The sequence below is a fragment of the Heterocephalus glaber genome, unplaced genomic scaffold (assembly GCF_053883595.1).
Source record: "Heterocephalus glaber isolate CG9 unplaced genomic scaffold, H.glaber_assembly_v1.0 deba00000071, whole genome shotgun sequence".
Lineage (NCBI taxonomy): Eukaryota > Metazoa > Chordata > Mammalia > Rodentia > Bathyergidae > Heterocephalus > Heterocephalus glaber.
The window spans coordinates 30,353,990-30,498,168 of NW_028258137.1; the positions used below are offsets into that span (position 1 = coordinate 30,353,990).

The 144,179-nt window shown below is 41.4% G+C and overlaps 3 protein-coding genes across 5 annotated transcripts; all 3 read right to left on the minus strand.

The window, feature by feature from the left end:
• Positions 1-5,165: 5,165 nt before the first annotated feature.
• On the minus strand, positions 5,166-77,073 carry Lpcat2 (lysophosphatidylcholine acyltransferase 2). 3 transcript variants are annotated; one of them, XM_004847910.3, is made up of 14 exons: positions 76,772-77,073; positions 69,351-69,490; positions 66,029-66,246; positions 64,678-64,790; positions 62,442-62,502; positions 61,558-61,616; positions 60,354-60,388; positions 56,468-56,522; positions 48,154-48,236; positions 45,428-45,553; positions 43,921-44,074; positions 13,389-13,487; positions 10,174-10,309; positions 5,166-7,503 (listed from the first exon to the last, which is right to left on the minus strand). In XM_004847910.3, exons 1-14 carry the CDS (start codon positions 76,940-76,942, stop codon positions 7,319-7,321), a joined length of 1,635 nt encoding a protein of 544 aa, XP_004847967.1. In that variant the 5' UTR covers positions 76,943-77,073; the 3' UTR covers positions 5,166-7,318. The 3 variants fall into 3 exon arrangements, with proteins under 3 accessions (XP_004847967.1, XP_087062524.1, XP_087062545.1); XM_087206398.1 differs by having other exon boundaries at positions 69,351-69,496; positions 76,772-77,052; XM_087206419.1 differs by having other exon boundaries at positions 5,911-6,134; positions 69,351-69,496; positions 76,772-77,053.
• On the minus strand, positions 23,480-24,830 carry Capns2 (calpain small subunit 2). The gene has a single exon (XM_004847909.3). The coding sequence runs from the start codon at positions 24,709-24,711 to the stop codon at positions 23,965-23,967; it is 747 nt and encodes a 248-aa protein (XP_004847966.1). The 5' UTR covers positions 24,712-24,830; the 3' UTR covers positions 23,480-23,964.
• Positions 77,074-79,161: 2,088 nt separating the features above from the next.
• Positions 79,162-107,662, minus strand: Mmp2 (matrix metallopeptidase 2). Its single transcript, XM_004847911.4, has 13 exons — positions 107,193-107,662; positions 101,009-101,235; positions 99,973-100,121; positions 98,767-98,895; positions 98,389-98,562; positions 95,341-95,514; positions 94,393-94,566; positions 92,400-92,555; positions 91,125-91,266; positions 87,150-87,286; positions 85,899-86,058; positions 81,791-81,900; positions 79,162-80,206 (listed from the first exon to the last, which is right to left on the minus strand). The coding sequence occupies exons 1-13, from the start codon at positions 107,343-107,345 to the stop codon at positions 80,103-80,105; spliced, it is 1,989 nt and encodes a 662-aa protein (XP_004847968.1). The 5' UTR covers positions 107,346-107,662; the 3' UTR covers positions 79,162-80,102.
• Positions 107,663-144,179: the final 36,517 nt, after the last annotated feature.

Consider the following 144,179-nt stretch of genomic DNA (forward strand, 5'->3'; position numbering starts at 1 on the left):
TATGATTTGTCTTTCTCTGTCCTTTTACTTTTAACCTGCTTGTACTTTTATTTTTAACATGTCTCAAATGAGTATTTTGTGACCAATTTGGGCCTTAGGTTTTATCCTGTCTTATAATTTCTATCTTTTAATGGAATCACTCTGTCTTACTACTTTGAATATAATTATTAATATGGCTAGATTTGAATCTATTATCCTGCTTTTTCTTTTTTCTTTTTGGTACCCGGGATCAAACTTGGGACCTTGTGCTTGCGCAGTAGGCGGTGGAACCACTGAGCTAAATCCTCGGCCCTATTATCCTGGTTTTTGTTTGCTCCATATGTTCTTCAAAACTTTCTTCTTTCTTGACTTCTTTTAGATTAATCATTTTTAAAATATTTTTGTCATTTTATATTTTGTTCACACATATTAGCTTGCTTTATTTTTATTTTTAAAATTTTTGGTACTGGGGATCAAATTCAGGACTGCACTTGCAAGGTAGGTGCAGCACCACTGAGTTAAATCTCTGGCCTTTTATTTATTTTTAATGGCTGTCTCAGAATGATATATATATATATATATATATATATATATATATATATATACACATACATATATTAATATATATACTGTCAAATAATATACTTATAACATGTGAACTTGACAATATTCATTTTACCCCACCCCATCATTTGTGTTGTTAAACATTATCCGCCCTAAACCCTTCAAGATACTTTTAGCACTTTTTTTTTTTTTGGTACCAGGAATTGAATTTGGGTCCTTGCGCTTGCACAGCAGGTAGCAAAACTGTTGAGCTAAATCCCTGGCCCTATCACTTTTGATAAAACAGTTACTTTTAAGACAAAGCAAGAATTTGAGAGAAAAAAATGTTTAATATTTATGTACACATTTACCATTTCTGGCACTCATTTTTTTGAGTAATTCCAACTTTCCATTATTTTTCTTCAGTATGAAAAGCTTCCTTGAACAATTTTTGTAGTACAACCCTCCTGAAAATAATTTCTCTCAGTTTTGCCTAAATATGTGTTTTACTTTCATTTTCTAAACAATATTTGTACTGGTAAAGAATTACAGGTTGGCTTATTTTCCCCTTTAGGAATTTAAAAATTCCCTTTTCCTATTATTGTCTGTGATGAGAACACAAAGAGGGAGAGGAACAGTGGGAATAGGGAGGAGTAGAGAGGGGAAGAGAGAGAATGGGAATATGTACAAGCAGTGCACCACCGGTGAGTACCAGAGTCCTTTGGTGTCCCTGCTCTCCCTACAAGGATACCAGGCCTAAGAGCTCCACTCATGACCTCATTCTACCTTAGTTGTCCCCTCAAAGGTCCTAACTCCAAAACTAGTCAGACTGATTGTTAAGGTTTCAATATATCAGTTTGGGGAAGACATGATAGGGAAGAAGACACAATGCATTCCCAATATTGAACCAAAAATTTTAAGGACGTTCTTTTACAGACTTCTGTAGCTCCTTCCTTAAACAGCTTGTTTTAGCTCAGTAACATATTCCATACTTTCCACCAGTTCAGCCTCGCCAAGCTCCAATATGTCTCCTTGCAATGGATATCCTTTGACAAAATTTAACTGAAGAAGTGATATCTGGTTTATGTTTTGAAATGAGCCTTGTGTGTTCTGTACGTCAAGAGAATTAACTCAAGGGGAAAAGTATAAACAGCAAAAAGGATATTCCAGACAACTAAGAATGAAGGCCCCAGGTTTGCCAACTGTGACTTAGTCTTCAATTCCCTGAAACACAATTGATCAAAGGTTGAAGGCCACCTCAGTGGAGGGACTAAGAAGTAGAGAATTCATGTTCCACCATTATCCACTAAGGAAAGAAGATAACAGTAGGTCCAGGGATGTAGCTCAGTGGTGTTGAGCCTTCCTGGCAAGTGCAAGGTCCTGAGTTCAATTCCAAGTACCAGAAAAAAAAAAAGAAGAAGATAACTGTAGTATCATTCTCTTTTGATTTATAGCCACCTGAATTACTCATATAGGAAAGTTACAACATTTTCAGCTAACCTATCTGGCCATAAGACAACAGTGTCATCCTCCACAGATTATAGTTCATCAATCTTTTTCCCATACTATCATTGTCACAATCACTCTGAACCTCTTTATCTTTCTTCTACTTAAGAACTAAGTCAAAATTTGATATGTAGGGAAATATAAGGCACATGTTTAATCTATAAATTCTATGAATTAGGTAGCATGTTGCTTTATAAAAATGATTAAAAGTGTGGCCTTTGGAATCAGGCAAATGTGGTTTAATCCTAACCCTACTATATAATGAAAGACTTTGGAAAATTCTAAATTTTGTTCAGTAAAACTAAGGACAAAAATATCTGTGCTTAATTGGGTGTTCAAACAAGTTGATTCCTATAAATCCCTTAGTATGATGCCTGGCACACAGTATAACTCCAACTTGGTAGCTGTTATGATTGCTTATTGTAGTCACTAATATCTGTTACTTCTGTAAGGAAAAATAAATAATTTTTAAAAGATTAAATCCACTTATCTCTAGAAGACATGAACATGTTAACTAGTATATGAAGTTAAAATTATAATCTATGTAATCTAGGATATCAATTTTTCTGTAATAAAATTAAAACAAATTTTAATAATTATAACATTTCTAATGGGTTTATATTTTAGATTTCAGGAAGTATAAACCTCATAGCAAACTATTCCGAATTATGAACTACTATGTAGTATTGAGCTGGATGATTTTGAATAGTCCCAAAATGAAAATCCAATATGATCATATTCAACACATACTGAATATATTATAGAAATATATTAAACATAGTATATTACAGATTTCTGAAGGAACAGTAGGTACACAGTTTATACACTTTGAATTTTGTTTTTTGGGTGGATTTTGTTACTGGGAATTAAACCCAGGGCTCCCATACTGGGTTATATCCTAGACCATTTGCTTGTTTGTTTGTTTACTGACAGGATCTTGCTAAGTCTCTAAGTTGCCCAGGCTGGGCTCAAACTTGGGATCCTCCTGCCTCAGCCTCTCAGAGTGCTGGAATTATAGGTGTACAGCTCCATGCGTGGCAATTTCTAAAAAGTCTAATGACACTGAAAAGGGTTATGCTGCAAATGAAAAAATAGACTATAAAACAAAATGTTATTTTGAGAATGTAAGAACAGCTAGACAAGAAGGTTAAATAAAATAAGTGAAATACTAACAATAATTTAAGGTAGTGGAGGTAAATGTCACTCTTTTATTATTTCTTTCACTCTTTTAAATATACATAGATTCTCTCATAGCAATAAGAAAATGATTAAACTAACATGTCATTTAAAAATCAGCAAGCTGACTGTCAAAAGTCAATGGAGATAATCTGTTAGAACATGCTGGTCTTTATAGACACTTGAGAAGTATGTTTAGAGAGAATGAAGACCTAGAAACAAGAGTTATGTGAAATGGGGTACAAATGGCCAAAGCTCTTCAGGCTATTTACTGAAGTTTGTGATCTGTGTATTGGATATGTATCAAGAACTTTGTAAGGGTCATCATCCCTATCAAACCACAGCAAAACGTTTATTTAACACCTTATACAACAATTTAACAACAACAACAGAAAAAAAGAGAAAGTTTATCCAAGTGAGTAGGAAAGGGTGGAAAACCCCACAGAACTATAAACATGCTTGATTTCCCAAGGTATTATTTCTTACTAGTATGTTTTTATCCTGTTTCGTGATTCTATGTAAAAACAAATCCCCAAGGACTTTCGTAGTAGAGAGCCCATCTGTTCCAATGTAGTCAATGCCTCTCTATTTGAGCATCAAATATTGCCTTCAATTAACCATCTTGCATTCATAACAGTCTGAAGGGGAAAGTTCCTCAGCCTGGGAATCAGACAGCTTTGCTATGGTGTCTCATGCAGAGACAGACCACATGTTTTCTAAAAGGAAGGGAATCTGCTTTAAATACCCATTGAAGAAATCACCACTGACTGTCACAGCCAGCCTTCCAGAGCTCTCAGAGCCAAGGCAGAGGAAGAATAAATGTATATAATGCAAGCACCTTGGTTCATAACCATTCAGTATATCATTATCCTTCAACAGAATAGTTTCAATTGAAATTTTTTATCATTTATAGGTTTTAGGATCTAGTATTTCTCATTTCGAAGAGTAACATCTTAGGCTGAGGATTTAGTTCAGTGGTGCTGCCGCCTGCCTGGTAAGCGCAAGGTCCGGAGTTTGATGTCCGGTACCAAAAATAAAGGGAAGAGCAACACCTCTAAATTAGTATATAAAACTGCAGTGCATTTAGCTGATTTTTTTTTTTTTTTTGGTACCGGGGATTGAACTCCGGTCCTTGTGCTTGCGCAGTGGGGGCGAAACCACTGAGCTAAATCCCCAGCCCCATTTAGCTGATTTAATAAAAATTATTCCCTTACCTTAAAATATAAGGAAAGACTGTGGTGGATTAACTACTAGTCAACTTGAAATGCCCAGCTGAACTGAGTCAGTATGGTTCTGGGCATGGAAGACCCACCTGAGAATTACTGCCAATGGCATAAAAGAAGAACTGGAGGCAAAGACATATGCTGTTGGTTTTCCTGGGGAGGACTGCTGGGGCTGCAGCTGGTTTTCCTAATACAAACTTGGCTGTTCTTCTTGTCCTAGGAGGTTAGGTTCATGTTGTCTCTGGGGATGGCTCCTGTTCTTGTCAGCGTAATTCTGGTCTTCGCCTCAAGCTTCACTTCCTGGCTCCAGAGTAGATCCCTTAGCCTGGTGGCACAAATCCTTTATTCCACCAGTCTGGGCTTTCTAGCTTCCACCACTGGCATTTGGGCCTTTCCGGTACAGATCCTCAATATGGACTTGCATGAGACATTGCTGTGGGCTCTAGGCTTCCAGCTGGACTTGTGCAGGACACTGCGGTGGGATGCAGGCCCTTGGCTGGATTCTTCAGGTCTCTAGTGTGTGGACAGATCTCTTGCACACCTCTGCATTTGACTTTTTGGGTGAATATTAAAATAATACTCTAAATTATGCGTCTTGTATTAAATCTATTCCCTTGCAGACTCTGACTACAATAGACTCCCTGAAAAAAAAAAATCTTGTTAGGAGCACAGATGGGTAGAGACCTGGCCTATTGTAACACTAATCATGACTTGTGTTATTAAACACAACTCAACCAGTAAAAAGTCAAGTTTTTTAATAATAATGTTTACATTTTTGGGTAAAATCTGAGTTTTTCATCAGGGTAAAATTATGGCTGACATTTCTTAAAGCTCAAATACAAATAAAAATGCTTAATCATATTTATTAATTTGCAAACTTATACTCAAACTATGATACTTCAAGCTATATTTGAGAACAAACAGGAAAAACAGAATTTTTTAATTGTCAAGAATTTTACGTAGTAAGTTTATTCAGTAACACAATATAATAGGAATATTACATTCACAAAAGTGTAGTAAAGGCATAAAATATTATCATAAAACAGGAAAACAATGGGATCATAATTAAGAACCTGATGGAAACCTTTTAATTTACAATTTTACTCTTTTATTATTCATAAAACTAATACAGTGGACCCTGAAGTTACGACTGGCCTGACATACGAACAACTTGGGTTAATTAGGTTAATGGAAGATTCATCTGCCTCTTGTTATTTATAGCATATACCCAGGTAAACATCCAGATCTCAGCTGTATTGACTTAGTTACAACCAGCCCTCAGGAACTGATCGAGTTCGTAAGTCAAGGGTTCATTGTATATTGTTTTGTTGGTGAAAAATAATGATGGTATTTGACTATTACACACATTCACCACGTGACAGACACCATTATAAATTACTTAATACTTACTTGTGCAATTTTTATGCAATAAGTAATAATTAACTATGCTCATTTAACACCTTTTTAAAATGCATTAAGACATATAAAAAGCAAATAATTACATATAATTAAGGATGAAATTTTCTGGTACTCCATTATTCAAGTACATATTTATCCATGAAATTAGAACACTAAGTGCTTAATATGTAAAACTAGTTTAAAGTCATGACTCTTGATTGCATATAATCTCCAATACTCTCATGAGACTTCACAGCTTCAAAAGACGCACTTTAAACAGCTAGCTGGAGGGTGAATCACTAATACATTCTGAAACATAGCCAAAACAAAGAGTTTGATTTCAAAGACTGAATTCAGAGTAAGAATCCACTACTTTTGTAAGTATATTAATAAATTGGTTCTTTGTTCAAAATCTCAAACATAAATGATATTAACAATATGTATCCATGAGACCCAATAAAAATGGCACTTCAGGGAAATTATTGCTTAGCCTAGAGAAAAAAATGTTACTGTTGGATTCCTGCCTAAGGCATAAATTGTGGTCATGCATTAATAAAGTAGGTTTTTTGATTCTCTAGCTTTTAGAGATATTTTGGAACCTTTTATGTTTTCCATGTAGATATTTTAGACAAGCTCTAAAATTTGAGAGGACAATTAACAAAATAAAACTCCTTCTTAGATGGTAAAATATATTAATTCTGTTATATAAATAGAACAAATCTGATTCATTTATTGGACAAGTGCTAGTTTCTGAACCATCCAGTTCAAATTAAATTCAACTCTGTGGCAAACAATTCATTTGCTCATTAGGTAATCAATGTTACTTTCAATAAGGCAATTCCCACTTAGCCTCTGGTCATAGCAGTCATCTTCAAAACAAAGTCCTAACCCTGTAGATCATGTAATAGGAAACAATTTCCTTAACAGGTGGTTTAAGGGAATCTGGAATAGAGATGCATGTTAAAGAGAATGTAAGTTCTTATGCAGTCTCATCTAATTAATGGAGCTCTTTCTTCCCATATGAAACTGATCCAAGAAACTGAAATTTAAATACAAACATTAATCTATGAAGTTAACAATAAAATATTCTGCAATATCTTTCAAACTCCTCATATTACTGTTTTTAAAGAAAAATGAACTAAAATATTTATACTGTATTAAAACCTTTACAGAGTTGATTAATGCTGACCAATAAATAGTAAGACCACTGTATATTTGGTTACGCAAATTATACTACAAATCCATAAAGATACAAAGTATTGATCACCAGTAAACCAACCAGCAAAATACAATGTAACACACACACAAAAAGGAATGTTACTTGGTATACGCCAGTGAATAAAAACAGTTTCAGTAAGAAAATCTATCAATATTATAAAAAGTTTTCTGCTTTAAATACCCTTACTCCATAAGCACATTTAAAATACTATTAATAAATGCATTTTTAATTTTAAGAAAAAGCCACTGCGTTCTCTTCACTGGGTATACTGTTTTCAGTCATCTTTTTTGTCTGAAGTACTTTCTTCACAATTTTCAGGGCTGACTTTATTACTTGCAACAGAAGGAGCTGTCTGTACTTCATTTGGCAATGAAAACACATGGCACGTCTGGAGATCTAAATATGTTGTAAATATCTTAGCATATTCTGGATGCCTCAGGGCAAAACTTTTGAATTCCTCTAGAAGACGAGAAAAAAAATCCAATAAATTAGGGTGAATCTCTTTTGGCACAGTATAGAGTAATAGATATCCTTAATCATGTCATAGAATTATTACAAAATTCTGTTCCCTAGCTCACAAATATTGCTGGTGAGAATATAAATTATGCAACCACTTTAGAGTTTATCCACTCACTAGTCAAGTCAAAGAGGCATACTGTATGACCCACTCTTTCTATTCTGAGGAACACAACCTAGAGAAATTGTGCATATTGTATACAGGGAGATATGTATGAGAATGTTCACAGAAATATTGCTAATATTAGGTTAAAACTAAAATACAATATTTAAAGAGGTACATTTCTGGGCTAGGGATGTAGCTCAGTGGCACAGTACTTATCTTGCATGTGTGAGGACCGAGATTCAATCCCACGTACTGATAGGATGTATACTTCTATAATGAAATGATAAAGTAAAACAAGGGAGAGATTTCTTTTAAAATCAGAGTGCAGTGTACTTCTGTAAGAGTGAGGAAGGGGTTGTGGTTAGGAAGGAATGCACAGGGAATTCTAGGTCTTGGGAAAGTTCTGTTTCCTGAATAGAAATGGTAGTTACAGGGGTGTTCATTTTATAAAACTTCATTGTTCTCCATATTTATGTTTTATCCCATTTTCTGGATTTATGTTATTTTTAGCATTAAAAATATTTTCAAAAGTTCTGCTACAAAGGACTTTCTATTACTGGCTTTCAAAACTATTTTAGCCCTTAACTCTGGCATACAAAGATGCAACTTTGAGAAGCAGAGCCTGAGCTTATACTCAACACAGTAGTGTCTAATAATATATATAACTATATATAATATATAACAATATATATAACAATCATATCACAAGACTTCTGAGTAGCAATTCTTTTTATATCAAGTGTTTAAGATTTAGGAGCTGACAGAAGCATAGAAGACTTACTAAGTTACCTATGAGGTCTTGGATCTCAAGCTTTCAATAAGCAGGAGTTTCTAAAATACAAAAATTTAAAAATTCCTCTATCCTTGCCTACATGAATCTATTTCAATGATGGAGAGGAATACTCAGATGACTTCTAAGGTAAGTGAGCAGGTGGATTGATTTACTGAAATCAAGAATTTTTAATTTCAAAACTTGTGCTCTTTCCAAAAGATCAAGATCCTCTGGTAGGGTGTCAGTGGCATTAAAGAGTAACTCATTTCTAAAAGTTGGCTATAAGTGGAATTGGGGCATTAATTTGACTAATGGAAAACGAAGAGCAAAAACAATTTAAAGGTTCACATTCACGACACTTCAGTACCTCTTTTTTAAGTAAAATTTACTTACATACCACAAACATTCCTAAAAAAGTTGAACTTATACAATATTGGGGAAGGGGATTCTTGCTTGAATATTCTGAAAAGAAACAGGCTGAATTCCAAAAAAGCAGACTTCCCTAAAAATTACTTAAATTAAGAGGTTAAAATTATGACTACTTATAAATCACTTTTAGTATCATCCTCTGAAATAGTTATTTCAAGTAATTTTGAAAATTTAGTACTTCAAAGTAGTGAACAATATTACTTATGAAAGGAAAATGGTCAGAGAAGAATTGGTACGCATGGATTTATGAACTATTATCTCAATACACATACTTTGCCACTTTATCCTTTTTGTTTTGTTTCATTTTGTTTTTTAATAAACTCAATACAGTAAAGACCCTTGGCACTTAATAACTCAAAGAAGAACATGGGGCAGCCTAAATGACAGTAATTAAAGATAGAGTAAAAGGAGTCTGTGATCTACTTTCCTCACCCAGTGAAGGTTACCAAGCTGAAACTTGTTGAACACCTAGGGAAAAGTAATTAAGGAAGGAAGGAGTCCTCTCCAGTCTGAGAGAAAATGTTGGGGAAGATAAGCCAGCCTGACTTCTATGACACATCAAAGTCAAGGCTGGAAACAATCACTGAGGTCTCTCTGCTGTGTGCTTTAGGATGACCACACTGCGAATAACAGGAAAACTGATTTTCCCTCCTATGGCTCTACCTGACTTATTCTGATGTGTAGGACTGAGCTATCAGTAGAGAAGACAGTCAGTGATGGAGGGACCTGCCATATACCAAGGTTCTTGTGAATACTTTCATAAACTGCTACAGCAAACATCCATAAATGGTTTAGCTATGATTATTGTTGGCACCTAGGTCCACACTCCTCTACTGTAGTCACAACCCAGTTTGATTAATTTGCCGAGTGTCACCTGTCACTTGACAAGCAGATATGAGAGGCACCTAGGTATACAGTCAACAGTGCAGGCTGTAAAGCCAAGCTGTCTTGGATTTTGAAGGCTAGCTCTCATAATTTTAGCCATTTGACCTAAGGAAAATTATTTAAATCTTTTTACTCATCAAAGAAAAGAATTCTGATTAAATAAATAGGTTTGCTGTAAACATTAAATGAGTTAATGTATTCAAAATGTTTAAGAGTGCCTAAACGTGTAAGTCCTCAATAATTAGCTACTGCTATTACTAACACACCACTACTATCCTTAGCCATTGTCATCATCATCATTATTATCATTACTATTGTTTCTACTGTTAATATAATTAATCAAGGGAAAAATGCTTTTATGAGCCTCAATTCATAGTCTGGATGCCCTCCTTCTAAACCAAGAGGCCTAACTGCCACTCACCATAGGAAATAGAGTCCCCTTGGGCAATTTCCTTGAAGAGACCAGAAACATCAAGATCAGGAACTCCCAGAGAAGCCTGCAGAATGGTAGAAAACTCTTCCTCTGTTATGCAGCCATCCTCGTCAACATCAAAGAGCTGAAGTAGAAAAAAATTAAGAGTTCCCTCAGAAGACTAGTGTTATGGAATGATCTTGGAAATAAACTCATTAATGATTCAAATATTTATTGTGTCAGGGGCTAAGATATGTGTATGAAGAAAGTATGGTCTCTGTTGCTCTTACAATATTAATAGTTTACTGGTACAGAGTTAAACTAAAGGCTATCCTACTACTAACTGCAAAAGGAAATGGAAGCCCTATGGGGAACACAATGAGTCCTAATAAAAGAGGTCCAAAGAGGCTTACTAGAGGAATTGATATCACAGTTGGCTCTTAGAACATGAAGAGATGTTACCAGAAGATATAGGAATGTCAGGTGACTGCCTCAGGTTCAAGTCAGGAGACTGAGATTAAGTAAAAATTAGGATAGTAGGTATATAACGCTTCACTTAATCATGTAGGACAATGATGGTGGTATGATCATATGTGAACTGAAGGAATTCTTTGAAGCAGAACATGGAGGATGGGTTAGTGGCAGGAAGTTGATAAGACTATAGGCAAGAAAAATAATTAATTCTAGGGTAGACAAGCAGGAAGAATAGGAAGGAAAGAATTTGTAAGCAGCAAAGATAGGACTTGCAGCAGAAATGGGCAATTATGGAAAGGAAGAAGCCAAAGATGTCTGAATTTTCTAGCTTGGGGAACTAAGTGAATGCTGGTTACATTAAGCAGGAGAGGGAAAACAGAAGAACAGGTATCAAATGAGATGAAGAGTTGGAACTGAACAGTTTAAATGAGTCAGAGTAGTCAGAAGTAAGAAAGAGAGTCAGATAGCAGTTCAGAAGACTGAGGAGGCTGCAGCTATGAATCTTGGTAAGAATTGGAACAATGAGTATGTTTGAGCTTACCTGTAGAGAATGTACAAAGTAAAGCAAGTAAGAACAACAGTTGAGATGTGTAAGGAAGAGGAACTGACAGACTTAGAAGCAGCAATTAGGAGAACCAGGAAGGAAGAGTATACATTCTAGATAAGTTAAGGGAAGTTTGCATGTCAAGAGAAAGAGACTTTGATAGTAGTACTGGCCAACAGAGCAAAATGCCACAGACAGGCCAAGCAAGAAGCAAAAAGGTTTTCTGGATTTGGCACTTAGGAAATTGTGATGACTTTAATAAACAGTTTGAGGAAACTGAATGCCAGAGAGTAGTGGAAATTAAGGAAGGAACAGAAGTGAAAAGTAAGGGGAACTGGCATGGAGACTTCTTTTTTTAAAATTATAGAATGAAAGTCAGGAGATAACAAATTAGCAGCCAAACTCAAAAGGAAGTTGTCTTTAGGAAGTATTACATTGAATAGGAGGGGAAGAAGCAGTAGAGTGGGATAGGCTGAAAAATCAAGCAGCAGAACAGGTGTAACATAGATAATTAATATCCCATAATCAAAGTCTTCTCCTGGATATTAAGAATTGAAAAGCTCTAATAGTCTAAATCTAAAGGTAAGGGAAAATAAAAGCTGAGGTTAACTATGAAATGCTGCCCAAAGAAAAGAATGAAAAAGGGTCCTTATATATAAAAGGATACTACTAAATGAAAAATAAAGTATGTAAAATATTTCCAAAACATAAAACATACTTGAAAAGAAAGGTTAAAAAATAAGCAATGCAAAGTATGACCTTTGCCTTACTGGAAAAAAAAAACACAACTAATTATGGTTGTAAGGCTTCCTTTCTTCTTGCCCCCATCCCAAACCAAGGTCTAGGCTAGACAAAATTCTCACGACTTCTTTAAAAACAATAATTACTGTGATTAAGGGCCAAGTTTTCTATCAGGTCTTTCATCGGTAAACCAAAAGTGACTATTTGCCCAGCTAAACTTGTAATTACATGTACAATTTCAAAACAGAAATATCTCGATTGGAATAAGTTAGCTATGTGTGTAATTTTAGGTTTTATGATGAATAAGTCTATAAAAGCTGAAGATCTTAAATTTTGGAAAATGTTCTGGCCCCTGCCTTATGACCATCTGCTAGGCATCAACCACTTAGGTTCTTTACAGATCTAGCAGTGAATTCAGTTGAAACTGATACAAAATAAAAAGTCAACTTAAAACTTTCTATTAATGACAGAACATTTGAAAATTCCTGAGGCTATCTCTGGTGGCCTGTAAGATATGAGAAAGAACTCTTGGCATAAGAATCTTTCTAGATAACAGAAGGGAAATAATCTTGTTGGAGTCACAGTGGAATAGTCTCAGAGAAAGTTAGAAAGAGGTGAGAACAGGAAACAGGGAGAGAGAAGGATCTGAGGCTCTCCTTTTATTTGGATGGAGTGAAAACTAGGTGGCTGCACAACAGCCAGAGTGGTAGGACAAATAGGGAGATTAGGATTCTTTCATATTTGAAAGATGACTACAGGTGCTTAGAACTCAAAGGAAAGATCATATTTAAATACTAACAGATGAAGCACCTTTACTCTCTGATAAAACACACTTTGGAACATATTCTTTTCTCTCCTCTGTAAGTGGCAAGTAAAATCTGGGACCTTACAATTCAAACTTTTATCAGACTCTGCTGGGGACTAGGGACATGCATTTTACTCATTCTCCTCCAATTTATATCACTATATTGCTGTGAAAACATACGTGATACTAAGGGAAGATATGCAGGGTAGAAACTTGGGACATTTATGATGGTGTTCACCTGACAATCCCATAACAAAATAAATTCCAGCAGCCAAATGCCACTTAAAATATCTCTGACATGCCGGACTGAGAAAATAAGGACAGATCAGAACTTTTCACATAGTGAATTAGGATGACTAGTGACAAGTGGTGTTTATTTATAAACCTTACTGGGGGCTTCAAAATGAGGAGGCTGAAAAGAAATAATTTTAAGTTAATTTGTTCAATCATCTGCTCCTCAATCTTGATGTTGTTACCCAGGCTGCTTCCTTTTCTGCTTAAACGAATGCTTGTGTTTTCTTTATTCTCAGCAGCAACTGACTTAATAACATTATTCTCCTCTACATGTCACAGCAGGTCTTCCAATTTTCAAATAATACACTTAGAGTCAACACTTGTTTACAAAGCAGACCGAGATGTTGTCAGCGAAGTTGACAGTACCTTAAATGCCACCTGGATGATCTCCTCTGTGTTGGCAGGGTTGCACAAGACAGCTAGGCCAATCACGTACTCTCTGAAGTCGATACTGCCATCATTATTCTGTGAAAGGATGGGAGAAGTCAATCAGGAAGCCCACTAGTTAGAATACTGTTAACCAGGCTGCAAGCTAAAATTTTAGTAACCCTGCAGCTCAACATCATAATGCTCTGAGTCCATCTGGACAAAAATTCTCACTGAAATGGAATAGTAAGCAAATGACCTGCCCATTCTCAACTCAAAAGGAAGAAAAGAATATGCTCTCTTTAGCAATAAATATAAACATTTTGTAACTGAGGCCATTTAGAGTGATCCTTCAGCTCCCGTGGCAGTTCCTGAGCTCAACCTTGCCTTGATGGAGCCCTTCCAGGGAAGTCTAGATAAACTTTCATCTTTAGTAGGACCAAAGTATTTATTCCACCATTAAAAGTAATCCTGCCACAATGGCCAGCAACCCTCCATATTTAGAAAATAAAGGGTAAGGGAAAGGGGAAACTTAGGCATTAATTGAGCTACATTCTTTCTTTTTTCTTAATTTTCAGTAAACCTGTAGCAATGGAAGCAAACTTGGGAACATCAATAATCCTCTGGGGGTGGGGAGGGAGGTACCAAGTCTCAGAAGATCCTGTACTTTAAAGCTAATGAAAGTGAAACCTAGCTAGGATGATCTATCTCAGGAGGCATTTCATGCTGATAATATAAAAGAAAGGATTAATAAGTCTAATCAAGGCTCACTGAATATAGTTTTTTCCTTACATTAACCATTCATCTAGACAAAAACAAAAAGGATAAAAATAGAAAGAGAGCTTAAGATGGGAAGAAATGGAGAGAGAGAGAGAGAGAAATAAGGCAGAAAGTGAGGAGCAATGAAGGAAGAGAAAACAGTTTAAAAGAAAGAGGGAGAAGAAGAAAAAAATGAGATGGAAAGTGTGAGAGAGCAATGGAAAGAAAATGGAAGGAGAAACAAGGGCAGTTGTAAACAAGCACTGTGATTATAGTCCTAGGTGTTAGAATGATTCTGAGAGAAAAATCTTCAAGTGATGAATTCCCAGATAAAACAAGTGCCAATAACAACAAAGCTGATGCAATACTTAATTTGTCAGGCTAACAAATAAGTATCAACCAGAGACTGATCTTTAACTGTGACTAAGTATCTACACTTCACTCATCAAAAGTTCCTTTAAGGCAAAGATTGCTTTCTTTGTGTGGTAGTATATACCCATTGGCTAGCATGTTGACAGCTGCTTAAAAAAAAGAGTATTTTTTACCCATGACTCTGGGTTTATAGAACCTTCACTTTAAAACACTATGGTAAGCATTTATAGCTGGGCTTTCCTAGATGAACTTAGGAAAGGGAGAGATTTTGAAGCTCTCAAAATGGTGTGCAACTTTTGTATGTACATTTTTCTAGGAAAAGATTGGATAGCTTTCAAATATTCCTTAAACAACCAACTCTCAAAAAAGTCAAGAATGACTTTCATTATATTATTTTTTGGCAGGGTGAAAACTAAAAGGAATAATAATTTAATTTCAGCTTCCCACTAGAGAAAGCAGAAACAGAGGTTTCGAGATTTCCCTAAGTAATAAAGTTTATTCCCAAGACAAAAACTATTACCCAATTTTCTATTTGTTTGAAAACCAGACTACAAGAGAACTGTTTGTTTTCTTCCTTTCTTTAATCAACTTTATTGACGTACCATTTACATTCAACAAAATGCATCCATTTCAAGTGTATAGTCTGATTAACAAATGGACACATAAGTACAACTATTACCAAAATCAATATCTACATTTCATCACCACAGAGGTTTCAGACAAGGAAGAGTTTTAAAGAAAACAAGTTCTTTCTTCTGCCACCATCAGTTAGCTTTTTAATGTACTATGGAGGGCTGTTTTTAGTAAGCATTAGAGGTTGAGGGGCTTTTAGAATCAGGCATATTGTTCAATATAAATAAATTTCTTCTGCAATTGGTTTTTCCCACTAAACAATACAGAAGTTTTGAATAGAAATTCTAAAGAATAGATCTACAATATGTTGTATGCACACTAAAGTTAATCACAGATTATCTATATGGAATACTCCTTTGTATCTTTATTGTGAGACATTCAATACTACCAAACCCTATGTATAATATAAACCAAACATTATAACTCATTATGCAGACAGAGAAATGTAAATGTAATGGATCCTTAATATGTAGTCACAGAACAAGGTAACATTCCAGAATGTTTATTTTCATTAATAATCTTACACAGAATGGTTTTGACTGACAAGATTAAGTTAAAGTAGACTCTTGATTCAATCACTTAAGAAAATGTACAGAAGTTTTTGTTCTAGTAAAATGAAGAGAAAAAAGTAGCATGGAATTATTCTGAGAGATTATCTTATTGGATTAATAAAATATACAATGTTCAAGTTCCAAATTCAGAATAACACAATTTGGAACCGGAAGAAATATTAGAAATCTAATATCATCAATCAATTTCATCATTTTTACTAATGAATAAACTGATATACATAAGTTTCACTTAAGGTTACAAAGCTCACTATGACCATAACTGCAATTAAAATTTAGGTAGTCTGGAGAGGCCCACCCAGATACCACTGGTAAGTACATGCAGACCCAGCCAGAAGCCCTTGTGGACAACAGGCACAGGTGCCCAGGTCCTGGCCAGGGCCCTGCCCAGACACCAGGGTTTTGGGAGCACAGCCCCTAACCAAAGGCCCTCCCAGACAACAGGTAGGCAAGTGGGCAGGCTCCAGCCAGAAGAATGGCCAGATACCATCCAAAGTGTGCATAGGCCCCAGCCAGAACTGTACCCAGACAACAGCACAGCACAGAGAGCCATAAGGCCACCATCCTGAACCCAGGAATTGGCACAGTGGTGAGCAGCAGAGAGAAGGCCTCTCTGAGGCTTGCAGAGAATTGAAGCCACCTGGGTAAGTAAAGGGTCGCCTCAACAAAGGCACAGCAGACTAAATCTAATGAAATGAGAAGACACATAAACAAGACCCAAAAACCCGACCTCCAGATCACCTAAGGCAACCCCAAGGGGCAACAAGCTGGAACAATCTGATACTTAACCATCTGGACTCCATGAACTGGCAATTAAAGAGAATCTGGAAAAAATAAAACCAGAAATAATTTCTCAGATAACAACAGAGATTGTATCCATAGAGAAAGACATGATTAATAACTCTAGAGCAGACACTGATAAAAAATAGAGGAACATGATAGAATCCCAACATAGGAAATAAATGGAATCCATAAAATAGATGCAAACAGAATGCCAGGAGATTAAAAACCTCATTGGAAGTTTACACAGCACAGTGAGCCAATGTGAAGACAGAATATCAGATAAAGAAGACAGGATTGCAATTAGTGACCAGGAAAAGAAAAATTTCTTTAAAATAGTAAGGGATCATGAGAAATCAATCCAGCAGCTGTGAGATGATACAAAGAAGGATAACGTAAGACTGATTGAAGTCAATGAACAGGAGATAGTGCAAATGACATAAAAAAAAAAACTGTTCACAGAAGTAATGGCAGAAAACCTCCCAAGCAGGAGAAAAGAATTTGGCATACAAAAAAGTGAGGTATATAGAACTTCAATGAACTGTGATAAAAAAATCTACACCTAGGCATATAATAGTTAAGATTCCAGAAACCCAACAAAACAACAAAATACTATAAGCACTTAGAAAAAAGAAACAAATCACATACAAAGGAAAGCCCATCAGAATCACAGCAGACTTCTCAACACAAATGTTCAAGTCAAGAAAAGCCTGGAGTGAAGTACTTCAAGCCCTAAAGGAAAACAACCTCCAACCCAGATTGACATACCCTGCAAAATTACATTTCAAAATTGATGGAGAAATAAGATACTTTCATGAAAAAGAGCACCTGAGGAACTTCATGAATATCAAGCCAGCACTCCAAAACATTTTAAACAATATCCTAGAAAAAGACAATGAGGATCACAACTCCAGGAAGAACAGCAGAATAAATCCATCAGGTAAGACAAGAAAAATAAATGCAAAAGGGGAGAATCCAACAAGAGGAAAAAGTCATGACAATGATAAATCAATTACATATCAGGTATAACCATCAATGTTAATGGTCTCAATTCACCAATCAAAAGAAATAGCCTGGCAGAATGGGACCGGAAGCAAGATCTAACAATACAAGAAACACACTTAATTAAAAATGAAACTTTTAGACTGAAAGTTAAAGGGTGGAAAACAATACTCCATGTGACAGGAACCTGAAAAAAAGCAGGAGCAGCTATCTTATTTGCAGATAAAATGGACTTCAAACCAACACTAATTAAGAGAGACAAAAAGGGCCACTACATCCTTGTAAAGGGAACAATCCAAGAGGACGAGATGACAATCATAAATATATATGCACCAAATACTAGTGCACCTAACTGTATAAAACAAATATTAATGGACATGAAAAAATCAAATAAGCACTAATACAATAGTAGTGGGAGACCTCAATAACCCACGGTCACAAATAGACCAACTAGACAAAAAATAAATAATGAAATACTAGAACTCAACCAAACTCTTGAACAAATGGACTTAACAGATGTTTACAGAGTGTTCCACCCCACAAAATCAGAATACACATTCTTTACAGCTGCACATGGTCTTTCTCCAAAATAGACCACATACTTGCTCATAGAACATGTTTAAGTAAGTGCAAAGGAATCAAAGCTATCCCCTGTATATTATCAGACCATAGTGTGATGAAATTGGAAACCAATAGCAAAAGAAACTATAAGAATTTCATAAACACATGCAAACTGAACAACACTTCTGAACAACCAATGGGTCACAGAGGAAATTAAAGAAGAAATCAGACAGTTTCTACAATTAAATGACAATCTCAATGCAACATACTGGAATCTATGAGACACAGTGAAAACAATCTTACAAGGGAAATTCATAGCAGTGAATACTCACATTAGGAAAACTGAATGAGCTCAAATAAAAAACCTAATGCTAAACCTCAAGCATCTAGAAAATGAAGAGCAGGACAAACCCAATGCTCATACAAGGGCAGAAATTATAAAGATCATAGCAGAAATCAATGTATCAGAGACTAAGAGAATGATACAAAAAAAAATCAATGAAGCAAAGAGTTGGTTCTTCAAAAGAATAAGCAAAATTGATAAACTCTTAGCAAATCTTATTTAAAAAAGGAAAGGAAAGGCCCAAATCCATGCAGTTAGGAATGGAAAGGGTGAAATTACAATGGACCCAGCAGAAATCCAGAGGATCATCAATGCCTACTTTGAGAACCTATACACCACTAAGATTATATACACCAAAGAAATAGATAGATTTCTAGATAGGTATGAATTACCAAAGTTGAACGAAGAAGATATAAAAATTCTAAACAACCCAATATCAATCAACAAAATTAAAAACTTTCTAACTAAGAAAAGCCCAGGTCCTGATGGTGTCACTGCTGATTTCTATAAGATATTTAGAAAGATATCCTTTCCTCCTGGGTAGGAAGAATCAATATAGTGAAAATGGCCATACTTCCAAAACTGCTGTATAGATGCAATGCAATCCCAATTGAAATTCCAAGAGCATACTTCACAGAACTTGAGGAAACAATCCAAAAATTCATTTGGAACCAGAAGAGACCTAGAAAAGCAAAAGCAATTCTAGACAACAAAGACAAGGTAGATAACTATACTACAAAGCTACTGTGATAAAAACAACATGGCACTGGCAAAGAAACAGATGGGAGGATCAGTGGAACAAGATGAGAAGATGCAGAAACAACTCCAGACATACTCAGCCACCTCATCTTCGACAAGAAGCCAAACACCCTCACTGGTGGAAAGATAGCTTCTTTAATAAATGGTGCTGGAAAAATTGGGTTTCAACTTCCCAAAGATTAAAACTAGAGCTATATCTCTCACTATTCACTAAACTAAAATGAAAATGGATTACAGATCTAAATATTAAAACAGAAACACAAAATCGGTTGGAAGAGAGCCTAGGTAGAACTCTTGAAGACACTGGCATAGGGAAGGATTTCATGAACAAAACCTCACTTGTATGTAAATTAGCATAAAGAATCAACAAGTGGGATATCATCTTATTAAAAAGCTTCTTCACAGCAAGAAAAATCACCAACAGTATGAAGAGGCAACCACAATGTGGGAAAAAATTTTTACCAGCTGTTCCTCAGACAAAGGTCTACTATCTAGAATAAATAACTTTAAAAAGATCAGGAAAAAGGAACCCTTCTCCACTGTTGGTAGGTGTGTAGACTGGTGCAACCACTGTGGAAATCACTATGGAGACACCTCAAAGAACTAAGATTAGAGGTCCCATTCAACCCAGCTCCTTCCCTGCTGGGTATCTTCCCAAAAGAATGAAAAGAATTGTACCACAGTGATATATGTACACCCATGTTCATAGCAGCACAGTTTGTAATAGCTAAAACTTGGAAACAGCCCAATTGCCCATCACCTGGAGACTAGATAAAGAAAATGTGTTTTTTTAAATAAGATTGAGTATTACTCAGCTATAAAGAATGAGAAACTAGAGACATTTATAGCTTAATGGTTGCACATTGAGGCCATACTCTTGAGTGAAATAAATAGGACACATGTGTAAATATGAATAGTTTCTCTGATATGAGAAATTGAAAGTATAAATAAGGATCAAAATGTATAATAGATAATGTGAAATAGGAAGAAAAGGTCCAAAGTGGAAGGGGAAATGGGAGGAGTAGGGGAAAGGAAAGAACAGAAAGGAATAAATATGAGAAAAGAAAAAAATGGAAACAACATCTTTGTAAATATAGAGGGGTGGAGGTGTTGAAGGGAGAGCAGGGGAATGGGGAAAAAATAAGAACCAAGATATATTATGTAAAGGCACAAATTCCCAATAATGAAAGTCAACATATTTTATACCTAAAACATACCAATAAAATTAATGAATAAAAACAATTTAGGCAGTCTGACTACCAATCACTCAAACTAAGGCAAATAGTTTGATAAAATATATTCCCAAAACCAAAAAAAGTTTAGATAGCAACATATACTTTATTTAGTTTAAATCATTTTCATGGTAAAACATTTATTTCACAAGTCTGAAGTTCTTTCCTTTAAAAATTTACTGAATTCACCAGAAGAATTATGAACTTAAATTAAAAATCCAGTCTAGAAAATATTTCAGAGCCACATTTCAAAGGAAGAGACCAGTTATCTGGAGGAAGACCCTGTTCCTTCCTGTATCAATCTGGAGCCCAGGAATGCTGTGAAATTACACTGAGTCCCAGGAAATCTCTAGACTTGGGCCTCCTCTCTTCCCAGGAAGTCAGCAGGATCAGAAAAGCTTGGAAATGCATGTAGGGTGCACAGGGGGCCACAATTACCCAACACCTTTCATCTACTCATCCACACCCTGCTGGTCAGTGGGAAGTTCTAAGCCACTTATTCAAACACTCCCCATTCAAAACTTTAGAAAGAATAAATGGTCTGATTGTCAGTGATCAGTTCTTTCAGTTTATTTCACAGTTGGATTCATTCAAAATTTGTATTCATAAGAAATCAGATACTCTATTGAACTTTTTAAATCTAGCAATATTTAAGGATATGGTTTTTGGTCAGTATAGTTATAGGAAAATGGAAACATTTATTTACATAGTCTTTAACATAGCATGGATGTATCCATTAATGTAAATTTAAATGTTAAAAATGAGAATTTTTAACAGCTTAAGCTGTTCAGCTCAACCAAACTTTTTTGTTGATAGTTTCAATAAATTTTTGATTTAGTTTTAGAAAATAACAAAAAAGAATATGGTTTTAAATACATTTTGCAATGGTAAATTGCCAAGAATAGGGAGTATTTTCTCACTGTTGTTTTGTAATTGATGTAATATAATCTCTGCAAATGAACAATAATCAATGTCCTAAAAATAATTTTAAGATGTTTACATAAAACAATTTAATTTTCAGCAACCCACCATGAGCGAAATCTTTAAATCTTTTAAGATAATGTATAAATCCAAATGAGTATTATTACTGAAATACAGTAAATTATCAGCTCTTTTAAAAAATCAGGGAAAAGGTATACTTTCTACCTGGATATTCTGACTACAAGTACACTTCCACCCACATACATAAATATATGTTTGGTTACTTGGAGAAATCTAGAGCTTGGGGTGAATTTTCTAGTATCCATGCTTGTGTGTGAGGTTATTTATGTAAATTTGATACAAATTCAGTGGAGAAACTTAGCTTCTGGAGTTTCTCCATGGATGTACTGGGAGAGAAACATAAAAGCAGATAATCCCTCAACTTGACGAACAAGAGACTTAATACCACCCCTAGTATGAGATGTTTATGTTAACTTTTATAAAATATTTAAAATGAAGTTTGGAACAAAAAATGCAACCACAAATTGTGCTTTCCTTAAGAATTACGTTAAAAAATTGTTATAAACTTAATATTCTGAGTCCTTAAAAGACATCTTGGCAGCTTTCGCCCTCTCCTGGCTGCTCTCCTATACTTATTCCTGACATATTCCTGGGGTAATTCTAAAATAGGGAGATTGATATTAATGTGTGGTTGCTGGCAGTAACCTCCTGCTTATATAACCACACCTGGTCTAAGTAGCTTGACAGACCAAGCTGAATTACAAGTCCCTTGAGGTAAGCGAATGTGATTTCTGTGCTTGGCTCAGTTCAGAATTATATGTGCATGGAGTTTCATAAATATTATATGATGGTGATGATGGTAAATGTAGAGGGCAAACACCAACTTCTCCCAGTGTTCACTGGGGATTTCTAACAGGCAGATAGGGGCTCTTAATAGGCTAGTTACATGATTTCCACAGTGACAACTTTCTTCTAAAATAGTGAAAGGAAAAGAAAGAATTTATCTTTGTGCTCAGGAAGACCCTTCAAAGTAACTTGGCACAGAGGGACTGTATTAAAAGAGCACCAGAAGGGGTGGAGATCAAGTAAATAGCAGGCACAGGAACTGAGCATTTGCAAATGCAGCCTCTTGCTGAATCTACTTGCACAAAGATCATGAATTCTGCTTGCTCCCCTATAACAGCCTATATCAAAATTATAAAATCAAAATAAGGGCTATACACAAGAAAGGTTAAGACTAGTAGACTAGTCCAGTTTAGGGGTGACAGTTTCTCACTATTCCTGTCTTTCTTTTCCTCAACAATGGCAACATTGACTCTTCTGTTTGGCCTCAGTTTTAGCTGAGACACATTTGAAAAACAGTGAAAGATAGCCATACTTCAAAGCAGTTAAGGCTGTCAACTTTGGACGCTTATTAGACTCATCAGGGAAGCTTTGAGAATATTCATCTATGGGCCCCACCTCTATAGAAACATGTTTAACTTATTTAGAGTGGGTTCAGGTATTAGTCTTTCTAAAGAATTCTTCTAGTGATCTGAAATTGCAGCCAGGGCAAGGAACCACTGCAATAAGAGTCAATAATATTTGTTCTGCATATTGCTTTATATCCCATTTAACTGATTATCATTTGTATTTTTTGTTTTTCTGCCTACAATTTTCAAAGGAAGCAAAAGAATTTTCCTTGCTCTAAGGTAGGGCAAGACACGACAAGAGTTGCCTAGCTAACAACTGTTAGGCATGCCTCACTCTGTATGAAATATGTATGAGTGATCATTTGGATTCATTAAGGCAGCCAAAGATGTTTATGACACGTGTATACCCTTTTATTCCTCCATGCCTTTGATTTTCTCTATGAACATATCAAAACAAAACTAGCATAGGTTTATTTTACTAGAAAATAGAACCAAAAACTCTAGAATTTTAGATAGTTGCTCCATCATTTTAAAAAATGTTACACTTACATAAAATTGCTTAACTTCACATTTCTGAAACTGATTCTACACAAATAAATAGGTTCCCTAGAAAGCACTTTTCATTTTTTTTACAGAATAGAAAGACCAGATGTGAAATTATGAGAAAAACAGATATTTAACTTCCCTCTACACCTTTGTATAAATCTTTTTTTTTTTTTTTGGTACCGGGATCGAACTTGGGTCCTTCTGCTTGGAAAGCAGGCGGTGGAACCACTAAGCTAAATCCCTGGCCCATCTACACCTTTGTAAAGGGAAAAAACATACCTCCTGAGTGCTTTGATTTATTCCAGCATTTCTTAAAAATTTAATTATTAATAACAGCCACAACAATGATAAATTTCCAACTCCTTGGAATCCATTCACAGAATAAGCAACAACCTTTAAAAATCTACCCCATTCCTCCCAGTCACATATATGTCTATATAAATCCAATATTTTAAAAAGCTGACATACAAACCACTCAAAACAATTTTCGTTTTAAAAAAAAACTTTTAATTAAGCCGTAAAAGGAAGCCAACAATCAGAAATGTGTAGGGTTATGAAACCTCTCCGTGAAATGACTGCTGCTGGAAGGGTGACAGCAACTGTGGACAGTGTGGCAAGGTTCTCAGCAGTCTTGTCCTCCAGGGAGACCTCGGTTCTCTGCTCACTTCAGGAATACATGGTCAGCTGCAGCCATTCTCTGATAGACACCTGAATCAGGCCATCTGCATCTCTGTCCAGAGACTTGAAGGCACGAAACATGGCATCCAGGCGGACCAGGCAGCTGATGAAGTTGTTAAAATCCATACCTCCGTCATCCTCAGCATACCGTCGGAGAATCATTTGGTAAAGTTGTTCATTTAGCTGGAAGCCAGCTTCCTGCAGAGCTTCCTGCAGCTGAGAACTTTTCAGAAACCCCGAGTGGTCTCTGTCATACTCCTTATAGACACACTGCCACTTCTTGATGTTATTCCACAGATACTTAAATTCTTCAAAGCCCAGCTTCCCAGTGGTGTCACTGTCCATAACAGATACAATGCTCCGGCAGGTGTCAAGACTAAAGCCATCGGTTTTGAGTTCCTTGTGCTTAGAAAGGACTTTGTTGAGGATATTCATCAAGTCAGTGGCACCCACCTCCATGTCTGGTCCAGCCAGCTGTGCAAATTGTTGCCGAAACCGCCTAACTTCCTCACTTTCGGAAGCCTCCACATTGGTGAAATGCTGAGGAGTGGGAGGTGGTTCTGGAGTGTATTGAGCTGCAGCAGCCTCGCTGATGAAATTCACAATTCCTCCTACTAGCCCTCCAATATTTCCTCCTCCTCCTCCTCCTCTTCTCTGACCACCTCCAAGAAGGCCTCCCAGAGCTTCTCCAAGGCCCCGTCCTGCCCCTTCCAAAAAAGCCTTTGCAACAAACATGCTGTCAGTTTAACAAGCAAGGATAAAGACTGCGTTAATCTTGGAGATAGTATGAAGAGAACTGAATGGAGTCTTGGTGGCTTACATGTGGAAGAACTGGATTTTCTGTACCTGCTTGCTCAGATACCACGCCTCACGGTGATATTTCATCTTCAAATGAGGCTGCCAGATTCCACTAGGTCCTAGCACCTGCCATAGTTTAGAGGTATCCATAAAACTGTTTTCCATGCTTATAGATAAATATTCCTAAATTGTGTCATAGCACATTTGAATATTTTAAATAGAAAATATAAAACTATACATTTCTATATGTCATTGCTTTCTTAGCACCTAAAAGATGCCATGTATTTTCCTAACAGAAGATAAAGTGACTTAATTAAAACACTAGTTTCTTTCTGAGGAATATTTATTTTAAGGGTAGAACTGAAGAAATCTTGAGCATTGGAAGGAGATGCATAATCTCTTTCTTTTAGAAAAGATTCTCAAAATCAAATATTTCTAAGAAAAAGTTGAAATGGGACTTTCTTTTTTTTTTTTTTTTTTTGTACTGGGGATCGAACTCAGGACCTTGCTCTTGCAAGGCAGGCACGATGCCACTGAGCTAAATCCCAGGGCTGAGGGGATTTTCTTTTCAAAGGTAAGGTCCTCAAGCAACACTACTAGACATTCTGATTCTGGAGGTTTCCTGTGGGGTCCCATGATCAACATTTTAGGAATAAGTGCAGTATAACATTTGTATAGAAAAACACACAAATTATAAATGGACAGCTCAAAGAATTTCATAAATTATACACAGCCATGTTACAAGATTGACATTACCAGGACCTTAGAAGCCTCTCCTTGGATCTTTCCAGTTACTTTCCTCTCCTGAGGGTAACAAATATCCCCACATGTAAAACCTTTGCATCTTAAGTAAATGAAATCATACAGTATATTTTTGTGCCTTTTTGATTTAAAATTAAAAATATTTTCAAATTGTGATTAAAATATACAATTTATTATCTTAATCATTTTAAAGTATAAAGTTTAGTGGCATTAAACATATTCCATTGTTTTGCAATCATTACCACCTTCCATGTTCAGAACTTTTTTCATATTCCCCACATGAAACTGCATTCTTTCTATTCTCCTTTCCTCCTACCCCTCCTACCACCATTCTTACTGTCTCTATGATTTTGACTATTCTAGGTACCTTGTACAATTAGAATCACATAGTATTTGACCTTTTGTGACTAGTTTATTTCATTTAACATAATGTCTTCAAGGTGCACCCATGTTGTAGCCTGTGTCAGAATTTCCTTCCATCCTCAAGACAGATAAATAATACATAAATGTACCACATTCAGTTAAATATACCACATAAATATACCAATGCATAAATATACCACATTCTGTTTTTCCATTTATCCATTGGCGGACACTTGGGTTACTTCCCCCTTTGGGCTATTGTGGACAGTGCTGCTATGAACACCGATATATGCACACTTTTTGATCCCCTGATTTCAATTCTTTTGGTTATGTACCTAGATGTGGAAATTACTGGATCATATGATAATTCTACTTTTACCGTTCTGAGGAACTACTGTACTGTTTCTCACAATAACTGCACCAACTTACAATCCCACAAGGGTTCAAATTAATTATTCCACATCCTCTCCAATACCTGTTACTTTTCTCTTTTTACTTGTTTTTGTAAATAATTGCCATCCTACTGCACGCAAAGTGGTATCTAATTATGGATTTTCTTTGTATTTCTCTAATAATTAGTGATGTGGAACATCTTTTCATGTGCTTATTGGCAACCTGAATTCCTTCTTTGGAGAAATATTTATTCAAACCCTTTAACTTTTAAAATCAGGTTATTTCTTCTTTTACTGTTGAGTTGTAGAATTCTTTAAACTTTCTGGGTATTAATGTCTCATCAGATACTGTACATTATTATCAAGTATTTTCTTCTGTTATCCTATGCTGTCAGTGTTCTCTGATGCACAAAAGTTTTAAAATTTTGAGGTAGTCTAATTTATCTATTTTTCTGTGCTGTTAATATCACATCCAAAAATTATTGAGAACTCCAGTGTCATAAAGCTTTTCTCATGTTTTCAACTAACAGATTTTATATTGTCAGCTCTTATGTTTAGCTCTTTGATCCATTTTGAGTTTATCATTGTACACAAGGGAAAGATCTAACTTCATTCTTTTACACATGGATATCTAATTTTCCTAGCACTGTTTGTTGAGAAGACTGTTCTTTCTCCATCTTCTTGTTGAAAATTATTTGACCATATATTGGTTTATATATCTGTCTTTATGCCTGTACCTCACTGTTTCGATTAACTGTAGATTTGTAGCAAGTTTTGCAATCAAGAAGTGTAAGACTTCTGAATTTCTTCTGTATTTTTCAGATTGTTTTGGCTTATTTGGGGTCTCTTGGATTCCACATGAATTTTAGAATTGATTTTTCTATTTTTGTAGAAGATAACTGTTGCAATTTTAATAAGGATTGCATTCAATTTGTAGGTCATTTTGGCTTGTATTGACATTTTAACTTAAGTCTTCTAATCCATGTTCATGGGGCATCTTTTCATTTATTTGGGTCTTTTAATTCTTTTATCAAGGTTTTATAGTTTGCAGTATATATACCTTTAGCCTTATTAAGTTTGTTCCTAAGCATTTTATTTGATGTACTTTGATGGAATTTCTTTCTCAAATAGTTCATGATTAGTGTATAGAAATGTAGTGTTGATTTTATATCCTGCAACTTTGTGAAATTTACTGACTAGTTTGTTTTTGTTTTTTGTTTTTTGTTTTTGGTACCGGGGATCAAACTCAGGACCTTGCACTTGCGAGGCAGGCAGCCAGAAGCACGGAGCTAAATCCCCAGCCCTCAGTGACTAGTTTTAACAAGATTTTGTTTATTTGATGTAATATGTAGGGTTTTTGTTTATTTTTCTTGCCTAATTGTTCTGGCTAGGACTTCCAGCACTATGTTGAACAGAAGTAGTGAAAGTAGATATCCTACTGTGATTACTTATCTTAGAGGAAAAGCTTTCAGTATTTCACTATGAAATATGACATTAGCTGTGGGCTTTTCATGTATGGTGTTTATTATGTTGAGGCATGTTTATTCTTTTCCTAGCTTGGGTATTTTTAACATGAAAGAATATTAATTTTGTCAAACCTTTTTTCTATGTCAATTGAGGTGATGTGATTTTTTTCCTTTTTGTTGTGGTAATATATGTGGTGCATTACATTGATTGATTTTCATATATTGAAGCATACTTGCATTCTAAGAATAAATCCTACTTGATAATAGTGTATAATCCTTTAAATATGCTGTTTGGTTCTGTTTTCTGGTATTTTGTTAAAGGACTTTTATATCAATATTCATATGGCATCTTGCTCTGTAGTTTTCTTGTGCCGTTATATGATTATATTTTCAGGAAAATGCTTAGCCTCATAGAAGAAGTCAAAAAGAACTTCTTACTTTTCATTTTTGGGGAACAATTTGAGAAGGACTGGTGTTAATTCTTCTTTTAATGGGTGGTGGAATTTACCAGTGAAGCCATCTGGTCTTGGGTTTCTGTTTGTTGGGAAGTATTTGATGACTGATTCAATCTCCTTTCCAGTTATAGGTCTTTTCAGAGTTTCTATTTCTTCATATTTCAATTATGGGAGGTTGTGTACTTCCAGGAATCTGCCCATTTCATCTAGGTTAACCAATTTGGTAGCAAATAGTTATTCATAGTACTCATTTATAATCCTCATCTTTATAAAATTGGAACTATGTCTTTTCTAATCTGATTTTTTGTCATACAGGTTCTTTGGAAGATCTATTGGTGAACTCAGGGAAAGGTGGCTAATACTTGATGTCTAAAATATTATATCACTTAGCATTTGGAGTCACAATTTCAAATCTGCAAAATGATGATAATAATATCTCCCCTGCCTACTTTAAAACAATTCAATCTGATAGATTAAATATCAAGACTTAGACTCAGAGCTTAGGGGAAGACAGTATATAAAACAAGATTGTTGTGCTCAAGGACCAAGTAGATCCATAGGGACTGGTTATAACTGTAAATTAATGTTTATGTTCACATTTCTATTATTAATATTAATCCATTACATTTGTATATAATATGCTTTGGTGTTCAGGTTTCTTAAATTTTCTCTAAAAGACACGAAAGTATTCCAGATAAGGTAAGAACACTCGGGAAAGTTCAGATACTTATTCAAGATCACGCCATTAATACATTGTATTACATTTTCAAACGGATATGGTTGTCAAAGGGGAAGCAATGAATTCTGCTGAGGCAAAAGAAAGGCTTGAATATAGGCTAAATCAGAGTTCTTTAAACAGAAAAGGGATATAAAAGGACAGTAGGGTAAAACACAGAAAAGTTAAGGGATATTAGGTATTCAAGAGATGGTGAATAGTATGATGTGATGAGAGTCTATTTTTGGGAGTAATAGGAAGCAATGACAGATCAATAAAATGGAACCAGATTGGAAAAAGCTTTGAATTGCCATGCAACAGAGATTATCAGAACTACTGACAGCTCAAATGTAAGTCAAAAGGAAATCAGTTGTGAAAGTATTTTGGAGCCTACACAATGCTAGAACTGAATAATGACTACTCTAGCTATTATTTTGGGAAAGAATAGCAGCTAGAGGACATTGCTTTCTTTAGCACATGGGAGTGTGACCTATCTCCTTCTATCACAACCAATGGTTTGTGTAAAACTCTACAGTGGCTGGCTTTATTTCTCATGGACATAATGAAATGGCCTCTGAACATCAGAGGATATTCAGAAAAAGTACCACAAAAGGACTGCTTTGCTTTTAGGGGATCACAGATGCCATCTGGCCTTAGACAGATTTAAACCCATTCATATACACTTCTCCCAGAGGGAATTATATGGGTTTTGTTTTTGTAATATTGCAAATTAGCCTGATAGCATCCACTGTTGTATACAATGTGCTTCCTTATGCCTATCTGAAGTGGTTATGCATTCCAGTTTAAATCCAATTCTTCTCATTTATTTTCTGTGAAGAAGGAGGGCATTTGGCTAATAGTTTCCCATAAGCCATGATAGGATAAAAGACTGCTATTAGATTAGCACCCTTTTTTTTCTCTGGACTATTTAACCCCCTATGGCTACTTATTGGAACATTAATAACAACCTCAGTTGCTATCTGGGAGTGAACTCTACCATCTGGATTTGGAGAAAATAGTTAGAAAAGAGTTCCCAGTTTAGCCCCAATTTAGGGAGGAAAATTATTAAGCTTAAAAAATAAACAACACATACATGTTATTAGCAACATTATTCATAAAAGAACAAAGTGGAAATAACCTAAGTGTCCATCAACTAATAAACAGATAAACAAAATGTGATATGTCCACATAAAGAAGTACTACTCAGCAATAAAATGGGATGAAATTAATGATCCATGATACATGAAAAGCCTATGCTAAGTGAAAGAAGCCAATATAAGAAGCCATGTTATACAATTCCATTTATGTGAAATATCCAGAAAAGACAAATCTATAGAGACAGAAAGTAGATTAGTGGCTGCCTAGTGCTCAGAGATACTTAGGTGACCAGAATTTACAGTTAATGAAATAAGGATGGATGACACATACAGAGTTGATGAAAATGTTCTAAAACTGATTGAGAGTGATGGTTGTACAACTTGATAAATTCACTTAAAAATCACTGAACTATACGCTGGAAATGAATTATATGGTATCTAAAATATGACAATACTACTTAAAGTTATTTTTTTCAAAAAGTCAGGAGTGATAGCTTGTAGTAAAAAAAGTATTAAACTAGGGATTTTAATCCCATTCCGACAATTAACAAGTGGTGTGGCCTATACCATGTAACTTCCTTTCTTGGGCCAGCAGCTTCTGCAAAATGAAGAGGATGGGCAATTTGATACCAAAAGTCCTATTAGTTGTACAGTTCTGAGAGTCTAGATTTTAGGTACCATGAAACAGTGATAGCAACATCATTCTTATATTGAGTTCAGTTTTCTAAATACTGTATAAAAAGGCCTAAGCCTTTTAATGCCACATATTAATTTAATTCAATCATTCTCCATCATGAGTCCAGTTCCAAAACTTAAAGATAGACTCAGTTGCCCTTATCTCCACTTTAACATCATATCTGGTTTTCAAAAACTATTCCTGATTGCAAATTATCAAGTATGTTGCTCCCCTGAGCTGAGTTCCAAGGTGGGAGAGTAAACCTGGTTCAACTTACACACAACTCAAAACTCACACTGCGGTGAAGCTTTTGTCAAGTTCAGCTCTCACCCAACTGCAACATGAACTGGACCAGAAATCCCTACAATGTTGATAAGAATGTCATGTTGGATGAAATGAAAAACCTTTCTAGAGTCCACATAGGTAATATCTAATTTTTTCCTTATCACCTTAGACTGTCACTCAGTCATAGGGGGAAATTAAATTAGCCTGACAAAATTTGTTCTCTACAAAGTCCTGTTCTTTACTTCTTTATGCTTGTGGTGGTGATCTATAATTGCTCACTTGTTCTAAGTTTGAATTGTACTTCTTCTGTTTCTTCTCTCAGTTATAGATGGATTGAGGAGCCAAAAGTAAGCAAATGATTCTCATGTCCAGTTTTATTTCCAGTATAATGATACTTAAATGCTATCATGGACTTAAATGGAAAAGCCAAATCAATCTGAGAACTAAAGATAGAATGCTAAGACATATAGGGCTACCAAACTTTCAGGAAAACTGAAAAGTTCAGCAGTCCCCCTGGGAAAGTTATAGACTTTTTCCAGAAATTATATCATGTACATTATAAAGTGGATTTCATATAGCAAATCTTTATTAACTAGGATTGGAATCAAGATGAGAGTTCTTCACACATGACTAAGTAATACTGTATTTCTTATCTTTGTAAATATTTGTATTTCTTATCTTTGTAAATATTTATAACCAAAACCGAAACTTAAAAGGTAGAAGATTTTACAGTATATTTCTAACCATTTAAGTGTTTTGTCCTAATTTTCAGCATGATCAAAAAACCTATAAAGGCTACACCCTACCTCCTCTTACAGGAAAAAGCAAGCAAGGATTCTTGTTATTACTGGCACTCAAGACTTACATTTGAACTAATACTAAGAACAGGGCAGACGGAAAGAACTTGGAATAAAGAAACACATTCATTCCACATAATGAAATAGTAATAAAATATCTACAGAAGTTTATAATAGACAAAAACCTGGCTTGCCAAAGTGCTAAAGTATACACAAACTTTTCCTGTCTAATATTTAAACAGTACATAGTAAGACGGAAGTGTTGAGTACTAGATAGCAGAAATGGGAAAAATCATGACACTTGTCAAATTGCTTTACAGACTGGAGATGTAACCATCTAAATTTTGCTACACAATGGCCTATTGTATACATAATAGTATTGGTAAGAAGAGAGTGAGCTCATGCCAGGCTATAGCTGAATAATTAGAAATGAATCTCCTCATTCTTTTCCTCTCATCTGTGAGGATGAATAATACACCACTGACTAGAACTGTGGAAGGCTATTAACAAGTGGTTAATAACATATTACTCAAGAATAAATATTCAAAGTGATATGCTTTAAATCAAATGTGGAATATTCCACAAATTAAAATGGTCACTGCAAACAGTGACCTCCATCTTTCAACCCAGTCTTTTAGCATGCTTTATTTTCATCAGCTTAGAAAATATATCACAGATCAACAAACTACAGCTGGTGGGTCAAATACAGACTGATAGCTGTTCTTTAAAAAAAGTTTTATTTAGATACAGCTATGGGCCTTTGTCTACATATTGTTCATGGCTGCTTTCACGCTACAATGGCAGAGATGAATAGTTACTTGCAACAGAGACCAAGTAGCCTATGAAGTCAAAAGCATTTTGTACCTGACACTTTATGGAAAAACTCTGCCAACTCTGAAATATAGCCTTGCAATCAGTGAATAACATACTGTTATAGTAACAGTACAGATGGACTATTAAACTGAATATATTAAGAGATGTAGTATGGAAGACATGCTAGTAGCAAGAGTTAAGAAGCAGATAACATGGCATGTTGGCAAGCTAACAACAAATATTATGTGCTTACTGAAATATTTGAGGACTATCTCACAGGTACATAAGATACTTCTGTCAGATCCAAAGTCTCCTCAACAATACACTGCAAGACATTGCTATAACTGTAAAAGTGACTGCCTTATAATTATTTCTAATTTAGCCAGTATTATTTCCTAATCTCATTAACTGTCGTTAAATCTCTTCAAATATGCTAACAAAACATCTAATATTTAATTTGAATTATGAATATAAAAAATAGAGAAGCCACTATTTTAAACCACTGTTTAAAATAATTCTAATTCATCTGAACATTTAACTAATTCCCAATTAAACTCTGATCTGAAGAGTTTAGTACATATTCATGAAATCAAAGACGCTAAATTAAATCCAAAGGTGAAAAAAGTTCATTCTTATCGACAATGATGTTTTCTAGAGATAGGAAATTATCCAAAACTAGTGAACTATGCCACTCTTTGGATTATGAATCCCACAGTTTTGCTGAACCTTCAAACTGTCTACAATAAAATATATGAGAATCTGAAGAATATGTCAGAAGGAACTAGTACCATATTTTAAAGGACAAATTGAGACAAAAACCATTATGAAGTTCCTGTAGAGTAGCCAAGACTCTCACTGGGATGAGAGAGTAAAGGAATGGTGGAGAGATATTTAGGTCTTTTTTCTAGCCCCAAAATTCTAACCACACCTGCATAGGGAAAGACATGGGGAAAGGTTGAGAAAGGAAAACAGGTCAGGGGGAAAGAAAGATAAAGTGGGAAGGGAACACAGGAGAGGCTTATAAGAGTTTTACACTGCAAGTATTTATAGCTGTTGAAACAGCAAAGGGAATGCCGGGCCATTTCTCTTTCCCACCCTTCCTTCCTCACCGCCCCCACCCCTCATTAAGTACTGAATTTAGCAAGATAAGTTACTCTGAGAGAAACAAACTATGGAGTTGTTGAACTTCCTTGCTTTTCTCATCAAACACTCCCAGCTCAATCACTTAAACAGAGTGAGAAAACAAGCCTAGCATGAAAGTGATCCTGTACACAGGTGCGGCAGCAATTGCTTAATTCTGCTTCTCAAAACAAAGAAGATCCTCACAAGCACAGACATGCAGGTCTGGAGGTGGGGGAGAGGAGGTGGAGAAGGAAGAGGAAGCTCAAATACATCAATCACTAATTCTCCAGACTATTTTCTCAATCTTCTAGTATGTTGGAAATCAAAAGATAAACTCTTTATAATCTGGCTTCTGAGTTTTTTGGGGGTTCAAATTAATGATTTTATTTTCATCTTTAACACTAGCCAGAGTCCAAAACAGACTGATGTCCATTGATATAGTTTAAATGTGACAAAGAATTGAACTATGTACACCGAGGAAAGGAAAGAGATTTTCTTCACACAGACCTTTTCCTAGTTTGCAGTTTCTGATTAGTAGAAACAAAATTCATTTTTTTCCCCAATTCAGTTTAGGATGAATACAATTTTATGATTAACAATGTTTGCTGTCTTTATGGATGAAACAAAGTTTTAAATGGCTGCACAGTCACCTGGCCTTCCTGTCTGGGAACATCAGAATGGAACAAGAGCATCTCCGTGACACCCAGGGGTGACTTAGTGCCCATGACAACAAGTGGAGGGCAGGCCCATAACACCACAATGATGGGGGCTGATGTTCCTATGCTCTCCCACTTCATGGACAAAATTACTCATTCAAACAAACTGGTAGTAAGTCAAACACTGCTTTAAAAAGTCAGAATAAAGAATAAAGCATTTTCTTTTGACATAGAGGAAGGATGCTCCTTCAGCCTCAACTAAAGTGAATCCTGTGCCGAGTCCCTGCTCCTTCAGAAGGGAGAACTGAAGGTCAGTTATTGCTAGCAAAGCCGGAGTAGCCCCTTCCCCACCATGAAGATGGCTCATACAAACAGCTACTGGCTTGGCTTGAAGGCCTCTGAGGAAGGTGTGGAGGAGAGGCAAGCTGGCCCTACATGACCCCTCCTGGTGCCCTGGCAGCTGGCTTGGGTCACTCTCCTGCTTCTGAGAGGCCCTGAGGTGCTGGACAGCTGTAGGTTGAGCAGAGGCTGTTAGCTGGGCTCTCCAGGGAGGGACAGCCACCATGCTTTGCCAACCAAAACCTATGGAGCTGTCGAAGGGCAGCTTTGGAAATAAGTATCACCTGATGGGAGAAGGTGAACCAGTGCCAGGTCAGGTGAGCCAACATCTCTGAAACAGACATGGTGACCTGGACAAAGACATGGAAGTGAGAGGCTACAGGCCACAACTGCTGCTGCCACCTCCTATGCCTACTGAGGCAGCAATCAGGCAGTGGGAACTGAGGACTGGAGGGCTGGAGGACACATGGCCAGTGCAGGGTGGCTTTTATCAGAGAAGAGAGGATACCCAGGTGCACACCTGCCCCCGACCTGCTTGTTCTGCACCAAGTGGAGAACTTTGGAGCACGGGAAAGGTCCCTGAGAATGGCTGGCAAGCAGAGACAGGCAAGACAAACACTGCTCTGCAGCAGCTCGAGGACTCTGAAGAGGACACTGACCTGACGGCACTGCCACCTGACTGCTGAGACATGGGTAAGAGTGGGCTCTGTTGCACTTTTTGTTTTTGGGAAATAGGGATTGCTCTGCAGAGGTCCTTGAGGTTGGAAGAGAATACTGCACATCAATGGTAAGGTGCAGTCAGAATCACAGGTCACCTCTCAAAGAAAGGAAAGGCCAGGGGCTGCTCCTGTACTGGGATCCTTGGGTCAAGTGGGTAGGTCTGGCTCAGTCACTGGGTGACAGGCAAACTGGTCCACTGGTAGATATCTAGAAAGACTGTGTGGAGAGCTGGTGAGCCTTCCAGTAGGGAAACTTCCTGGCACAGGAGCAGGTACCAGAAAGGCCAGAGCCCCAATCTTCAGCTCCCATGTGCCTAATTCCCCTTCTCCTACTTTGGGACCAGGCCACCCCAGGGGAGCAGAGGTGAGGAGCTGGCCTGGGAGTGCGTCTAGGTGCAGCTCCATAGCATCAAACTCAAGATGATAAAAGGATCTAAGTAGGGGTGGGAAAGGAAAGAGAAGTTTATATATCAGATGTTGGTTTTGAAATAGTCTTGTTGAGCTCAGGAAATGAGGCAAATAGCATGCAGAGAGCCCAGCCAGGCTGTCTGTCCATCCACCAGTTTCTCCTGAGAAGCTCAGAGCTCTTCACATGTAAACAGTGTAGTACTATTTGGGATTCATCTCTCTGTGAGTTGGGCAAGTGTTAGCATTCTTCAGGGAGTTGTGAAGGCACTGGCTACAGAAGATATGGTCGCACTCTGTAGAGACAATGAGATCCATTCTGCAAAATCTCCAAATATCCATCCATGGAGATGGGACAGCTGATGGTACTGGAGGGCCTCAGTCTCATGGCTCCCTTGTCCCTGATATTTCTGAGAGTGTGAGTGGTCACATACACACCCCTGGAGAAGTTTGCAGCAGTCTATTGTTCTCAGCCTCTCATACCCACTGGTTACTCATCCTCCAATTTACAAAGAATTTGCAGCCAGGCAGATTTCCAGTATCTTGAAGTCCTCATCCAGCAAGCAGTCACCAACCCACTGGAGCCAGAGCCAGAAAACACCTTCGTGAGCTACCAAGGGGACCGGCTCAGGCAAGACTACTGTCTCAAAGCAACATATTTTCTCTGCAGGCATCTGCCCTGCCCCTCACTAGCTTATGGTTTATATCTAGAGCTAAGTTTTACCACACAAAGTAGTGAAGAAAACTCAACAGTTACAAATGATATGTGAGCCTACTGAAGCCATCCATGGAGAAATGTGATTAACCAAATGACCAGTCTCCAATCTGCCTCTGGCCAACTGTCTCCCTTCTATTCCAGAGTGAGTCAATCTAGTTAACTGAATTGACTTGCTTTTCACCCTTGCTTCACCTCACTTCCCCATTCCCAAATATTTCTATACTTAAAAATGCTATAGAAACAATGGGGCTGTTGGCAAGTATCCTTAATCATCATGAGACAAAACTGGTGTCTTAACAGTTCTGTCATTGCCAGCTATGACAGTTTGACAACTGAAGGACAGTGCAACTTCAGCAGACACTATTTTTAATTTTGATTAACAATCCTTGTGAACATGATGTCTAAGATATACTATAAACTTCCTCCTTTGTCCTTATTTCATATACCTTCCCATTTCTCCATCTCCTGTACTTCTTTCTATCTCTTCCTGTCATCAGTTTCAAACATAGAGATTTTTTTGACACATTACTGTTTTTTAATATAATGATAATTGCATTACATCAAGATTTCATACATGGTAAAATATGGACCTTATAATGATCAAAAGTTTCCAAATGTATGTGCTTGATACATGTTAAGGTCAAAATATAAGTTAAGGATTTGGTTTTTTTCTTTTTGTTTTTTGTGTTTTGAATTTATATTAAATTTTTTTTAAAGGCTGTAACATGAAAAAAGAACACAACACAGATTACATTATGATGACCAAGGCAGTGTTCTACATGACAGAAATCAAAACAAAACAAATTTATACAGTAAATATACCAGTGCTGAACAGAGTACTTGAAATTTAACCCAAGCTGCGTATGCATAAAATGATCTGACTACAGGATTATGCAAAATAAATTTTTTTAGAACACCAGAATATCAAACATTCTGACTATAAAGTGATTTATTCCCCTAAAGAGTATTTTGAGACAAGTTCTGTATGACATGAAAAAAACTGACATAACACTTAAATACAAAAATAGTTGAAAACATATTTGTAATGCAGTTATCTATAAAATATACAGTTAATCTTATTACTTAAAAAACTGAAAAGCAAAAGACCACCCTGAATAATGGTGAAAACCTCAACAAAGAAAAATGCTCATCATTTGGATATCATTGGCAGAAAACTGGTAAGATTTTGTTGAGGGGAACAAGGAAGGTATCTAATGAAGTCATTCATGTAAAATTTGTTCAAAAATGTTCATAAAGTTGTAAATTTCTGCTTGTAACACCTTAAAATATTATACCACGAACACACTTTCTACTATTTAACTGGAGGACAAAAGAATATCTTGAAGAAAGTGTTTCTCAAAATGAGGTTCAAAAGTCCAAAAGAGTTCTAATGTGGGCTCAGTAATAAACATGGTAAACAAACACCCTGGGTGATTATTCTACACTCTGAAGTGCCCTACGGAAAAGAGCAACACTTAAAAGCAAGATCCTAAACATATTTCTGACATGTTAGAATTCTCCATAAGTTTATGTTGTGAATACTGCTTTTTGTTTTAAAACAAGTTCCAGGCATTAAGAGAAATGTACATGCCTCAGAAATGAACAGGAGAAAGTCTATAAACATTTTCCTTTGATGTTTTCATTAGTTTCAAACTAAATTATATGAAGAAAAGACAATACGTGAATACAAGCTTTGGAAAAGTAATACTTATGAAATGGGGCATCTAAAAATGGTTAAAAGATAATTTCTTAAATATTTACAAATTCCAAATTGTTCTGGATTTGGAACTAGATCATTAACTAAAATTAGGATGCTATATATCATCCTGTTTTAGTATCATTTTTATGCCAAAGATGTGACAGGTAACCATCATCATCTAAATGTAAATGAGTTAAAATGGTACAATCAATCTTAGTTTAATTTAATTTTAGTTAATGATCTAGTTCCAAATCCAGAACAATTTAAAATTTATAAACATTTAATAAATTATCCCCTAATCCCTTTCAGATGCCCCACTTCATGAGAACCATTACCCCTCCAAAGCCTGTAGTCGTATATTGTATTTTCCCCATATAAAAAAGATACAAGTATATGTGTTTTTATTCACAATTGTTGGTAATTTCTGGATTTTCCTGAAGACTGTATAAACTGACCACAAAAGGTGGTCAGTTTCAAAAGTGTGGTTGGAGAGAAACTAGCATAGGTAAGATATTTTACTGAAAAGACAAATTGTTTTCTTGTATCATAAGAAAAAAGAAAAAATATTAGGCATTATGTCCCACTCAACAAATGGAATGTATATACAAGTGTGGTTATCAAGCAACTGCCTCATTGTTATTTAAATCAGTGCATAAAAATCTAATCTATGAACAAAAAATTCCATATTCTCTACTGTAGACTATAAGAATCAAGTATTACATCTAAATATGGCTTCAAAACAATAAATTAAAATTAGCTTCTAGACATCTCTAAAATGGTTAATTCTTTCTAGGCTGAGAACAATTTTTTCAAGCATTAAATGGCAACATAAGGAAAATGCATAGTTGAAAAATGGGGATCAGACCTCTTCATCATACATCGTAAGATGATTGATATACTCAAAACCTGCAAATTCATATCCATCAAGCTCCCTCACGATGTAATTATCGTCTGGGGTGAGCTGGACAGGTTCATTAGTAAATTCAGGATCCAAGTTGTCCAAACCGAATTGCTCAGAGATATTTGGTTTAAAGGGAGGCATCACCTGCTTTTGTTCCATCATGTCCCAGTCCACATTTTGAAAGAATGGATGCTCCTGAATATCAGCAAAGCCCCTGTGAGGATGACAACCCAGTCGTTCTTGTTCTTTTGGGTCCTTGTTCAGAAAACCCTCTAGGACACTTGCAGCTTTTACAGACAGAAAATGAGGTATGACAATGTCTCTTTCCAAAATTACTTGCAAGACATGCTCTGTTGAGTTTTCATAAGGGTTATCAGAGCTCTCATCAAGATAGAATGGAGACTCTCCGATCATCATAACATATATCACTACTCCAAGATTCCACCAGTCCACACTGAAACTGTAATCTTCCCTTCTTATAAGTTCTGGAGCCATGAAATTAGGAGTGCCACAGAAAGTGCGGGTTGTGTCTCCTGGCTGTAAGCCTTCCTTACACAAGCAAAAATCGATGAGTTTAATGTGCTCTTCTGAGTCCAGAAACACATTTTCTAATTTTAAAATTCTGTAAAGTATTCCTTGCTGATGAAGGAAGTTGACTGCTAAACTGATTTCTGTGGAGTAAAACCTGGCATGTTCTTCAGGAAGCCATCTTTGTTGCTGCATATGAAACAGTAGATCTCCCCCACTGACATAGTCTAGAACAAGGAGCAATCTGCATTCTGTCTGGAAGCAAGCATGCAGTCCAACTAGAAAAGGACAACTGGATGCCTGCTGTAGAATGCGCTTCTCTCTCTCTCTTTCTGTATCCGATCAATGCTGACATGCTCTTTTTTCACTACTTCCATTGCATACATATGATTTGATTCTTTCTGTTGGACTAACAGTATTTTCCCATAACTTCCTCTGCCAATCACTCGGAACAAATCAAAGTCCTCAAGACCTAAACCAGATGAAGCTTTGCCACTTTCCCCAATGTTCCCTGCCTCGTTCTCTTCATCAACTTGTTCTAAAGCCTCATGAGTTGAAAGGTTATGTGGGATCGCTGTGTATGCAGGGTCTGAAGCCATGGATGATGGATCTACTGGCATCGTGGGCTCTGATGGTAAAGAGTGCTGCCCACATTCAATTGTGACAAGTTTGTGGCACTTCTTGTGAACTGAGAGTTTGCAGTTGGTGCACTTACACACCTGGCAGCCAAGTCCCCCTACACGGTCTGTGCAGACAACACAGTGAGCTCACCTGCTGAAGCGTTTGGCCTGAAAAGCACGGCCAGTCACATAATACAGCTTTCTCCAGCAGCCTGCAGCTCTGTGGTGGATGGATTTCTCTTCTCCTGGACAAGGTACTTTAGGATGTTCTGGTATACAAGGCAATGAATGAATTAAGAGCTCAGAATCTTTCTTTAGCTCAGAAAGCCTAATGGCCTCTTCTAACTCCAACTGAGGTGACACGGTATATGGGTCTCCTTCCTCCTCTACCCAGTGTGTGGTGAAAAGCTGTTTATTGTCCAAACACCACACATCTCAATCTTTATCTCAAAGGGGATAGAATTCTCAAGAGATCTTGTCATGATGTCTCTTCCCAAAATCAGGGCTGATCAGGTAGAGGTGTGGGTGGTGGAGGTGCCTGGGAAGAAGGGACCATAGACGGGTTGGCTGTCCAGAAAAATAGGCTGCCAGGGCTCAGAGAATGAGAGCAGCCTGACTGCCTGCAGGGACCACACTGGCCGGAATTCTGCACGGCTCTTTGTGAAGTTGTTTCCAATAGTGGCAGCCACGCCTGGGTGGATGTACACCAGGCTTCTCAGTGTCTCTTAGGGGCCGGGGGCTGTGACTTCAGTCTCCCCCCCTGCACTTTGACTCTCAAGGTTTTCTGTGCCCAGCTCTGGGGAGGCCTGCTCAGAGCTACTGGGTGTTTCTGGGCCTGGTGATACTTGTTTCATGCTCTTCCCAGTTTCCATGCCATTGGTATTTGGGCTTAGAGAGACTTCACTGGGGTACCTTGATTTTGGTAGGTCACTGGTGGTCACTCCTGGGGAGACCATCCCTAGGGTGTCTGTGACAGTCATGAGGCTGCTGCAGTGTGGCTTGTGGCATCTGGATGGAGTCAGCCGTCTTCTTAATCTTTCAGAGATACTTTCTCTACCTGGGGTCCTGAGGCTGTGGCCTCTCGAAGTGGAGAAGCAGCTCAGCATGTTCGCTGTTGACCATCTCCAGCCAATTGAGCTTGGGAGACAGCTGTTACTAGATTGTGACACCCATTAACAAGGGTTCCAAGTTCTGTTTGGAGATGTTGCCAAGAAAGTGAGCTCATGTCTTGGGGTTCCATAACCTGAGTCTCCGTATAATAGAAAAGCCTATAGCCCTGTAGGGATAGAGACCCCTAGGCAGGGAGAGATGAGCCCCTCTACAAAGGAGTTCAAATAGCTGGCAGAACAGGCTTAACCACCCACAGAAAGCTGACAGTCTGCTGAGGCTGCACCTCTTCTTTACACTGTACCCTGCAAAGCTTGGTTTGCTAAGATCAAAAGGAAAAAGAACCTTGGCCCTAAGATATAAATGGTCCCTGAACAGACCCTTCCCTGTTATCCCTAGTAATGAGCTAAGTTAATCATTAACCAATCAAGTAGGGGGGCCCTCAGCCCAGAGGCAGGATAGGCCCCAACTACTATAAAACCAGCATCTTGAGCCTCCCTGCGATGGTGGCTCCGTTTCAGGCACCCCTGCCTGTCTCTCTGCGAGAAGGCAGCTGTACTCTTGCATGCTTCCTGAATAAAAGTACAACTTTGCTTCTATGCTTTCAGTCTAAACATAGAGAGATTTTATTTAAAATGCCATGCCTAGTTTCTAGAGCCATAGTGAAAGTTGCTATATAAATCTCAGGGAAAGACTAGTGGTTATAAAAGTGAAAAGGTACCCCTAATTTCCCAACTTCCATGGTTACATACAATAGTTTACATTCTGTTCCCTTAATTCATTATACTTTACAATAATACTGTAGCACTGGAACATTATCATTTTATGCAGGAGAACAAATTATTTGTGTGCTCTAAGAAGAGAGGCTCTGGCAGTATATACAGAAGAAGGTTGCTTCACAGCATTATGTTAAAGAATAGTTCATCTATGAAGTCACTGAATAAGACACTAGAAACATTAGGGTTCTCCAGAAAAAAAAAGAAGAAAAGCCTTTTCCTCAGTCATCAAGCTATAATTTCTTTGCAAAAGACTTTTTCTGGTGGTTAATGGAGAACTGGGACTTCTGGTACCAGCCAAGATAGAATAAGCCCAGTCTAGCCCCTCTCTCCCAACTACAACTAATGTCTCTGAACAAAATATAAAAAGCAACCACCTCTGGGCAAAATACCACAGCGGGAGAATTGGCAAATAAAGGTAAAACTTAGGGACCAGTGAGGCTACAAAACCACTGAGGTCTAATGGCAAGAGGACATCTTTAAATCATTACAAGAACAGTTAACTCAAGAATTCTATATACCACAAAACTATCCTTTAGAACGAATGCAAAAATACAGTTATCTTCAGGTAAAATACAGAGATCATACTAAATATTTACACAATATGACATTAAAATCTACATTTGTACAAAAACCTATACATAAATGCTTAGCTTACAACTATATTTATAATTGACCCCAATTGAACACAAATCAAATATTCCTTAACTGAGGAATAGATTAACTACAGTACATCCATATACTGGGCTACCATTCAGCAATAAAAGAGAACAAATTTCTGATACATATACCATCATGCCTGAATCTCAAATACATTATGCTAAGTGAAAGATGCCGGAATCAAAAGACTAAAATAGTACATGATTCCATTTATATGGCATCTGGAAAATGCAAAACTATAGGGATGGAGAACAGACCAGTGACTCTTAGAAGTTACAGGTAGGGGAAGGGCTTAACTGCATGGGTAGCTTCAAAGGAATTATTATTATTATTATTATCATCGTCATCATCATCATTATTATTTTTACAACTCTTACGTCTTGAATGTAGTGGTAGTAACATGCATCTATGCATTTGCAAGAACTGTAAACAGATGTATATATTTTACTACTGATTTAATATATTGAAAAACAAATTCGGGCCAGGAATTTAGCTAAGTGGTTCCACTGCCTGCTTCACAAATGCAAGGACCCAAGTTTGATCCCAGTACCAAAAAAAAAATTAAAAAATGGAGAACTTGAAATCTTGACACATTTTTCATAAGGAAAATTTGACAATACAGTTAGCTAATTGCCCATATTTACATATTCACAAGTAACAATAAATTTATTTAAAACCTTTGTTACAAAACATTATTTGAAAATAAAGCCTATTTGGTATTCATATATTTAGGGGGAGTCCAGAAATCTTTAAAATAAAACACTACCATTCATGTCATCAGTGTATAAGTTTTGATATACAAGCTTTTCCAATTCCATACTATATATGTGGCTATATGGCTACAATATTTATTTTAACCTAATATTTAAAATAAATAGATACTGTCATAAATGTTACTATACACATATTCACATACACAAATATTAATGAGAAAATTAAGTCATGCAATTAATGCACAAGCTCAGTCTTGATTCTTCTAACACTAACCTAACAAGTTTTTTGAATGTCTATCATATTAATTTATATTCTATGGGGGCTGGCAGAGTAAAATGTTAAAGATTAAGTTTTAACATACCCGGTCAAAGAGTGCAAAAAGTTGTCTCAAGACATCTGAAACAGGTAACTTTAAATACTCCGCAAATTCTTCAATACCAATTCTTCCTCCCTTTGAGGAACTTGCAATAGATGCATATTCATCCAAATGCTTACGAATACCATCCCAATCTAATCTAAACAAAGAATTATAAATAAATGTTATTAGCCCTTTTCAATTCATATGAACATCTTGTGAACAACGTTTACTAATTTGAGGGGGAAATATGTGCTAAATTTGAAAAGGAGAATCAAGTGAGTACTTAAAAGTACATATGGAACATGTATGCAGAACATTTCATTTTTAACAGCATACCAGTACAACTAATAAATATCCCAAATATCTGAGAGAAAACATAAGTAAATGGGAAAAGCAATGTAGTAGAATAAATGAATTAGAGAAAAAATGAGAAAGCAAATTTTAACCTAAACACTACTTAGTAAGTCAAGAATACTTACTAAGTTGTTACAAAAGAAATTATAAATCCTGTTTTCAAGGAACTCTCAGGCTGATACTGAATTCACAGTTCACGAAAGGTTGTGATTAGGGAGGTTCATTAGACCATATACACTTCCTCCATATTAGTTAGAAAAAATCAGGGTGATAAATACTGGAAAATACACTGCAGCCTACATCAATGTCCTGTCATTGGCTTACAGAACTGAACATGTAACCTAACACATACATCTAAATTTCGGTGACTTATTTCCACTTTTCAAAGTTATGGAAATATTTTGCATATAATACCAAAATAAAAGCAAAACATTTTTGTTATCTAAAGATGTAAATGATGCTTTTTGCATATCTATCAAAATATTATTATTTATGCTATTTAATATTGAACTTAGATAATAATAACTGGTTCTGCAGCAACTTCCTAGGGAGGATGTTAAGGGCTATTAAATCAGTAAGCTCTGCAAATTCCTAATTAGAGCTGAGAACAGAATGAATTGTAGCAAGAGGGGGTTTGGAGGGTTATTTCCCTTTTATCCAAGATAGCTCAAAGGGGATATCTGAAATGGTTTAAACTATATCATAATGCACAAAGGTGAGTTTTTGCCTTAAAAAACAGATACCAAGACAAAAAGAGTGATCTATGTAAGTATTTAAAGATCAGTGATAGCCAGAACTACTATTATGCAAGTTTTTCTCAAGTGGAAATCTGACCACTTCATGTCAGTATCATGTGGTTATGTTACCCTTCTCTTAAGAAGGCCACAGGACTGACCAACTACTCTGAGCCATTTCCAAACAGGAAGGCGAGCTATGTGAATCCATATTTACAGCTATGGCTTGTTTTCACTTTTGAAAAAATAAAAAAACTATATGACTGAAATGGGAGATAAATTCACAATCCTGGCTTTCCTTATAAACACCACATGGTCCTAGAGCTGAGCAATAATAAGGCAAGAGAAAATAAACATAATACAATTTCAGATTCTTTTTTGAAAACTTTTATGCAAGTATAGTAATTTTAAAGTACACTTACTTCAATTTCTGGCTAACTTTAGTAAATTCCACCAACCCAGCTTCCATAGGCAATGTCAGCTGTCCTGCTGAGATCATCAGTCTGCAGTCTTCATAGGTATGATCTGTTACTGGGATTCCTAGTGCTCTGAAAGTATTAAAAAAACTGAAATTCAATTTTTTAAAAAAATAATGATTTTTCAGTAGGCCTGAGTTGATCAGCAAATAATAATAAATAGAAAAATATTTACTACTTTTTAGTTCAGTGACTATGGCTTTTCTTGCCAAAGATATATTTCTCTAATTCTTCACAGACTTACAATGGCTCAAGTAAAACTCTTCATGCTTGCATGCTTCTGTCTATTTAGATGATAATTTTTGTTTTGTGTTTTAACAAGAACAATAATAACAGTTAATGTGAGCTTCAAAGAAAATATTCAGAAGACTTAGGTTCAAGTTTTAACTAAGTCTTTTGCTAGATGTGGACCTTACAGTATTTGACTCTAAGCTTCATTTTTCTAATCTGTATATAGGAATAATTAAATAATTACTCTACTTCACAATGGTATTGAAGGACAAAATAAGAATGCCTGTACAGGTACTGTTTAAACCCATAAATGGCATTTGTACACGCTCCAGGTGAAAAATCTATCCAAACCACTAACTTGTTTTTCATTTTTATAACTAGAGGTTACCTCCTACTAACAATCATCTAAAAATGCTGAAACAAGCTGAAACTAAGCTGAAATTTCTCCCAAACCTAACATCCTCTAGTCTCAAAGGAGAACATAACTCTTGCTACCTCATAACTTTTCAGAGAGTGAATGATATGAAACAGATTTAGAAAAAATATATATTAATAAGAACTGAAAAAAATCAGTATTAAAAAGAAAGGCTGTAAACTATAAGAAATAATTTCCCAAAGATTATTTTTCACTAAATTTTTACTTACAAACATTCAGTGAAAATCGCAAAATCGCATCTTCAACCACATTTGACTTTTTTGGATCATTGTGAGGAACATGAAATTGTAAGGAACAATTCAATCTATCTAAAATGGATTTTCTGGCCCTGTTTTTGAATAATAAATATTTTAATATAAGAATATTTAAGATGAAAAATAAAAATATAAGATATTTCTGGAATTATAATGCTGAACAGTACAGAATAATAGTTGAGACCTTGAGCTTTACTAACAGGAAATGTGAATCTAAGTCCCAGGCCAGTTGCTACTTGGTATAATTTTAGGCCAACTATTTTACTTCCCTGAGTCTATTTCCTTACCTCATAGAGTTGCTATGCAGGTGATAATGTTAGAAAACGCTGGTAAAGGACCTACCCCAGTGTGTGGTAAATATTTATTAGCAGCACTTAGTAGTACCACCATTACCTTACATCTACTTTGCTCCTTACCATTTTCAAATGCTTTCATCATGTACTTTCCTGCTCGAGTCTCATTAATAATCAACACCATGAGAAAAGCAAGGTAATAATTTTAATTTCCATTTCAGACGTGAGGAAAAATTTTGAAGGAAATCTGTTCGAGTTTGTGCAGTTAAACAAGTTTTTTTTAACTCTTTATGTTAAGTCATTACACCTCTTCAAATTCAGAAAGGCTGCCTAACCAAATGTCTTCTCCTTTTTTGGGTACATTTTGGGAAACTAAAATATCTGATATAAATTCTCTCAGTTCCTAATACTTACCTTGGTTCCTAACTTTTTAACATAAGCTGGGATGAAAACATATGAAAGAAAAGGAAGAAAATAATATAAAAGCAAATTTTGTAGCTGACCTAAATGCTAGATAAAGCAAACACACTTAGTAACAAAAAAAAATTGTTGGCTAAATATTCATTCTGTTTTAAAATAAGATTTATTTATGAAATATTAAGATATATATATGTATGTGTATATATATGTCAAATTATATATATTTATATATCCAAAGTTGGCTACAAGACCAAATTCAGCTCTGAAGCTAAATTCAGAATTCCTGTTGAAGTTTTACTAACAGAAAAAAATTACTGCTGGCCTATTAGCTCCAAACCTCCTATGGAGGAGGACTGAGGGAGGTGGTAGCTGGGAAGAGGGTGCACATCTGGAGGGCCCTAAGGCTGCCTGGGTGGTGGTAATGTTATAACACATTCTTTCATTACAAGACAGGGGGTGATTTATCTACTCACAACACTAGCCAGTTAAAACTGCCTTAAGTGCAGGAAAGCACCTTCTGTTTTGCAATTTCTAAATCCTAAATTTATAGCCATTTGTTCATAAGGGTGACATTTTCCCTTTTCTGTGCATCTTTTCCCTTTGCAAACTTTCTCCATTTTACTGCTATAATCCTTAATGCCTTTGAAACACTCTCCCTTAGGCAGCCGGATGGAGCTGAGGGAACAGAAGGCCAGCCTAGGAAGGAACTGCTGAGACAGTCACAGGCTTTGTCTGACAGTGACCGGCCAGCTAGGGGGAGGATTCCACCTCTGGAGGGCACTGCCTGATCTCTTCTGGTTATTGTACCTGCCTCATCTTTTAATAAAGATGCATCTCCATTAGTTTGGGGCTGCAGCTGGAGAAATACTTAGAGAATGTTTCACTAACTGTGTCCCTGGGCACATTACTCTACTTATCAAAATGAGTTGGGAAGTGAGGCCCTCGTGGGAGGAAAAAAATGACTTAAAGCTATGTCAAGTGACATTTACTAATAATTTTCAAAGTATTTACTGGTCATAAGCTCATACAGACACTTACTCTGCCATTAAATTCCGGACTCTACTGGCAAAAAGAACGGGATCCTTTTTTTCTTCATCACTTGGTACCTGAACAGGCATAAACTGAAAGACAAATATATATCTCCATAATAATCCTTAGTCCTAAGACATTAAATGCAAAATAAATTAATTTATAACCTATCAATATAGCTAATCTCTTACCTTTCTAGAGCATAATTTACATGATGCTTGGACTAAGCAAGTTCATGTCCAAGCCCTGGGTCTGCCTGTGTACTAACTTTGATAAACTGTCTCTTCAACTCTAAAATGACGACTATGATCACCTACTGCCCTGGTTGTTCTGAGAGTAAAATGAGCCAATGTCTGGAATTCTGGAAGACATAGATCTTCAGTTATTGATATACTCTCAGAGCTGCATTTTCTCAATTTTCATTCCTTTATATAAAATGTTTCTATTTTCTTTTCTTGTTTATTTTTATTCCTTATAGTTCTATCTTCTCCAACCATTTCAATAGCAACATATTTTTATTATATGATTGAATTTTATTTTGTTATTTTTTCTACTTTAAAAGTTTTTAGTACTGGCTTTCTAGTTTTTTGCTTAACACAACATTTTGTTCTATCATTTTTAATTTTACTTTTTTCTCCACCTGCTATTCTATGGTGCCTCATTTGTATTCTTGTTTGGATTGAATTTTTAAGGTTAAGCATGATTTTTGCCATCAGCTAGTTACGATATATTGAATTATAAGTGGTACCTTGGTTCACAAAAGTAATTCCTTCCACGATTCTGGTCACAAATCGAATTGGTCACAAACCAAATCAGATTCAATGCTTAAGGTCAATATTGACCTTATAGAGGAGTTTGATTCGGTTCACAATCAATTCGGCTTGTGACCAGAATCATGGAAAGAATTAAGTTTGTGAACCAAGGTGCCACTTTAACTATAATCAGGTAACATGCTAAATGTGTTTTAAATTTTATTTCACTTAATTCGTCTTTAAAGAATTAGAGTTTACAATGATTAAACTACTTGCTTAAGATATCAAGGCTCAATTCCATTCAGTAAATATTGCTTAAGTGCCTATTATAAGGTAGGCATTGTACTAATTTATGAAACATGGTAGTGAAGTCCTGCTCCCCAGAAACTCTCCATGTAATACACTAGAAATTTATGATGCAATGTGCTAAGCAACCACGAAGAGCTACTATCCATCAAACACCTACTATGTGCTGGGTGCTTTATATTACAGTCTTTATATGATTGGCTCTTGCAGCAATTCTCTGAGGAAAGTTCTACTGTTTCCATCTCAGAGGTTAAGAATGGGGCTTGAAGAGATTAACCAATATAGCCAAGGTCATCCATATACATAAATGGCAGGGCGATGCTTTGAAAGAAAAAGAAAGATGTATATAAAGAAATACTACTTTTTTTCAAATGGACCTATTTTGAAATCTTGCTAATCATGTCAAGAAGCCTATGGCACCAGTGACTCAGAGATGAAGTTTAAGCAAAAGAGTGACAAGACCAGGTCCCAGTTCTTTTTTTCATAGTGACTTCAGTGGTAGGGAGTGAATGCACCAAAGTGAGAGAGTCTAAGAGCAGAATGCCTGAATGGTCTCATGAGAAACCTTGAGACCTGGAATAGAGGGAGTGAAGATAGCCAGACAGCGCATAGCTGGGATGAAAGAGGAATTTTTAACATTAAATATTTAGGACTTACAGAATAACACACATTGACTTTACTAACTTATTCTCCAAGGGAGCAACGGCATGCTACAGATAGAGTAGTTGGTCTTGAGAGATCCTAGAAAAGATATCTAACCTTTATAGGACTCAAGTCCTTCTCCTGTCAAATGATAAACTCTCCTTAGATGATCTCTAAGGTCCTTTCCAATTGGACTCCTATGTGTAGCTCTCTGCTGAGCATTCAGTTCTTCAAGGTGGAAAAATAAACTAAACCACCAGAGGTCCCCACATCACTTAAATATCCAGAGCAACAAACTGCAAATGCATATTAATAACAATTCCTTCCCTTCCAACCTGATCTAGTAACATTTTCTATATATGCTTAATATTAAATTTCAAGGAAGAAAACAGGTTAAAATCAATGCTACTAAAATATCTGACAAAATAGTATAAGAAAGTCAAATTGTAATTTATCAAATCATTCTGCATTTTTTAAGACAAGTGACCATTTATACTATACTTGATATATATAGGTCATAAAAGCACATACACATGAAAATCCTGAAAAATAAATTGCTGCTATGCTGTTAACCAAACATAATACAATGAACTATGGGTTTACTTTCTATTAGTGCAGGTAATATTTTCCATCTAATGATTTTTAATAACTTTCCTATTTGCATGACATTTTATTCTCGAGGAAATAAATTCCACTGAGAGTACAAAATAATTAAAAGCTTGGATGTGACACTATTGGGCCTTGGAGGACCTGTACCTTCTAAGAAGTAATAGAAATCTTAATAAAAAATCACCTCTCCTAGGATAAGACCTGGCCCTCTACCACATATCCATTTTGTACAAAGTCATGCAAGGCTCGTACTATAGTATGAACATACCCTTTATTTAGGAAGTAAGTTGAACCAAAGAGAGAGGAACCTGACTGCCATTATCTTTTATGGTTCCTCACACACATTTAAATCCCCAGGGACTTAGGACCCAGTTTCCCTTCTACCTCCACCATCTCTCATCCTCAGTACTCTGGCGACATGGGTCCATGTGACATCTGGACTTCACTTGGTCACAGATATTTTTCTGAACTCTATTTCAGCCACAGAAACAAACATTATGACCCTAGGTTTTTCCTCTGACAAGTTCTTCCATCACTTTCTCCTCATTACCCATGAGTGTTTACCTCTCCCTCATCTGGTCTTGCAGAGACTGTGACAAACTAGTGGTCACATCAGGACCTACTCATCACCCTATGCAGCCCATCCCTGCTTGCCTATCCACTGTGGACCTGGGAATCAGACACTTTCATATGGCCTTTCTGTCATGGAGAATGTCTCATTTCACAGTGCCTATGACACATCTTCTTGGTCACTTTTGATCCTGCATTCCCACTTGTGATAGACACCACTGAGGGAGACTCCACAAAATTAAACAAGTTCTATGCTTTTCAGGTTACAATTCCCCTTTTACCTCAGTGTCCTGGTCACATTTTTAGACAGAAGACAACCTAGGAAATTCTTTTTCCTTTGCCACTGCACTGGAGACTAGATACACAGCTCCATCCCCCAGCCTACTTCAAATGTTCTCCACACCTTCACACACTTTATTCTGCCCCACCCTGTACCAGATGAAGAGGACAAGCTGGCAAGATTTCCAGACTAACAACTCTTGTTTGTGCTTTTTGTTTCAGTCTCCCACCTGCTCTGGGGTTTAAAATTAACTGCACACAAGATAAAGTCAAAATTCCTCAGAAAGCTGTCCATCAACTAGAGCCAGTCCTCTACATCAACGATCAGTAAAACTAGTTTATTCATTGTTTCTCAACCACATCAGGCACATTCTTTTCAACTGAATAAATGATGAGTAGGAAAAGAAAGGTTGACAAATGACAATGCTATAACCAATCTTTTCTTTTTTTTTCTTGTAATAGAAAAGAATTTTAAAAGTTCAGTCTCAAAGAAAGTGTAATTCTATTTCTTCCCATGATTCTTCTTTTAAATCTTCAAAGAAAGAAAAGGCAAAAGAAGAGAAACATCTATATGTGAAGGGAAGTAAAAGTTAATACTGAACACTTATCACATGTCAGTATGTAAGTAATCTTATTAAATCCTCACAACCCTATATGATAAGTTTAACTATCTCTGTTTTTCCCAGTGAAAACACAGGCTTAGAGAGGTTTAAGTAATTTTCTTAAGCACAAACAGATATGTAATAAGAGAACTGAAATAAAAACTCCAGTTAATACTCTTTATAACATATCATTTTTCTACCAGTACTCACAAATTCCACCAAGTTCCACAACAAATTAGCTTTGTCAGAACAAATACATATGTGAGGTGTGTATGTGTACTCTTGAGATGGAAATTTTCTAAAAGGCTTGTTTGAGCATGTTCAACCTGCAGCCTGCAGACCACATGTAGCCCTAGATAACTAGTAATGGAGTTCCACAAGATTATAAGATTTTAACATTATTGTGTGGTGAATTTCAAGGAGTGGGGGTGTGTGACTGAGAATTGAATTCTGGGCCTTCCCACTGAGCTACATTCATTTAAAATTTTTTGAGACAAGGTCTCCCTAAGTCATAAAATTGCCAGGCTAGGCTTTAACTTGCCTTCCTCCTGACTCAGCCTCCCAAGGTGCTGGGACTATAGGTGTGTACCATGGTATCTGGATTTATAGTGTATATTTTTCATGGCTCACTTGTGTGGTGTGCAAATGTTGACCATGTAAGCAACAGTGGAATGGTGTTTAGGATGGCTCAGGGCAGAGCTAACTCTGGCTTCTGAAGCTGCCAAACAGTCATTTAAATGGAAACCCAAGTATATCAGATGTTACATGCATTTGTGTGACCTGGCAAGTAAAACACAGCTATTACTGACATCAGTATTTCAGCCTACCTTTATGTGCCTGCTTGTGAAGTCAAGTGTTTACTGTTATTGAACAAGGCACTTTCTCTTCACCCAGAGTGGCCTAGGCAAACCAAAAGGTTGGATGCCTAGTGCCATTCATGGTAAGTGCCCTATACAGGTGCACCATTTTTTAAAAATCTTTACTATTGTGTATTTACCATACCTTTCCTATGTTCAGATACACAAATACCACTGTGTTACAGCTGTAGGCAGAATAGAGTAACATGTTAAAACAAGTGTATAGCCTAGGAGCAATAAGGTATGCTACACTGCCTCAATGTGCAGCAGGCTAAACTGAGTTGGATTGTGTATGTTCGCATAATTACAAAATTGCTTAACATTGCATTTCTCAGGATGTACTCTTGTTGTTCAGTGACACATAACTGTGTTTGAACCTTCCCCAAGTAATTGGCTCTTTGAAGACTTAAAAAATAATATATGTGTATAGGTGTTGATCACAACACTCATTGTTACTTACAATTCTTTCTTATATCAGATATTATTTTTAAATTAAGAAATTCCTTTCTGTTAAGGCTACACTGCCCATCAGGAATTAATTTAGTCCTAATGATAGCCACTATAAGCTTTGTGAAAGAATTTTATAAATTAAAATATGTCTATATGCCTACAGATTAATCATTTTTAAGTCTCTAAAATGTACTGGGCAGCTTCTTAAGTCAACCTGCTTTGAAGGCATCCTGAGATACATTGGATAAGAAGAAAAATGGGCAATCAATTTGCAGGTCACGTTCTATTCGTAAACTAGCTGCTGTCCACATGGTGCTATGTAGTCTGACTTAGCATGAGCATTCTTTCACATGATTATCCAGCAAGCTCTTAATTTATGTCACACTTTGCAATGTTTCTTACCAGCTATCATGTTCCCCATGCCTATAAGCCATATGCCTCTAAAGGCATGCTTGAAAAGTAGCTGGTTGATAAAAGTGATCACTAAAAGACACTTAAGTACACCCATTATGCCATGTCATGTTTCAAAAGAATAACTTTCAGTAGGACCATTCTGCAAGCTACACACATCTTTGTAATTTTTTTATTTCAGTACCAAGGATCGAACTCAGGACCTTGTACTTCCAAGGCAGGTGCTGTGCCACTAAGCTCAATCCCTGGCCCCCACATCTTTATCATTGTTCAAAGATGCCAGAGACCAATTCCTCATGAGATTTGGAACTTACATTTTTAAGATCCAAGAGAAAAGAAATTTTAACATTTTCCCAAAAAAGAATCTCTGTTAGGAAAGTGGAGAAGGATGGGGAAAAGGAGGAAAGAAAATATGCCTAAGTATTATATTCAGTAGACGTTAAATATCCAAGTTTTGAGAAATTAAAGAGTATGGTAATCACCATTCCTAAAAGGAAGTTTGTAAAAGTAAATGACATAGCAGTCAATATACCAAGATGTCCTGTGACTCACAAAACAATAGAGTACATGAAAAGGCACTTTATTAATCCACTCAAAGTCCACTTTTAAAATGATCAAAATAACAACATTCTTGAATAATCATACTGAATTGCCTAATATTCAAGAAGTTCTGAAAATATGTTTGAAATAATAGCCAGGATTTCCATCAACTGCAAATAAAAGAGGGGCATTCCTAAACAAGAAAGACACCTGAAAATGGAGTTACAAAATGAACTAAGACCTCTAACAAAGTTCCACATGGGACAGCTCAAGCTCTGCCTCAGCAGGAATGGTGGGAAAGCTGAGGTAGGGCCCAGATTTTCAGAGCCTTGAGCCTGGGTATGGATATATTAGTGCCTGAAGGGCTACTGGTATGTATTTTTAGCTACATCCAAATGGTATTTCAAATATTCAAATATCATAAAGCAGATAGGAGTCACTAAGGTGATAGCATTATAAATCTAAAATAAGAATACTAAATTTGAACTCCATAAATTCCTACCCTCTTGCCCTGCACAATTCTAATGGATCATATCCCTACTGATTGAACTATTTTCAACCAGCTGAAAGCCATTTTGTTTGTGAAGTTATAGAACAAAGAATACATCCTTTTCTTTGCCAGGAAATATTATCCAAACAGGTCTCAGAACCAGCTGGAGAATGCAAATTCGTAATTTTAAAACGAAAAAAAGAAAGAAAGCTGTGACATGGAAAGGAAATGTGCTAGTAGTAGTCAGAGCAAAAAATGAGGAATTTACATATCTCTGTTGTAATGCAGTTTGACCACTGACACATGCACTAAACAAAAAAGTACAGTTCTGTGTGCATTTCCATATCTTTTGCTAGATCTTCTTTTAGCTGGAGAGGGAATACAGATAAAAGCATATAGGGGTGTGTGTGTGTGTGTGTGTGTGTGTGTGTGTGTGTACAGGCACACATATCTTTCAAATTTGCAGGGAAGATAGCACGACTGTTTAAAGTATGAAATTTTTTAAAATTTTATTTTAGGAAAAGAAAATAGGGTTAGACTACCTGAGCAGCTATTAAGGAAGAACAGTGCTCAGAGTACTTAGGAATACCATGATACAAGATTTCCTGAAATGTATTCTATGTAATACTAGTTCTAGAGATATCCAGAGTAGGGGGTAAAGGTTCCATAATCAAGGACTTTAAAGGCATTGAAAAAGAGACTAAGAAAAGAAACTTGGCAGAATTTATTTACTCTGGTACTTTCTGAACTTATTAGTACACAGTTCAAGTTTTTTTTTTTTTCTAGAAACATCTAAGTATATCCTAAGACATAGTGTCACTTTTTTTTTTAAACTGTATTGAAAGATACTGAACTGGTTTTAAAAGTGTCACACCTGGGTAGGTGTGAAATAAAACTAAAAAACAGATATTTTCAAGGTAAACAGACAACATGCAAGTCTCAAGAAAAAATTCACTAATTTCATTCTGAAATATAATTTACTCCCTGTATCATTTGGTATTGCCGACAACTTCTGGATGGCTGAATGCCTAAGCCATCCATCAAAGAAAAATAGTATTCTTATGAATTAAATTCCATAATCCTGTCACTTAGAGCACAGGCCTCCATTCAGAACTCTGTATTACATATGCAAGTACAAGTTTTTTATTACATAATTCATGGATGCAATTACAATATCCAGGTAAGAGTCTTAGGATACAATATTCTAACCCTCTCTTCAGTAGCTACCTGAGGCTGTCACTTGGTATCTGAAACTAATCTTAAGAGCCTTAAAAACATGATCAGAATTTTCCAAATGTTCTAATTACTCCCCTCCACTATATCTCAAACTGAAAGACTGCCCTGTGATGCATAATATGAGCCACCTCCCAGGTATGATTTCCTCAGGGTTCTCATGTGCAGAATGATTCCACAAGACAGAGATTCTTACCTCTATGTCTCTTCCCCAGCCCTAAGTGGCACCTTTCAGCTTTCATAGAACCTATTCTCCAAGGGAGCTAGATCCAGCAGCTATCATGAGCTCCTTTTGTCAGGGTGTCAAAGCCCTTCATTCAACTTCAGCAAAGGTTAGCATTAAAAAGAGTAAAGAGATGGGAACAAGGGGTACAAATCTGGGTGGTTACATGTTAGACGCATTTCCTGACATGATTCCAAAAACTAAATCTGACAGTATGGATTTAGATGCACAATTGATAAAAGACCATGGCTCATTTTCAAGGTGGTAGAACTTTTTATCTGGTCTCTCTAGACTAGAAATTCAAAATTAAAAGAAAGGCAAAATCTCAAGTTCCAAGGTCACATTTTGAATTGACTTACCTCAACTTCTACTTTTGTAAAGGGCTGGCAGAAAGTAAGCACACAAATCTGGAGACTGAAAACAAAAAAAAAAGAGGTCTACCCTTATATGATAATACATATATCATCTACTGTTAACCCCAAACTTCTGTACACATAGGTACCCTACATCACACTTCATTCATATATATTTATAGTTTTTATAAATACTACACTGCAGCTATAACACATCTTGGGCCTGCACAACCATTGCTACTATTCAAAAGGTAAATAACCAAATATAATAATACCAAATATATATTTGTGATTCTGAGCCACAGCTTAATAGACTGAAGCGAGAATCTGCAGTTTTCTGACAACAGACTCGCATGCCTAAATCTCTAGAAAATCTACCCAAAGCCACATTGTCAGGTACAGAAATATGTTTACAAGAACACACCTGAATAGAACACTACATTTCTAAAATCTTCTGGTGTTTAAAAGAAAAATCAGTGGGCCTTTCCTTAAAAGCAGAAACTTTATCAAAATTGCCTCAGATATTAATAAATGTTTTAGCTATAGGGAAATGTGAAAAGTTTCAAATTTCATTGTAAGGCTAGACAAAGGCTTTCTTTAAAGTGATTAACCAAAACTTTCAGAGACAATTTTTGAAAATGATGTCCCTACTTGCAGCTTTCCAGTAGGCACATAGACCTCCGGAAAAAGATATCTGTGAGAGTTTGAATTTATACTCATTAGACATTTGACCCAAAATGCAGTAAGAGTGGATTAGATTATATGGTAAAGAAAACAATCAGTCAAACTTTTCTTGCTATTAAGAAGTTATTATTTATCTGTAAAAAATTACCTTAAGGGACTTAGGGAAGCTGGGAGTTTAAACAAGGAATTTAGTTAAAAGAATGAATTTAGGAAGTAAATTTACCACCTCCCAATAGGGAGCATGGCATATGCCTAGAATCCCAGCACTCAGGAGGGTAAGGCAGGAGGATTACTGCAAGTTGAGTTTAAGGGCAGTCTGGGGTACATAGTGAGTTCAAGGCCAGCCTAAACTATAGAGTAAGACCTTGTCTCAAGAAAAAACAAAAATAAAAATTTATTTATTTACTTATTTATCACTTCCATAATAAATTATAATTTTTTGGAGGCAAAGTTTTGTTATGTTGTCTGGGTAGTCCCAAACTCACAATCCTCCTCCCTCAGTCTCCCAGGTAAGTGGAATTAAATGTATACATCCTTGCACCTGGATTTAATTATAAATGTTCAAACTCTCCATATGACAGGGTAAAATCCTTTACTGTCTATAAATTCCAATCAAGCTCAACCCACATTATCCATCATCAAGTACACTGTTTTTGAATTATTTAAATTGATCTTTGGAATTCAGTTACTTGAACAGATACATATTCGGTTCTGAAAATTCTGAATGTTGCAAAAAAAAAAAAAAATGAAACCATACATAAAATGTCATTAAACCTGTCTTGCTTGCCTACAGACAAATCAAACACTTCTTAGACTGATGGAAAACAGCTTTTGCACAGCCATTCTGTCTCTATGCTTATTCCCTGACTTTCCTCTCCCTACTGATTTAAAATCTCTGTCTTAGAATCTGCATCTAAAGAGCAGTTGGAGAAAAGACAAGAGAGAAAATGGAATTAGAAATAACAGATACCAAGCTAACAATAACATTAGATAGATCAGAAGAAAAGGCGGAAATGAGACATGCCCAAGGTGAATGCCCTGTGTCATTTGAATAAAACAAAGCTGTGCTTTTTAAATAATTTTTGTTTATTTATAAGTCCTAAGAAATCTTTGACTCTTAAAATACCTTTTTTCTCTTTTTTTCCCCTGAATTTTTTCTTTTTATCACACACTTCTAGAAGGATAGATTAAGTAAACCACTACTTTCTACTCTAATCCTCCTTCCAGAAAGCCACCTTTTATTTGACCTTCACATCTGCCTGGACTGCTACATAAACAAACAAACAAACAAACAAAAGAGCCACAGTGAACTCACAGTCATTATCTCCAAAGGGACCTTAATCTGTAAAGGCCCAAAGGATAATACACACCAGGGAACAGAAATAGGCACCCAACTAGATTTTAGGTATTTTTGTTTCTAAAAAGCTCTCATACTGCTTGGTTCTAATTCTTTCTTGTATAAAAGCTGAAGGTCAGAAACTCAAAATCAGTAGTTGGCATGAAACATACATGCCAGTCCAGAGAATAACTTTATTTTTAAAGAGTTAAAAAAAAATACTACCTACACATCTTTTACAATGTATGCTCTTATAAGGCCACGGATTTAGCTCAGTGGTTCTGCTGCCTGCCTCCCAAGGGCAAGGTCCCAACTTCAATCCCCGGTATAAAAAAACAACAAAAACAATGTATGCTCTTTTATTTTGGTTATTTCCTTAATGTCAAGAACTGAACCATAACAGGAACACAAATATGTCACATGTGTTAATATTTACTCTATTTATCTATTCTGATTTAATTATGTCAAAACAATTTATATACACACAAAAACAATGGAGAAATTATTCATCTTTTTCAGATTTTCAGGAGCTGACAGGTATCTAAAGAAGCTCACAGTATGCTTGAAAATAAATAATGATTTCCTTTTAAATATTTCCAACTTATTGACACCTATCTATCCAAAATGATATTTGAGCCCTGGCAAAAGTCCTCAAATCCAGGTGTTTTGCATGGTTTTCACCAAAATTTATACAAACTCAGACTTCTCTACTGGAAATTAATAGAAGAAAGTTTACTTTTACATGTTCTGTTCTTTTTAAAGGTCTATTTCCCCTCAGCTTGTCTAATAGCGAAACCATATTCCCCTAAGCGCTTATAGAAACTGCTGATTCTTGTGCTTTGAAAATCCAAGAGCAGAACCAAAATCCTGGTGAGCTATTTTCTCACCTATATCAGACACAACATAACTATTTCAGGCCATATAATAAAACTGATCTGAATGGCATACATCAATGCAGGACAAGGTATGACTGAAACATATAGTGAAAGTTTTAAAAATTTTAAAAGTCATTACAATAAAAAACATGTTACCAATCCCCTCAAGATACTATCCCTAGCCTCACACATACTTTATCCCATCATTCTTGCCACTTTCTGAAGCAATTCTGAATATCCTTTTTCTTGAGTATCTTCAGTTGCACTGTTTTGGCTGCTTTACTGTCCTGAATTGATTCAAAACACTGACCTTTTGTGGTCATTTTGACTCTTGAGGGAGAGACAGAAGTTACACAGCACCAAATCCAGTGTAAAAGGCAGATGAAGACAGATTGTAATGTTATGAGCCTGGCTTTCTGTTGGATGGCACTTGCCAGTAGCATTCACCATATTTTTATTATATCTCGTAAAGACACAGAAAAGAACTTCCAGAACAGTTTCAGAAAGTGGCAAAAACATACATGTGTTTAAATCTCGAGGGCATATTTTCAGGGAGATTAATGGCATTGTGTCTTTTGCTGTAATAAAATTTTTTTTAAAGTAAACATTTATCATATTTCTCAATCACTCCATATAAGATATGGACAGACACACTACATAATGATAAATCTGCCATGGACATGAAAGTTCAAAATTAAATCCAAGTCAGATTTAGACAAGTCACTGGAATGTTCCTTACAAACTTTAGACAAAACCTAGAGAGCCATTTGAACATGACATTTGAATTCTAGACAACTAGAATCCTCCATACAGGAGAAAACAGGGGTAATGGGCACATTGGTGCTCTCTCTAAAGACACCAGTTATCAGATTTAAGAGTCTGACAAGAAACTTTAATTTTACTAAAACAAGGTTTTTGTTTCAAAGAAGGAATAAATGATCTTTTTCTTTATCAAAATAAAATTAATATAAACTAATAATAGGAACAAGTGACTTACAATGTATATCCTTGCCATGTCCAGGTCACCGTGTCCTACAACAAGAATTCAAGCTGTTAGTCCAGAGAGAAAAAATCAAATAAAACAAAGATTTTATTTTAATATTGGATTCATGTATATATTTTTTTGAAATTAAAAGTCACATGTTGAAAATTAAAATAAGTGGATTATTATTAAAGAATGATGAATTGATGTATACAATTTTAGATTACATATCTACATAGAAAATATTCACCTTCCTATGTCAGTATTTATCTTTTAATGGAAGTTGTTCTGAATTAAAAAAAAAAAAAACTACTGTATATGCTCGGCTATTTTTCAACCAATACGAACATATCTAGAAAACTAACTTGTTTCCAAAAGATACCAATACATCAGTTCTTTAGTAAAGGTTACTTGGCAGAGGTACAATGAGTAAAAGTTTGATACATATTAATTTTTTTAACCAAAGATGTTCAAGATTGAGAAAGCACCCACTGAACAGAAAGCTGAATTAACCAAGACCTCTTAATTTTAAATAACATAGATGATTAACAAATACATCCCGCCATTTAATATGGATTCTCTAGTAAACAAAGTCCTCTCAGAACCAAAACATTCCCCCCCAAAATATTTTTTGAGAAAAAGGTGATATAATCAATATCCAGAGGACAACAATGTGCCCAGCTTGTGCAAAAGAGAGTATTTAATGAGCCAAATTAAACTTTATACCTGACGTTAGTTCTTGAAGATATTCTTTCTTAATTAAACCACTTGCCAATGAGTAACACAGAAAGGAAGGACTGAGCCAGTAATTAAAGACTGAGCCTCTCCCAAATTTATCCTGCTATTTCAGTCCTTTTCTGCAAATAATGACCTCTGAATCAGAAAAAGTTTCTTTTCCAGTTTAATTAAAATTATAAATTTCTACCATCCTGTCTAATAAGATCTTAAATTTAGGACTCAATCTCACTATCATAGTGAGAAGCTTAGAAATATCTTCCTGAAGCTTAACAAGAGCAAAATAGTATTTAATATTGGTATCAACAAATATGTGCCTATCTTGCAAAAATTTAAAACTGGACATGACAAGCAGAGCTAATCTGCTGATCTTTTCCTACCAGTTATCTATTCACACCCTTATTCAAATATTAAAAAGGGTCCTAGAGAATGTGTGTTGTTCGGAATAATCAGAATTCTCTCCATGGTAAAATACTATGCTTACCAGCTTGTTTGGGTATCTGAGGAGGATTGGCTGCACTGGAACTCCGGGAATGAAGGCTCCTATAATCATATTGAAATTTATGACATGGTTTTTATATGAATAAAAATTTTACAGTAAGAAAAACATAATTGTCCATAGTATAAGAGTATGTTTAAGAGTATACATAATAGAAATTATTCACTAAATGTTGTTTATCAACATGATGAATTTTTAAAAATTAAGATTTCAGGAAAATATGAAAGGCTGTACCTAAGACACTTGAATGTTTATTTTAACATTTGCTATCATTTTATAAACACCTATTATTCAAAAAGATTTTTTTTAAAAGATTGATAAAATGAAGACAAAAACATAAGAAGACTATCTAGAGGAAACCAAAAGTTTGAAGCAAAAGCTCCCACACTAGCTAGAAGTAATTCATAACGTTGGCACCAAACAAAACCATATTAAAGTGTTACAAAGTTATGATGAAGGCTGCATTCAGGACTGCCTTTCTCATTTTAAAGAGGGAGTGAACCCTGGAAGGCACCTGAAGATATTATAAATCATAATGGAATATATTTTCTACTTCAGAACATAGGACTCCAAGTACCTGTGAGGGTTTCTTGGAGGAAAAGAAAAATTGGTTTCTACACACACACACACACACACACACACACACACACACACACAGAGAGAGAGAGAGGGGAACAAGGAAGAAGAGGTTATGATACCCAAAAAAGAAAGCAAAAGTGTAATTGCTGTAAAATCACAATATTTAAAACTTTTCATCTGAAAAGAAATGCTCAGAGAAAAACCAAAGAGTTATTTTGTGTATGGGTATCTAATCATTTGAGAAATCTTCCATACTACTTTGTTACAATACATAATTTAATTTATCTCACCTGGTTTAAAAGTAATCAAACAGGAACGATTAGTACAAGTACCTTCTGGGAAAACTAGTATCTTGGGAAAAAAGGAATAGATTTAATATTTCAGTCTAATTAATAGATTACCTCTTTACTCGCTTTCTTATGACTTCCCAAACAGCTGCCAATGCTTAAAAAACAAAGATAAAATAAAAGACTAACAATTGATTCTAATGAAAGCTAGATAAGATTACTGTATTTAATTTTCCTCTAAAAGAAATGTAGTTTGACTATTAAGATAATTACAAATTGGATCAAAACTTTGAATAGGGAATATACTTAATTCACAAACATACTATACTTTTTTCTTAATAATGTTTTTATTAATTACCTGAATAAATTTAAATAAGATATAAAGCAGGGTAAATCATGGTCAAAGTATACATTAGATACACTATATTAAAGTCTCCTGCTACCATGTTTCCTTTACCACATAATATGATTTTGTTTCAGTTTTTCCATTAAATGATATTTGCTCCCACTGCACACAATTGAGGGACATTGTGAGGACAAAGAAGGAAATGCTGCAATGTGTTTTATGCTTAGTTGAATTAGTTGACATATGCAATACAATCTAATCTTTTTTTTAGAAAATGTTTTAGCTTTTAATGTACAGTGGTACCATGGTGCTCATTAATTGGTTCCAGGAGACACAACAAATATCAGTCATGAATCAACTTGTTTTGGCTGTTAGGGGAAGCAAGTCAGAGGGCAATCACACTGACAACTTCTACTTTGTGAGTGGAATAACAAACAAGTGACCCCGGTATCAGGACAAAATTTTCATGTCAAAATGCACTGAGTACCAAATGCAACAAGTTTCAAAACAGCTGAGGACCAAGCTGTGACTGTACTTCTTTATGCTCTCCATGTGGAAGACATTTAGTATGTCAGTTTCTCCGTTAACTAAATAAGACAGCAGCTGGGTTTTTGAACCTTTTAAAATTTGGCCATGAGTAAACTGCTAGGCAAATGAAATTAAAATAAAGTCCCTGCATTCAGCACTCACAGCAGTTAGTAATGTATATTTTATAATAATTAGAGAGGGAAAGCTTTATTGAGCTAAATCGCTATAAATACATAAACATTATGAATAGGTGTAATTCCATCCTATAATTTAAAAATGGATTTCCTATGACAATAACATAAAATAACAAATGTTTTCTTTCAGCAGATATTCTACAGCTACATTAACAGTGAATGTGTCCAAAGTGAGTTATAAAATCTCAGTGCTGGAAGGGGCATTAAAAGTCACACAGGGACTCTAATATTTGAATTATTTGTTCAATACTCCCCTCACACCCAAGTGATTGCTCAGCCAATGCCTGAATATTATAGAAAAGCATTTCAAATCAGACCATTCTGCCTGTGAACAGAAAGTTCTTAAGATGAGCAAAATGAGCTGAAATCTATTTACTTATTACCTCCCACCTATTAATTTTACATACACAGTATTTTTAGACCTACAAACCCTTAGTTCAAATGCAAATTCTCCTCAATAGATTTTTAAATCATTCCTCATGGCTCAGTTTTCAAAACCTCCTGGTTGTTCATATTCTTTTTGGCACTTTAAAATCTCCATGTTATCATGAGTGCCCAGATCACTGCAGGACCACTAGCCTGCTACAGATCACTCACTTTCATCTGGGCAAAGATAGAGAGATACTTATTACAATCACCCCCTCCCCAATTTGTTATGTAATAAACAATATCCTCCTTTATCCTCAAAACGCATTCCAGAAAGGAGGTGGTGTGATGCAAAAGTTTGACAGAAGTTTTACAGAAGATTTTATTCTTGTGGAACTGAAAAGTGCTATCTAAATACACTTCAGAAAAGATTCAAGATCTTAATTACTTTTTCAGTAAACCCAACATGTTGTGATTAGCTAAGTTAGTATCTCATATATTAAATTCTATGATACATTCATATTGTTTAATGGTAATTAAAATCAGAGAGGAGCACTTTTATGCAACAAAGTGAAAACTGGTTCAAAGAGTCTGCTGAACAAAAGAGAATGATACATTTAAGTCCATGAAGTGTCTTATAGGGAAGAAGATTTCTTAATACTCACTAGTTCATTTACTCGGTATTCATTATGCTAAAGATACCTTGTATAGGTGTTCACAGATATTGTTATTTGTGGATCTAAATAAGTCTGTGGATGTACAATAAACTCTCAATATATTCACATAACCATCTACTGTATTTTACCTGAGGCCATTCTCCTCCTGATGTTGCTCGCTTTATTATTTCATTTATTGTATTTTTTCGGGAATCTGGATCTACACGGGACACTAACACTGGTTGCACAGCCCGTAACAGTCCTTTAAAACAAATAAAAATCATAGCAAGTCACTTTTTTTGGCTAAAGCCACTGTGGCTATAATACTGACTAAACCATAAAACAAATTTTATGGAAAATTAAAATAATAGCAAAATAAAGAGAACAATTAATAAACACTTCAATTACTAGAAATTAGCTTCTAATACCAAAAGGAGAGGTGGACATTTATACCAAAAAAAATCTCATTAATTTAACAGAAGTAAGCAGTAAGAATATGAAAAGACACAAATGCAAAATTTCTCTGTAACATCTTCTTCCTTAATTTACATTAAACATTACAAGATCACTTTGTTTAAGTTTTAGGAATATCTTAAAAAATGATTTTGTGAATTCACTGTGTACATAAGTAAGATGCAATTATAACTCATTTTACTAAAAATTTTAGTGTAACAATCTTCTACATAACTTCCGAGAATGTACACAATAAACTTCAATTAATCAAAGATCTGTTACTATATTTCAGGAAAAAGCCACATTATAGAATGCACAGTAGAAAAAATGTGTCCAGGCTGAATGACAAAGCTCCAAGAACTACTAGTACTAGTATTTCTGCAGTTCACTGAGGCAACATCAGGCAACGTTCAGCAGCTTTCACATCCACTTTCTCCTCACTCCATGTTTGCAATAACCCTGGGGCATCTGGGAGCAGTTACTTGGAGACAAGTTCCTTAGGGAGAAACCAAAGCATCTGGTGGGAAAAACACTTCACTTGCTTCATTATTTTTTACGGCAGGAAGCACTTATTGTTCCACATCATAATTTTCAAAGAGTTACACATAGGTCCCTCATGGAGACTGAGAGGGCAATAATGAAGAAAACAGAGTCAGGAGAAAAGACTTAGTACATTTATCAGCCAAATACCCCCAAGAGCAATTCATGAAATAGCATGTAATCTGGGATTTTCACAGATTCTTCGGTTAAATTATTGCTCCAAAAAAGAAAAGGAGAGGAAAGAATCAAACATGTTAGGTATTTGAAAACTGGTCTTCCTGGATGTACACAAGAAAAGAAAGATAAGATAGTATAGTAGTAAGCATAAGTTTTTTAAAAGTATGATGACACTACAGATAAGACAAGCCTAATCTTTCATAAATTAATTCTTTCCTGGCAGTACCTCATTAAAAATTTTGAAATGTTTTGTTTTTAAAAGTTTATTTAAAACCTATATATGATTAAATTAAAGCCAAGTATATTTTATGTTACTTTACAAGTACTTACTGCCAATCAGAGGGACGTGTGCATTTTCATTTCGAGATAACAGAGAAGGTAACCCAGCTACAACACAGGCAATTCCATCGAAGAATGTTGAATGAGGGGCAACGACAAAAATTGGTGCTTCCAAAGGACTTGCAATCTTTCCTTTCACAGAAACTATAAATCCCATTGAAAAGAACATGGCACGACCCAGAAATGTCAAAGCTGGCTGAGTAATTTTCCTTTAAAAATAAGTACAGAAAAGACATAATTAGATTTACTTATTGAAGCTAGCAGTAGGGCTTAAGTTCTTATCGCTTCTAAACTGCAATAAGAAAACCAAAATATGGCAAAGAATTTCATTTTAAAATATGAGCTAAAGAGAATAATAACTAACACATGGAGCTCTTTCTGCTAGGCACAACTACGATTTAAATGCTTTACGTATATTAATTTTTTATCCTTATCCTAATCTTATAACATACGCATTATTTATTATTATTACCCTCATTTTGCAGATGAGAAAGTTGAGGCACAAAGAAGTAATTTGCCCAAAAATATGTGGCTCCATTTTTCTGTGATCACAAAGTGATTACAGTGAAAAATCTTCAAAACACACCCCCAGTAAGACAGCCAAATCAGCAATACCCTTCAAAATAGTCATCTTGGAAATCTACATTTGTATAATGACAGGTCTCTATTTCTTCAAACACTTTTAGAATCCTCACATGGAATTACTTTAAGAATAATTTTTAGAAGGAAATGTTATCTATACTGCTATAGCTCTTAGACATCATCAAGAATCTTCAGAAGTAAATTTGCCATCTTATTTCTATGGGACGGAGAAGTACTAAAACAATTTTAGAAATTTAGTTGCTTATTTTTTAAAGATTTAAAAACATTCTACTGTTCAAGATTATTACATCAAGAGCTATGCTGAAAACTGTGCTGAATATGCAGGAGACGTATGATCCAGTCTCTGACTTGATAACCTCTATCATGTAAGGAAACAAAACATACTCCTAGAAGTACAAACATCAGATAACTCAAGTGTATGAATAATCATATAGCTTTCCATGAAAGTAAAGTAAAATATGTACAGTTATCCCTTGGTATCTGTGGAAAATTAGTCCGAGGAACCCTGGCAGATAACATAATCCTATATTGCTCAAGTTCTTTATAGAAGAAATGTAGTTTTTGTATATAACCTATGCATATCTTCCTAGAGACTTTAAATCATCTATAGATTACTTACTCAAATAATAGCTAATATAATGTAAATGCTATGTAAATAGGTGTTATACTATATTATTTACGGAATAATAAGAAAAAAATCTGTACATGTTTATCATGGTTTAGATTCAAAAGTCTCATGTTAAATGGTGGGGCTTTTGTAATGTGACTGGGTCATGATGGCACTGTTCGGTTCAGTACCTGAATGTGCTGTTGAGGTGGGGCCTGGCAGGAGGTGGGTCACTGGGGTGTGACCTGGAAGAATGTACTCTTGTCCCAGGCTCCTCTTTCTCTTTGTTTCCCAAGTGCCATGGGTTGAGCAGCTTCCCTCCGCCATGCCCTTCAACCATGCTATTTCTGCCTTGGTGTAAGCAAACCATGGACTGAACCCACTGAGATTGTGACCCAAAATAAACCTCCCTTCCTTTAAATTGAAGATATTGAGTATTTTGTCCTAACAATGGGAAAGCTGACTAATCCAATGTTCATTACAAATGTAATTTTTTTCAACTATCTGATCCACAGTTGGTTGAATCTACAGATGCAGAACCCAGAGAAATGATGGACTAACTGTATATCACCCACAAGGTATCCAATAAGAGATTAAAAATTAGACTTCTTATTTCATTATCTCAGCATTCTTGTAATCATAGAAGGAGGAGCTATTAGCAACCGGGCTCTGAGGAAGTTTCTGTGACTTTTATTTCAGGGCAAGGAGAAGTGAGACACAGAAAACCCAAGTGCATTTTCAGAGGGCATGGGGAAATGACTGTACTTCTCCTTCTTCCCCTTTAGTTTAGAGATGAGATCTCTCTTTATAAATAGATAAAAAGACATTCCCCTCATTGAATTTCAACTACATTTCAAAATATCTCATACTCAGATCCAGTAAGCCTTTCTACTTATATGCTTTTTTCAAAAAGAATAAAAGTCTGGTGCCACGTAACTTCAACATTACCTATTTGAAAGGAGACAGAAATATTGGCTTAATTATAAAAAGTAAAATTTAAATAACATTTATTGTATTTAATATATACATATTCTATTCCTTCCATCATCCTAAGTTTTCATAAGCCACTAACAGTAAAACCAAAGAAATAATCTGAAAGAAAGTGGTAAATCATGAAAAACATTCCTTAAAGTATTTTCCTTATACTGCATAACCTTGAGCTATATGCAAAGAAGTATGATTTGCAAGGACTGAGGTCTCTCTGGGGCATTTCTATTACTGGATCCATTTCCATTTCAAGCCAGCTTTGTGTCTGATACTGACATTTGTTCACTAGAACTTGAATTGAAAAACAAACTGTTTATTTTTTTAAGTTTCTAGAATGGTATTTCTCAAAACAATTTAGAGGACAGATCCACATTTGAGATTCGGATGAAAGAAACACAAATTTGTGTAAAAAAAAATATTGTGGACAATTTCAAGGAGTTCATGAGCGCCCTAAAACAAACCTATGGATTTGGACTATATGTGTAATCCACAGTGTCCAGATAGAGAAGCCCCACTTTCAAAACCTACTGATGGCAACAATTTGGTTCTGCCTAATAGGAATGACTTTTGTCAGTAGCTTTGTTCATTCATGATGAGTTTCTACATCATCCTAACTGGGTAATGTTTGAGAAGCCATTTCATTCTGCTTCAATGCTAACATTGGGAAAAGCTGGGCTATGCTGATAAATAATTAAATTGTCATTAATAATAACCAGTAAAGTAATTAATGAAAACATAATTGATCTGCTTAATGATATCACTGCAGAAAGCATTTTGTTAATTTAGGAGGAAAAAACAGAAAAAGGAAATGAAAGCATTTTGTCGCAGCAATTGTTTCAGGTATACTAAAAAGTTATCTTCCGGGGGGGGGGGGTACTATTTTTGGGCAGTAATTCATAATATATAATCTTTTAAAATTATAAAATGACAACTAGAAGAGATTATCAGAATGTACTTGTGCAATCATTTCTACATAAATTAAAACCAGTTTTACAAGAAAAGAAAAATAATTAAGATTGAGTAGGCAGCAGTAGGTAAAACTGATCTCTGACTAAATCTGATAAAACCTTTTAAAAATCTTTATTTACCTAATATTAGGACATAATTATTTCTTACCTTCTCCAATCAGTTACTGGGTGGGTCAGCTTTTCAGGACAGCACGCTGTTGAAACTGTGGCAAACGGCCATGCCAGTAATAAAATTAATCCAACCAATAAAGCACGAAGTGGAAGCAGAATAATTCCAAGAAGAAAAATCTGAAACTCAAAATTGATTAAAAGCACATGAACAGACATTATTTTAATATATCTCTACCACGCAGGAACATGTAGCAGGAAAGTTTTATGCTGTTTACATATTTACTCCAGAATGAATTGAATACTACTCTGTATTAGACCAGGCTTCAACTAAAAAGAACATTAGACATGATGTTTCACCTCACAAAGCCTATTTTATGCAAAAGAAACAGTAAAGAAAACCACAAGACAATCTGATCTGTATACCAATGAAAGTAAATAAAGGATGCTAGGATAACAATAAAAAGGTGTGTTTGACTTAGTAGCCAGGGAAAGCTTCCTGGAAGAGTGCAGCCTGAATGGTCTTGCAAGACAAGCAGGTACCAGTACAGTAAAAGGGGCAAATTGTTTTTTGAGAGCTATAGGTAGAAGAAAGAGAGTGAATGAAAGCATTACAGTGTGAAAACATAAGGCTTTATATACCTGCCAGTCTTTTCATTACTAGTAACAATAAGGAGATGGAAGAGGAAAAAATAAAAATAATAATAAAAATATATAAGAACAGCAAATAATACATGAATGCTATGTCCCAGACACTCGAAGCATTTGGCATGAAGTAACTGACTTAGTTCCTGCAACTTTAAATTGTAAACTTAAGTTGTTTTACATAAAAGAAATAAGCAGCACAGAGGAATAAATTAAATTGCTTAATAAGGTCATATAGGCAGAACCAGGATTGGAACCCAGATTACAATGCGTTTGCTCTTTATCCTTCTACAGCCTTTTTTTATTCTGGTACCAAGGATCGAAATCAGGACCTTGTGCCTGCCAGGCAGGCGCTATGCCACTGAGCTAAATCCCTGGCCCTATCCTTATACAGCCCTTTAAGTGAAGTAAGCTGTCCTTATGTATAACATACTGGCTTTTCTCCAATTATACAACTCAGTACCATCCTTCTGTCTCTCTGGCCCTTACATGAATCTGAACATCATCAAATATTTTATTAAAAAATGTCAAAAGTAGTTTAGTCCTGCCAGGTTATTTGCATGCATATGTACATTTGAGGTAAAAGTTACATACAAGGAAATGTACAGATCAATGAGCCCTGATGAGTACACTCATGTAACTACCACTGCAATCAAGGCCCAGACCCATCTACCACTCCAGAAAGTCCCCTGTGCCTCTTGTAGTCAGTGCCTATGCTCTTAGGCAACTTGTGGTGGATTTCTATTACCATAGCTTACTCTTTTCTAGTCTCGAATTTTCCATAACTGTAAGCATACACAATGTATTTTTGTGTGTCTAGCTTCTTCCACTTAATACTTCTTAGTTCAATTATTTTGTTTCATATATTAGTAATTCATTTTGGCTCATAGAGTATTACTCCACTGCATAGCTGTACAATTTGTTTAATGATTCTCCAGTTGAGCATTCTGGTTATTTCTAATTGTAGGTTATTGTGAATAAAGTCACTATGAACATTCGTATACCAGCTTTTCTGTAGATAAAGGTTTTTCATTTCTTTTAAATAAATACTAGACATGGAACTAAGTCTTAAATTTTATTTAACTTATAAGAAAGTACTACATTGTAAAGCATCTCTGGTAATGTATGAGAATTACAGTTGCTGTACATTCTGGCCAACAATTAGTATTAGTAGTTGTAGTTGTGGTTTAGATCTACAATGTCCCCTAAAAGTCTCATGTGTCTGGAAGGGGATTGGACCATGGCAGCACTATACTCATCAGTGAATTCATCCACTGATGAGTTCAGTAGCTGAATGTGTTGCTAGGAGGTTAGGGCCTGGTTGGAGGTGGGTTACTGGAGGTATGATCTGGAAAGGTGTATTCTTTCTTTTCTGTATTCTCTCGGGCTCCTCCCCTCTCTGCTTCCAGCAGACATGGGATGAGCAAATTTCTTCTGCCATGCCCTTCCACCATGACTCTGCTGCCAGCCAGCCAGCCAACCCTGGACTGAACCTGTTGGAAAATGGGCACCAAGTAATCTTCTCCTTCAAGTTATGGGTTTCAGGTATTGTGTCTCAGCAACAGGAATAGCACTAATATGGTAGTCTTTTTAAAAAATCATCTCTATAATCCCAGCACTCTGGGAGTCCGAGGTAAGAGGATAGCAAGTTTGAGCCCAGGCTGGTCTCAAAATTTATAAAGGAGGCTTGGGGTTTAGCTCAGTACAAAGGCCCTGGGTTCCATCTCTAGTACCGAAAAGAAAAAAACAAAAAGAAAGAAAAACAAAACAAAACAAAACAAAACTCATTCTACTAAGATATAATTTATATCGCAATGTACCTATGTTTATAGTTAAAGAGTTTTTCAAAAGTAAATGTCTATATAATTACCACTGATCTATTCATTCATCTATTCTTTCCTTCTGTCAATACTGTAGTTTTGAAATAAGTGTTGAAATCAGATAGTGTGTGTTCTTTTTCACATTTAACATTTTGATGGAGGCTATTCTAGATCCTCTGCATTTCTGCATAAACTTTAGAACTAATTTGTCAACTTACACACATACACACACCTGTTATGATTTTTTATTGAGATTTCAATGAATCTACAGATGAACTTAGAAGGACATATCATTTTAATAATATTGATTCTTCTGATTCATAAATATGGTATAGCTCTCCCTTTATTTGTCTTTATTAGTTTCTTACAGCAATATTCTGTTGTTTCCAGTGTAGCAGTCTTAGATGTTTTTGGTTAACAATCTTAAGTATGTCATATCATTTTATTGCTATTTCACAAGATTATCTATTTAATTTCATTTTGCAATTGTTTGTCGCAAGGATATAGACATACATAAAACTGATTGCAAGTTTTGATCTTACATCCTATGACCTAGACCCTTCACTTACTAGTTCTAGTAGCTGTTTTGTAGATTTCTTAGGAAGTCCTTCATATACAATCATATCATCTGTGAATAAAGAAAAATATATTTTTTCTCTCTAATCTACATGCCTTTTTTCTCTTTTTCTTATCTTACTGCACCAACTAGCACAACCAACATAATGTTAAATGGAAGTTGTGCACAAGGTATTTATCTTGTTCTCAACCTTTGAGGAAACAGATTTAATACTTCACCATTATATTAACTGTAGTGTTTCATAGATGCCCTCTATCAGATTTTCAGAATTTCCTTTTATTCCTATCTTACTGAGAATTTTTTATCATCAGTAGGTGCTGAATTTTGTCAAGTGAGATAATTAAATTTCTGCTCCTAGTGAGATAATCATGTGCTTTTTACCATATGTTTGGCTAACATGGTGAATTACAATAAAATTGAAATTTCTGTATGTGAAATCTATCTTGCATATTCCCAGGCTAACCCAAAATTAGATATGCTACATTATCAATATATGGTACATCATATATTGCTGTGTAAGATCCGTTCATAGCTTTTAAGAGTTCTTATATCTATGATCATGAGGGAATATCTTAGTCACTGTCATCACTAAGACAAAATATTCAATACCCACAATTTAAAGCAGGAGAGGTTTATTTTGGCTCACGTTTTCAGTCCATAGACCAGTGGCTCTAAGGCAGGACCTCATGGCAGAGGGGTAAAGTGGAGGAAAAGCTGCTGACATCATGGTGACCAAGAAGCAGAGAAAACATAGAAGCAGCCAGGGAGGGCTAGACACCCTTTGAGGTCATACACCCATTCCTTCCTTCTGTCAATACTGTAGTTTTGAAATAAGTGTTGAAATCAGATAGAGTGTGTTCTTTTTCACATTTAACATTTTGATGGAGGCTATTCTAGATCCTGTTAAGCTATCACAAAGATTACTGTTCTTCCCAAGAGTCAGCATTATTTCTGGAATAAATCCTCTTCAGATTGCTGAAAACTTTGGGTTAATTTTCAGAGCTATGAAAAACTTAATTCTGCATTCATTTTTTATTTTTGCCAGTGTTCTCATTGCTTTTATAGGGAAAATAATTTTTAGAGGCTATTACTTCGCCATTTTTACTGATGTCCCATCTCGACTTTTTAAAATCTGCCTTTTAGATTGAATAATTTCTGGTGTTCTATCTTCAAGTTTGCCATTTCCTGTTAGCTCATTTAATGAATTTTTCATTTCAGATATAATACCTTTCAGTTTTCAAATGTCATTTCGTTCTCCTTTATAGTTTCTATTTCTCTGCATAGCTCCTTCCAGCTATTTACTTTTTATGATATTCTTTTCCTTTAAGTCCTTGAGGATTGTTACAATAGCTACATTAAAGTGTTTATCTGTAAATTCCTATATGTAGTCATTTTACGGCAATTTTATAAACCTGCTTTTATAGTTCATTTAGGCCTATTTTTCTCTTGACAATAGGTCACTTTGTTCTATTTCTTTGAATTTCTAATATTGTTTCTCTACTGGCCATTTTGAATGATACACTGAAGATATTTGGATTCTGTGATCTTCCTTTGAAGAGTGCTTATTTTTTTCTTAGCAGGTATGTAAAATATTGGCTGATCATCTCCATTTTGTAGAGGCTGATTTCGCACTTTGCTAGGGAAAGTTTTTTGGAATTTGCCTCTAGTCTCAGAACATAACTTTTCTCCTAAGGTATTTTTGTGAGGTTTTATTACACAACCTGAAAAATCTACTAAGACCCTCTTACTTGGCGGAATTCTAATTGTGCCTCCGCTATGGTAGTCACCAGCTGAAATGTCTACTCTGTTTCTTCATCCTTTCTGTGGTTGCTTTCCTCCATGATCCTTGAAGAGTCCTATCATGGCTTATATCTAGATGTCCCCTCAAAGCCTCAAGTGCTCATAGGTGGGGCTTTTCGGAGGTGGCTGGATCTAGAGTGTGTAAACATGGATTATGTGTGTGGTAACTGGATTAGTCCACAGTTGGTTTCCATAGTTCTGGGTGTGGATAATGGGAAGGCCCACCCTGGCCGTGGGTCCTACCAACCAATAGGCTTGTGGCCCGAACTGAATATTAAGGGAAAAGAAAGCTCCTTGCTTCACTGCCTCCTGCTTGCCATGCCATGAACTGTTTCTCCTCTGCCATGCCCTTCTGCTATGCTCTCCTCCTTTGGAACTAGCCAACTATGGGCTGAAATCTCTACAAACTGTGAGCTAAAATAAACCTTTCGTCTTTAATTTGTGGGTGTTGAGTACTTTGTCTCAGCAACAAGAAAGTGACTAAGACAACTCCTTTGCAAATACACAGTTCAGGGATCAGCCAAAGATTTGAGAAGAATTTGTATGTCAGTTTGGGGGCCTCTTTATCATTAGCTTCCTACATTCTGGGACTTTCTCCTTCAACTTCCTTCCACTCTGACCTGAACTCTGTCCTCTGACACAACAGATCAATAAGACAGGCCTTCTAGCAATTCCCACCCATGGTACCACAAGGAACTCTCAGGGAAAAAACCAAGAGACAATTTCCCATAGTACAGTACTATTCTTTCAAGGAACAAATTTCTTCCAGTTTTTCTTTTTGTTCTCTCTCCAGAATATCTTGATATAGGTTCATATATTTTGATCAGGGTTTATAATTGTTATGTATTGGGAAGTTTGTCTGACTTAAGTTACTGCACTATTCCTGGGACCAAAACTACCCTTGCTGAAATATTCTTCACTTGAAATCTGACATAAATACAGTAAAACTTCACTATAACTCTATTTCTTATCAAATAAAATATGTATAAGGTAAAACATGCAGGATTCCAGAACTATTAAATAGATGGGATCTTGGATCCAGAAGATTTTTCTTGAAGCTCTGTATACATGATAAATACACTATTTGCTTGGGGTGGATTGTGATCCAGAGTTTAGGAATAGTACTATGGACAAGATGAGATGACTAAAGTTCCCAAGTCACTGACAGATCATTGGCTGAGATTCTCTTCTAATAGATCTGATTTCTGAGAAAACCAAGAAATAATCTTGTCTGTCGGAAAGAACCATAGCACAGACCTTGAAAAAACAGCTGGAATGAGGTTAAAGTATATTCACCTACTTACATACAGAATAAGCAATCAATATGGATTTTAATTGGACAAGTTGTCAAGTATTGCCTTTTTTTCTGTGTCAACTGCAACGTTTGCAACAAATAATAGTACCTAACACTAAACCAATATTCAGGTAGCTCTTTGACAAATTAAGAGGACTTGCCATCATAATTCCATTTGTAATATGTCCATCTCTATTGGGAGGCCTTCTCTCAGGGTTATTTTCTGGTTTTTCTTTATAGCACTTACTAAAATATGCACTTACATAGTTTTTAATGAGCTAATTTGACTAAATTTAATTTTGAATGATAGTCAATATATTTAGAAATGTTTCAGACATTTCAAGATACAATGGGACATCTATGCATTTAAGAAATATGAAGGTGAACTTTTTAAACTTTTAGTTGCCTTACAAAGAGGTATTTCTACATCCCTTATCTTCCTCTTCCTGTCTCAAACCTTACTTCAACCAGACACCCTATCTACATTACTGAAGCCACCACCCCATGCTATTTAGCTCAGCACTTAACCTGCCCTCAGTGTACAGGACAACAGTCTTAATGCTAGGTACAAAAAGACTGCAAATACTGGAGCACTTCAATCTAAAATAACAAAATTTGTGAGATGGACAGGAAAATACCAAAACTTTTTTTTTCCCTTTCCCTGCAGACCATACAGGACAAATGCAATCGACTAACACTCTCCTTCTCCCAATTACTCACTTCATCAAAGAGGAAGTCTCGGTTGAGTGTAAGTGGTAATGGTAAAAGCAGCCCTTTATGAGAAGAAGGAAAGGAAAAGAAACTTCCTCAGAATGAAAAGCCATTTTTGACAGTGAGAGACAGTGTACCCTAACTCTCACCTTTGAACCTATGAAAAGTACTTGGATGAAGACTGATGATTCAAAATCACAAAAACACGTGAACACCTTAAACTCATAGTTATCTCTTTTCTGCAGTTCGAATTTCCTAGCCTAGATGTCCCCGCTCACCTAAACCATTCCAGCCATACCTGTTATTCTAATTCCAGACCTGGGCTCTCTGCCTTCTCCCTCACTCTACCCATCGAAGACTTACTCCTTTCCTCCCTCAAGGCAAGAAGAGACTCCTCCAAACTCACCCCACCGAGGCGGTTCTGCCCCCTCCCCCAACTCCCAAAGTCCCAGAACCTGTCAGGTGCATCCTCCCTTCTCGGGGAAAGGAAGGTCTGCACCCCGGCCGGCTCGGCCTCCTCCTTCAGGGTCCTCCCTGCCCGCCTTCGAATCCTCACTTCGGAGCCGGCCCCTCCAGGCGTCCTCAAGTCTCAGACCCCCCCCTAGGTCCCTCACCTGCAGGCGCTTTGCCGCGCCGATCCGCGTCTGCTGCACGAAGGGGTTGGGCACGGGCGGCGGGAAGAAGGACGCCTGGCGGGGCACCATGGGCGGCCGCAGCCCCGCGTCACCGACGCCCGCGCCGGGCACTGTGGCCGCCACCGCCGCTGCCTCGAGGCACCGGTTCATGGCTGAGCCGGCAGTACGACCTCAGCCGAGAAAAGGACGCGGGAGAGAGCAGCAGCAGAACAGAGACAGAACCCTGCCAGTCTCAGCCCCGGGCGCCTCTGCGCACGCGCCAGTTACCTAGCTACCGCCCCGCCTCTCCGCTCTGGACACGCCCCCTTAGGTGTCCGGCATCTCCCCTTTAGCAACATAGCTCCCCCCCTTTGGAGATGCGTGGTTCCCTCAGCAATGACTCTAAAGAGAACCCCAGTGTAACTCTCAAATAAGAAGCACGTTAGACAAATTTTCCTGCTTTAAGGTCAGGAAAACCTGAATTTTCAGTTTGGCTGATGTCCGCCCAATCTCTTAACTCAGTGAACCTCGGTTGCCTCCCTTTGTAAAATGGAGACAAACATCCATAGAACCTGGATCCAGCAATGTCAGTTTCCCTGCTCTTTCCCTTTAAATAAAATAATATTTCCAAAGTGAATGTTGCTATTTGTGCTTGAGGTCTGGTGTGTTTTATTTTTATGTAAACCAACTTGAGTTGTATATTTGTGACACCAGAAAGAGAATTAATATAAAAATTGACACCAGGAGTGAAATCTGTTCCACTCAAGACATATATACTGACAGTGAGGAGATGGTTCTCCAGAGAAGGGACCTATTACTAGAAAAGTCAAAAACAACAGTTGGCTTCTCAGCAGATAAGGAACCTGAAGTGAAAGGGAAATGATTTGAGTGGTGGCTTCATTTCAGCCTGAGGAAGTACACAGGCCTGTTGGATCTATATGTGGGTGTAGGGGTGGGGAGAGGGGTTTTCCTGGATGCTGAAACCAGATGATCCAACTCTGAGTGAAAATGAAAGGACAGAGGACTGAGGTGGTAAAAATCATTCATTCCTATCAGAGCAGGAAGCAGCCAAGATGAAGCTACCCAGCTGTTTCTCCAAACCTACTGAGAATAAAATCTCAGATTTTTCCAACCCTGCCAGATGGATGTGCAGTCCTGAATTCCTGAATTAGTCCTTCACTTCTGTGAGCTTCTTGCCTCATTTAGGAGTGGAAAACTAATTCCTCCTCCATAGGATTGTAGCAAAGATTAAATAGAGTAACACATGTGTCATGTTCACAAAAAACCATTCAAGAAGTGGCATGTTGGGGAGTAGCTGAATTTTCTCTCAGTGTAGCAGAGAACCTTAATTATAGTATATTACAGCCATGATGTAAGTTTCCCAGCCTATAAGATCTTCAAGTAGGGCCGCATAACACCTTCAAGAGCTTACTCTGTGGCTCTTTGGCTGGATACCTGCAAGAAGGCTGTCTATCCAGAGCCTTCAAAACCCAAACCAGTGGGCAGACCGTGGTAAAAAGATGACTTTAGGTCTCCTGAGATCACTTCTATTGAGTTCTGCCCACTCCTCCTCCTGTCCCTTCCCCACCAGCCCAACCAGGAGAGACCTGAAGCAACAGACCATCAGACTATCTTAGCTGTCAGGGTCTTCTGAAAAATCCCAGGCTGCTGCCGGGTATGGTAAAACACACCTGTACTCCCAGCACTCTAGGAGGCTGAGCCAAAAGGATCACAAGTTCGATCCCAGCCTGGGGAAATTAGCAATTTAGCAAGACTCTGTCTCAAATAACAAAAAGAACCTCAATCCTTAAATTTGGCAAATTTCTATATAGGAGGAGAGTAGGTTGAGTAGTCTGACAGGAAGGAGTGCGGTCACTAAAAGTAGCTATGCACAGAAAGCATGCACATTATTCTCTCCCATGTGTATTTACATAGGGAGGTTTGGGTGGTGGTAAAGGATCAGGCTGCTGCTGCTGCTCATTCTAAGCCAAGAGCTAAAGTTCCTCCTCTAGGTCATCCTGTGCTCTTGACTCTGTTCTGTCAACGATCAGCTACAGGACCCTGGACAGACCACTTCTCTCTCTGGGCCTAGTCTCCTCATCAATAAAATTCAGCTGGTTAATTCAGCTGGTTCTCCTTCTTTAGGGGGTTGTAAAGGTTAGAGTAATTGGTGCCTGTAAAGTGTGGTGCACACTGTAAACCCCATTAATCATGGGGGAAAGCACTGCTGTAGGTTGTTAGTAGTAACATTAGAATTGGTATCACTGTTAATGAAAAAACTGAGAGTGGGAGAAGGAAAATCTAGAACATACCCCATAACTAAAGTGAAGAACTGCTGCTGTCAGGGCTCTTTGCTCACTCAGATTGCAAGGACACAAGCTCACCCATGCTGAGGCTCTTTTGCTGTTTATTTTGGCAGCTCTGACCTTCCCAGAGAACATTATCTGTTCCTTGCAGGGAGCAGAGTTTTGCTCTTTTGACTTTTCTCTTCTGGATGCAGCTGTGGCACCACTCTAGCCGCTGCCTAAAACACATGGCAAAGACTGCCACTCAGTTGGAGTCTTTATTTATACTTGTTGCCATTTCCCATGGGGAACTGTTGAAGGGGGAGGCACAAAAGGCTGAGCTGGAAGCCATGGCTTGGGTTCCTCCAACCAGTGGAGGCCGAGACTGGGTAGGGATCCTAAATAGAGCGAATGAGGGAACCACTGCTATGTGAGCAGAGATGTATCGTGTGGTGGCTTCAGACAACCTGAGTCCTTCTGTCAGGAAATGTGACAAAGTGGAAAAATCAGAGGATCCAAAGAAAAGAACAAAGTGCATACAAAGCAAACTGCTAGTGTTGGGAAGGTTCTAAGGCAGCCAGCAGAGAGAAGCCAGGTGTTCAAGGCAGCCACCTGACCATTTCCCTATCCCACTGCCCCATGCCAGGCTGTCGGGCCACCAGTGCCCTCTTGAGATAGTCTGTTCGCTCCAAGGGTGCTGTGAGCCACAATAGGTTGTGGAGGGCAGAGATCCTGAAGGGTGGCAGCACCAGGGCAGCCCAGAGGAGGGCTGCATTGGGAATATCGAAGAATCTCTTTGGGGGTGGCTCCAAGGGGTAGTGAGACTAGAAGGGAAAGGGACACCTGGGAGGGGTACAACAGCACCTTTCTTTGGGTACAGGGTGAGCCACTCTCTGGAATCTTAAATACCAGGTGAAGGTTGAGAATGCTGATTAACTAGAACTGAAGGCAGGCCTGCTAGGCCCCATCCAGTCTTTCCCTGGTGCTCAGGGCCCAGTGTGGGAAAGAGATGAAGGAGAGGAAGGGCCTGTGGGAGCCGGGCCAGCTCAGCAGCCCAGCCAGTCCGATTTGATGCTTCCAAACTTCACACTCTTCAGACTTTGGTTCTCCAGCTTCAGGTAATATGCACCCTTGAAGAAGTAGCTGTGACCTAGAACAGAAAAGGAAGAGAGGCTGTGAGCAGACCATCCTGATATTCTGGAGTACAGCCAGAAAGTTTCTGGGAGTTTGGCTGTCAGTGACTTGGGGGAGAAGCTTTTAAACCAGAGAAGTGCCAGGCATGGTGGCGCAGGCCTGTAATTCCAGCTCTCAGGAGGCAGACAGGAGGCTCACTGGAGTTTGAGGACAGCCTAGGCTACATAGTGAGTTCAAGGCCATCCTGAACAACATAGCAAGACCCTGTCTCAAACAGATAAGTAAATAAATAAATAAAAATAAATCAGAGAACTAAGGACTCTTAATCCCTGTTTGCTCATTTCTAAGACGGGGATAAAGACATCAACCTCTTAGGGCTCCAAGTACAATTAGATGACATACGCTAATAAGTAATAATAATAACAGTACCCTACTTAGCACCAGCACTAAGCCAAGTACTTTCCATGACCAGAGGTGGAAATCCAGGAGCCTTTCAGCCCTATCAGATTTACAAATGCCTTTTATTTGACTCACACAAATTTTTTAGTTTGATTTTGTCTTTAATTCTGAATAAGTTATCAACCTAGAAACATCTAGAAATGTCACATGAATGTAAAAATTTTTAAAACAACTAGAATATCTAAGAACACAAGGCCCCAATTTTTGCAGACCAACAATTATGAGAAGCTGAGAAGCAATTGTCCCCTATAAGTAAGCCATGGGGTCGCTGGTTCACCCCAGATATATCCAGTCCCTACTGTCTCCGCCCTGTGTAGTCCCTGGAGGTTTGGGGATCTGTCAATTCTTCCTAACATACATGGTTCTGTTCACCTCACTTAAAATCCTGGCACATAGTAGGTGCTCAATAGATGTTTGGTTGAAGATAACCCTTAACCTAGGGCCTGACCGTACACTGTTTTTTCATACACTTGTAAGACCTTTAGCCACTGGAGTTTGGAGCTATGTGCTTGGCATATGGTAGGGACTCAAAAAAAAAATCTTTGTGGAATTGAACTGAAATCTCCTCCAAAAAACCAAACTGAACTCATTTCCAGAGCCCTAGAGAGCTTCCAGAAGCCTTCCTCAGGAATTCAATTTTCTAACACCAAATTCTAACCCATGCTAATACTGGCTGTGTTTCATTTGCAAACGAGCAAACAGAGTGGAAAGCAGGATCTTAGCCACATGAGCGACAGCATGACAAAGTTTGCCTTGTCTCAAATGGAGCCATCCTTCTGCTAATGAGAGGCAGTCACAAGGCCTCCTTCAAAACCCAAAGGGACCTGGATCAAATCCCAGAATGAATCCAGGGCACCAGGCCATATTCCTGGCCCCCTGTAGTCCTCCTCCCTCCCCTGCCCTGGCTTTAGTCCCTGCAGCTGTGAGGGGCCCTTCTAGGTCTCACTGCCCGAGGACTGGCTGAGGGAGCAGGGGTCAGGGCTCTGGATGCCTTCCCAGTCCTGGGCTGAAGGGGCTGGTTTGTTTTCCTGGGGCACAGCATGCCTGTCCTGCACAATGAGGAAGTGTGTGCTGGGGAGGAACGGGGCCTTGGCTGGGGGCAGGGAGTCCTAGAAAGCAGATGGAAGCCTGGGTTGCTCACCCCCACCCTGCAGGTCCACAACAGCATCCAGGTTATCCGGGATGGCATTCCAGGCATCTGCAATGAGCTTGGGGAAGCCAGGATCCATTTTCTTCTTCACCTCATTGTATCTGTAAGACGAGAAACGTGGTGAACCAGATGGGCCTCTTTGAAGCCTCCCCACCACCGCCCCGCCGAGCTGATGGCTCCTGGGTAGGCTTGAGAAACTGTACAGCAACCCTCAGAGAGACAGCCAGCCAGTAGATGAAGGGTGTGGAATCAGACCTGGGTCTGAAGTTCAACTCTACCACTTACTAATTACATGACTTTGGACGATTCCATAAAAACCAGCTTGCAATTACTACCAACATGCGGACACAAAATGTCTATCCCCATGTCTGGCACTTTGTAGGTCTGTAGAAATGGTAGTTCCCTTACAAGTGGTGATCCCTGGTTCAGTCTGAGGGAACACTGGGCCAAGTGCCCATGGGTGGGGACCTGTCTCATCGCTCTTTCACTACATTGTTTGAACAAATTGCTGTCAATGGAGATAACAAACCACGTCTTGAGAGGTGATGAGGGCTGGGGGAATGAGGTTACAATACAAAGTGATGAATCTGAGCCAAAGGCTTGTTAGTCACAAAGCAGGTGGATTACCTGCCTCCCCAGTCCCTGCTGCAGCTGGCAGTGTATAGTTGCCCTGGGCCCTGCCTTTAATTCAGGCAAACATTGTACCCATTCATTGGTAGATTCTTCTCCCTAGCTAGCATACCTCTGTCTTTTAAACATTGCTGGAGAACTTTTTAAATGCTGCTGTCATTTTCACTCCTTTGCTTCTCCACTTATATACAACCTATTGGTGACACTGTGAGTATCAAATGAGCTCCTGCTATGAACCAGTAGGTATCTCCAAAAACAGAATCAGGTCTTACGCTTGTGCAGCGAACTTTCTAGACAGATCTGTGTTTGAATCCCACCCTGGTGACAGCCAAGCTTTCCTTTATGGTGCCTCCTAGCTGACTCTCTTCTTCCCCAAGGCCAGCCCTGCCACCTCCACCAAGATTTCAATAACTTCCCCTGAAGATGTCTTGTACAGGGATCTCCCTCCCCCCAGCTCATCACTCCAAGAACTGCTAGAAAAGCCTTCATAATCCCAACTGAACCAGAAGACTACTTCTGACAAAATCTGCTTCCCCATGATGGGGGTTAGCAAAACCAAATTGCATAGATCAAACTCCCAGTGCGCCCACTGCCCTTACCTCCACTGACCCCTCAGACAATATCCTTAGGGTCAGGAAGGCTCAGAGCTGTGTGTCCCAGACTTGACCTTGCCCTCAACTCTTCCTCATTCTACCTCCAACAGATGGGGAGGGCAGGAATCAACCCTATTGTACAGATAATGAAACCGAGGTTCCCACACATGAACCAGTTTGTTTCCAAGTTCTTGCATCAAGGAAGAACACAGTGTCGTGGCATAAGAAGATGCACACTCAGGAAGGTGCTATATCTCCTCCCTTTCCCTCTGTTTCCATCATCTTGAACAGTGTCACCCATTTGCTGGTACACTTTTGAAGGATTTCACAGAAGTTTCTCCTCTGCCATGTAAAGCAGGTATAAGAATGCAGCTATTTTTGTCCCAGATTTTTCGTGCCTGTGTCCCTGACCCATTTCAGCTTCAGTGTCTGGATCTGGGAAATGGGGCTGATAAAAGAATCTACCTTAAATCAGAAATCCAGGTGACATTCGCAGCCTCAAGTCAGGGCTGGGCACAGGGCTGTTAGTAGAGCCACTGGTGTTTGATTCAAATGTGTCTGAGTTATTTTTGTTCCCTACTGTAAGCTTCATGAGGGCAGGGAGTGACCACTTCTTAAGCAGAGTCTCCCCACACTGCACTAGTGGCTGGCACAGAGGAGAGATGCTTAGCATATATTTGTAGGCTCCCAAAGGAAGCACTGAGGCCTTCCTGGCACCCTGGAGGCAGATGCCCATTCCTCATCACTTGGGACTCTCTCTCCTACAGTAAGGATACCTTTGGGGCTTCTGCACACCCCACACCAGGACAGTGCTGGAAGCTCATCCATCACCTCTGCTTCAGGCAAGATCTGTCTCTTTCAGAAGCCCATCTCAAAGCCTCTGGGTAGCCCTTCCAGCCCTTTGGTTCTGTTTCTTTTTGAGGAAATGAAGGAGCATCCTCTGCAGAGTAAACTGTCCATTCTGGCCCCTGGCTTGGGGAAGTGGGCTTGATGTGAAAAGGACTGGGAGACAGATGACTCCGCCTGGAAGCCTGGCAAGGCACTGCCACAGCCTTTGAGTCAGGGTGTGTCCACAGGCACTAGTGCTCACCCACAGACATGTCTATTCTGGTATGTGTATATGCCTAGGGTGTGTGGCAGAGTGACCATACAAGTCCTGCAACACTGTGCTGCAAAGAAGCCAGGGTTTTATGATTCTTAGATACTCATTTCAATGATTCTGTGCCATTCACTGTCCACCATTCTCAGATTCAGAGATTCCAAGTGCCTGGGAAGCTCAGATGCCATTCAAAGTATGTGGGCATGCTGAAGAGCATGTCAGGGCTGTGGGCGGAAGGTCTGCTCAGTGGCTTTCTGGCTGACTGTTTTCCTTCTTGAGGCTTGAGATATCAATCAGCTTAGGTTGCTAAGTGTCTTAGCAATGTGAGTAAAATTCCACCCTGTCATGGGCAGGCTTGGGACATAAGTAGCTTCTGAATCAGGGCAGCTGGAGGCAAGGCAGATGGGGGAGAAAAAGGGGAGCTGACAGAGGCCTCAGAAGGGATCAGAGTCATTCCCAGATGGCTGACAAAGGCCTCAGGGAGTCACTTCTAAGTAGGCGATGCAGTGGCAGACACAGGAGTTTGGGACAAACTCCAACAGCCTTTGTCCAATCCTCCCTTTCCCACTGACCAAGGGAGCCAGAGGTGTAATGAAGGGGCACTGGGTGAGAAGACAGGAGAAGCAGACAATCCCAGCTCTGTGCCAATACACTCTTTTTTCAACTCCTGGGGATTGAACCCAGGGCCTTCTCACTGAGCTATATCCCTATCCCTTTTTAATTTTTAATTTTGAAACAGGGTCTTGCTAAATTGCTAACTTGCTCAAGTGGGCTTGAACTTGTCTTAACCTCCTGCCTTAACCTCCAAGAGTTCTGTGATTACAGGCATGCATTCCTACCCTGGGCTCCAACAAACTTATATACAAACAACTTGGGCAAGTTTTTACATTTCTTTAGATCCCAGTTTCCTCATTGGGAATGTGCGAAGAATTACCATCAAACTCCTGAGGTCTGGGCTCCTTCTCACCTGGATATCAGGCTCCCTGACTCTTTAGCCTGATTATGCCCTCTCATAACTAGACCCTTCTCCCCAGATGACCTGGTGCAGAGAGCCATTTGCTTCTAAACTCTTCCCCTGCTGGTCTGTGCCCACAGCCACTGGACCTGCTGTGGACCTGCCAGGGGGTGCTGCTGCTTCTGGGGGCCTGCTTTGGGTGCTGGCTCCTGGGGGAGGCTGCTGCACCCAGTTCTCAGTCTTCCTGTCCACATGTCTCTCTCTGCCACCTGTCTCTACTACTGCTGCCTCTTGGGGCTCCACTGCATCGAGTCAGGATACTGTTGTGAACACTACCACATCCCTAGAGACAAAATGCCAGATTCCCCAAATCCAATCACCACTTCTTGGTTGTGTGACTTTCAACTAGTTATTTAGCCTTTCTGAACACAAGTTTTCTCATCAGCAAAATGGAAATAATAATAATAGACACCTCACAGAGCACTTGGGATAGTGTCTGGCATGTAGTGTCAACAGTAGCAGCTGTTATCTTTGTTTTTATTAGCCCCTCTTCAACAGTGATTCACTTTAAAATATGTCCAGACTAAACATACACAGGCCCAATCAGAAAACACATGAGAAGGGAAGAGATTCTGACTAGAACTACACCATCAGTGTGCACAAGGATGGTTCATCCTGTGGGGACTTCTCAGAGGGCCTTCAGCTCTAGCAGGTTAAAGACCAGAAAGAGGGCAACCACGACCCACCAACCTCTTAAGTTGATGCAAGAAGCAACCAGCTGCAGCCAGCTATGCTGTTGTCCTGCCCACAGCCCTCCCTTACCTCCAGAATTTGTCTCCCGAGAAGATGTATGTCTTCTTGTTCTTGCTCCAGTTGAAGGCAGCGTCCACTTGCTGGACATCAGGGGGCAATCCCAGGCTGGTCAGCGGCTTGGGGTACCCTCGTTCCAGGGTGCTGGCCGAATAGACCCAGTACTCATTCCCTGAGGGGAAGCAAAGAGGTGTTGGTGACTGTGCTGAAGTCCCTCAAGCCAGCCTGCCCCATCATCTGTCTGGCAGGACCACTGCAGCCATTGTTAACAGGGTACGGGGTCCTGCTCACTTCTGGGTTCAGTGCCAAAATCAGGCCTCACACACAAAGTTTTGTAAGGTGATGATAGAAGACACCGTGCCAAAGAGGTGACTTGGGGCGGGGTGTGAGATCCAGGCCATAAGAGTGTCATGCCACCCACAAAAAAGTACCTCTTCCTACTCTGTACCACGGTGCTGAGAGCCAACAGCCATCCTGGCCAGGACACGTGGTCACTATGGGATGGAAATGGAAGCCAGTTTGTAGGAAAAGGGCAAGGATCCTCTTGGTCCCCCATCATACACCACACTGGACTCCTTCAGAGCAGCCTGTGAGCAAATCAGGGCAAGGCCTGCGTCCCTAGAGGTCAGCAAAGAGTGCCATATGGTAGGTGCACAAATAAATGCTGAATGAGGGAGGCTTCCCAACCTTTAGCCACACGCACCCTACCTACTCTGGAGCCTTCTTGTACTATTATTTACTGCATATTTTTTCTTTTAGTGAATTTATTTCAAAATCTTTAAAAAAAATTTTGGTCATATAAATATTATTTATGGAATGATGCATTTCTGTCCTGGTTTGAAATGCCACCCTAGCATAACTAATCACCTGAATGAAAAATAGATTTATGTTAAAAATTAAAAATGAAAACTAGTCATCTTTTAAATTATAACTAAATCAATAGCCTGAAATGACTTTAGCACTACAAAGATGTTAGAGACATAAAAGCACTAACCTGAGATTGTTTTTCTTTGGCAAAGGAATCACTGGAAGGATTGAAAAAGAGCTCAAAGAAAAGGAAATGTCCTCTCTGTGGGATAAGCTATGTGACGCTGGGTGTCTGCATCCCAGACTTTTGGAAATGATGCTGAAAGAATGGACACAGAAAGAAGAGCACCCACAGGTGCCTGGGAACTATGGTCTGGGTGGAGGAGTGGGCCAGACTACACAAGAGTCCTGGGGTAGCGCCCACAGACCAATGGCTGACAAGACCCTTCCACACACCTGCAAAGAAGACAGCTTTCTCCTCCTGTGGGGCCTCATACACAGCATCAATCTTTTCTGGGAGTTCAGGCCAGAATGTGGCGACCAGCAGGGGCCCCGTGGGCTTGTCACGTGGTGTCACTGTCCTCCAAATGAACCTGAGCACAGGAAGGGGACACAGTCACTCTATAGCTCTAACCACATGTGTCTTCCAAATCCTGCCCAGAAACAACCCCACAATGATCCTATGATGGGAGGGAGAGTTAAGATCAAAAGAAGGTGCGAGAAGGGCTACAGGATGCAGAATGGGCAGATTCCTCCCCTGTGAGATGCTGGGGCTGAAAAGCAACCCTTTTGCTCCCCGTCCTCATCTCTCTCATTACCTCTGTCTAACTGCATTCTCTTGGCTGTAATCTTCTTAAAATCAGTACTGAGCCCCTAGAATAGCAGTTGTTTATCATATCTGTCCCATTTTATTAGAAGCCCTGAGGCAGGGGCTGATGGCACTCTAAAGCATTTTCTGAATTGAAATGGAATGAAACGATACACTTTGGCAAGGGTAAGAGCTACTGTTTATTGAGGCCTACTAAGTACTACACACTTCATGTGCCTCATAAAATTTAATCGTCATAACAGTATGATATGCAATCTTGATGGTCTACCCAGAATCTATTATTTACATTCCTATTACCCCTTCTAGCAGAAGTCCATAGGTACGATCCAAACTTCACCACCACCATTTCCACCATCAGCTTCCACTGCCTGTGACTCAATCTCCATTCTAGGAATAGGTACTCATTGGTCTAAGACTCTGGCTTTTGAAGTGTGGTCCACAAACCAGCCACAGCAGCATCTTCGGACTGGTTAGAAGTGGAAATTATTGGGTCCCACCGGAGATCTATAGAGCAAACTCACTAGGCTTGAAGCCAGTGTTGTAAGAAGCTTTTCAGATGATTCTAATGCATGCTAAAGTTTTAGAACTACCGATCTAAGCCAATCAGAGCTTAGTATTTTTTGGCAACTGTTACTGATTCAACAACTGCCATATGACTTATACTGGCATGACAATGCTGAACAACGATTTGTATCTCAAATATAGGACTGTGTGTGTGTGTGTGTGTGTGTGTGTGTGTGTGTGTGTGTGTGTAACTCCTCTGCTGGACAGGGGAAGTCCATAGCCCCAACTGCCTCTGGAAGTTGTCTTGTGACCAGGAGGCATTCTAGTCTTGGGATGCAATCAATACAAAAGGTGTCAGTGGTCAAAGACATTAAGTCATGGACCTTCTTTGTACCTGGAATTTGCACCATGTAAAAGCACATTCTCTCTACTGACTAAGCTAGCTTCAGTTTGAAGTTAGGAGGGAGAGAGCATCTCTGTCACATACAGCAAAGCATCCTAGTACAGGAAGGGATGATGATCCCTAATTGGCAAATGAAGCTCAGAGGGGTTATTGTTGGGATTCAAATCCAGATCTGACTCCAAAATCCAAATTTAGTCTTTCTGCAGTACTGGTCTTGTCTTCCTGAGGCTGTGGGGCTGAAGAGTGTCCACTTGAGACCCAAGTATAAGGCTGAATTCTCAGCTTGATGCTAAGAAGGTGATGGAACCTTTATGAGGTGGGGCATATTGGTAGATTAAGTCATGGAGTGTGTGCCCTGGAAGGAGGTGTGGGATTCAGGTCTCTCTCTTCTTCCTCTCTCTCACTTCCTCTCAGTGCCATGAAGTGAAGGCTTCCCCTACAGCCTCAGGCCAGCCAGTCATGGCCTGAAACCTCTAAAACTGTGAGCCAAAAACATTTTAAGTTGACTATCTCAGGTATTATTTTGTATAGTAACAGAAAACTGACTAACAAGTGCTTAGCATGAATTCCTACACAGGGTCAGTGTTTAATTATTGATTAATTCCATGAGTCCATTAAACATTCATCAAAGTCTTTTGGAAAATAAGTGTGATATGGCAAGTCAGAAATACCTCTAGCCTGAAGCTGGGCTCTGAGCCCTTTTGTATGCCCAGACTTCTAACATCTGCACATGTAACCATGGCTTCCTTATGGGAAGTGCTCTAGCCCAAGGGTGTTGCTCGAGAACGGGCTCCCCACTTGCATTTTACCTGCCCTTCTAAGTGATTGTAGGGCAGCAAGTGAGATCCTGGTTTGGGCATTTGAGACCTAATGATACTTGACTTCTCTTTGTATTATGAGTGTCATTGCTTTCTTGCCTTCTCCCCACTGGTTAGCAGACCTATGAAGGGCATAGCATCTGCACCCCAGCACCTGGTCCCATGCCTGGAGCTGAGGAGGCCCTTCACAAGTTTATGGGACATCTTCCACCCTCATCAGCCGCCCTGTTCCTCCCAGTATAAGCCAGGATCTTTCACATGGTTTTGCTCTGCAGTTCCCCCTGTCTTCTGCAGGCTCCAATCTGTCATCCCATCACCAGCCATCAAAATTTTGCTTCTCTTTAAAGGTTATGTTCAAAGCCTGCTTCCTGTGTGAAATCTTCCTTGAATAAGGTGTTCCCTGACAGCCATTTTGCTAATGCCTCTGCAATCACATTTCTCTCTTCTATTCTGCGTGTACTAGTGTCAGTTCTCTATGCTTTGTTACCCAAGCCACACTAGTGATGCACAGATTTTAATGTGCATTGGAATCACTGGGGAGTTTTCTAAAATACACATGCTGAAATCTTGCCCCCAGAGATTCCAGCCAAAGGGCCTATGGCAGCAGGTGGAACCCACACATTTAACACTCACACTTTAGGTGGTTCTTGGAGGGAGGCCCAAGCATTTCTCTATGAGAACTCTGATCTAGGCACTGAGCAGAGCCTCTGTCCCCAGCACACTGTCTTCTCCCCCATCCCATACTAAAGTCTAGCAAGATAATTGACACAAAAGATGCCAAACAGTTACTTGTCAATAACAACAGCTAACATGTTTGTATGTACTTACTCTGTCAGGCATTGCTCTAAGCACTAAGCTCATTTAATCCTTGTCACTTTCCTATGAAGGAAAACTAGCTGTATTTTATAGATGAAGAAACTAGGACACTAAGAGGATACTAACTTGCTAACGGTCATATAATCTGTATATAGCAGGTCTAGTGTTCCAATTCCAGAGTCCATTTTCTCAACTACTTTACTGTAGGATGGATGGAAAGATGCACCAATGGATGGGAAGATAATACCTCATGAGTAGATGGATGGATGGATGGATGGATATATGTATGTAGTGTTCATGCATGGCCAGATGGTTGGGTGAATGGACAGTGGACGGACCATTTAACAAGGTCCTTGATGCTTCTTGGTATTATTCAGGGGACTAAGCAATTAGGGTGAGTCTCAGCCCATAGTCATATCAGTGGGGATCTTTATCTAAAGCAAGGACACTATCTCTCTCTATCCTATGGTCACTTATTACCCACACCTTGAACAACGTGGCTATTTGAGGTCAAGGACATTTCAGAAGTCCTGGTAAACTGGCTTATTGTTCCCAATTTTTTCCTCCATCCTACTTTAGAATCATACATCCATGTGCACTGCCATGCGACTTTGTTGTCTGCCCTTTGGAACAGGTCTTGGGCCTGACCGTATGGTTTGCTTTAGTCAGGGGAATGTTCTCAGGTATGACGTGTGTGGAGGCTTTAAATGGCTTATGTGGTTTCATTTGTCCTCTTGCACCATGTCATCTGCCACAAGTTGTCACCAGGAAACCACAAGTTAACACCAGGAAAACGGGTGACATGCAGAGTGCACCTCACCCCAACCTCAGCCGGAAGCATAGACATCTAGCAGGCCTGCAAAGCCTGAGGGAGCAAAACAGACGGCTGTGTGATAAGCCACTGAGATCTCCAGGTTGTGTGAGACACAGCAAAAACTTCAGGCAATAGGTCATTCTGTGAAGGCCCCTGGGGGTCCTCAACAAGGGGCAGAGACACAAGAATAATATGGAAGGGAAGAGGTCAGCAAGCAGGAAGGACAAGAAGCAAACTCCTGACTCACCGGTCCTTGAAGAAGAAGATCTCACCACGGATCTGAGAGATGCCATCAAAGACAATGTCCTGTTTGCAGATCTCTGGAGTGACAGGTCCCAGTGTGGGTGTGGGGCCAGTTCCAGTATCAGTGTCAGTGTCAGGAGAGGCCCCTGGGGGGTGAGGGAGGGACATCTGACCTCAGATTCTGCTCTGGTCTAGAGGATCTCTCCACCAGCCTGGGCCTCCAGCCCCAGATGCAATAGTAGAGTGGCTTTAGTGTGTGCCCAGGAAGATAAAGATGCCTGGACTTGGAGAATGGGGAGTGAGGAGAAGCCAGAATCTTGCAGTCCTTTATATTATACAAATGCTCTTCATTACATCACCTGAATTAGTCCTCCTTGTGTCTCCAGTATGTGGGTATCACCATTATTCCCATTTCATAAGATAACAAAACTGAGGCCCAGAAGGGCTGAGTGACTTGGGCACGATTCAAACCCAAAGCTTACTTTCTTAAGACCACAAGAGTCTCGGCAGTCAGGGGCCACTCGTGTGTATAGCACCAGAAGTGGGACACTTCTGACAGGGTTAATCAATTTACTTCTCAAGATAAGCACCCACATTTGAGGAAACTGAGTCCAGAGGGGTAAAGACTTGTTCAATCCCTGGCAGCTGGCAAATGGTAAAGGCAGCACCAGAAACTGGTCCTCCAAAGCTCAGGTTCTGTCCTGAGTTCAGTGTCCCCAAGCTTCCTCACTCAAGTACAACTTCCACTCTTTTGGCCTGGTTCAAGTACCACCAGGACCATTACAAATTATTTTTTTTTTTTTAAGAAATGGACAGACTTTTTAAACTCTACCTTCACTCTAAGCACAAATAATAAACAAATCATTGGTTTGAGGGAGTAATTGTGTTTCTATTACATATCAAAATAAAATCGTATTTTGAGAACTAGAAACTTTGACTCCTGTATCAGTAAGTTCATCCCAGATGATGGAGAATTCTGCCCTGCAGTCAGCTAATTTCTGGTGAAGGATTTAGATGCTTAAACTCAAACCTCAGTTCATTTGCTTGGAAAATGAAGAGCCCCAGAAACGGGGAGCCAAGAATGGCGGAAACAGTGTTGTTTACAAAAGTCAGAGCTCTTCAAGTGTCCTCTTGGAGCACGGCTCTGACTCCTTTAAGACCGGGTCAGCATTCCCACCCCTCCCCTTGTCTCTAGCAGATGGGACCTTGCTGGTTCCCATTCCCTGGGCCTCCCTTCCAGGCTGCACACCCTCCCATAGGACCCCGAGCTAAGGTTTACCGTAGAGCTCCTGGATGCCCTTGATGTCATCATGGGAGAGGCGGAAGTGCTTGGTGTAGGTGTAAATGGGCGCCATCAGGGCCCCAGGGTCTTCCGAGTGCTCCAGCCCCATGGCGTGGCCAAACTCATGAGCTGCCACAAGGAACAGGCTGTACCCTGGGGCCGCAGGAGGGAGAGGGAGTTGAAAGAAGACAAAGAGAGAGATGAGACTAGAGATGGGGACCCAGAGAGGGAGACTTTGGGGACCTCCCCGCGGGGGCTAAAATTCCTAGAAGTGGCACAGAGGGACTTTCCTTGTCCTGAGCGATGATGTGGAATTAATGATCTATGCCTACTGCTTCTAAGTGGGGTCAGCCAAAGTCCTCCTGCCCCTCTCCAGTGCAGGCCGAATGTGTTTTGAAGGAGGAGCAAAAGAAGCATCAGCAAATCTTTTATGTTAAAGGGGATGTTTTGCTGCAAAACAAAGGTGCTTTTTGCCAACAAAGAAAAGAATTTTTTTGTTCTGTTTTTGTTAAAAGTAGTGCTTCCTGGTCTTTTATGTCTCTATAAAGTCTAGGGGCAAATCCTGCTCCTCAGACTCCTCATGCGGTAGGCAAGTAGGGAAAGACCGGCCCCATGATTTCCCCATTCCTGCCCCAGAGAGCAGTAAAACTATGTCCCACTGGGATCCAGGCCAGGCTCAGCCAGAGATAGCAGGCAAACCCTACTTCACACCTTGAGTTGAATGATGCCCTGCAAAAGATATATTTAAGTGCTAACCCTAGGTACCCCTAAGTGTGACCCTATTTGGAAATAGGGTGTTTGCAGATGTAATTAAAATGAAGTCACACTGGAGTACAGTGGGCCTTTAAATCAATGTGTCTCACATCCTTATAAGAAGAGAGACTCTTGAGTCAGGCACAGAGGCAAGAAGACTGCATGATGACAGGGCAAAGAATGGAGTAACACAGCCTTCAGAGGGTACATGGTCTTATGACACCTTGATTTTAGACTCTGAGCCTTCATTAGTATGAAAGAATCAATTCATTTTGTTTTGAGCCCCCAGTTTATGGTACTTTGTCATAGCAGCCCAAGAACATAACATTCTCCCAACGTGAGCCACAAAACCTTTCAGGCAGATGGAGAATCCCACTTGTAGGCAGAAGCCTGGCACAGAACAGGTAAAGTCAGGAAACGTCCCCACATGGCACTTGGCAGGAGATAAGAAAAACACCTTTGTCCAGCCTCTGGTACCCACCAAGTTCATCTCATTGTGAGTAAAAAAGTAATAGTAACATTACTATGGCTGACTTCACTGTGGCAGGCCCTGGACCAGCCCTCTCACCTATTGTAGGTCATCAGGGGCTTAGAGCCCAAGGTCTACAGGTCCTGCAGACTAGAGAGGGCACAGTGCCCAAGTACCTCACTCACACACTGTCCACAATAAGGTCATGGACCATCTCCTGGTCACTTTCTCACTCCAGCCTGAGTCCTGTGGGGCAGGGAGCTGTCCTGGCAGGCTGTGTCCTCAGCACAGATGAGGGGCCATCACTCACATCTTGGCAAAGAATAGAGCTAATGCAGCAGAGAGAGTCTGGAGGCTTTGATGCCTGCCCGGCTCCTTGAAGCCATCTCTGTATTGGAGTGGGAATGTCCCTGAGGAGAATCACCTCTCCAGGGCAGAGAAAGCCATGCCTGGCATGGTAGCCATGTCCCTTCTTGAAGGAGTGGTCAAGGGGGAAGAAAGGGCTGGAAACCAGGAGGGTTGGTTTCCACTGGGAAGATGGTACCAGATGGATGGGGTCCTATTTGGGCAGGGCCTCAGCAGGGAACCTGTCTGCACTAGGGCTGGGCAGGATTTCTGCTTGGGCATAGGTCTGGGGATCTTGGGTGGGTGGGTGGGTGTCTGGGGTCAATGTCTGCGCTTGAGGTGAGCGGGGCCTCTGGAAGGTCTCCAGCCCAGGTACAGGGAGAGGGTGTCCAGTGTCTCTGCCCAAATGCTGGCGGCTCATACCTTGGTCTGGGCAGAAGCCCCACTTTCGGTCATCATCGTAGTTGGCTGTGGTGGCACACCACAACTTCCCATCACTGCGCCCGGCACTCGTGCAACTCTCATGTTTGTTACCCAGGAAGGTGAAGGGGAAGACACAGGGGGCACCTTCTGAGTTCCCGCCAACAGTGGACATGGCTGTGGGGTGAGAGACATGGGTCAAAGGACAGCAAGGGTCTGAGGTTGCCACCAGGAAACAATGATATTATGCTGATGTTAACAAACCACATTTACGGAGTCCTCACTCTGTCCCAGGCCCTAGATCAAGAGCTTTACCCACATCTCACCTCCACCCCCACTAAGCCTGCACAGTGGGGGCCACAGGCTACACCCATGGAGAAACCATGGATACAGATCCCTAAGTTTGCAGAGATTAAGAAACTTGACTGAGCAGATACTTAGAGCCAAAGCTGAGGTTCAAACCCAGGCCGCCCGATTGCAGAGCTGTTACCAGCCTCCCACCTACGGGGGCAGAAGGGCCAGATGCCCAGGGGGCTGATGGTCCCAACATACACCCCTGTATTGTAACACCCACAAGCAGGGTCTTGGGGAGACCAACCTCTGAGTGTGCTACATAAAGCATGCCTGGCAGAAGGGAGAAGGAAAGGAGAGAAGGATAGAGGAAGGGAGTCCTCAGTGAAAAACAGATAAGAGAAGAAGCAGACTAGAAAAAGCAGGGAGAAGAGACAGCAAGGTCAGAGAGAGGAGAGACAAGAGGTGCAGGTCTCAGAGAGGGTGCTAAGCAGGCCTGACACTTAGGCTCAGGTGGCTGTTGGTGCCTCACATTTGTCCAGATTTCTGTGCCCACACTGTGCTAGCTGCCAAGGATTCTACTGGGCACCCCTATCCTCAGGAAAGGAAGTTAGGGGTGATCAGGTGGGTTTCTAGCAGACAGCAGGATGTGACACCCACCAGTCTCAGGGCAGAAGCCATACTTCTTGTCTCGGTCGTAGTCCTCGGTGGTGCCACACCAGCGGTAGCCATCCGTGCGGCCCTCAGTGGTGCAGCTGTTGTAGGAGGTGCCCTGGAAGCGGAACGGGAACTTGCAGGGCTGTCCGTCAGCATTGCCACCCATGGTGAACAGGGCTGGGGGAGGGAGATGGGGGTCCATGAGAGAGAGACACCTGCCTGGGCACAGAGCTGCCAGGCTGCGCACCTGCCAGTTCACACCAGTGAAGTTGTGTTGCTAAAATATTAAAACCATCATCGTTTATTGGTTCTGTGAGCTCCTGGAGAGAAGCCCTGCAGCCCTGTCCCCTCTGTTCCTTCCCCTGGGACCTCATGGACATTAGGCATGAAATGGTCAACCCTTGGCATGCAGCAGTGGTCTCCAGAACTCTGCCCTAACATCAAGGTCAACATCCACTTTGCCTGCTCAAAGTCTACACCATCAGATTGCTAACTATATCCCCCAGGGTGGCCATATCTGTAAGAATCTCTCCGTTTGATAGATGGGGAAACTGAGGCTGAGACTAGGATGGTTCCAGAATAGTTCACAGTCACATGAATGAAGTGAATGCAGGCTGTACTTGAAAACTACAAAATTCACCGATCTCACTCTCTGGATCACTCTGTCTTTGTGGATGTGCAGAGAGAAAGGACCACTGCTCTTCAACCCCAGGGAACATTCCTGGACAGCTCTGCTGTGGTCCCTACAGGAGAGAGTGGAGGAAGGGCGGAGGTAAGAAGGAGGAGGAGAAGGAGTTGTCTTCAAAATCCTTTCAATACACACAGAAGACTCCCACTCCCCGGACAAGGGCCACAACTGGAGAATCGGAGGAAGGACTGTGACTCAAGATCTGCCCTGTCTGTCCTGAGTTCTCTCCCTGCTCTCCTGTCCCCACATCCACCCCAAGGCTACAAAATGGTGTTGCTCTGGAATTGCCAACTAGCAAAACCACAAGTGCGTAATAAAGACCATCTGTGCACAGTGGCGCCAGAGGTGACCTCACCAAGTCCTGTTAACTCTGCCATGGCCGGAATGGGGCCCAGTCCCTGATCTCCCACTTCAGGATTCAGGGCCCTGTCCTCACTGCTTCACCTCTCCCAAACAAGAGCCTTTGTCCTGTGATGCCAGAAGCAATGGGACCCAGGGGAAAGGCCAAACTGAGCCCAGAGACCTTAGTGGTTTGGGAGTGAGGAAAGATGAAGGGTTAACTTCGACTGAGGTCAGCGACCCCCACCCCACCTCTGGCCTCCCATCAACTAGATTTCTACCAGCCAGGAACCCCCTGACTCCTCCTAGATCCATTCCCCAACCAGGAGGGCAAGAAGCAGACACTGACTCAGCAGTCAGGAGGGGCTGAGTAACATGAACCGCGAGACCCAAGCACGTGTGTTGTGCATACTCGCACCTGGCTGAAGACCAAGTAAATGGCTAATGTCCAATGCAGGGGAAACCCCTCCTGAGTTTATAAAATAAAGCTGTTTTGATTATCAAGGTATCCTGTTCCAATCAAAGGCACTGACTCAAGTAAGGGTTAATGCCGCCACCTGACTCCTTGATGGGAAATGCAAGACAAGAACAAGATTTTTATTTAGAAATTCCTGACTAATAGTTTAAATTCTTACTTAATGCAAAGTTTAGCTTTGGTACTGAAAGTAAACAGCAAGACAATTAGCAAGTTCTTTGCTTCTTGCCTTCTGTCACGAAGGTTGGTGCCCAGTGTTGGTCGAAATGGGGTCAGAGAGATTTCCCAAACACATGTAATTATACCCAAACAGACGGAAGGTCTTTAGGGTATAGTGAAGCATCTTTACAAGATGGAAAGAAAGAAGTATTTAGAAAAGAATTTTAGATTTTCTCCCATTTTCCTCAAAATTTAAAGAGGTTTGATCTCTAAACTCATCAAATATGATGACCTGATTTCTATGAAGCCTTACTATTTTGTTATGATTTGTGATTATGAAGTATGTCAAGAATATTTTTGGGGGGGTACCGGGGATCAAACTCAGGACCTTGCGCTTATGAGGCAGGTGGCGGCACCACTGAGCTAAATCCCCAGCCCAAGTCAAGAATATTTTAAGAAAGGGTTGAATGTATATGTCATACACTTATACATTTTAAGTCTTTTCCTCCTAGATGACTTCAAAATCTGAAAATAGAGTTTGAAACACACACACACACAAGGGCACACACACACAAAATACTGAGTCAAGCTTAATGCCCTTGTCAAGACACAAAGATGAGACACAAGCTAGACATGCTGCATAGACAGAAGGCAGAGCCCAGAAAATCAGATGGCATAGATCCCCCCACACACTCACTCATTAGCAGAGTTGGCATTAAAAGTGGTGCAGACCAATGGCTGATATTCACAGGGTAGAAGACCCCAGCCAGATGGCAGCTTGGCCTGAGTCCTGCCTCCTTAACTTACTGCTAGGCCTCCACCCTTCCCCAAGCCTCTGCTCGGGCCCTTCAGCCCTCAGCCCTGGTTGGAGTATAGAAAGTGAGCCTAGAATCACCAGACATTTTAATTATTCTATATTCATTCTCGTTTATGTTAAAAAAATAATTAGCACAGTGAGCCTATGACTTCACATACATTATGGCTAATGGTAAGACTTTTAAAAATTGAATTAATCAAAGTATTAAGTAAATCTGGTCATGCACAATGACATTTTGGTCAAAAAAAGGACCATATGACAGTGGTACCATATGATGGTGGTTCTAGAAGATTATATCATCTAGTGACAGCAAGAGCATCTTAGTTTGTGTAAGTGATTTCAGGATGTTACACTTGCCTAACTACACATTTCTAAGAATGTGTCCCCATCATTAAGCAATGCGAAGCTATCAGGGTACAGATGAGACAGATCCAGAGATGGCCCAAGCCAGGATGGTGGAACATAGAGTCATGGAGGACAGTGGCTGATCGGCCTCCAGAGGCAGGGGCAGAGCAGAGACCTCAAGAAGGCTGCAGGCCTGGGAGGAGACTGAGGGCCAGGATAGGTGCTCACCTTCATGGGGACAGAAGCCGTACTTGCCGTCCTTCTCAAAGTTGTAGGAGGTGGAGCACCACAGGAAGCCATCACTGCGGCCTGCATCTGTGCAACTGGTATACTCGCGGCCGTTGAAGAGGAAGGGGAACTTGCAGTACTCCCCGTCGGCGTTTCCATACTTCACACGGACCACTGAGGGCAACATGGAACTGGAGCTTGTGGTTTGGTCCTGGGAGCCTTTCTTTGGAGACTAGGATTCTGGCTGCCAGAAGTGTGATTTCCCTTCCCCTCCCATTGCCCCTGTCCCATCAGAGCAGATAGAAGGGATCAAGGTCACCAGAGAAGCCATGGTCCTTGATGCCAGGTGACAAGTACACATGCAGAGGGCTGTCTTACCTTGCCCTTCTCCAAGAGTCCACAGCTCATCATCATCGAAGTGAGAGTCTCCCCCAACCCCAGGACCTGGAGCAAAGGCATGAGCCAGTAGCCCATCCTTCCCATCGAACGGGTACCCATCTCCATGCTCTGAAATGTACACAAGGTGTCAGCTTCCAGCCACCTTGCTGGACCCCAAAACACATCCACACCCCATCCACCTAACTTCTGCCCCCTTCCCCAGGCCCACTGAGGTTTTTCAGCACTGGGAAAACAAGGAGTCAGTAGATACTTTTCCAACCCGATTGTGACCATCCTATGGACTACACTAGTCCCTCAAGTCCGCATGGCTCCCTTATCTGTACCATCTACCTTCATTGTCTATACTACTACCATTGCCACAATATCTACTCACATACCTATGACACCACACTGGTGTCCCCATCACTTACCCTCATTGTCTCTAATGCCTGCACCATCTACCTTCCTGTTAATACTGCCCTCTCAGCCATATCCAGCCTTAAGGTCACACTATCACTAGTATCCACTACTCTAACCCATGCCTACTACCAAAGTCCATTCACCCATTCACAGCTCTACATGGCTTCCTGTGCCTAACCCTGTACCCTCACGACTACACCATTCAGTTCTACATTACCTGTCTTCAAGTCTATGCTACTACCAGGGTTCAAACCACCAATTAACCTAGTGGCCTTGACCCTGGATCTATTCATGTCTACACTGCACCACCATGTATGAGCCACTCTCATATCTATAGCTCCTCCATGTCTACCAGCAATACTCAACAGACTTTCTGTGATGATGCAGATATTCTTTATGCTGCAAAGAGGTCACTAGCTTCATGTGGCCCCTGAGCACTTGAAATGTGGCTAGCATGACTGACACATTGAATTTTAATTTTAAAAATATCTGCTAATTTAAATTTAAATAGCCATATGTACTTAATGGCTACCATTTGGGCTGTACAGTTGGACACTTACTTCAGGATTTTACTGCCTCCAGGTTACACTGTGTCACTTCCCACGTCCTTATGTCTATGTGGCCCTTCAGTGTCTGTGCCATGTTGTGCTGCCCCCATCTAAATCACTCCATTGTCTACACCTGCTGCTGTTATCTACGTTGGACTCTACGCCTCTCTAATGTCCAAACAGCCCTTTTGTCTCTACATCCCTGCCCCAACCTGCCACCAGCCTGTCTCCTGCCTACCCCAGCGGCCAAAGTTGATCATAATGTCAGCTTCTCCATCATGGATGCGAGAAAACCGTAGTGGGGTTACGTCACTCCAGACTTGGAGGGCACGAGCAAAGGCATCATCCACTGTCTCGGGGTCCAGATCAGGTGTGTAGCCAAGGATCCTGAGGGTGGCAGAAATGCACATGAGTATGCATGAATGTGTGCAAGCCTGTGCGTACATAGCCAAGTATGTGTGCAATGTATACAAATGTGTATGTGTGTACAGAAGCGTATAAGTATGTGTATAAGCATGTGAGTGGTCCACAAGCATGTACATTCACATATGTGTGCAGGATTGTGTGCATGTGAGCATGCTTGTACAGGAACATGTATGCACTCTAAGAGAACAGCCCTTCCAAAATGCCTTGTCACCAATGGGATGACAAATCAGCCAACACTTTCAGGTCCTAACATAACAGTTTCATCTCTGAGTTCTGTCAGGTGCAAAGGTAGGCAAGGACATGAAGACTGCATTATGGGACACAGGGCAGAGCCTTCATCTTTGGAATCCAGGACCAGCCACACAGAGCATAGCTCTTAATTCAGTTAGCAAGCAATTAAAACAACTCAGTAAAACAAAAACCCAATTAGCAGTCAATCAGGCTTCCTCCGCCTGCCCCAATGACACATCTAATAATAATAATGATTATGACTAATTCTCATTCCCTGCCATGTGCCATATACTCTGGAAGCCCTTCATTTATATGTGGACTACCTAAGTTCCCCAACCCAGGCTCTGACGAAAGGTGTTTTTAGCCCAGGTTTGTAGATTGGAAGGCAATTCTCAAAACACTGAATGGCACAAAGCCCAGTGCCCCATGGTTAGTTGAGTGTGAGGCTGGAATCCAGGTCTGTCTGACTCCCTTCACCAAGAACTCTGGATGCAAATTCCCCAAGATGCCCACCCTCACTACTGATATGGGTTCCCTGAGTGGGGAGAAGGTAGATGCAAGCAGACTCTGTGTCTCTTAGCCCAATGGCCCTGCCTCCCCTAACCCTGCTTTGGCACCTGTATGTGATCTGGTTCTTGTCCCACTTGGGCTTTCGGGGGAAAAAGTTGTAGTTGGCCACATCTGGGTTGCCGCAGCGTGGCTTCCGCATGGTCTCGATGGTGTTCTGGTCAAGTTCACCTGTCTGGGGCAGCCCGAAGAACTTCTGCATCTTCTTAAGAGTGTCCTTCAGCACAAACAGGTTGCAACTATCCTTGGGGCAGCCATAGAAAGTGTTCAGGTATTGCTGGAAGGAAAGATCAGTGACAGCGAGGAGCCATGTCAAGATAACAGAACACTGACCAAAGCAGGCTGCAGCAGCCACTCTCCAGTCCAGCCCCTACTCCAGAGAGGACAGAATCGAAGAGCAGTGGTTCCCAAGCCAGCTCTGTCACAAAGCTGTAGAAAGCATAGTGACCTTATTGGTGCTGGGTGCTTACTATATGCCTGAAGTCAGTATATATGAACACATTTAATGCTCACAACAACTCTTTAATGGAAATACTGTATTATTCCCATCACACAGAGAAAGAAAATAAAGCACAGAGAAAGTAAGCAACTTGCCTAAGATCACACGGCTCACAAATAGCAGACTGGATTTGGGACCAAGCAATCTGGCTCCAGAGCCCATCCTGGAACCATAAATACTCCAGCTCTCTTCCTTTAGCTCCATCACTTCAGTGAGCTATCTGATAGCTGGTGACTTAGGGATGAGTTTTCTCCTTTTCTACTCATATAGAGATTCAATGGCTTCATGCATGGTCTCTGGCAGCAGACAGAACCTGGGTTCAGATCCTGAACCTGCCATTTTCAAAAGTAAAATGGTCCTTGCCTAAACTGAAGCCAAAATCAAACAGGTCTATGAAGAGATGTGGGGACCAAATGATTCATTTCTTTATTCAGTGAGTGCATTTTGATACCTTCCATGTGCCAATTCCTGTGCAATTGCTGGGGATAAACTGGTGAACAAGGCAGACATTTCTAGTCTCTATGATTCAAATCTCAGTGCAGGGAGGCTGATGGATCACAAACAAATGCAAAATTAAGTAAGTGATCAGTGCTGTGTTGGAATGGCAAAAGGAGCCAGGAGATCACTGAAAGCAGCTCTAACCTCACTGGGATAGTAAGGAAGAGGAAAAGGAGGTTATAACATAATACGGTGAAAGCAATGACTGACACTTACTGAGTGTTTACCAATGCCAGGTACCCTTCCAAATGTCCAAGATTACCTCTCTGACCTGACATAAGTGCCAATGTAGCCCTCAGTTTGCAAGTGAACAACCTGGAATTCTAGAGGTAAATCAGTTGTCCAAGATTAGCAGCTGTTTACTGCACTCCTAAGTTTGAAGCCAGGGAGTCAGCCTAAGTCCATGGCACCTCTTTTTATATTTATGTATTTTTATGGTACTAGGAATTGACACTAGTACCTAAGTACTGAGCAACATCCTCCGCCTTTTTTGTATTATTGTATTTATTTTGAGACAGGGTCTGACTAAGTTGCTAAGTTGCCCAAGCTGGGCTCTAACTTGCACTCCTCCTGCTCAGCCTCCCACAGGGCTGGGATTACAAGTGTGTGCCACTGTGCCGAGTTTCAGAAATTCTGAAAGAAACATGTCCCAGGTGTGAGGCACAACAACATCAGGAGACCATTTGTACTGGTAAAGGAAAATGTAGCAATCCTGGGGGCCTAGGCCAGAGGCCTGACTATGGGAAGGAGGGGGAACAGACTAAAGTCAGCCACCTAACACTTCAAGAGACTGATCAGAGTGACATGGTGGTAGAGAAGCAGAAGGATTCGTTTAGTGTGGCCACACTGGAAGGAAATAGTGGAACAATACGCTAAGCCCTTTCTCTGCAGTATCCACAAGAACTTCAGGAATATGTAGGAGAAGGACAGAAGCAGGGGAAGGCCCTGCCCTGCCAAGCGGGATGGAGAGTTACCAAGCTATAGTCAATGATTCAGGTCTGGATTTGTGGGGTCGTCCTAGCACTGGGAAAGGCATCATTGCCAAGAGGGCAATGAGATGATTGCTCCTGCCTGGGGAAGGAGGCACTCTTGGTTTTTGTCACAAAGCGTGAGCCAGCAGGGCTTCTGCTCCTGGAATTTCAGATGGACTGGGAAGGACTCCTCCAGAGAACACATAAGAGAAACAAAATAGTTAGGACAATAACTGAGTCCTCCTTCAAAATGGCAATGCAAATCCCCAAGCATGAGAAGGCAGGGCATTGTCAGAGGTGTTGGCCACCTGCCTGCCAGGCCTTCCCAAGACCCTGTCCTTTCTTGCTCACTCTCCCTTAATTTTCCTTTGGGGAATCACTTTGCCCAACTCCAGGTCTACAGGGTTCAGTGGATGTCACACACTTTCTGGATGCACAATGACTGTGTGACTCAGATTGGATGAGGAGGGAGGGTTCAGAGATGGACTTGTGGATCCATCCAAGCCAAACAAGATAACTTCGGGGACTTCCTCTGAAGCTCATGGGGTGCACCTGCACTTTTTGGCTGGAAATAAGCTGATGACTTCGAGGAGAGGTGACCTTTGAGAACAGGTCACCAAACAGAGCAGACCCAAGGAATAGAGAGAGAGGGAGGGGAAAGTGAAAGAAAAGCCATGCCCCCAGTCCAGCTCATAGCCAGAAACAATCAGAATTTAAACTGTGAGCTAATAAATGCCTTTGTTCAACTTCAGGTTTTGCTTCAGTTTCTTGGGGTTGAGTTTCTATCTCTTGCCCCCAGGAGTCTTGACTGAGGCAGCCAGGGATTTTGAGAACCAGGGTCAGGGAAACCTTTTACCTGGGGTCCCTGTCCTCCGCATTCTGACTGCCTCTTGGTCCCAGAGGCTCAGGAGTGCCAGCTCACTCAGCCCTACAGGAGTGGACAAGGCCTCCCCCAGGGCCAGGAAAAGGCAAGTGGATGTAGGTTTCCAGTCTGGAGCCCAAACCAAGGGCCAAGGATCCCAGCCTTCACAGGGGCCTCTGCTTAAAACCCTTCACCAACTCTGAATCTCAGAATAAAACCTCAGTCCCTGGCCTTCCTCAGCCTGCCCTGACCTCTCCATAGCAGTCAGGAGCAGATGGCTCTTCCTCCCAGAAGAAGATAACCTGAGGACAGCTTACTGACCAAGGGATTAATTCCAAAGAATGTGGGTGGCTGGAGCTCAGCACAAAGCATGATGCAGGAACCTGGGCCAGGTGCACGCAACTGCCACCATCCTAGGCCCAGGAGAGACATATACTGGAGCCCAAGAGGAGAGAGAACTGCACAGAGCAGGGTCCTTGCAGGAAGCAGCCAGGAAAGGGGACTTACATTCTCCCTCTTCCTCCCTCTCATCTCTTCCTGGGCTCCCCATGGGCTGAATCCACACAACCAGAGGCATAGGAGCCATCTGGTCATTCAGTCTGAGGAGAGGGCTGGCATCTTGGTTACTTTTTTCCTTGATGGGACAAAATACCCAGCACCCACAACTTAAAACTTGAGTATTCTGGCTCACAGGTTGTAGAGGTTTCAGCCCACAGTCTGCTGGTTCAAGGCAAGATGACATGGCAGAAGGGAATGGCAGAGACAGAAGTCCTTTGCAGGACTCTGCCCTTCTCCCAGCACACTTTTTCTTCCTCTTCACATGGGGCTGACTGCCCTTCTCTCCTTCTCCCCAAAAGCAGCCCTGTTGTGGCACCACAGAGGGGTGGTTGCTGGGATCTTCTTTTAAAGAAAGAACTTGCTGTTCAACAGCACAGAGTGTGGTGATCTGATGGCCCACAGCTGCAGGGCCTTGGGGTTGCCCCAGCCTGTGAACCTGCCATGCTCTTCCCAGGCTCTAGCTGAGCCCAGAAGAGTGTGGAGCCTGGCCTGGAAGCCTTGGTGCTCCTTTTGCTCCATCTCCTTGTCTATGTCTGCTCGAGGTCACACTTAGTATTCCCTTGGCCCCCAAAGCTTGTGAAGCTTCCCTTGGGTCTCAACCCAAATGCCACCTGCTCCATGAAGCCTTTTTTGACTGAGCATTTTCCCAAAGGTTTCACTCTTGTGTTGTTTTCTTTTTGGGCAGCAACAATGGTCTCCAAAGCACCTTATTACTTTCATTTCTTCCTTCTTTATTGACTCTGGCCTTAGAGAATCAATTGTGTCCCCAAAACATAGAATGGACTTATGCACATAGCAGGTGCTCAGTGAGTGTTTGCTGGCTAAATACGTGGTTGATACATGACCAATCTCTCTCTGAGTGTGGGGAGATGGAGGGGCAGGCATAGAAACCAGAGACAAGATGGTGGGCTGGTCCCCAGGGCAGAAGGAAGAGCCAGGGGAGCCCTGGGGGGTTCTGACCTGGACTGTGGAGGGGGTCACTTTGGCCAGTGAAAACTGCATTCTAGATCTTCCCTTTCCTGCATGTGGAGTCAGCTCGGGACAGACAGCATTAGATTTCCAGGAGTCCAAGAACAGTATTATCCTTGTGTAACCCACAGCAGGAGAAGTTTAGGCTCAGCCCCAGGTGGGATTTCCCAACAGGCAAGAGGAGGAATGAGGTCAAAAAGGGTCTGCAAGGTATCGTGAGTCATCTGCTTCCCCAGGAGGTGTGAGGAAGGCAGAGGTCAGGCTACGCCCTTGTTCGACCTTGTTTGAACCATTTGTGTGGACTCAAGGCTGGACTAGGAGGGACATGTGGGCTTTCACTTCCTTCCTTGCTAACCCTACCTCACTTACCTCTTCCCACCTCCTCTGATGGGATAGCTCAGTCCCTAGGTCCTGCCCTGGCCCTTGCCCACAGCTCTCCCTGCTTTGCTCCTGGCCACAATTAGTCTTTGGATCACACGTGTGCCTCAACACGCCCAGCACAGGTCCTCTTCTTAATCCCCCAGTGTCTTGCTTCTGGGTAACATGGACTATCATTGACTGTAGAAGAAGTGGGGACCCATGTAGTTTTGAGGTACTCCAAAGTTCTACTTTCATGAGTAACCAGACACATCGTTATGCCAGCCAGCTCCAAGCCCCTGAGAAATATAGATCCCCAGAACTTTAGAGAGATCCCTCCACCCATGTACCCTGAAGGGACAGAAGCCATGAATGTGGAGATGAGGGAGTAAGAGGACTAGGGTCGCATCCTGAAGGAGTTCCCAGGATGTCCTGGGGATACAGGATTCCTGTTGTGGACAGGTTGGAGAGAAGGCTGCTGGAGGAAGGAGCATCTCTTGGGCAGCTGAGTCAGCGGGGGACAGTCGTCCTGTGGTCCTTGAATGGTCCATGGCCCAGGTGTTTACAGGGTCAAGGCAAGCCTGATAGCAGCCCCCCAGCCCCGCTTATGTAACGCTGGGGCCAGGGTGCCCCATGAACCAGGTGTGCTCATTCTCAAAACAACATCTGAGCCGAAGCTCCGCGGACCTCCTTGAACTTCAGCGGCTGGGTTAGCCCCGCCCCACGCACCCGGCCTGCAGCACTGGCCCCTCCCACCGCGCGTGCGCCTGCCCTCCTGGCCAGGCGTGTCCTGCGATCTTTTGACTCCTTGGAGAGGTTTGAGGAAACTCCGAGGCTCAACCCTTGACCCTCCTGGCCAACTTGTCCGTTAAACCAGGAGGAAAAGATGCGCTGCTCTTTGCCTCTCTCTTGCTCGGATTATTTGCAAAAGCTCCCTTGGAGATGTTTATCTAAGACCCTCTCCAAATATGTGCCAAAGACTTTCAGAAATTTGTCAAGCCACAGTTTGGCCACCCTCATATGTGAAAAAGTTTATCCAAGTTATCTGCCAAAGTATCCCTTTCCCGAAGTCCCCCACTTGCGAGCGAGACCCATTAAGCTGCCCTGCCAAAGGCCTTACCAAGGCGCTTGCTAAAGGACAGTTGCCAACTCTCCAGGTGTGCCCAAATGTCCTTTACAAAGCCTGACCCCTTAGCAGGTCCTCCAGATCCAAGACAAAGTCCTCGTTATTTACAAAAAGAGCCCTCCCAGGTATTTGTAAAGCACCCCTCTTTCCTTCCTCTGCAGCTTTGCTGTGGGCAAAACTTGCCAGGCTGTTTGCCAAAGGCCTCTCCACTTAACCAAAACCACCTCCGTTTACAAAAGAGCCCCCCGTTAGTTTGCTAAAGACTCCCTAAGCTGTTTACCGAGACGCCCACCCACCCCACACAGTATGCCCTTGAAGGAGAGCCGCGGGCCGCCCTCCTTTGCCTCCGAAGTTTGTGTAAACTTGGCTCCTGGAGGCCAGCCCTGCAACTCACCACAGCCAGTTCTTTGTCCGTTTTCGGGGCGACATCACCGGGGAACTTGATGATGGGAGACGGCGCGGCGGCAGCGAGGACCCACAGGCAGCTCAGGACGCAGAGAGCCCGCAGCGCGCCGGCCAGCGTGCCCCAGGGCACTCGCGCCGGCATAGTTGCGCTCCCGGCTGAGAGACGCCCGGGGGTCGCTGGCTCGGTGCTGGCGGCTGCGGCCCCGCCCGGCTGGCGCCTGCTCCGCAGCTCAGCGCCGCGTTCCGAGGGTCCGTATGCGAGCTCGCCTCGCCTCTGCGCGGCTCAGCGGCTCATGGTCCGGTCGGTGCGTCCAAGCCCGCGCTAACAACTGTTCTCGCGGGTCTGGCAACCCCTTTGTATATTTAAAGCCCCGGATCACAGCTTCCAGCCACCGCCAGAGGAAGTCTGGATGCAGCGGAAACAAGGGAGGGCAGCCTCCAGATGTGGCCTGCTGGGCTGGGAGGGCGCGCGTGGCCAGCGCGGGGCGGGGGAGGGGGCGCACTGGGGCCCGCCCCCTCCACCCCACCCCCCACTTAAGTTTCTCTTCTTTTCTCCTGTTTTCTTTCTCTACTTCTTCCCCTCCAGCTGCTTCAGGCCTACGTGCTGTGTTCACCATCAGTGCGACCTCTCCCCCCAACCCCCAGTCCCAGCACATAGCTAAGGACTGAGTACTGAGATTTCTGGTGAGCTCTATCACGTTAGGCCACTAATATCCTGAGGTTTGAGGGTTGCCAGGGGTCAGGACACCCTGCACTCTCAGCCGTGCCGCGCGTCACCATCAGGTGGGTGGTCATGGTCAGAAGCACTGATAGTGGTCAGAGATGGAGATAGGAAGGTGAGTGAAACAGAGAAGAGAGAGGTGGAAACATAAAGTGAAGAGGCCTACTAGCTTCCCTTCCTCCTCCCTTCTTTTCTTTCCTTATTTCCTTCTGCAAATCTCTTAAGTGTCTACTTGACATCAGGCCTAGTGCTGCTGTAGATGCTAGAGGCACTATGGTGAGCACGGCACTCACAGAGTGTCCTTGTCCCTAAGGAATGTCCCCTCCCTCTCTGGGAAAAGACAAGTGATAAGCTGCATGGAGGAACCGAGCAGGCTGTGGGAGTTCTTGACCTCAAGCCCTGAAGTGTTACAGGCGGGCAAAGGAGTCTTTGGAGGAAGCGACCTCTGAACTGATCCCAGGAGAACTGAAGAGGCAGAGGTGCTGGGTGGCAGTGACGCTTCCAGCAAGATGCCCTGGAGAAGGGCGTTCCCTCTGTCTGAAAACATGGAAGAGGTGGCTGGAGGGGTCCACGAGGACCAGCCTGGTGTGGGAGCAGAAGGGACTGACTCAGCAGGGACACCCGGGAGAGCGTGGAGGTCCTGGTGAAGAGGCTGCGCGCCCCACATCTCCTCTGAGCCTTGCCTGCAGGGCTGCCCCGCTGGCTGCCAGAGCCAGCCCCAGAGGAGCCTCTGGGAGGAACCTGGCCTTTGGGAGGGAGCAGAGCTGAGCTGGCCTGTCCCAGCCAGAAGGCTTGGCTGTTTGGGGAGGGCAGGGCGAGGCTGAGGTCAGCTGGGGAGGGGGTTGCCTCTTGGCCTGGCTCCCTGTTTGGCTCGTGTCCAGGTCCTGTGGATAGCCGGAGAGCCAAGTTGGAGAGCAGAGAGTAGGGAATGAAAATGGAAAAAGTTGTCTCACTACAGCGGGGTTTGAAAACTCGTGGCCTGTGGGCTGAATCCAGCCTGAACAGCATTTTGAAATTTGGGAAACTTGACTTAAAAATCAGACTTTCTGGTTTGCTTTTAAAATTCCCCCAAATCTGGCAACACCGAGTGCCGGTTTCCATGAGGCAGCCATCAGCTGAGGCTCAGTGGTGGCTGCCCCTCTCTCACGAGACGTGGGCTTTGGTTTGCCACAGTCCTTGCTATCCTCTATTGCCTGCCGCCTGACTCACTTCTCTCAGTTTTGCTCATTTACATCACTTGCCCAGCTTGAGTTTTAACCTTTTTGAAAAATTTGTTCTAGGACATGAAGCTCCTCTGGCACACAACAGGCAGCTTTGACTTCGCCACTTTCAGACCTCAGTAGTTTTGGCATTGCAAGGGGACTGGTGTCCAACTGACGGTTCTTGGTGCCCATGGAGAGGCGGCATCAGTTACACAAGTGGCTAGGCAGGAAGGTGAGAGTACAGGGCCCAGCTGAGAGGTGGCAGTGCCCAGCAGTGCAGAGCCCAGGACTAGGACAGCATGGTGGAAACGGACCTGGTGAATGGACGAGATGCACTTCAGGGCCCTTTGCACCCCTTTGGAGCCCTCTTCCCCTGACCGGTAACCTGGGAGCCCCCTGCTGATATGGCAAAGCCACAAGATGAGGGCAGCAGGCCCTCTACTGAGATTATATGTGAAAAGAAAACTTTTACATACTAAACTTTTGAGATGCGGGTTTATATTCGCTACTGGAGCATCTTTTAGCCAATCCTAATGCAGACATAAAAAGGCGGTGTACCGGGTAGGACTGTGTCCCCCAACAAGACATATTCAAGTCCTAAGTGCATGAATGTGTTCTTCTGTATACCCACATTAAGATGAGATCACCCTGGGATGACCCTTCTCTAATCATAAGGAGACACAGGGACAATTCCATGTGGCCCTGGAGGCAGAGGCAAAGCTGCAGGGTAAGGAAAGCTGGGCACCACTGGAAGCTGGAAGAGCAAGGAGGAATTCTGCTCCTTCAAGGCACGCTGGCCCTGCAGACCTCTTGATTTGGAACTTCAAGAAAATATATTTCATTTGTTTGATGCCACCCAGCCTGTGTACTTTGCTACAGCAGCCCAGGGAAACCACCAAGGGCTGCAGTCGGAAGGAATCAGGATAGGGCATGACTTTCATTCATTCTGGGATTCTAATTGCCTTTTTGGGGTTTTTTTGGATTGCTTGATTGATTTAGTACAGTAGGCCCTCAAGTCATGACCAACCTGACATACGAACAACTTGGGTTACAACTGGAATTTTAGTTTTAACTTATGACCGAAGTCTTGAGTTATGACCTGATTGCTGACTGCTTGTGCTTCCAGATAGTCTCAGATACAGATTTAACCCTTAAAGATTTCTGGAAAGAATATTGCAACATCCTTACCTGTGGGGGGTTAATTGAGAAATCTTGGGCCCATGTGTCTCCAAGGACACTGACCTCTGCCTGTATATGGGAAAGAGACTTGGAAGGGTGTGTAGAGGAGCCTGAGCCTCAATTGATCAACTTGAGTTACAACCAGGCTTTGAGAACGAATTGAGCTTGTAAGTCAAGGGTCTAATGTACTGAGGATTGAACCCAGTGCCACTGCACTGACCTACAGTCCCAGCGCTTTAATTTTTTTTTTTTTAGAGTATCACTAAGTCACTAAGTTTCCCAGCCTGGGCTCAAACTTGCTATATCCTCTTGCTTCAGCCTCCCACAGGGCTAGGATTACAGGTGTGTGCCACTGTGTCCAGCTTCAAAAATTCTTAAAGGAACATTGTCCCAGGTGCTGGGGCACAACAACATTAGGATACAGTTTGTACTCCTGCAGGGACAGAGCAAATCCCTGGGACATAGATAGGTCAGAGGCCTGACTCAAGAGAGGAGGGGAAACAAACCAGTCAGCCGCCTATCACCTTGTTATAGGCAGGGTTTTCAAGGGAATAGATTAATACAGGACACATAATTTTTAGGATTATTTTATAATATTCACACAAAAAGTCAAATGCACAAGAGTACAAGAGATCTGTCCGTGCATTACAGACCTGAAAAATCCAGCCAAGGGCCTACAGCCCAAGGCAATGTCCTCCAGGAGTCCAGCCAGAGGCCTAGAGCCCACAGCAATGTCTCATGCGAGTCCATATTCAAGATCTGCACCACGAAGGCCCAAAGGCCAGTGGTGGAAGCTAGGAAGTCTGCACCTGCGGGGATGAAGGGTCTGTGCCACCAGGCTGAGGGATCTGCACTGGAGCCAGGAAGCCATGCTCACAGCAAAGATCAGGGCTCCCCTGATGAGAATAGCAGCCATTCCCAGCGACAGCGAGGACTTGAGCTCCTCTGACTACCAGAGCAGCCAAGCTTGCATCAGGAAAACCAGCCTCTGCAAGTTTCTCCAGGAAAATCAACAGCCCAGATCTTGACCTCCAGGTTTCTTTTTATGCCCTTGGCCTCATTCCACCTGTGGATCTTCCACACCTAGAACCACGCTGCTTCAGTTCAACTGGGCTTTCCAGGATGACCAGTAGTTAATCCACCACACACCTTACAAGTGATCAGAGAGAGGTGGTGGTGGTGAGACATGAGAGGAATTTGCTTAGTGTGGGTCACACTGGAAACAACAAGACCAGTGTGCTAAGCCCTTTCTTTGAGATAGCCATAAGAGCTTCAGGGTTATGAAGGGAAAGAACAGAAGCAGGGGAAGGCCCTGCCCTGCCAAGCGGGATGGAGAGTTACTGAACCATGGTCAATGATTCAGATTTGGATTTGCAAGGTCATCCTAGCACTGGGAAAGGCATCATTGCCAAGAGGGCAATGAGATGATTGCTCCTGCCTGGGGAAGGAGGCACTCTTGGTTTTTGTCACAAAGCGTGAGCCAGCAGGGCTTCTGCTCCTGGAATTTCAGATGGACTGGGAAGGACTCCTCCAGAGAACACATAAGAGAAACAAAATAGTTAGGACAATAACTGAGTCCTCCTTCAAAATGGCAATGCAAATCCCCAAGCATGAGAAGGCAGGGCATTGTCAGAGGTGTTGGCCACCTGCCTGCCAGGCCTTCCCAAGACCCTGTCCTTTCTTGCTCACTCTCCCTTAATTTTCCTTTGGGGAATCACTTTGCCCAACTCCAGGTCTACAGGGTTCAGTGGATGTCACACACTTTCTGGATGCACAATGACTGTGTGACTCAGATTGGATGAGGAGGGAGGGTTCAGAGATGGACTTGTGGATCCATCCAAGCCAAACAAGATAACTTCGGGGACTTCCTCTGAAGCTCATGGGGTGCACCTGCACTTTTTGGCTGGAAATAAGCTGATGACTTCGAGGAGAGGTGACCTGTTCTCAAAGGAGCAAAACAGAGCAGAAAACAGAGCAGACCCAAGGAATAGAGAGAGAGGGAGGGGAAAGTGAAAGAAAAGCCATGCCCCCAGTCCAGCTCATAGCCAGAAACAATCAGAACTTAAACTGTGAGCCAATAAATGCCTTTGTTCAACTTCAGGTTTTACTTCAGTTTCTTGGGGTTGAGTTTCTATCTCTTGCCCCCAGGAGTCTTGACTGAGGCAGCCAGGGATTTTGAGAACCAGGGTCAGGGAAACCTTTTACCTGGGGTCCCTGTCCTCCCCATTCTGACTGCCTCTTGGTCCCAGAGGCTCAGGAGTGCCAGCTCACTCAGCCCTACAGGAGTGGACAAGGCCTCCCCCAGGGCCAGGAAAAGGCAAGTGGATGTAGGTTTCCAGTCTGGAGCCCAAACCAAGGGCCAAGGATCCCAGCCTTCACAGGGGCCTCTGCTTAAAACCCTTCACCAACTCTGAATCTCAGAATAAAACCTCAGTCCCTGGCCTTCCTCAGCCTGCCCTGACCTCTCCATAGCAGTCAGGAGCCCAGGGGAAGCAGATGGCTCTTCCTCCCAGAAGAAGATAACTCGAGGACAGCTTACTGACCAAGGCCCAGGAGAGACAGATACTGGTGCCCAAAAGGAGAGAGAACTGCATAGAGCAGGGTCCTTGCAGGAAGCAGCCAGGGAAAGGGACTTACCTTCTCCCTCCTCCTTCCTCCTCCTCCCTCTCATCTCTCTCTGGGCTCCCCATGGGCTGAATCTGCACAACCAGAGGCATAGGAGCCATCTGGTCATGCAGTCTGAGGGAAAGGCAGGGGATCTTGATTACTTTCCTCATTGCTGGGTGAAAATACCCAGCATCCAGAGCTTAAATGAGGAGAGGTTTATTTTGGCTCATGGCTTGCAGAGGTTTCAACCTAGAGTCCCCCAGGCTCCAAGGCACAGTAGCATGGCAGAAGGGAATGGTAGAGGGAAAATGCTTTCATGGCCTGGCAGTAGGAGGCAGAGAGAGAGCTCCAGGGAGGAGAGAGGGAAACATATTCTTCCAGGCCCTGCCCCAGTGACCCGCCTCCTCCAGCCAGGCTCCACCTTCCAAAATCATGTTTAGCTGTAGACTCATCCACTGATGAGGGCCACACTGCTGTAATCCTGTCACTCCCAAAGCCCCATGTAGGGGCACAGGAGGCTTTTTGGGTCTCGAGATATGAACCACAAGAGCAGGGCAGGGCACAAGGTGGTGACAGAAGTGCTTTGCAGGACTCTGCCCCCTCCCAGCACACTTTTTCTTCCTTTTCACATGGGGCTGACTGCCCTTCTCTCCTTTTCCCCAAAGGCAGCCCTGTTGTGGCACCACAGAGGGGTGGTCGTGGGGATCTTCTTTTAAAGAAAGAACTTGCTGTTCAGCAGCACAGAGTGTGGTGATCTGATGGCCCACAGCTGCAGGGCCTTGGGGCTGCCCCAGCCTGTGAATCTGCCATGCTCTTTCCAGTCTCCAGCTGAGCCCAGAAGAGTGTGGAGCCTGGTCTCAAAGTCTTGGTGATCTGTCTCCTTGTCTACATCTGCTCGAGGTCACACTCAATATTTCCTTGGGTCTCAACCCAAATGCCACCTCCTCCATGAAGCTTTTTATGACTGAGCATTTTCCCAAAGGTTTCACTCTTGTGTTGTTTTCTTTCTGATAGCTACAATGGTCTCAAAACAATCTTATTCCCTTCATTTCTTCCTTCTTTATTGACTCTGGCCTTCAAATATCGACTGTGTCCCCAATACATAGAATGGACTTATGCACACAGTAGGTGCTCAGTGTGTGTTTACTGGCTAAATACGTGGTTGATACATGACCAATCTCTCTCTGAGTGTGGGGAGATGGAGAGGCAGGCATAGAAACCAGAGACAAGATGGTGGGCTGGTCCTCAGGGCAGAAGGAAGAGCCAGGGGAGCCCTGGGGGGTTCTGACCTGGACTGTGGAGGGGGTCACTTTGGTCAGTGAAAACTGCATTCTCCATCTTCCCTTTCCTGCATGTGGAGTCAGCTCGGGACAGACAGCATTAGATTTCCAGGAGTCCAAGAACAGTATTATCCTTGTGTAACCCACAGCAGGAGAAGTTTAGGCTCAGCCCCAGGTGGGATTTCTCAACAGGCAAGAGGAGGAATGAGGTCAAAAAGGGTCTGCAAGGTAGCCTGAGTCATGTGCTTCCCCAGGGGGCATGAGGAAGGCAGAGGTCAGGCTACGCCCTTGTTTGACCTTGTTTGAACCATGGGATGCATATGTGGGCTTTCACTTCCTTCCTTGCTACCCCTGCCTCACCCGCCCCCTCCCCCACCTCCTGCTTGGATGGCTCAGTCCCTAGGTCCTGCCCACTGGACTCGCTGCTGGGCTCCTGGCCACAGCCTCAGTCTCTGACCTCCACCTGGGATATCAGGACAGAGCACAGTGCTGCAGAGGTGTTTTTTGTGTCTGCTCAGCCCCCTTCTCCTTTCTGCTGTTCACAGCATATGGGCTTCTCCTTGGGAAGCTACTCTTCCCTCCTCCTGTGGGATTCAGGCTTGTGGCACCCATGAGCCTGGGGGGCCAGGATGATAAATAGGTAACAGGGGCCCACTGACAGTTTTGGGAGAGTACTGCCCGCCTCAGAGTGGTGGAGAAAGCAAAAGTCAGGGCTCTCCTGATACTGGTTGAGACCCTGGATCCAGCTCTACCTGAACCAACTCAGCCTTGGATTTTTCAGTTCAAGGAACCCTTTAATACTTAGTGCAAATTGAGTTACATTTCATTATTTGTAACGAAAAGTGTCCAGGTAACAGATGTGGTATCTAAAGAAGGCTACTATCGATTTTCTCCTGATGGGACACACACAGCCCGCGGGGCAGTTGTCATAAGTGGACATGACATTCGAGTCCTGTGACGGCCTCAGTCAGAGAATCCTGCAGGTCCTTTACTCCTGGGTGGACCACCAGTGGGCACACAAGAGGTCAGGGTGGAGACTGGGCCTGTACGGGGCTCCAGGGCATGAGGACAAAGGGACCACAGCCCTGTTGCTGTTCAATCTGCCTGGGGAGCCTGGGTCATGCAGAAGTCGCTGGGCAGCTGGGCAGAGAGTACCCTACTCTGGCTGTGGTCGGACAGGCTGAACTCCTCCACCAGGGAGGATGCAGAGAGGACAGCTGTGGACCAAGACCCCCTTGGACTGGAAGACCTGTTCCCCAAGCTGGGAATTTCCCAGAAGAACCCCCCCTGCCTCAAGGTCTGACCCTGTCCCAGGGCAGCCACAGTGGCTGGCTGAGGTGGGAATGTGAAGGCTCCACCCGTGTCCCTGTGTGAGCCCCTCAGGCGGCTCAGCTCTAGTTTCCTGCGGAGCGGGGAGGAGGGTCTCTGAGACCACAGGGCAGGCCCCTCCCCTCCTAGTCCTGCCTTCCTCCCATGGGGTGTGGCCCCTCCTTCTCTCCAAAGCCCTGCTCCCTGTCTCAGAGTCTGCGGTGCAACAGTGCCCACAGCGCCATGGATTCCCCAGGAACCTCTGTTCCTGTAGGTCAAAGCATTGTGCCCTGAAGAAGCAGGGGTTCGGACAATGCTTCCCCAGAGAGGGCAGCAGGAAGCAGTGCGTATATTTGTTGACCATGCCTCTCCAGGCTGACCTTCCCATACAATACAGGCCATAGTGGTCCTGGAAGGGGGAGACCTGGCTAGGGCGTCACCAGGCTGGGGTCCTTGGGCACATTCAGTACTGGGCACAAAAGATTAACAGCATGATGGACCTGTCGGCTCCCGGGATGGTCCAGTTCCTCCGCATGACAGTTTCACCATGGGAAAGAGACTGCCCATGGGCTGCGTGTTAGGCATGGTGCTAGGTCTTTAGTACATGTTTAATTTTGACACAGTTCCTTTATGTGGGTGTCAGGTTAGCATCTGTGTTATAACTGAGGAAACTGAGGCACAACGATTTGCTTGGGCCACCCAATAAGGGAAACAAAACAAGCAGTCAACCTCTGGGTACTCACATTGAACTAGGTACCGTGGCAGGGACCATGGTACAGGCCCTGTAACCTGTCCTCTTAATGAACCCTGAAAGGATGGGGTGCTGCCAATGACAGGAAAGGTGAACCCAGCGAAGTTAAGTAGCCTGACCAAGGACACACAGAAGGTAAGCAGAGTGCTGGAAGCTCAGTCTATTGATTCTTTTCCTTGCAGGTCCTGCTACCTCCTCAGCCCCAGGGTCTTCTGTCCACTCAGCTCCCCAGCCTAACATCCCTCTGCTTCTCACTGCTTCAGCTCACTGGCTTCCCCTTGCCCAGTGACCCATCCTTGACACTTCCCTGCTTTCAAAGCTGTCCCAAAACTCACCTCCAGGAAGTCCTCTTTGATCTAGAGTCCCTGCAGCCCGTTCAAGTACTGACCATGTGATCCGGATGACCAGATGATGGGACCTGGTGGAGCCTGGCTTCCTTCATTTGCATGATGATCATAGTAACCACCTCTCAGGGTTGTAGCAAGAAGGCTCGGTTAATGTTTATGTAACATTTAACATAGTGTCTGGCATACATGCAGTGGGCAATTAATAATGGATCACTGTCTTTCTTTATGATAAGGTCTTCCCTGCAGACTGCATCCATCTCGTGTGCGTGTGTGTGTGTGTGTGTGTGTGTGTGTGTGTGTGTGCGTGTATCTGTTCAAGTGATCGAGTCTTTGAGAGCACCCACTGTGAGCAAGGCCTTTCCTGGGCGCAAGTACCAAGCTCACCATTGACAGAGGGAGCTGTGACAAGGACAGGGTTGGATGCTCACCACCCTGAAATGCCACAACTGGCCTGCTCCCTAGTAGCAGAGCTCCTCCTTGAGGCCTAGAAGGCCTGAGCAGGGAAGGAGTAGGAGTGCATCCTCAGAGCTCAAATTCCCCAAGGCGGGGCCACTCCTGCACAGACATGTTCCGCCATCTGGTGGTCACTACTGGAGAAGCAGCCTCAGGGCTCGTTGCCGCCTGGGTGAGAACATTTCTCTGGGCTTGTCGCTCCATCTAGTGGCTATTATACGTAATCACACCCTTCAGCCTCTGAATCCTCTTGAGCAAGTTCTTTAAAATTCCAAGACTCCACCTTAGAGCCAAAGAATCAGTATTTGGAAGGATGCAGCCATATAGCTTACATTTTGAACACTATTCCAATGTGATCTTAACTCTGGGAAATTTTAAATTTGAGAAGCATGACCGTAAAGGGTCTTCTGCTGATATATTTGTAACTGTTTAGGAACCCACTTCACATTTTACAAAGCTTATTTACTACTCGTTAGCATGGTTGATCATAATAAAAGAGGGACAGGGCAGGCAGGGCTCCCATTTCAATTTCAAGATGAGGAACTTGGGCTGTCGTTGGAACAGGAACTCCTGACCTTGGGTCCTATGATGTTCCTCGTTGTCTGGCTGGCTTATTACCACAGCTACCTTTCTGCCTGTCCTTCGTCCCCACTGGAGTGAGGAAGGGTTGGGTACTAATCTGTCAGCCAGGGACAAGGAGGACACAAGAAGCTTACAGTAATAATAGATGTGTTTATTGACATGCACTGAGACGTTTTCAGGCCCTTTCAAAGCACTTTACGGTACTGGTTCATCTGAGCCTCAAAACAACCCTGAGTACATATTCTTGGGGTGATTATCCCTGCACACATGAGAAAAGTAAGGGACAGGGAGGGTAAGGAGCTCACTCCAGGAACCCCAGGAAATCTGCTCTGGGGCCACACTACTGTGTCCTGGAGCAGGCCAGGCTTAGCTTCTGCACCTTGGGTGACATCACAGTCTTCTCTCTGGGCATCCTGGGCCAATGCACCCTCTCTCTCAAGGTCTGCTTGTTCCTATCTGCTTATTTTCCTGGAAAATTTTTATGAACCCCTGTGCATGGTGCTGGAAATGCAGCACTCACTGTGCATGCATGGTGCTTGTGTCTCAACGTGAGGACACGGGCCAGGCAAAGCATACAAATGCAGTGATTTCAGATGGCTGGAAACAGCTCCATCTAGTCCTTGAGAGGTGGGATCAAGACTCTGAGAGTGGGTGGGTGGGGAGGGCCTCCCAAAGGGGGTGATATTTGATCTGAGTCCTGGAGGAGGAAAAAGAACCAGACTTATGCAGAGCTGGGGAAGAGTGTCCTGGGAAGGAGGAATGGGGAGCGCAAGGGTCCTGAGGTGAGGCAAACATGTTGCATTTGAGGGAGAGAAAAAAGCCGCTGATTCTGGGAAGAGTGAGCGAAGGCCACAAGGGACATTCGCGGGTCTGGAAAACAAGCATCCAGGGCTGCCTCCTCCAGGGGGCTCCCTCCTCTCCACTGAGAGTGGTGCGGCTGGGAGATGACCAGGATTCCTGGTCCCTCTCTCCAGAAGCCAGGTGGGCCCTGGAGGGCACCTTAAGTTTCCTTCCCCCGTAACCTCTGGGCTCAGGGTGACAGATGGGGCACAGCCAATGGCTCTCATGGCCTCTTTGGCAACTTAAGAGTACATGGTGCCCCGGCAGCCAAGCACACCGTGGGCCTGGTGAGGCCCCATCGGCACCTGCCCAGTTGTCTGGCTTTGCCTCCACCCTTGACCTCATTCCACTGAGCCCCCTCTTGCATAAGTCGGCCAGAATTCATTTCTGCTGTCTGCACCCATAACGCTGATGATGCAGTGGGAGGAAGGGAGGGAGACAAGGCTGGGGATTGCAGGGAGTGAGTGAGCTGTACTCTGGGGACCACAGCACCCCAGCCCTCTGCCAACACACTCAATTTCATCCTTCGGGGAGGAACTTAGCCCACCAGCTCCTGTCCAGAGGGTCTCCCTTCCCCACAGAAGCCTGGCCCTCAACCCATTCAGCCACCAGGGACCCACGGCCCTCAACAGTCATCCTGGCAAGGGACAGAATCCCGTGGCTTTGACTTGGGATTAGTGGTCCATTTCCCACACACCCCCACCCCCGAGGTCTCTACATGTCTCAGACAAATACCCCTGAGCCTCTATTCCCACTGTGTACCCTGCTGACCAAGGAGTACAGTGAGAGCATGGAGGAATGGACAGTGATGTCCTCCCAGGTGGTGGAGATGGGTCTGGTGGTTTAGCTGAGGCCCCAAGGTGCCTCCTGCCTTGGATTCTGAAGGCTCGGGAGTCACACACCACATCCAACAGCCAGCTGGTGACCCCAATCCCTCTGCCCAACAAGCCCTGGCTCTCGTTTTTCTAAGAATGTTGTCAACTACCTTTCCCCTAAGTGCGGCTGGCCCTTCCCCAGGCCAGGTTGCAGCTGCAGCTCACCTCCTCGCCACTGCCATCCAGTTTGCCAGCACCCTCTTTCCTCTCTAACTAGAGCCTCAGCACAGGGGGGACACACACAGTCTCCCGAGAGGAACTGCGATATCGATCTCTGCTTCCAAATCGGGACCCTCGCTCCTGTCCACTCTCACCCAATGAGACCCTGCCTTCCCTTCTTAGTGACCCACTCTGAGGGGTCCACAGAGGCCACGCTCTCCTTCCTCACTCAGCATGGGGAAAAGGTTCCCCCTCATAGAATCCAAGAGGGACGTTGGCTGGGATTGTGGGCAGCGAGAGGGAGGACTTGGGGGAGACCTGGAGAAGGGGTGGGGGTTGCCAAGTGCACCTGTGGGCAATGCCAGCCTCCCCAGGGGAAAACCCTTGGGCACAGCTCCTGTGTGTGCCAAATGGCAGTGGGTGAGGGAGTCCCCTTCTTTCTGAACCCCCAGGGCTTCTTGGTCTGCATCCCTGAGGGCCCATGCCCAGCCTCTGTGCCAGTGGGAGGGAAGCAGAAGGGCAATTCCTACTCCTGCTCCAAAAGCAACGCCCTCCCCTCACTTCCTGCAGCACCGACTGAGACCCACAGGGTCACCAGCATGGGCCTGCAGGCTGTGGGGGCACTGATGGCTGCCTAGGGGGCCCCAGGATGAGGCAAAATTTGATAAGCGTTTTCCCGGGACTTCGAGGTCTTAAGATCACAGAGAGGAGTCACTGGAGTGGAGCCATGAGGGCCGAGTGGTACAGGAAGAACACTTCAAGAGAAGTCGGGGCTGGAGCAGCCTGGCCTGGTGCAAATGCCGCTGTCTGGTTAGCCTGGAGCCAAGGGCCCTGGAGAGGGTGAGTGGGGCTCATGCCAGCTAAGACAAGCTCCCCGGTGTGGTACGGTGCCCGCTCGTGTCTGCCATTTCTAAGTCACATGGTGGCTCCATCGGTGAGCAGCAAGGCCTCGGGGGCAGAATACAATCCAGCTGTGGGATGTGGCTGCAGAAGCTGCCCTGACCATCATCACCACAACCTGGAGCTGCCCATTCCGGCCCTGGACTGGTACACTGACCTGCAGCCTGCAGGGGGCTCTCAATTGGAGGCCACGTCCAACCTTTTACATGTGCTGCATGTAAAAGCCAAGCCTTCCAAATAAAAGGGGAATTTTCCAGCTTCTTCTTTAAAAACAGAAGAAAATCTGACCCCTGTGGGTCCGTTTGCTGGAGCCAAGCAGCGGTGGCCACTATCACTCCCAGGTCACTGCAGGCCTCCCCATTCCCTGTCAACCACAGGCAGCCCCCTCCTCACACATTAGGTTTCCTCCTGTGGGCAGGGGGGAGCCACACAGAGTGGGGAGTGTGATTGGATTTCTGCATGAGGTCCTTAATGCTACAGCCACGAGAAAGTTCAGATAAAGAAGATGACAGCTTCCTGACACAGATGCTGCCCAGTCTCAGCCAGGACCATAGGAGTGAAGCTGGTTTTTGTGCCCCACAAAAAATACAGTGGGATTGGAGACTCCATAAACAGCATTTCTGGTTCTCAGACAGGTTCTGTCCATCAGTGTCCCGGGTCCCGCAGACCACCCCAGCCTATCTGCCATTGCTGGGGCAGCTCCCCGGCCTCTGTCAGCTCATGGCCAGTGGTGCTGGACTCGGTTCACACATCAGAGCCCTGCTCCATTTGTCTGGGCCTGTGGCACCCAAGAATTTGGAGCGCCAACTAGATTCAGAGAGGATCTCGATTAGGAACCCAGACAGCAGCTGATGGAGTCCCAGAGGCAGGAATGGTGGGCTGCCGCGTCCTTGTACCCTCAAGGGATGGACCCTCTGAGGGGCACCCTGCAGACCTGGCCAATTGCTATGAGGTTGCATAGGAATGTGGCCATCCATGCTGGCATCTAGGCAGCACCTGCTGTGTGTCAGATACCATGCCCAGCACCCGCTAGGAGTGCTCTTCTGGTAAGACGAGCAAAAGAGAAAGGAAGAAAAGAACTCTCCTTTGTTTAGTATGGGGTCCTGTTTCCAGCAGTCAAAGAAGCCAGTGCCCCCCAGAACCCCCCACCTGCCCCCTGGGTGGAGTCTCATAATCAAAAGCCCTCAAAAGTTTCCCTTAGCATCTCTATTTGTGGCTACTTCCAGTGAAGCGGCGTTCTCCATTCTGCATCCCCCTCTTCCATCTTCTGTGACTCTCCCTCTTTTTCTCTCCCTTCCAGGCACCCTGGAGCTGAGTCCATGGGTTCCAGTCTCAGGCAGACTCTCTGGGGACCTGGAAGGGCAGAGGAGGGGACCAGGAGGCCACATGGGCAGCCAGGTGGACCAGGGAGCACGGGAGAGAGCATGACCAGAGAGCGTATGCTGCACAGGTGACCTGCGGGGGGACAAGAGCATAGAAAGCCACCAGGCAGAGCAGAGGGAGCAGAGGGTTCATGGGCTGAGCGTGGCCTGGACTTGGTGATTTTCCAACCCCCTAGGGCCCCTGCCCCCTTTCCCTTCTCCTTAGCTAGTTGAAAGGGGTGTCTGTTTCCTATCCCCACCTTCTCCCAGGCTAAGAAGGACTCATGTCCCCATCTTCCTAAGGACTGGGCTTCCCCACACCCCTGCCTGGTTTTCTGTACCTCCTGGCCAGGCCTGCAGAGAATCTGCCATTTGGGCTCTTCTGCACTGTCCACCGTGGAGGATCCAGAACTGGTGGGCTCTGCAGGACCCTTGGGTCAGCTGAGGGTGGGCAGGGCTAGATTGGCCTGGCTGAGACCGCTTGGCTCTGCTCCCCTGGGGCTCTGTCCTCCAGCAGGCTGGCCTGGGCTTGTCTGCCTGGTGGAGGGAGCCAGGCTCCAAAGGAGAAGGCATAGCAGAAAAGGCGTGGATGAAGATGGAGATAGGGAATGGGGCTATCGGTGCAACCCAGTCACCAAGTTGCTACTATTTCTAGCTTCTCTTAACAAATTCCTATTGGCCCCAGTAGGCTGAAGGCAAGTAGAAGTCACCCCTGTAGGTAAAGTGTGTTCTTCCTGGTTTATACACCCTTACCAGGTCTGTATCATTCACGGCCCAGTAGATAAGAGAGCTGTCCCCCTCTTCCCCCAGTACTACCCACTCATGCCCATTAACCATCATCTCAGCACTTACAGAGAAATCTGAGCTCTTTAGGTTGGCAGTGAGAGTTCTTTAGCATTTGCATATTCCAGGCTTGCCTCTTGCCTCTGCCTCATAATCCCCCCTAGCTCCCCTTACGCTCCAAACTCTCATCCCATATTTATAACAGTGGTTCTTCCTCCTGCTCCCAAAAGCTGCCTACTTCACGGGCTCCTCTTTCTGCCAGGAATCTCTTCCTCTGTCTGAGGAAACCGATTCTTCCTACAGGGCCCAGCACAATGTCACATCTACGAAGTCTTGTGCCATCCCTTTGGACCTTCCCCGGTGCCACCCTCCACACCCTGACCCAGCACAGCTGGTGCCCTAAACACATGCTTTTGCCCCACTTAGTGCTGTCCACCCCTGTCTCTCTCCAGAAAACCTGCTAGCCCGTGTGTGAGGCATGAGGTGGCTGGTGGGCAGGCTTTGGGACCACACAGGCCTGCAGGTAAGCCTCGCTTCCAATGCACATGAACTGCTATCCCTGGCAGGTTGTCTGATAACCTCTCCAAGCTTCAGTTTCCCCATCTATAAAATAAGTTTGCCTATATCTACCTTAGGATGTTTTTCTGAGAGGCTGAAGAGAGCTGATGCATAGAATATACTTAGAACTCAGTGTCTGGGACTCAGTAGATGCTCAGTAAATATGTATAGTGTGAACAAATTTAGCCCAGTCTTGAGTCTTTTGCAGCCTCGGAGCCTCCCAGCCTATCCTGCATGAGGCTCACCTTTTTTTCCTGACCACAATGCTCTGTTCTTCAATCCATGTCACTTCCTAATCTTTCTGTAGGAACGGGAAGGAGGGGCACAAAAAATCATAGTACTTGAAATCATTGCTCTTCAGGGATCAGAGGACAAAGATTAGTTGCTTGTCTTGGCCTCACAAACAAATTAATGGAGTGGCAGCTTTTGGTGCAAAATTCGATTCCTGTTGAAGGATTATATGCATTAAATCAGCTAGAATATGCTGAGATTGTGTATGTGCGTGTGTGTGAGTGTGTGTGTGCGCACGCACACGCATTTAAAGCAAAGCTGCAATAATCACACATTTACAACTAATAAATTGGGCCCTCTAATTCCACTGCAATAAGCCTTTGAAATATAATCTCTCATTTCAAACTTACTGAACATGGCTTTTCATAATTACAATTCTCCAGCACACATGACTACTTATAATTCAATTCACTTTTAAGAAATCCAAAGCATTTTTTATGGATTATCGGTTCATGTGATGTCATGAAGGTAAAATTAATGTGTAATCTGTTGAATACATTTAGTTAGTTCATGGATAAAACACACACACTCTGCTATTGATCAAAAGCTGCAAAGTCAGATAAGATGAATGAAATGTACACTATTTCTCAGCAACAGGCTCCAACAAACACAAAGCCAAGCCAAGCATGTTTCTCCTGTCCCTGCTTTCCAAAGAGGGCAGCTAACCCCATGAAAGGGGAATGTTTGAGGTACTTGAAAAGACATAAATGTTAAGTTATGGCCAAATTATCTCCTGGAGATGATACAGAGTCATAAATTTTGAAAAGCAATTGACTAAATGCCCCCGGCTGGATGATCAGAAAACAGACTTTAAAAGGTCCAGATCGGTGAGTATGTGCAGCAGGCCTGCACGGCTGGAGACACAAAGGAAAAGATGAGCAGATAAGGAAGATGGAAACTCTGAGAACAGAGACAGGCACCGAGAGGACAGGCCTCTGTGGTCTGACAGTACCTCCTTGAGCCGTCAGTGAACAGCCCTGGAGCAGCACTGCAGGGATACCACTCTAGCCTGGAATGAGCTCGTGTTTTATTGCTCAGCCCAAGGTCACGGCAATGGGTGTGTTCCCGACTTGCTTCTCAGGAGAGGTGAACACTTCCTCAAAGGTGGGATTGCAAGAGTGACGGGGAAATTTCTCCTACCAGCAGAAATGTCCTTCCAGGCTTTTCCCTTGGCCCAAGGTCCAGACCTTGGCTTAAATAATTTTTTTCATGAGAAGGACAACTTTTTGAATGAAAGGTCACGTGGTAACCATGAACCTGAAGATGTGGATAATTTTAATACGTGTGCAAGAGGGCACATCTGTAGGCCTCGGGTAATGAGTTGGAGTAAGGGGCATGGTGACTTGCTGATGTATCTGTGGCTTCCAGAAGCAGGGAAAGGGTTAGGAAGGTGTGTGTGTGTTTGTGTGTGTCTGACTGCATGTATCTATGTGAGCATGTGTCTATGTGTACTTTTGTGTACAATGTTGTCTGTATGTGGATATGCCAGTGTCTGAGGATATAACCATATATCTCTGTGTCTGTGCATATGTTTGCCTGTGCCTGTCTGTCTCTCCATGTGTCTGTGTCTTAGTTCAGTCAGGCTGCTATAATAAAATGCCATAAACTAATGCATGAAAAACGTACCTTTATTTTTCATGGTTCTGGAGGCTGGGAAATCCAAGATCAATGTCCCAGGAGACTTGATGTCTGGGGAGCGCCTGCTTTCTGGCTCAGACACATCTCCTTGTGCCTTCATGTGGTACAGGGGCCAAAGGCTCTTTCCTGCCTATTTTATAAGGACACTGGTCCCATTCCCGATGGCTCCTCCTTTATGGGATTGTTACCTCCTCAATGCTCTACATCCTAATATCATCACCTTGGGGGTTAGGATTTATATAAGTGAAATTTGGGGGAACAAAAACATTCAGAATATTTCAGTCTGCACATGTATGTATATCTGGAGTCCGAGTGTGTGTATATATGTGCTTCTTTGTGTGTGTGTGTGTGTGGTATCTGAGAGTGTATGCATTTGTCTTTGTGTCTATGTGTAGGTGTCTATGTGTGAGTGTGTGTCTATGGGCATATGTGTGTGTATGTGTGAGACTGTGTGTGTGTGTGTGTGAAGACATGAAGAGAGGAACAGCCTAATCCCTCCTCTTCTCTAGTTTTGATTTCTCTACCAGTCAATCTCCAAAGCTTGCATGTACTGTGTGCAGTCTCCGTGCTAGGGACAGGGTCTACAGAACTGAGAAATTAATATCCCTGCCTCAGAAGTTAGAGTGGCATCAGGAACGAGTAGAGCTGGCATCTTCCTGGAGTCCTCACATTGATGGCGAGAGGGCTACCACCTAAAAGTCAGACCCTGCCTTCTACGTGTTATTGAAGCTGTCTCCCCCATCTACCATGCATAGGACAAGGTTGGCAGTGCCAAGGGGTACAGGGAAAAACGCTTATTACAACAGCACTCTGACTGTAGCCCAACAAGTTACTTCTGAGAAAACAATGACTGTTACTTGCTACACTCTCTTTTGTCCAAACACATAAAATGCTGCCATTTTAGCAATCATGGAGCGATTGGTGGTAGAAGGGTCTGAAGACAAAGTCATGGGCAACTTCAAGCAGATGAGCCTATTGAGAGCAGTCAGCCCAGCGGAGGTAGAGTCAAGACTAGAGCAGAAATGACTACTATGGCAACTTACAGTCTCAGAAATGGTTCTCAGTCTCAGCCTGTGCTAGGAGAAAAGAGAAACCCAGAGAAGGGACAGCATTAGCTTAAGGTCGTATGCAATGTGGAGGCCGAGACACAAGTCTGAGGCTTTACCATTCAGTTCCTCTCCGTGTGAAAAAGCATGTTCACAATAGTATTTCAAGTGATATCACAGGACTGGAATGTGTCTGGAGATAAGACTGGACTGGGGTTCTGCTTTTTTTCACATTTTCTGCACCTGACACACTAATGCATATTCAGTGAATGGGTTGGTGACAGATGGACATATGGATGAATAAATGGATGGATGGATGGATAAATGGATGGACAGAAAGAAGGATGAATATTGAAACTGAGGAAAGAGAAAAGGCCAAGGTCTAACAGTTCCCACCTAAAACCGAAGGCCAGAGTTCATCCACATATATTTTATTACAGTCATAGAGCTGACCTACAAAAGTTTTAAATTTTAATCCATAGCCAATATGAAATCAGGAGGTTTCGAATATTAACCATGCAGATTTCTAGTTTATTGAAGAAAGCTCAGAAGACTTAGTAGGACACCATGCTTGCAGTGCACAAGTAATCTTGAAATGGACTAGTAGCTGATGTTTTTGAAAGTAGACTTATAGCTCATGAAGTCCCCACCACTCCCTATTACTTATCCTTCCTCTGCCTTGCATTCTCAGTTATCCCACTTGTCTGGCCCCAGAGGTAGTTGTATTGTCTACTCCTGAATTTAAGAAAATCCTTTGTCACTCTGGTAACCTCCATTCCCTAGTCTGTGCTCAGTCAGTCTGAGGCTGGGATTTTCTCTTCTTGCTTCCTTCTCTGATCCTTCCTTACCACCCTTGGCACTTCTGAGCTGGGCATCAGGTGATGCTAACAGCAGCCTCAGTTCAGAGAAGGGTCCCACAGTCTTTGCAGACCCTGCTCCCCAGAATCCCGAAGAGTGCTAAGTGGTCTAGACAAAGGCTCCTTGTGGCAGAAAAGAAAGGTAGGTTGAGTGCCTATGTTTGTGCCTGAGCCCATGAGTTCAACAAGCAGGTCTGAGGGCAGAAGCAGTCAGCCTTCCGGAAGTTAAAAGGGAATGATTTCTGAAAATGTCCCTTATGCACTTTTGTATTTCATTGACATTTTAATTAAGACTGGAGGACTCTTTGGGGAGCTCTGCTCTGAAGTTGAAATCACTTTAATATGCTGCCCTAGCATAAAGCTAGAGATGAATGGAAGCCTGGGGTTCTCATATGTTCCCTGGTACTTAGTGTTTCTTTTCACAATGCATTATGATGTTAAGACAGTTTATGAGTTTCTATTGGCTAAGTGCAGCCATATCAAATTATAATTTTGCTGAGCGGATTTTGCTCTAAGAAGATTAAAGAGCACCCAGGCCTTCCCCTGTGGGAAGCAGGTCCTGAGATCACCTCAAGCAAGGCAGGCCCCAGGAGTTGAAATGTTGCTGTAAAAGGATGAAGTGAGCTCTTGTGAAGGGAGTTGGTGAGGCATCAATGCAATAGGGTCCCAACCTCAAGTTTAGCAGCTGAGGATGAGTCCATGTGGGTGAAGAATTGCATCTCACAGGAAAAACTCCTCAAATCTTACATTACACATTTTGGCTTACAGAGCTATGTGTCCTGTTTTGTTATTCAAATTCTTTTCTCTTGCTGGCTGAAACCTGAAGCTAATCAAAGGTGCATATTGTGAGGTATTCCCACTCCTTTACACTCCCTTTATTCATAGCATCAGTTTGCTGTAGTTCAATGCTTGGTGTGCACTTGCAGTCCTCATTCTTTACCAAAATGGTTTCCTGTATATCATCTGAATTTTGTGCAGAATGACTCCCACAAGCAGCATGAGTGATATTATCAGTTTGAAATCATTATGTGGCCTCCAAACTATGAAATAGATGAAGAATGCTGAAATAGCAGCTGCTACCATGGTTTGAGAATTTCAAATAAGTGGGGTAAAAAAGGTTCATTTAATACACTTTTTTGAAAAGTGTGTTCTCATCTGGAAAAAGATATAAAGTTGGATCTCTACCTCACAATTTACACTAAAATTAATTCCAGATGAAATATTTTATACATATAATAAAACATAACAAAATTAAAGAAAATACGAAGAATTTTTGAAATAATCTCAGAATGGGTGAGAATTTTCAAATTGACTGAAGCACCAGAAGTCATAAAAGAAAACATTGATTAATTTGCATATAAGGAAATTGAACATTAAAAGTAAACTGAACTTATTTGTAGTCCATACCCTACCAATGGTGAATGTGCTGATTATATAAAGAGTTCCCATAAATCGATAAGAAAAATCAAATAACTAAACAGAAGAATGTGCTAAGAATATAAATGGGTAATTCATAAAAGATGAAATGCTGCTTTTTGCTCATTAGATTGGCAAATATCACACATTTTGATTGCACTTTGCATTTAGAAAGTTCTGCAAAAATAAGCAATCTTATCAGTACCTGCTTTACTTTCTCTGGATAGACTCCTAAGAAGTCATTGTCTTAAGGGGAGAAGCTAAGTGGCTAAGTGCTGCATGTGTGAGAGAGACTTCACAAATTTAAAATTATTTTTACCATATGCATGTATCACTTACTAAAATAAAAATATATGTACATGTAGATATATATCCACTATCTATATAATATAAATTATATTGTAAATGTAGATATAGAGATATATGCACAGTAGTGCTAGCTTGATTCTTGAACTTATTTTATCACTAATGATTACCACTATAGGTTCCAGCTGAAGAACAAACATTCTGGGAATCAATCATACCTTAATTAACAAGAACTGTTTTTCTTTCTCTTTTCTCCCCTGACCTCTAGGCCCTCACAACTGCAGGCCTTTAGAGAACTAACACATAGTAGTGGGAATGCAGTAAGGCTGTTGGATGAATGGATGCAGGGACCCAACCTGGAGGAGAACCAGGAAGAATCACTCTCTTCTCACTGTTTTCAAGGTTAGGACCTGAACATCTAGTTTTTCATGGTTTTAAAATGGGAAATTGGGTAGAATCAAAGCCTAGGCTGCCTGGGACAGAGGGTGACAGGAGGAAATGGTTTGGTCTAACCACACGACTTTGGACAAGTTACTTAAACTCTTTAAATCTCTGTTCCCTGGTCAGTAAGATAAAGACAACTGCCTTCAGAGAGATCAGTAAATGCTGAGTTGAATGTTGTTCTTATTAGTAAAGGAACATCTTGGTTACAATTGAGATAAATGGATGTGGGAGGCAGAAAAAAGGTTCAAGTAATGTTGGTGTTGAAGAAAGGGCCAGGAGTGGGAGGAAGTTTTAGAGAAGTGTATGAGTACATTTTCAGTTGCTATAACAAAACACCTAAGGTATTTAAAAAGAAAAGAGGTTTAATTAGCTCACGATTTTGGAGGCCAAAAGTCCAAGTATGAGTAGCCCCATTGGTTCTCCTCGGCAAGGACCCTCTGGTTGAATCATGCAGATTTATGGCAGGAGCATGTGCAATAGGGAGAAGTCACAAGTCAAGACAGGAAGCCAGAGAGACTCGGGGACAGGCTTGCTCTTGTATAATGACCCACTCTTGAGGAAACTCACTCCTCAAGACCAGGATTCATCCCTCCAAGAGCAGCAGGCCCAGGGACCTCACCACCCTCCACTAGACCCCATCTGTTAAAGGTTCCATCATCTCTTAACATCACCAGTCTGGGGACCAGGCTTCCAACAGATGAACCTTGAGGGGGAAAAACCACATCTAAGTCATAGCAGGTATAGAGAATGGGTCTTCCTCTATAAATGGATTAAAGACTTGTATCCCAAGGAGCTTCTGTTACTTTTATGTAAAACTGAGACAGGCATGGGTAATGTAAGGTCCTTGAGTGTTTTGTCTCTGTGGGCTTTTAGATTCATCACTCTATTTGTGTCTCTATTTCAATTAGCAAAGGTGCATGTGTGAGAGTGTGTATTGCATGCATACATGTATACATTTAGTAGAAAGAATTTTCAACTAAGACTCAGGTCTTATACCAATTCCACTGTTTAGTAGAGTACCTGGTAAACCTTTGATAAATGTCTCTTTGATGGTGGTGAAGATTCAGTTTTCTCATCTGTAAATGGAACTAATTTTCCCTCCTCATTTCATTTACAAGGTTGCTTTTGTTTTTAAGAAGCAAATGAGAAGGATGAGAAAGTGGTGTGAACTGGAAAGAATTATGCACACTAATAATGATTAGCACTCTCATGCCTTGTTGAATTCAGCCTTTGGCTCCTGTTAACATGCCAGCTCTCTTAGGACTTTTGCTTGGCTATTCAGGCTACCTGCATCCTTGCTCATTTGTACCTCAGGGAAAATTCATAGGTTCAAGGAGATAATGAGGCAGAATAAATCACACTACTAAAATAACACCACTAACAACAACGGTAATAATAATGACAACATATTGAATGCCAGCTCTGTGCTGGCCTTAGTAGAACCCTATCCAGAGAGGTGGGAGACACAGGGAAAGAAAAGAGAAATTACAATTACTTTAGAACAAGTGAGCTAGCAGAGGGCTCCTGTCTCCATTCATGGTGCATGCGCCTATGTGTCCATGGATGTGTGTGCAGGTGAGTTTGCAAGCTCTCCTCATCTCTTCCTCCTTCCACACAATCTGCAGAGTGAGGAGACAAGGGAATGGCAGCCAGTGGTGCTTCCCAGGGTTCAGGTTCTCCTGAGATGCCTGGGCAGTTGAGCCCGAGTGTGGGTCCCAGCCTCCACCTCTCCTGACAGCTCACATGATGATAAAGAGATTCCCAGACTGTGAAAGATCTAGGTCACAGCCTGGACTGCCAAGGATGTGCTGTGTGTCTTTTCCAGGTCTCATTTCCTTTCTTAGTTTTACCATCGGCTCTGTTGAAGTAAGACAACAGACATCTGTGATTTTGCCTTCACTCACAGCCACCATTCAGCCTACTTTGCTCTAAGTCTCGGTGAATTGAGCCAAGAGAAACCCATCCTCATTTCCACGTGAGCATGTGACCTTGACCACTTGACAGTCCTTAAGATGGGAAAGTGACCCCATCAGAGCCACAGAGCTAGCCACCTAATGGCTTTTACTGAGACCTCTGGGCTAGAACAGACAATATTTCCATGGGACTCAATCCTAGGACTATGGGGTCTGGAGCTTCTGGTAGTTGTTTTGCTATCATGAGGGAAAAGCATCCATCTGAACCAACACAGCTAAAAGGAAAGCAGTGAGATAAAGGGAAACTGAGTCCTGAGGACATCATTAATTAAGCACCTGGGTCCAGGTGATCCTGACCACATTTCTTTGTATTTTTCTGTTGTGTGAGCTAGTAATTTGTTCTTAGCAGGACTTAGGACTTGTTCTTAGCAGGACTTAGGACTTGTTCAAGCCCATTTAACTTGGGTTCTGTCACTTGAACCTGAGTTTGGTGATCTTAGGGGCTTATCATGTGATGTATGAAGGGATCATCATGGGCCTTTTCAGTTCAAAAATCTTGGAACATCATGGCTCCTAGGAGCCTCTCCAGAGTGGGTGGTGCTAGTCCAGGAAACTGAGTCATGAGATCTCAATCACAGCTTCCAGGCTCTCCAGAGAGACAGCCCTGCCAGACTGCCCATGTCACCTGCCCCTTCCCCTGTGGTGGGGTCTTCCCCAGGCTCCATGAAGAGGACTCCATGAGTCCCATGACTTTGTTAATGTGACTCTTCTGATGGAGAAATATTAATGGGCTTGACTGTGATATGTTTTTCCAGATTCCTCTTGGGGTGTCAGGTAGTGAATCACAGTCACATTATAACATATTTTTAAAATCTGAAAACTTCTAGGTACTGAAAAACATCTGGCCCCAACAGTTCCACATAAGGGTTTGCAGATTTGGAGCATCCTCCATTCAAGCTTAGAAGGTTTCACATAAATGTCCACCTTCCTGGTTTCCTTGAGAAGGTGGCTGCTCTGTGACACAGGGCCACAGTGTCCTGAGAAACAGAGAGCATTTGACCTCTGAGTTTGTACCCCAAGGGCGATAATGGCCTGACACTGGGCTGTCCCACCCCCTGACGGGTCCTGCCCTTTACATCCCTGCCTGGTTCCCCTGCTGTGTACTCAAATCTCACATCCATCAGGGCCACCGTCCATCACCCCACAGCTGTGAAAGCAGTCTCCCTGGTATCTGCTGAGGTGCCTGCTGAGGTGAAGGCTACCCTCTGACATCACAACCCATGTACATTTAATTCCTTATAATAAAAGGCATAGACTTTGCACAGAACCGAGACACATTCTCCTGTACACTTTAGATCATCTCTAGATGACTTATAATACCCAGAACAATGTTAATGCTAAGAAGACCATTGTTATACCATATTGTTCAGGAAATAATGACGAGAACAGAAGCATGCATGTGATCAGTACAGATACAAATTTTTCCTTTTATTTTGAATCCTCAGTTGGTTGAATCCATGGATGCAGAACTCATTCATACAGATGGCCAAGAGTTCTGACTGTAGCTGCCAAGCTGTAAGCATCAGCTGCTGTCATTCTTTCAACAGCCCAATGAGAGGACATTTCATTCCTTTTCAAATGAGGAGTCAGAGGGCTCAAGGTGCCACATGTCTTACCTCAGCCACACCTTCCAGAAGAGCTAGAGCCGGACAAAGTCCTTTTGGAGCTTCTCTTGACCTTCAACTCTGGATCAATGCACAGAGGTGATTGGGCCATGGAGTCCCCACTCCAGTTTAGAGAAGAGAGAGGTAGGAAGGAAGAGAGAGGAGTGAGGAAGTAAAATACTAGAGGAAATGGAGACTACCTAAGTGAGGAGCCTTCAGATCATTTGGTCAAATGCTCTTGTTTACTCCGTGGGAAAAGCAAGAAGGAGGGAGGGTTAACAGTAGGTTTATAATAGAGAAAATGGTCACAATAGTGGTTTTTGAGGACCAAATTCTGAAGCCTAATATGTGAACTTTGGGTTTTGCCATTTATCAGCCCTGGCTCTGGCAAACTTCATTCTCTGGTTTAATCAGAGGGAGGGAGCTCATGGCATGACCCTGGGGTCTTTTGCTCTCTCCCCTTCCTCCAGAACAATATCCCTTTGGGTCATCTTTCTACTGTACTGTCCTCCTTTGGACTTGGCAAAGTAAAATCTAGCTCCCAGCTATGAGTCACACCTGTGCCCAGGGGAGGGTTAAACTGCAGTTAAATAGACACTTAGTGCCACCGAGGCCTTGATAGAGGAAGGGGACTTGCGGCAGGAGGGAAAAAATGAAATAGGGAGTCAAAACTTAGAGTGTCCTATGAAACAAAATTTGGCCTCTGGCACATCCATGTGCGGGTGATGGCTCAACTTCTTTATAAAGTGGGCAGTTTTGTGTGAGCAGATGCATTTGGTTTTCCTATGAGGAATTGATGATTAAATTATCAGAAACCAAGCTAAAAAACAGGCTGCCTGACTATTTTCCCCACATGTCCCCTGGGTCTCCCCAGCACCTTCTGCTTATGAGGTGCTAGCTTTATCTCCCAAGCTTTAGTTTAAATGTCCAACGCATCTTATTAATGAAAGTAATAAGCTGTTGTTTATTATATGTCATAATGGGGAATATGACTATTTAATATAAATCTGACATTTAAATTCCACTTAGTTCTGAGATGTGGACGATATCAAGGCGTAACTCTTTACCCTGGAGTGAATACTCTCTGGGTCTGCATTTTTAAGCATTGAAGTTTTCAAAGTAATCAGGTTCCTTTTTTTTTTTTTTTCCAGAGGAACCAAATTGTGAAGACATCTGTTCCGTTATTAATTTCACATAAATCTTAAGCTCCTCAAGGCCAGAAATGAGGCTTCATTCACGTCGAATTAATGAAACATGATTGTAAGTCCCTTGCATGGAAATGCTGTCACACGGTTCTGAGCTGCTTATAAGCACTGAGTAATCTCAGAAACTGCCAGGGGACAGCCACTTGAAATCCGCCCTCCCCTCCCCGCCAGGGCCGAAAACAATATCTGAAAATATCACAACACTAACTATATCCTGAAAGATTAATAGCAGATGAAAATTTCTGGGAAATGAATCAGACTTTCTCAGTAAAAGATACAAAGATCTCAGGCAAAAGCAGATTGCACAATCGAAGAGCTCTTTGGATACAGTTTAATAACTGCCTCGGGCAGCTCTGTGATATACCCACAAGGAAGGGGGTCCTGGAATTTGTTGCAGAGATCTCTTTTGGGAGGATATTGGAGAATGTGTTGCACGTGACATGGATTTGAAATTGGAAAGCTTGACTGGCTGGAGAATGATGCATGTGTTGGGAGCGTGTGTGTGTGTGTGTGTGTGTGTGTGTGTGTATGTACTCATATGTATGAATTTATGGGCAAATGTGTTCATGAGTGTGTTCATAAGTGTGTGAGATTGTACATGCATGAGTGCACAAGTAAAAATGTGTGTTGTGGGTCTGTGTTTGTAAATAGCTATGAGAGTATGTGTGTGAACTTGTGCGTGTGAATGTATGAAAGTGGTGTGTGTTTGTGTGTGGTAAGTATATACACTCACGCACATAGAAGTATTTTCAGAACAGACGTGAATCAGTCAGGTTGAGATAAGTCTTTAATAGCAGCTCTGCACAATCCTATGCCCATCTGAGCCATTCTTGAAAGATGATCGCTCCTGAGGTTTTGAGAGTGTACAGGCATTATTTTTTTTTGTCAAATCATTGAAAATGCCAGCAGAAAGATTGTCTGGAGGGAGGCCTTGGAGGGGGAGCCTGAGATTTCTTAATCAAACTTCCAAGTGTTATTTTTGGTCTTCTGATGATCTGGGACTCAAAAAAGAATCTGCATGTGATGTTTACATCTCAAATCTTCAGAGCCTCATTAGCTTTGATAGTTATTTATTTATTTATTTATTTATTTGCAAAAAAAGGAATCTAAATCAAACAGAGAGCCACAAAAGCAAAACCTTTGAATGTAGTGAAAAATTAATTAAAACAGGCAGCTGATGGGTAGAGTGGAATACAATAAATTTCAGAGAAAAGAAAATGAAATTAATTAGACTCTGATGGGAAAAAATCCTTTCTCATTCAGTGATCATCCATTGGAAATTAGTAAGTCACACAAGTATTGACATTTGAAGAAAAAATAGAATCTAATCCCCGTCTTTCTAGAAACATATTCCTTTCATTTCCTTGGATTCTAGTCTTCCAATTAAATCAAACTATTAGATTTTTGTATTTTATTATGTTTGGGAAAAATAGTCAAGTCTCTCTAGTAGCTGGTTAGCTCTCATCAACTGTCCTTAAAATAATTTGAAGGTGGGCTAAATTCAACCATCAACAGATAAAAACACATCCAACTGCAAAGGGATACTGAGCTCCACAGTTAGCATTAAACCAAATGATGGGGCCAATTTGTATATATGAATAGATGTAATCCCAGCTACATTTTTGCCCTCAAGTATTTTACGTCTCATTTTAGAATCTCACTTTGTAGAGAGGTGAAAGACATTACTATCCATCCAGTTGAAAAACCCTTGACCATCAATTTAAGGAAGACTTTTTAGCTTTGTTTAGCATAAGACAGCATCAAGGGGTCTGGCTTTCTTGTTGGAAGTTCTTTTGAATGAAATGATCAGTTAGTATTTATGCTTTTTGTCCTTCAATATTATGCAATGTACAACTGGCCCAGTGGGACAATTTAATACAAAGTTTGTCTGTCACAGATTTTTCAAGTTGGCGCCGTGTGTCTTTGCTGAGTCCCAGGTCTCCTTTCAGCTTCTTTTAGACTCTTTCTAATATCATTCTAGCCAAGCCTGAAGGCTCTCAGGGTGACCAAGGGTTATTGCTAGACTAAAGAGAGTAGGCTTTGAGAAATACCTTGATATGCCTTAGTTCAATCTTTAAAGATGGCTAAAACACTAATGGTAGAATTTCAGGCTTTGTGGCAGTTGGATTAAAAGGATGTTTTTGAGCAAAAGATCCTTCCAGCCATCCCTTAAAGCTCCCATGCATAAAGGTGGCATTGTTTAGATAAGTTGGTAAATTAAGCCCAATTTCAGTTTTCATCCAAGTAAAGTAGAAGGAAATGAACAAGAACTAGAATGGTTTTTAAGAACTTGTAAAACCTGTATAATTGCTGATTGTAACCTATAGAATGGGGATAGAAGGAGAGTGCTTTGCTGAGCACAGTGAAAACCAAGGTTCTTCCTTTTCTTGTAATTAGCACATGAATTCATTCAGTCTTTCAATCAGTGTGTGTGTGTGTGTGTGTGTGTGTGAGAGAGAGAGAGAGAGAGAGAGATCTGGGCTAGGCCATGTATCGCACAATTCTTCACATCATTTCACCTACCCCTTTGGAGATGTATATTCCTAACAGGAGTTACAATCCAAATGTTTAACTATCAATAAACCACAGATACTGGTCAATCAAAAAGGACTCTGAGAAAGCACTGGAACTGGGCTCACGGTGCCCTTGGCTGTGCCAAGTATTCATTTGTGGATGAGAATGGGTGGAGGGTCAGGGGAGGATTCAGGGTGGCTGCCTGGAGTGGGAAACTATTTACCAATTAGCCTGGGAAATGTTTTACCTGTTAAATAATTAATACAGACTGTAGTGTTGGCTATGGATGAACATCAGCTCTGATTTTCAGTTTCCCCGTTCTGCAAAGACATTCTCTGGAAGGTCCAGTAACTGTCTAAAGGTCAACCTGGCAGAAAGTGACAGGCCTGAATTAGTAGCTCCTTTAAGTCTTTCACTGCAAAGTTCACAATGACTCCAAAGTACATGTTCTTCATCACCTATGCTGACTATAGAGATGTCCTTAAATTGACCTCAATATGCTCCAGGCTGGCTCACCATTTCTCTACTAAGGTAGGGAGGAAAGGTTCAAGAATCTAGCTTGAATGTGGGGAGAGCTGTCAGATTTAGCAAGTAAACATATAGAATACTCTTAAATTTGAACTCCAGATAAACAACAAATAATGCATTTGTATATTTTTAGCAAATTGAATGGGACATATATTAAGAAATTATTCATTGTTTACCTGAAATTATAATGTACTTAGATAACTTGTGTTTTATCTGGCCACCCTATGGAGGGTGGAGTGGGGAGTAGGTATGGGAGAGTCTCACAAGAATACTATGTTATTTCAAATATCAAGATATCGCAATCAATAAAAATACTATGTTCTAAGAACCTCCTTTTCCAAGTTGATGATCTCAGCTGCAGTCAGAATACTTCTAGCCTTACTTTTAGATTCTCAGGTCATAGAATGGCAAGGGGAAGAAGATCTAGGCCAAAACCCTGCCTCAGTTTCCCCTATCCCCATCATCCCTCCACATAAGCTGGCAGAAGCCAGGCCCTTGCACTGTGGCTTAGCTTTGAAGCTGGGGAACAGAGCCAAAAAGGCACGTCCTCATCTCTGAAGCACATGGGAACCACTCCCTTCCTGAAGGCCTTCACGGTTAGCCTGCTGCAAGTCTCATGGTTTCTCAGATGCAGTTGTCATTCCTGTAGCACTCTCACCCCAGCCAGATGGTATTTATCAGAACACATCCCTTTTGAAAAGCAAACTGCATCTTAATTAAAGATTGGCCATCCAAGCCTGTTTGTAAATGAGAAAAAATTAAGTAACTACTATGAATGGGGCAATGTTTTGCCTCTGTTGTTTAGAGCACCACTGTCTACACATGGTTAAGGGTCACCTGTATTTCCAGCCACCCCTGAGTCTGTATCTGAGCACTCTGTTGCACGACAAATACCAATGAGCAACAAGGCCAAATGGAATAGTGGAATAGCCGGAGTCACTTGCACAGCACCCTGCCAGGCTTGTCTTCTGTTTTAATCAACTTCCTCTTACAGGCTGCTGCCCAAACATAATGCCTGGGATGGGGGCTTAATAAGGTTGTTTTTTGTCCCCAAAGTAGCCCACTATCCATGCTAATGGATCAGTTTCTGGGGCCAGGTGGATGCTGGGAGAATCTAGCCTTTGCCTCGCTTCTGCAGCAAGAAAGAGTAACTAGTGAAAAATAGAAATCCCTTGTCAGGAATGCAGGTTCTTAACATCGGTTCGTGCAGCAGAAACCCCCAAGGATTCCACGGAAAGAATTCAGGGAGTCCCTGAATTGGAAGGGAAAAAAGTATATCCTTTTATTTTTGCTAACTTCTAACTGAATGTTAGCATTTCCTTCAATCTGAATACAGGCAACACAGCACAATTTTATCACCAGCATGTGTGACTTTATTATTTATAGAAATTGCTGAAATTTTCATATGAAATTATGGTTGTTATATGATATCTTGAAATAGGCTCATTACTATCTGGAGATTGTAATAATTATTAGATTCAGTTCTATATCTTGTCATTTAATAAGAGCACATATGGTAATACATTGATTGGAAAAATTATTTAGATAACTTATTTTATATAATTTGTTTTCCTTATAATTCTAGTTTTTATTTTCTGCATGTGAAAATATTACTCTATAATAAACTTCAAACACTTTACACTAAGTGAGAAAAGCCAGATACAAAAGGATAAAATACTGTGTGATTCAACTCATATTCTACATGGAACAGACAAATCCACAGACAGTAAGTAGAAGATTGGTGGCTGGGGAGGAGGGAATAATGAATTATTATTTAATGGGGACAGGGTTTCAGTTTGGGAAGATGAAAAAACTTGTGGAGATGAATGCTGGTGATGAGTACACAACAATGTGACATATACTTAGTGCCACTGGACACTTAAAAATGATTACAATGGTAAATTTTAGGTTGTATATATTTTATCACAGTTTTTTAAAATCTAAAGAAACAATGCAAGTATTTTTCATATCACATTTTAAAAAACTACATTACTCTGGAAAAGAGGTCACAGGCCTCACTGGAAGGATTTGTGGCACAACCCAAGCTAAGAACCCTTGGTTCTAGAGCAGTCACCAGCCCTGATGCATGGTACCCCTGCCCAAATCTGTTCTGCCTTAAGGACTCTTGTCCCTTTCTTCAGCAACCAGCTCAAATGTACTGATTCTGTGGCCCACGTTATGTTTCCAGGGCTGGCCTGGGAATACTTTGTATCCCTCTGAGAATCCTTCTGATATCCCAGTTGAAGCTTGCTGCCTGCCAAGCACTTATGGCCTTGCTTTTTGTTTAACTGAAAGGTTATTTTGGCAAGTGTCAGAGAGTGTTTAAGCCATGTGGTACCAAGCTGAGACTTTCTTTTTGATGCAATAGGAAATCTTGCTCCATGAGTCAATACAACTTAGTACTTTGCCCACATATATTGATGTATATCTCAGAGTTGTTGTTCCACATTACAACACTTTGCAGATGAGGAACTAAGACTCAGAAGAGTCAAACAAACTTCTCTGACCTGAGTGTTTTTACATCTAACATTTTCCAGTGATGATATTTCTTTCTTTTTTTATTTTGTACCGGGGATCAAACTCAGGACCTTGTGCTTGCAAGGCAGGCACCAGAACCACTGAGCTAAATCCCTGGCTTATATCTTTTTTGGTGGGGGGGAGGGTACCAGGGATCGAGCTCGGGTCCTGGCGCTTGTGCAGCATGCAGCGAAACCACTGAGCTAAATCACCGGCCCTTGTGATGATCTTTCTTATAAGAAGTCCAGGGCTGCATTAAATGATGAACACTTTTGCAAGAATGTAGCTTTGAACCTGCCAGAGAAAATAAGGAACTAATGAAAGGTTGCCAGAACTGTACAGTTAGAAGGGCCCAGCCCAGCTAGAGCATCGCTCCTGTTAGGCGCAGAGAGGGCCTGCAGCAGAACTGAAGCCAGGGCCTCCTCTCCCCCATGTCCTGGCATCAGCTGGAAGGTTGTTCCAGGCTCCTGCTTTGCCTGTGTTATGTAATTTGGTTTCTCCCTCAGTGGTAGTGATGGAAGGAAAAGGGGAGAGGGTCTGCATTTGGAATAAGTCCTGCATCTGGAAGCCCATAGACCTCAAGTTGACACCAAAGCATCATAATCACTGTGCCAACCTACTGATATGGATCATCTCAAGTGTTCTGAAACTTGCATCAGTCATGAATTCCTTTTATAATCTTGGCCATATCTGAATGTTATTGGTACCATTACCTACTTAATCCTTTTCTTTTTCATTTAAATCAACCCACTTTTAAAACTTAAAACCATTTACTAACAAAGCAAATTTTCTTATCACTACTGTAAGTAAACAACCAGTAACTATAAATATTAATCCAATAAATATTTATTACATATATTTATTACATTCTACTTCAATACTGCTTCCTGCTCCCCTCTTTTATCCCTTTTTTCCCCTAGCCTCTCCCCTCACATATGTACACGTAAACACAAATATATAATTGTATACATTTTAAGGTTTAAAAAAAAGAAATTTATAGCTAAGGTCTGCACAGACATGAAAATAAATAGGACATGTGGGACCAGAAATTGCCCAACTGCTAGAGGCCCCTTGAGTTTGGGACATACTCACCAGAAGCTGGAGTAAGAGATCCCCTAAGAGGTGTCCTCTGACATTTACCAGGAGGCTCCCATAGTGAAACAGCCTATAATTCTCCCACTAGAGCCTCTTGTGTTTGAGTGAAGCATTGGTCTCCCTCTACAGCTTCTCCAGAGATGTAGGAAAGCTAACACATAGCCCAGAAATGCAGGTTCCTACTGCTCTCTTAACAGAGGCCCCGGGAAAAGGAGGAACCCTAAGAAATGGAAGGAGGCAGGGAAAGATCAGGATTCACCATGCGGAGATGTTTCTCCCTCACATAGGCCCGAAGAGTCCCTGGGCTTTGCATGTGTCTAAGAGGGCAGGGGAGGCTTGCCAAAGCCCACTGATAAAAGAAGCCAAAGGACATCGGTCCCATGGTGCGTGACTGTGAGTCAGTTCCCTCATTGCTTCTTATTTCCTGTGGGCAGAAAGGCAAGGCTGATGGGAAGGACAGATTGCAGCCCAGCCAGGCCTGCTTCTCATCGCTGGCAAACCACTTCCTTGGGCTCCCTGGAGCTCAGCACATCTGGCAACCTGGTGGGCTTTTTCTTAAGGACCCGGAAAACACAAACAGACGTGTGCAGGCACGCATGAGCTATAAATGCACTGAGAAGTACTGATGGGAATTCTAAGTTGTTCTGTGGTCCTAAACAAGCTTGATCCCTCTCTGGGCCTCAGTTTCCTGGGCTGTAGGATTGGGGAGGGAAGTCAGCACTAGCTGATAGTTAAGGATTTTTTTTTATTCTTATAATGAAAAATCATCATAATATGGGTGATGCCTTCACAGAAAAAAATATAGAAACACACAGAAGGCACAGAGAAATAGCCCACTTTTACAGGGCCAAATGACTACACATTAAGAAAAATCCAGCTAAATGGCAGGTTACCAATTATCAGAGAAAAAGATGAAGTTATGAGGACTTGAGGGATACATTTGTTTCCTTCAAATGAAGGAGCTTAATCTGAAACTATATACTAGAGATTGCACCACTAATGACCTTACTTCTTTTGCACTGTATGGTGTTTTTAAAACTTGAGAAAACATTGTAATAACAGAAGATTTTCAGTGAAAGTTCCAATATCCCATCTCTCTAGAAAAATCCATGGATGTGGCCACAACCCAGTCTGTTCATCCTATCTTGTCATGAGCCAGTCTAGATGTTTGAATTTGAGACTTGACTTTAAATAAAAAATGTCTGGATGTCCAGGGCAGAAAGGGAAATGCCCCTGCTGGAAATGTCACTGTCCTCCCAGCGACTGACACCAAGCCCAGCAACAGTCTGACCATCTCAGCCTGGTCTTGCTAGCCATGAGCAAGGCCTGATGCACAGCTGTCTGAGCCCTTTGCAGAAGTGGCTGCCCTGCATTTTAGAGGTAAGTGTCAGCCAGCGAGGACTGGGGTCCATATGCTTCCTAGAAACATCCCCACCTCCCATTTGATCTGGATGTCCTGCTGAACCTCCACAGCACCTCCTGCCAACTGGTGGATTTTCATTTTCTTCAGCCCCTGGCTTTTTCCCAATGTGTGAAATGGTTTTCTCTTTTTTTCTGCAGGAAGCTCTCTATGCTTGGTGAGAGGATTGTTGCCAGGCAGAGACTTTTGCAAAAATAACTTCTAAGAAAGGCTTTTCCCTCTGGAACTTTCAAGATCCCATCAACTTAGTCTTCATTCTCTGCTTCTATCTTCAGCTTGCTGTAGGGGGCCAGAGGGAGACAGAAGGAGCTGCAGCAGAAAAGATTTCTGGGGAAGTGAATTCTTGGGTCTGATCCTAGTTCCACAGCTGGAAATGGCAGGAAAGTCATGCAAAGAACACAGAGGAACCTATGTGTGCCTCAGAGGTCAGAAGATGCCAGGCATGTTGGGGAGCAGAAATGAAGAGTCGCTCTACACACGTGTTTTAAGCAAGCATTGGTAAAGGCTGGTGGAGCACAAAGGGTAGGCCAGGACCATATGGCAGAGGGCTCTGAATGTCCTGCTACAATTTGAGCTTTATCCTGAGGTGAGTGGGGGCCACTAAAGGATTAGATCCTGAGAATGAAATGGTCAGATCTGTATTTTGTAAACAGCAATGGATTGATTTGGAAGAGATACAAGAGACAGGAGGAACAGAGAGAAAACAGCAGCACAAGTCCACAGGGGAAACAAAAGACTGGGCTGTGTGGCAGCAGTGTAGCTGGAGGTGGCAGCCAAAAAGAATCTGATGTAAGGACACTTTTGTGGGCCCATGTATACAATGAGGATCAGGTGGAGTTTGTGTCCAAATACCTTCCCCGGGCTCTGAGAGATGGTATCTCCAGGAAGACAGAGAACAGGCAGAGATCAGGAAAAAAAGCAGTGAGTCTGGTTTTATATTTAGGGAAGAAGTTAGCGTGCAAAGAAGAGAGACATTTTTGGGTGGGGCTTGTGGTACCCTCTTTACACACTCTGCAACACCTCATGGGTGGATGGGTATGGTTTCTGAACACATAAAAGATCCATGTTATACTGGTGGATAGATAACTTAGGTATGAAAGAAAATGACTTTTCTTTCTGCCTTTGCTGCTTGGGGGAATCCCATCCAGCCTTTGAGGCCTGGCTGGAATGTCCTCTCTCCCTAGCAGAACTACAAACTTTCATCTGATTCTCCCATGTTTGTATCTCAAGCAGCCACTATCCTGCAGACCTGAAGTTCATAGTCTCATCTCTTTCCCCATGGATGACAGGTACATTGATTTAATCTTCAATTCTTCCATCTGGCATAGTGTTTAACATATGGAAGTTGCTAAAAGTTGAAGAGCAAATGCATAATGTTGTTTATATCCTTCTTACAGCTTTAGATCCACAGCACAGGGAAACCCAAAGAATCACCTCAAATCATACAGTGATCTTAGATCAGGTCCCTAAGTACTCCTCTCCTTACCTTTCTCCTTGAGCTAGCATTATTTAAGGCCATATTCCTGTATATCACCTAAACCCATGCACACAGTACCCAAACACAAGTTGTATTCATCCAACCTGGGAAGTCTTCACCTATTCCAACCTCTTAATCTTACAAAATTGAGGCCCAAAGAGGAGAAGGATCTACCCAAGGTTTCTTCATTTATTCATTCATGCATTTATTTGACTTGCATCCATTAATACCTCCTATGTGTCCAGCCCTTTGAAGCAGATGGAGCTACCATCCCAAGGACAGACAAGGGACCATATCCTGGGTCCCTGACTCTTAGCACAGTGCCCTTTTCTTTGCCTTGTCCTATCTGGCAGAAGGCGTTTTCGTAATTTCTGCCCACATTCTATATGCACAGATGACTCGAACCCTTAATGTCACATTAACATCTTTTCATTTTAATAAAGCAGCTATGTTTTCACCCCATCTTGGGCTTCCCTTCCCTGTACAACATACTTGGAGAATACCACTAATTTCAATGTCTGGCTTCCAGAGCCAGACGTCAAAATAACCACCTTTCATCTCAGGTTTGTAACACAGAAAACCTTCAATATTGGGAACAGATATCCTCGGAGGTGGATTCATATCTCTCAGCAAGATTGCTGTAACTTAACTCTCCAGCACCCAATCAAGGCCCTCTCTCTGCCTCGTAGGTAGTTTAATACAAATGTTCCTTTCATTTGGCTGATTGAAGGTCTCCAAC

What these genes read in the sequence shown, in the direction of transcription:
- Capns2 (XM_004847909.3), bottom strand. Translation starts at nt 24,711, where the DNA reads ATGTTTGTTGCAAAGGCTTTTTTGGAAGGGGCAGGACGGGGCCTTGGA.
- Lpcat2 (XM_087206398.1), bottom strand. Translation starts at nt 76,942, where the DNA reads ATGAACCGGTGCCTCGAGGCAGCGGCGGTGGCGGCCACAGTGCCCGGC. An exon ending in TTTGATTACTTTTAAACCAG is followed by an intron (nt 61,617 to 62,441) that starts GTGAGATAAATT and finishes ATATGATTATAG; the next exon opens with GAGCCTTCATTCCCGGAGTT. An exon ending in TTTTTGCACTCTTTGACCGG is followed by an intron (nt 13,488 to 43,920) that starts GTATGTTAAAAC and finishes ATCCTTTCACAG; the next exon opens with AATAATGATGGCAGTATCGA.
- Mmp2 (XM_004847911.4), bottom strand. Translation starts at nt 107,345, where the DNA reads ATGCCGGCGCGAGTGCCCTGGGGCACGCTGGCCGGCGCGCTGCGGGCT. An exon ending in AAGAACCAGATCACATACAG is followed by an intron (nt 100,122 to 101,008) that starts GTGCCAAAGCAG and finishes TGCCACCCTCAG; the next exon opens with GATCCTTGGCTACACACCTG. An exon ending in GGGCATCCAGGAGCTCTACG is followed by an intron (nt 91,267 to 92,399) that starts GTAAACCTTAGC and finishes CTCACCCCCCAG; the next exon opens with GGGCCTCTCCTGACACTGAC.